This window comes from Salmo salar, chromosome 06 (genome assembly GCF_965601325.2).
Source record: "Salmo salar chromosome 06, fSalSal1, whole genome shotgun sequence".
Taxonomy (NCBI): Eukaryota; Metazoa; Chordata; class Actinopteri; order Salmoniformes; family Salmonidae; genus Salmo; species Salmo salar.
In genome coordinates, this window is record NC_138296.1 from 22450994 (window position 1) to 22595172 (window position 144179).

The following is a 144179-nucleotide window of genomic DNA, read 5'->3' on the forward strand; positions in this document are numbered from 1 at the left end:
CAGTCGAAACTCAGTGAATGAGACGCGTTGGAAATTGGTCACAGCGGGAGGGCCATCACCATTATGACACCGGCGGCCCTGTCTACCCCCACCTTTGGAAACGTTTTGAAACACATTGAAATCGTCCCCCTCGAATCTTATTGGCTCTCTTGTTGAAACAGGCCCTGAAGATTTATGTTATACAACGTTTGACATGTTTGAACGAACCTAAATAAGAAAAAAATGCATTTTGTTGACAGAGTAGCCCTGCGCACGTCGGAACTTTTGGTGCAGCCTTCAGAACGCGCTAACAACAACAAGCTAATGGAACATAAAGGATGAACTTTTTCGACCGAAAATACATCTGTTGTGGACCTGGGATTCCTGGAAGTGCTTTCTGATGAAGACAACTAAAGGTAAGGGATTATTGACAATATTATACAACATTAGATGTGAAATGCGATTGTTCCAAGATGGCGCCGAGCTGTATTTACTAGCTCATTTTCTGAGTATCGCATCCCCTTTTATCGCTAAGTGTGATTACCCAGTAAAGTTATTTTTAAATCTGGTATGACAGGTGCTTTCAAGAGATATTCATCTGTAAATCTTAGAATGACAATATTACATTTTAAACATGTTTTCGAATAGTAATTCAGTTGATTGTAGCACTGTTTCATCGGATGCTTTTGACGGGAAAATAGTTAGTCAATGTCAGACGCCGATGTAAAATGCTGTTTTCATATATAAATATGAACTTTATTGAACAAAAGAATGCATGCATTGTGTAACATGATGTCCTAGGTGTGTCATCTGATGAAGTTTGTAAAAGGTTAGTGCTGCATTTAGCTGTTTTTTGGTTATTTGTGATGCATGTTTTGGTCGGAAAATGGCTATGTTGCTGCTTTTTACGATGGACTCTTCTAACATAATCTAATGATTTGCTTTTCCTGTAAAACCTTTTTGAAATCGGACGACGTGGGTCGATTCAGGAGAGGTGTATCTATAAAACGGAAAATATATATATATATATATATTTTTTCAAATTATTAAATGTTGTTATGCTAATGGTGATATGATTTTTCGCTGGATTTTGATCCCGCTGACGGGATGAGACGCTGAAGAGGTTTTAATGTGCGCGCAATCAGTTGCTCGCGACACCACTAGGGTACACTGCAGCATCCACCGAGAGACTCATGCTGCCAAGGGAATGCCTGACAGCTTGAAAGACATTTTGGACACTACAGTGAAAATGGTTAACTTTGTTAAAGCAAGGCCCCTGAACTCTTGTGTATTTTCTCCATTATTCAATGATATGGGCAGCGAACATGTAACGCTTTTACAACATACAGAAGTGCGCTGGTTATCAAGGGGCACGTATTGACACGTTTTGAAAAAAATTGAGAGACGAGCTTAACGTTTTCATGATTTTCACTTGTCTGACCTTTTGCATGATGACGAGTTTCTCATATGACTGGCCTATCTGGGTGATGTTTTTTCTCGCCTGAATGATCAGAATCTAGGATTACAGGAACACTCCACAACTATATTATATGTGCGGGACAAAATTGAGGCTATGATCATGCTTCTCTGTCTGCATTAACAAGGACAACACACATGTCTTTCCATCATTGTATGATTTTTGTGTGCAAATGAACTCAAGCTTACGGACAATGTCAAATGTGATATAGCAAAGCACCTGAGTGAGTTGGGTGCGCAATTACGCAGGTACTTTCCCGAAATGAACGACACAAACAACTGGATTCGTTATCCCTTTCATGCCCTGCCTCCAGTCAACTTACCGATATCTGAACAAGAGAGCCTCAGCGAAATTGCAACAAGCGGCTCTGTGAAAATGTAATTTAATCCGAAGACACTGCCAGATTTCTGGATTGGGCTGCGCTCAGAGTTTCCTGCCTTGGCAAATCACGCTGTTAAGACACTGATGCCCTTTGCAACCACGTCCCTATGTGAGAGTGGATTCTCTGCCCTCACTAGCATGAAAACTAAATATATGCACAGACTGTGTGTGGAAAATCAAAGGGCAAGTACTGACACATTTTTGTTTATTGAGAGACGAGCTTTGACTACAGCTCAGCTTTCAACACCATAGTGTCCACGATGCTTATCTCTGGGACTAAACACTTCCCTCTGCAACTGGATCCTGGACTTCCTGACAGGCTGCCCCCAGGTGGTAAGGGTAGGCAACAACACGTCTGCCACGTTGATCCTCAACATTGGGCCCCTCAGGGGTGTGTACTTAGTCCCCTCTTGTACTCCCTGTTCACCCATGATGGCGTGGCCAAACACGACTCCAACACCTTCATTTAGTTGCTGACGACACAACAGTGGAAGGCCTGATCACCGACAACGATGAGACAGCCTATGGGGAGGAGGTCAGAGAACTGGCAGTGTGGTGCCAGGACAACAGCCTCTCCCAGGACAACAGCCTCTCCCTCAATCTGATTTTTGGACTACAGGAAAAGGCGGGTCAAGAGTTTCAAGTTCCTTGGTATTCACATCACCATACGAACTAACATGGTCCAAACACACCAAGACAGTCGTGAAGAGGGCACGACAATACCTTTTCCCCTCAGGAGACTGAAAAGATTTGGCATGGGTCCCCCGATCCTCAAAAAGTTCTACAGCTGCACCATCGAGAGCATCCTGACCAGTTGCATCACCGCCTGGTATGGCAACTGTTGGCATCTGACCGTAAGGCGCTACAGAGGGTGGTGCGTCCCAGCCCAGTACATCGCTGGGGCCAAGCTTCCTGCCAACCGGTGTCAGAGGACAGTCCATAAAATTGTCAGAGACTCCAGTCACCCAAGTCATAGATTGTTTTCTCTGCTACCGCATGGCAAGCGGTACTGGAGTGCCTAGTCTATGACCAAAAGGCTCCTTAACAGCTTCTACCCCCAAGCCGTAAAACTGCTGAACAATTAATCAAATGGCCACCTGTGTCACGTCCTGACCAGTAAAAGGGGTTGTTGGTTATTGTAGTTTGGTCAGGGCGTGGCAGGGGGTGTTTGTTTTGTGTTTTTTTTTGGTTAACCTCTATGGGCTAGGTGGGACGCTTGCTATTAGATTTTTTATTTTAAGACCCCTTGAAGTATAAAAAATATATATAGAAAAAGTATTTGAAAAAAAAAGATGTTGCTTTTAGCCCATACAAAAAATCTAAAGAAAGTTTGTTCTGAAGTGTCTAACCTATATGATGTGGGGGTGCTTTGCTGGTGACACTGTCAGTGATTTATTTAGAATTGAAGGCACAGTTAATGTTCTATGTTAGTGTATTTCTTTATTCGTTCTAGTTAGTCTATTTTTATGCTTAGTTTATTGGTTTGACCTTCAGTTGGAGGCAGCTGTTTCTTGTTGCCTCTAATTGAAGGTCCTATTTAATAGGGGTGTTTTGTCTATGGGATTTGTGGGTAGTTGTTTCTCCGTGTAGTCATTGTACCTTACGGGACTGTTTGTCGTCATTGTTTTTGTTATTTTGTGTTCACGTCTTTTTTCCTAAATAAAAAGGGAAGATGAGTATACACATTCCCACTGCGTTTTGGTCCACTGTTTACGACGAACGTGACAGAACTACCCACCACCAACGGATCAAGCAGCGGAGGAAGGAGCAGCAGAGGGATTTGGATTCATGGACATGGGAGGAGATCCTGGACGGGGCAGGACCATGGCACAAGGCTGGGGAGTACCGACGCCCTAAGGAGGAGCTGGAGGCAGCCAAGGCGGAGTGGCGCCGTTACGAGGCTTTTATACACGCCGACTGGCAAGTGCGAGAGGCAGCCCCAAGAAATCTTTTGGGGGGGGGGGGCACACGGGAAGAGTGGCTAGGTCAGGTAATAGACCTAAGCCAACTCCCCGTGCTTATTATGGGGAGCAGCGGATCATGAGAGCGCCGGTCTATGCGGAACTGCGCACGATCTTGCACATGCGCAAGCACAGTCCGGTGCGAGCGATCCCAGCCCCTCGCAAGTGCCGTGCTAGAGTGGGCATCCAGCCAGGTAGGAGTATGCCTGTGCAGCACATCTGGCCACCAGTGTGTCTCCTAGGCCCAGGCTACCCTGCGCCTGCTCTACGCATGGCAGCCATCAGGCCTCTGCACAGCCCAGTTCGCCCTGTGCCAGCACTCCGCTCATGCAGGGCTACTGTTACCACCCAGCCAGGACAGGTTGTGCAGGCTGTGCGCTCCAGACCTCCAGTGACTGTTCATGGCCCGGTGTATCCAGTTCCTGCTCCTCGCACTAGCCTTGAGGTGCGTGTTTCCAGTCTGGCTCCTCCAAAGCCAGCACAACGCACCAGGTCTCCAGTGCGTCAGCCCAGTCCAGTACGTCTTGTTCCCGCTCCTCGCACTAGCCTTGGGGTGCGTGTCTCCAGTCTGGTACCTCCAGTACCAGCCCCACGCACCAGGCCTCCAGTGCGTCAGCCCAGTCCAGTTCGTCCTGCTCCTGCTCCTTGCACTAGCCCTGTGGTGCGTGTCCCTAGTCTGGCACCTCCAAAGCCAGCCCCACGCATCAGGCCTTCAGTGCGCAGTCCCCGTCCAGAGCTTCCGACGACAGTTCCCCGTCCAGAGCTTCCAACGACAGTTCCCCGTCCAGAGCTTCCGACGACAGTTCCCCGTCTAGAGCTTCCGACGACAGTTCCCCGTGCAGAGCTTCCGACGACAGTTCCCCGTGCAGAGCTTCCGGCGACAGTTCCCCGTGCAGAGCTTCCGGCGACAGTGCCCCGTCCAGTGCTTCCGGCGATGTCCTACAGTCTGGAGCCTGCAGAGACGGCCCACAGTCTGGAGCCTGCAGAGACGGCCCACAGTCCGGAGCCTGCAGAGACGGCCCACAGTCCGGAGCCTGCAGAGACGGCCCACAGTCCGGAGCCTGCAGAGACGGCCTACAGTCCGGAACCGGCGCAGCCAGAGTCGCCCTACAGTCCGGAACCGGCGCAGCCAGAGTCGCCCTACAGTCCGGAACCGGCGCAGCCAGAGTCGCCCTACAGTCCGGAACCGGCGCAGCCAGAGTCGCCCTACAGTCCGGAACCGGCGCAGCCAGAGTCGCCCTACAGTCCGGAACCGGCGCAGCCAGAGTCGCCGTACAGTCCGGAACCGGCGCAGCCAGAGTCGCCGTACAGTCCGGAACCGGCGCAGCCAGAGTCGCCCGAACAGTCCGGAACCGGCGCAGCCAGAGTCGCCGTACAGTCCGGAACCGGCGCAGCCAGAGTCGCCCTACAGTCTGGCGCAGCCAGAGTCGACCTCCAGTCCGAGGTCTCCAGCGACACGCATCAGCCCGAGGTCTCCAGCGACGCGCCTCAGCCCGAAGTCTCCAGCGACGCGCTTCAGCCCGAGGTCTCCAGCGACGCGCTTCAGCCCGAGGTCTCCAGCGATGCGCATCAGCCCGAGGTCTCCAGCGATGCGCCTCAGCCCGAGGTCTCCAGTGACGTGCCTTAGCCCTGAGCCTTCAGCGGGGGTGGACAGTTTAGGTTGGGGACTAAGGCCAGAGTCTGAGCCACCTCCATAGTAGGAGGATTGGGGAGGGGGGGGGTGTAGCATGGGAGCCGTCGGTGACGGTAGCCACCCTCCCTTCCCTCCCTTTAGTTTGGGATTATTTCTGTTTTGGGGTTTATTTTGGGGTATTTTTTTGTGGGGGGGGGGGGTACTGTCACGTCCTGACCAGTAAAAGGGGTTGTTGTCTATTGTAGTTTGGTCAGGGCGTGGCAGGGGGTGTTTGTTTAGTGGTTTTCATTTTTTTTTGGTTAATGTTCTATGTTAGTGTATTTCTATGTTCGTTCTAGTTAGTCTATTTCTATTCTTAGTTTATTGGTTTGACCTTCAATTGGAGGCAGCTGTATCTCGTTGCCTCTAATTGAAGGTCCTATTTAATAGGGGTGTTTTGTCTACGGGATTTGTGGGTAGTTGTTTCTCTGTGTAGTCATTATACCTTACGGGACTGTTTGTCGTCGTTGTTTTTGTTATTTTGTGTTCACGTCTTTTTTCCTAAATAAAAAGGGAAGATGAGTATACATATTCCCGCTGCGTTTTGGTCCACTGTTTACAACGAACGTGACAACCTGACTATTACATTAACCCCCCCCCCCCATTTGTTTTGTACACTGCTGCTACTCGCTGTTTATTATCTATGCATAGGCATTTCACCCCTACCTAACCTACATGTACAAATTACCTCAACTAACCTGTACCCCCACACACTGACTCGGTACCGGTACCCCCTGTATATAGCCTCGTTATTGTTATGTTATTCTTGAACTGCACTGTTGGTTAAGGGCTTGGAAGTAAACATTTCACGGTAAGGTCTACACTTGTTGTATTCGGCGCATGTAACAAATAAAGTTTAATTTCATTTGATTTTGAAATGATTTAAGACGGAGATTCTCTCCAATAGAACCCAACATTGCAGAGTTCTGTGTATCCTTTCAATCACACCCTTCTCATTAACCTGTGGTGAGTTATTCACAATTTTTGATAAACAAATAAGGTTTTATATGTACGATAGCAAATAAAGAGCAAAATTCTTGATTATTTTTAAATTATTATTTGTGCCCTGGTCCTATAAGAGATCTTTGTGACAAAAACTCACACTCATTCTTATGTTTAATAAATTTATTGTATAGTGTGTGTGTGGCAGTCTTACAATGGTGGCAAAAAACAACATTTGAGAGTGCGCTGACCCTGGTGATAGAGAGGGTAATCAGCTGGAGGTTGAATGTTTGAAGGGGTACAGGACTATAAAAAGTTTGGGAACCACTGCTGTAGAGGTTAACGCAACCACAAGCATTACCCATGACAACATTGCTTCAGTCTGATGTGCTGAGAGAACACAGTGTTTCCTAAAAGAGAGACTGGTGAAAAAGATATGGACCTCCAGTCTAGAGTTAAACATTTACTGAACACTTATTGTTTCTCTGTAAGGGCCCAACAGTTGTGGGATAACTCCAAACCCCTCTAGTAACTGCACTACTTGAAGAAACAAATTACAAAGGTGGGGATAATAACTTATAGTGACTACTGCCATAGAGCCTTAAACAAATGAAAATACATGTTTACAAATCAAAATATATTTTATATTTGAGATTCTTCAAAGTAGCCACCCTTTGCCTTGATGACAGCTTTGCACACTCTTGGCATTCTCTCAACCAGCTTCACGAGAATGCTTTTCCAACAGTCTTGAAGGACTTCCCACATATACTGAGGACTTGTTGGCTGCTCTTCCTTCACTCTGCGGTCCAACTCATCCCAAACCATCTCAATTGGGTTGAGGTCGGGTGATTGTGGAGCCGAGGTCATCTGATGCAGCACTCCATCACTCTCCTTCTTGGTCAAATAGCCCTTACACAGCCTGGAGGTGAGCTTTGGGTCATTGTCCTGTTGAAAAATAAATTATAATCCCACTAAGCGCAAACCAGATGGGATGGCGTATCGCTGCAGAATGCTGTGGTAGCAATGCTGGTTATTCTAATTAAATGAATTCTAAATAAATCACAGGTGTCACCAGCAAAGCACCCCCATCATCACACCTCCTCCTCCATGCTTCCAGGTGGGAACCACACATGCGGAGATCGTCCGTTCACCTACTCTGCGTCTCACAGACACAGCGGTTGGAACCAGAAATCTAAAATTAGGACTCATCAGACCAAAGGACAGATTTCCACCGGTCTAATGTCCATTGTTCATGTTTCTTGGCCCAAGCAAGTCTCTTATTATTATTGGTTTCCTTTAGTATTGTTTTTTTGCTGAAATTCAACCATGAAGGCCTGATTCACTTCTTCTCATCTGAACAGTTCATGTTGAGATGTGTCTGTTACTTGAACTCTGTGAAGCATTTATTTGGGCTGCAATCTGAGGTGCAAATAACTCCAATGAACTTATCCTCTGCAGCAGAGGTAACTCTGGGACTTCCTTTCCTGTGGTGGTCCTCATGAGAGCCAGTTTCATCATACTGCTTGATGGTTTTTGCAACTGCAATTGAAGAAACTTTCAAAGTTCTTAAAATTGTCCGGATTGACTGACCTTCATGTCTTAAAGTAATGATTTACTGTTGTTTCTATTTGCTTATTTGAGCTGTTCTTGGCATATTATGGACTTTGTCTTTTACCAAATAGGGCTATCTTCTGTATATCACCCCCACTTTGTCACAGCACAACTGATGGGCTCAATCTTGGGGCTATGTGGGACGCTAGTGTGCCACCCGTGGTGCACCCTATCAACAGCAGGTGCATTTCAAGAGCGGCAAATTTGAAACCAAATAAATGTCAAAATTCAAATTTTTGAAACATACAACTATCTTACACCCTTTGAAAGATAAACATCTCCTTAATCTAACCACGTCGTCCGATTTCAAAAAGGTTTTACGGCGAAAGCATAAAGTTAGATTATGTTAGGAGAGTACATTGACAATAGCTGTGTGTAATGTTTTGTCAATTCAAAGACAGGGTCACCAAAACCATAAAACCAGCTAAAATGATGCACTAACCTTTTACAATCTCCATCAGATGACACTCCTAGGACATTATGTTAGACAATACATGCATTTTTAGTTCTATCAAGTTCATATTTATATCCAAAAACAGCGTTTTACTATGGCATTGATGTTGAGGTAATCGTTTCCCTCCAATAACCGGCAGTCAAGTCAGCACCACAAATTAAATAATTAAAATTAGAAAACATTGGTAAAATATTATATTGTCATTTAAAGAATTATAGATTTACATCTCTTGAACGCAATCAACTTGCCAGATTTAAAAATAACCTTACTGGGAAATCACACTTTGCAATAATCTGAGCGTTGCGATACAGACAAACGGCCATGTTGGAGAGATCTAAAATCGAAAATACTATGTAAATAATCCATTACCTTTGATTCTCTTCATCAGATGTCACTTCCCGGAATCCCAGGTCCATAACGAATGTAGTTTTGTTCAAAAAAGCTCATCATTTATACTTCCTGTCAGAAAATGTCTCAGGGTTTTGCCTGCCAAATGAGTTCTGTTAAACTCACAGACACCATTCAAACAGTTTTAGAAACTTTAGGGTGTTTTCTATCCATATATAATAAGTATATGCATATTCTAGTTACTGGGTAGGATTAGTAACCAGATTAAATCGGGTACGTTTTTTTATCCAGCCGTGAAAATACTGCCCCCTAGCCCCAACAGGGAAAGAAATTCCACAAATCAACTTTTAAAAGGGCACACCTGTTAATTAAAATGCATTCCAGGTGACTACCTCATGAAGCTGGTCGAGAGAATGCCAAGAGTATTTGAAGCTGTCACCAAGGCAAAGGGTATCTACTTTGAAGAATCTCAAATATAAAATATATTTTGTTTTGTTACAGACTTTTGTGCTTACTACATGAAATCAGTTAATTCCAAAAGTCCCCCCACCTTCATATTTAACCAAGCCATCCTTGCAGACATGAACCTTGACAACCTGTCTCACTCACGCCTGCCCATAAAGAAACCACGGTGCTAGAAGAGAGACGTGTGTGGGAGGATATGAAGGAACTGTGTAATGATGTCATAGTTGAGTATGTGTCACATAAGTGAAAAGTATATAAGCAGCAGTAATGTTAAGTCGGACAACTGACACCCAGCACTTGACGACAGGATCGACTCAACTCTGTTCGGAGTGAACCCATTGACAGATGCTAGGAAAGCTACGTAAGTGTTCTACCTTTTACTTTACATTCATCTTTTTCATAACCTGTATGTTTGCTACTATAAGTACTGAAGTAATACATTGAAGTAATACAAAGAATATTTGCTGGTCTGTGGTGTGTAGTGAGGAGCAACCAGACACCACACTTGACGCATTTATGAAATTGCTTACTCCAATTACTAATAAGCACGCACCCATTAAGAGAATGATTGTAAAAACGGTTAAATCCCCTTGGATTGATGAGGAATTGAAAAATTGTATGGTTGAGAGGGATGAGGCAAAAGGTATGGCAAAAAAGTCCAGGATCCCAACTGATTGGCAAACATATTGCAAATTAAGAAATCATGTGACTAAACTTAGTAAAACTAAAAATAAACTATACTATGAACCAAAAATAAATTATATAAAGAATGATAGTAAAAAGCTTTGGAGAACCTTTAATTACATTTTGGAAAAAAATACAATGGCCAATTCATCACAAAACCCACTGATATTGCCAACTACTTTAATTACTTTTTCATTGGCAAGATAAGCAAACTTATGTATGACATGCCAGAAACAAACGCTGACACTACACATCCAACTATATCTAACCAAATTATGAAAGAAAATAATTGTACTTTTGAATTCCTTAAAGTCTGTGTGGAAGAGGTGAAAAAGTATTGTTGTGTATCAACAATGTTAAGCCACTGGGTTCTGACAATCTGGATGGAAAATTATTGAGGAAAATAGCAGACGATATTGCCACTCCTATTTGTCACATCTTCAATTTAAGCCTACTATGGAGGGTGTGCCCTCAGGCCTGGAGGGAAGCTGGAGTCATTCCCCTACCCTTGAATAGTAAAGCCCCCTTTACTGTCTCAAATAGCTGACCAATCAGCCTGTTACCAACCCTTAGTAAACTTCAGGAAAAAATGGTGTTTGACCAGATACAATGCTTTGTCACAGTAAACAAATTAACAACAGACTTTCAGCACACTTATAGGGAAGGACACTCAACAAGCACAGCACTTACATGTACACAAATGACTGATGATTGGCTGAGAGAAATTGATGATTAAAGGATTGTGGGGGCTGTCTTGTTAGACTTCAGTGCAGCTTTTGACATTATTAATCATAGTCTGCTGCTGTAAAAACTTACACTACCGATCAAAAGTTGTAGAACACCTACTCATTCAAGGGTTTTTCTTTATTTTTACTATTTTCTACATTGTAAAATAATGGTGAAGACATCAAAACTATGAAATAACATATGTAGTAACCATTTTTTTTAAACAAATCAAAATATATTTTATATTTGAGATTCTTCTAATAACCACCTTTTGCCTTGATGACAGCTTTGCAAACTCTTGGCATTCTCTCAACCAGCTTCACCTGGAATGCTTTTCCAACAGTCTTGAAAGAGTTCCCACATATGCTGAGCACTTTATGGCTGCTTTTCCTTCACTCTGAAAAAGTAGAAGAAAAAAAAATGCATATGTTGTTTCTTGCCTTAAACTGGGCATCACTCACAAGAGATAGGGTAATATTGTCACCCATCAGATTATTCTTGATCTAATCTTGTATTTACATATACTAAATAATTTGTGTGAAATTTGTTTATACATTACTCATACAGAATTTCCACGTGGGCGAGGATGTTAGATATTTAATCAAAGCCTATTTGATGACAACTTGTTTTTAAGCAGGACAGAATAATTTATAACTGACTTTTCCCAACTTACCATAGGTACAGCAGATCCCCTTACTGTATGGGCCACTTTTAAATGTGCCACTAGAAGCCAAGAAATTCAATACTCATCTTTAAAACAAAAAGGCTTATGTCAAAAGAGTTCATATTAACAAAGGAAATAGAGGGCCAAACAGTACAGATAGAAAAAACTAATGCAAAAAAACTGTACCATAGACTCACATTTTTTTAAATTGTATTTAACCTTTATTTCCTTATCCAAGTCAGTTAAGAACAAATTCTTATTTACAATGACGGCCTACCCCGGCCAAACCTGGGCCAATTGTGCTCCGCTCTATGGGACTCCCAATCACGGCTGGATGTGATTCAGCCTGGATTCGAACCAGGGACTGTAGTGACGCCTCTTGTACTTAGACATAATAAGTTAGAGGAAAACTAAATGAACTGGAGGAACTTATTCAAGAAATATCAGGTGTATTATATTATAAAAAATAAAGCAAATTGGATGGAATATGGGGGAAAATGAACCAAATAATTTTTTATCTTCAACATTGAAATGCTACCAAAAAGAATTTACTGCAACTTGTTACAAATGACAGTCACCCATGATTCACCAAACAATATTTTGAAAGAGGAAGCAACGTACTTATGCATATGTTTTCGTTTCAGTTTCCCTGATTTTCACTAACCGAAGTTAATTGTAAGCATTTTTTCTATTAATTAACAGCTGTACAGAAAGACTCATGTGAAGGCCAAATTACAGAGGACGAACTTCTTGATGCAATTAAAGCCTTGAAGTCCGGGAAAACCCCAGGGCTGGATGGAATACCAGTTGATGTAATCAGAGGACCTTTATTTGCATGTTTTAACCACTCCTATAAAAATAGTAGATTATCAGATTCTCAACAAAACGGTCTGATTTCACTATAACTGATACAGGACGCAGGCGATAAATATAAAGATCAAGTCCATAAACATTTTTGGGGAGGCCCCTTACACTTCAGTGTTGTGACTCAAAAATTCTAGCAAAATGCATAGAATATACAATTAAAAAGGTGTCGTTGGTGTAAGGGTCCTGAGTGTAGCCGGTGTAGAGAGTCAGGCGCAGGACAGCAGATATGAGTAATCAACGTTCTTTTACTAAAAAAGACAAATATAGAAAGTATAATCACGAGCCCACAAATACCGACCGAATTACAACAAACAATCACTCACAAACAAACATGGGGAACAGAGGGTTAAATAATAAACAGGTAATTGGGTGAGTGAAACCAGGTGTGTAAGACAAAGACAAAACAAATGGAAAATGAAAAGTGGATCGGCGGTGGCTAGAAGGCCGGTGATGTCGACCGCCGAACACCGCCCTAACAAGGAGAGGGACCGACTTCGGCGGAAGTTGTGACAGTTGGATATTATTCATCCTAATCAGACAGGTTTTTTACATGGACAATACATTGGAGATAATATAAGACAAGTACTGGAAACAATATTCATATGCATGTATTGGATAGAGAACACTCTAAAGTTTCCAAAACAGTTAAAATAATGTCTGTGAGTATAACAGACCTGATATGGCAGGCGAAAACCTGAGGAAAATCCATCCAGGAAGTGGGATTTTTTTTTATGTGGGTGCTTTTCAATTGAAAGCCTATAGAGTATCTAATGGGTTAGGACCTAGATTGCAGTTCCTATGGCTTCCACTAGATGTCAACAGTCTTTAGACATTGTTTCAGGCTTGTTTTCTGAAAAATGAAGAAGAATGAGACCTTTCTGTCTGTGGACTGGGGAAGAATGCAGAGCGGGTCGCGCATGACCGTGTGCGCACCCTTCGTTGTTTTTCCTTTCTATTGAAAACACTATTGTCCGGTTGAAATATTATCGATTATGTAGACAATTGACAACCTGAGGATTAATTATAAACATTGTTTGACATGTTTCGCCGAACTTTACCGGTACTATTAGGATGTATTCGTCTGCATGTTTTGACCACCTTTGAGCCAGTGGATTACTGAACAAAATGCGCCAAACAAAACAGAGTTTTTGGGATATAAAGAGGGACTTTATCAGACAAAACGACCATTTATTGTGTAGCTGGGACTCTTGTGACTGTAACCAGATGAAGATCTTCAAAGGTAAGGGATTAATTTTATCGCTATTTCTGACTTTCGTGACTCCTCTACTTGCTTGGAAAATGTTTGTATGCTTTTGTAAGCGGGGCGCTGTCCTCAGATAATCGCATAGTATGCTTTCGCCGTAAAGCCTTTTTGAAATCTGACAAAGCGGCTGGATTAACAAGAAGTTAATCTTTAAGCCGATGTATAACACTTGTATTTTTATGAATGTTTATTATGACTATTTCTGTATTTTAAATTTGGCACTCTGCAATTTCACCGGATGTTGGCCAGCGTCCCACCTACCCATAAGAAGTTTTAATCAATCAATCAATCAATCAATCAAATGTATTTATAAAGCACTTTTAACAGAACCAAAAAGGGCCCCTCCATGGGGACAGTAATAGAACCCCCCAGGAACCCTTTTTCCTAAGAGTGTATGGAATTTAATTGCTATGGTAAGGTCTTCTTGCTATGGTGAGGCCATTATAAGTCATGTAGTACAGGCAAATCCTAATAACCGTATTAACTTTAATAAAGGCATATTTAAATTTAACAAAGAGGAAGTTACACAAGAAACAGACTCTACAGTAAGTAAACTGGCTCAATTTTGGACTATTAAGGGTATAGTACCTCAAAATGTGTTTGCTATTCTGAAGTGTGACCATATTTTTACTTGCAGAAATGTTGTCAAAAAATGATCTAATTGGACAGAAAGGGGAACACCTCCCATCATATATGCCATATTCAAGTAAAAATGGGATGTTAAGAAATGTTGTCAGTAATTAGAACATGACTGGTTAAATAAATAATCAACTTTTATATGAATTATTTAGTCATGCGTGAAGTGTCAAATGCATTATTAATACAAAAAACAAAAATGTTGCTTGATAAAACATTCTATTTAATCAGTTGTCTTCCTCAAATATTTTCCAAATGATGCTACTCAATCTTCACGAGAGGAATGGAATCTGATTTGGTTGGTCTTCAACTTGCCTCTCAGACACTTTATTCAGGAAAAAGTAGTGTTAGCCTCCCCTGGATTCACAATGGATAAACAAATGTAAGTATCAATTTCTTTATGGATGTAGTTTACATACACTAAGTTGACTGTGCCTTTTAACAGCTTGGAAAATTCCCGAAAAAGATGTCAGGGCTTTAGAAGCTTCTGATAGGCTAATTGACATCATTTGAGTCATTTGGAGGTATACCTGTGGATGTATTTCAAGCCTACCTTCAAACTCAGTGCATCTTTGCTTGACATCATGAGAAAATCTAAAGAAATTAGAAAAAAAATTGCAGACCTCCACAAGTCTGGTTCATCCTTGGGAGCAATTTCCAAATGCCTGAAGGTACTACGTTCATCTGTACAAACAATAGTACGCAAGTATAAACACCATGGGACCACGCAGCCGTCATACCGCTCAGAAAGAAGACGCGCTCTGTCTCCTAGAGATTAATGTACTTTGGGACAAAAAGTGCAAATCAATCCCAGAACAACAGCAAACCTTGTGAAGATGCTGGAGGAAACAGGTACAAAAGTATCTATATCTACAGTTAAATGAGTCCTATATCGACGTAACCTGAAAGGCCACTCAGCAAGGAAGAAGCCACTGCTCCAAAACCGCTATAAAAAAGCCAGACTGCGGTTTGCAACTGCACATGGGGACAAAGATTGTACTGGTTGGAGAAATGTCCTCTGGTCTGATGAAACAAAAATAGAACTGTTTAGCCGTAATGACCATCGTTATGTTTGGAGGAAAAAGGGGGAGGCTTGCAAGACGAAGAACTCCATCCAAACCATGAAACACAGCATCATATTGTGTGGGTGCTTTGCTGCAGGAGGGACTGGTGCACTTCACAAAGTAGATAGCATCATGAGGTAGGAAAATTAATGTGGATATATTGAAGCAACATATCAAGACATCATTCAGGAAGTTAAATCTTGGTCGCAAATGGGTCTTCCAAATGGACAATGACCCCAAGCATACTTCCAAAGTTGTGGCAAAATGGCTTAAGGACAACAAAGTCAAGGTATTAGAGTGGCCATCACAAAGCCCTGACCTCAATCCCATAGAAAATTTGTGGGCAGAACTGAAAAAGCGTGCGAGCAATTCCTCCTGACAGACCTGACTCAGTTACACCAGCTCTGTCAGGAGGAATGGGCCAAAATTCACCCAACTTATTGTGGGAAGCTTGTGGAATGCTTCCCGAAACGCTTGACCTAAGTTAAACAATTCAAAGGCAATGCTACCAAATACTAATTGAGTGTATGTAAACTTCTGACCCACTGGGAATGTGTTGAAAACAATAGGTGATCCTAATTGACCTAAGACAGGGAATTTTTACTAGGATTAAATGTCAGGAATTGTGAAAAACTGAGTTTAAATATATTTGGCTAAGGTGTATGTAAACTTCCGACTTCAACTGTATATTATAAAATTATCATTGAAAGATTAATTTTGCTGCTAAAACCATTAGCTTGAATAAAAATTCCATGAAATGTTACAGCCAAGACATTATTTAGTTGAATAAAGCCAAAGTTATTGTGTGACAGGATTTCTTTATGAGTTAATTAGTTTGAACCACTATTACGCAATCATGGTATTATCAAATCAAATGTTATTTGTTGCATGCGCCGAATACAATAGATGTAAGAGTGAAATCCTTGCTTACAAGCCCGAACCAACAATGCAGTTTTAAGAAAAATAAGTGTTAAGTAAACAATAGATAAGTAAAAAATTAAAGCAGGAAAATAACAGGAAAAATAACAGTAGCAAGGCTATATACAGGGGATATCGGTACAGAGTCAATGTGCGGGGACACCGGTTAGTCAAGGTAATTGAGGTAGTATGTATATGTAGGTATGGTTAAAGTGACTATTCATAGATAATAAACAGACTAGCAGCATGAGTCTTACAGCTTGGGGATAGAAGCTGTTGAGAAGCCTTTTGGACCTAGAATTGGCGTTCCGGTACCACTTGCCATGCGGTAGCAGAGAGAACAGTCTATGACTAGGGTGACTGGAGTCCTTGACAATTTTTAGGGCCTTCCTCTGACACCCTGCCTGTTATAGAGGTCCTGGATGGCAGGAAGCTTGGCCCCAGTGATGTACTGGGCTGGACGCACTACCCTCTGTAGTGTCTTGCGGTCGGAGGCCGAGCAGTTGCCATTCCCGGCAACCAGTCAGGATGCTCTCGATGGTGTAATTGTAGAACCTTTTGAGGATCTGAGGACCCATGCCAAATCTTTTCAGTCTCCTGAGGGGAAATAGGCTTTGTCGTGCCCTCTTCATGACTGTCTTGGTGTGTTTGGACCATGATAGTTTGTCGGAAATGTGGACACCAAGGAACTTAAAACTTTCAACCTGCTCCACTACAGCCCCGTCGATGAGAATGGGGGCGTGCTTGGTCCTCCTTTTCCTGTAGTCCACAATCATCTCCTTTGTCTTGATCACGTTGAGGGAGAGGTTGTTATCCTGGCACCACACAGCCAGGTCTCTGGCCTCCTCCCTATAAGCTGTCTCATCGTTGTCGGTGATCAAGCCTACCACTGCTGTGTCGTTGGCAAACTGAATTATGGTGTTGGAGTCGAGCCTGGCCATGCAGTCATGGGTGAACAGGGAGTACAGGAGGGGACTGAGAACGAACCCCTGAGCGGCCCCCATGTTGAGGATCAGCGAAGCAGATGTGTTCTTACCTACCCTTACCACCTGGGGGTGGCCTGTCAGGAAGTCCAGGATCTAGTTGCAGAGGGAGGTGTTTAGTCCCAGGATCCTTAGCATAGTGATGAGCTTTGAGGGCACTATGTGTTGAACGCTGAGCTGTAGTCAATGAATAGCATTCTAACGTAGGTGTTCCTTTTGTCCAGGTGGGAAAGGGCAGTGTGTAGTGCAATAGAGATTGCGTCATCTGTGGATCTATTGGGGTGGTGTTTGAATTGGAGGGGGTCCAAGGTTTCTGGGATTATGTTGTTAATGTGAGCCATGTGAGCCATGACCAGCCTTTCAATGCACTTCATGGCTACAGACGTGAGTGCTATGGGTCTGTAGTCATTTAGGCAGGTTACCTTAGTGTTCTTGCTCACAGGGACTATGGTGCTGTGCTTAATGACGGTCTCCGTCCCATATGCGGAATCAACATCCAGCGAAAAATCCTAACGCCATATTCACAACAAATTTTTTTTTTTATTTTTTCAAATATAGGACTATTTTATATCGTTTTATAGATACACCTCTCCTGAATCGAACCACGTTGTCCGATTTAAAAAAGGCTTTACAGCAAAAGCAAAACATTAGATTATGTTAGAGGAGTATATCGTAAAAGTAGCCACATAGACATTTTCCAACCAACCACATGCATCACAAATAACCAAAAAACAGCTAAATGCAGCACTAACCTTTGACAATCTTCATCAGATGACACTCCTAGGACATCATGTTACACAATACATGCATTCTTTTGTTCGATAAAGTTCATATTTATATATAAAAACAGCATTTTACATCGGTGCGTGACGTTGACTAACTATTTTCCCTGAAATGCATCCGGTGAAACAGCACTACAATTTACTAAATTACTATTCGAAAACATTTTTAAAATGTAATATTGTCATTCTAAGATTTATTGATTAACATCTCTTGAAAGCACCTGCAATGCCAGATTTAAAAATAACTTTACTGGGTAATCACACTTTGCGATAAAAGGGGATGCGATACTCAGAAAAATAGGCTACCGTTACAGGTCAGCGCCATCTTGGAACAATGGCATATCAAATCTACTCTTGTATACTATTGTCAATAATCCCTTACCTTTGATTATCTTCATCAGAAGGCACTTCCAGGAATCTCAGGTCCACAACAAATGTATTTTCGTTCGAAAAAGTTAATCCTTTATGTCCCAATATCTTCTTGTTGTTAGCGCGTTCTGAAGGCTGCACCAAATGTAACGTCGTCCGCGGGACTGCTCTCTTACCAAAATGCAAAAAAAAATATTTAAGTTCGTTCAAACATGTCAAACGTTGTATAACATAAATCTTTAGGGCCTTTTTCAACCAGAGCTCCAATAATATTCAAGGGGGACGATTGCATTGTCTTTCAAAACGTTTCGAAAGGGGAGGGTAGCCAGGGGCGCCGGCGTCATAATGGTGATGGCCCTCCCCATGTGACCACGTTCCACAGACTCTCATTCTGTTCGTTTTCACAGTAAAAGACTCAAACCACTTTGTAAAGACTGGGGACATCTAGTGGAAGCCATGGGAAGTGCTCAATGAACCATAGCTCACGGTGTGATTTATAGGCAAAGTGATGAATTGAGTCCGCAATTCAGAATTCCACATCCTGTTACGATCTGTCTCGGGGTTTTGACTGCCATAAGAGTTCTGTTATACTCACAGACACCATTCAAACAGTTTTAGAAACTTTAGGGTGTTTTCTATCCACATATATTAACCTGTTATGGCTAGGGGGCAGTATTTTCACGGCTGGATAAAAAACGTACCCGATTTAATCTGGTTACTACTCCTGCCCAGTAACTAGAATATGCATATAATTATTGGCTTTGGATAGAAAACACTCCAAAGTTTCTAAAACTGTTTGAATGGTGTCTGTGAGTATAACAGAACTCAAATGGCAGGTCAAAACCTGAGAGATTCCTTTACAGGAAGTGGCCTGTCTGACCATTTCTTGAACTTCTTTGCCATCTCTATCTTTTACAAAGGATCTCTACTCTAACGTGACACTTCCTACGTCTTCCATGGGCGCTCAGAGCCCGGGAAAAAACAGAATGTCGTCATCCCAGCCCCAGGCTGAAACACATTATCGCCTTTCTCATGTGGCCGATCAAGGGACTGTGGGCTTAGGCGCGTGCCCTGGCTGCCCCCGTCGTTTGCCGAAAAGGAGATTCCCGGTCGGAATATTATCGCTTTTTTACGAGATAAATTGCATAAAAATTGACATGCTTCGAAGTACGGTAATGGAATATTTAGAAATGTTTTGTCACGAATTGCGCCATGCGCGCGACCCTGATTTACCATTTTGGATAGTGTCTGGGACGCACGAACAAAACGCCGCTATTCGGATATAACGATGGATTATTTTGGACCAAACCAACATTTGTTATTGAAGTAGCAGTCCTGGGAGTGCATTCTGACGAAGACAACAAAAGGTAATCAAACTTTTATAATAGTAAATCTGATTTTGGTGAAGGCTAAACTTGCCGGGTGTCTAAATTGCTAGCCCGGCTATGATAGCTGGGCTATGTACTTAGAATATTGCAAAATGTGCTTTCACCATAAGCTATTTTAAAATCGGACATATCGAGTGCATAGAGGAGTTCTGTATCTATAATTCTTAAAATAATTGTTATGCTTTTTGTGAACGTTTATCGTGAGTAATTTAGTAAATTGTTAGCAAATTCCCCGGAAGTTCTGCTAGTTCTGAACGTCACATGCTAATGTAAAAAGCTGTTTTTTGATATAAATATGAACTTCATTGAACAAAACATGCATGTATTGTATAACATAATGTCCTAGGGTTGTCATCTGATGAAGATCATCAAAGGTTAGTGCTGCATTTAGCTGTCTTCTGGGTTTTTGTGACATTATATGCTAGCTTGAAAAATGGGTGTCTGATTATTTCTGGCTTGGTACTCTGCTGACATAATCTAATGTTTTGCTTTCGCTGTAATGCCTTTTTGAAATCGGACAGTGTGGTTAGATAAAGGAGAGTCTTGTCTTTAAAATGCTGTGAAATAGTCATATGTTTGAAAAATTGAAGTTTTTGTATTTTTGAGGAATTTGTAATTCGCGCCACCCCTATCATTGGATATTGGAGCAGGTGTTCCGCTAGCGGAACGTCTAGATGTAAGAGGTTAATTATATGCATATCCAAGCTTCTGAGTTTGAGTAGGAGGCCGTTTAAAATGGGCACATATTTTTTTCGAAAATCGCTGTAGCGCCCCCTATCCTATGCGAACTTCAAGAGGTTAAAACATGTTGGCATTTTAGACTCAGTCAGGGACAGGTTGAAAATGTCAGTGAAGACACTTGCCAGTTGGTTAGCGCATGCTTAGAGTACACGTCCTGGTAATCCTTCTGGCCCTGCGGCCTTGTGAATGTTGACCTGTTTAAAGGTCTTAGTCACATTGGCTACGGAGAGTGTGATCACACAGTTGTCCAGAACAGCTGATGCTCTCATGCATGCCTCAGTGTTGCTTGCCGAGATGCAAGCATAGAAGAATTTTAGCTCGTCTGTTTGGGCAGCTCGCGGCTGTGCTTTCCTTTGTATTCTGTAATAGTTTGTGAGCCCTGCCACATCCGATGAGCATCAGAGCCAGTGTAGTACGATTCAATCTTAGTCCTGTATTTACGCTTTACCTGTTTGATGGTTCGTTAGAGGACATAGCGGGATTTCTTATAAACGTCCGGGTTAGAGTCCCGCTTAGTTTTAGCTTGTAAGCAGGAATCAGGAGAATGGACTTATGGTCAGATTTGCCAAATGGAGGGAGAGGGATATCTTTGTACACGTCTCTGTGTGTGGAGTAAAGGTGATCTAGAGCTTTTTTTGCCTCTAGGTAGAACGTGTTTAAGTTTCCTTGCATTAAAGTCCCCGGCCACTAGGAGCGCTGTCTCTGGATGAGAGTTTTCCTGTTTGCTTAATGGCCGTAAACAGCTCACCGAGTGAGCCAGCATTGGTTTGCGGTGGTAAATAGACGGCTACGAAAAATATAGATGAAAACTCTCTTGGTAATTGTGAATCACCACCTGGATTCGGTCTTATGTAGCAACATTTATATTTCTGTTTTTTACATTGGATAGAAGTAGAGACTCAGAGCTACAAAATGGTATATCATACACTGCATTTGAGGAAACAGTGGGAAAGTAATTCTGCTTTGAATGTTTATCAACTTGTAAACTCACTTTTGACAAAACCGTCTTTCAATGTTTTGGTTCTACTATTGGAGAACACTTTGTCTACACTTATTCAGCATTGTTCACACCCTCTTAAGCATTAGCCTCACACGTCTCTTTAAGAGTTGATCCGTGTGTTCTGTACTAACTTGCCAGCTACTTCCAGACATCTAAGAGAGAGAGAGAGAACAGCTCACTGAACATTACTCGCCCTAGCAGAGCTGGTTAGGCTGTTACAGTATGTTATCCAGAGTGCTGGTGACTGCAACTGTGCTGTCATATTGTCCGTTAGTAAATTCGGAGCGTTTCGGGTTTGGAGCGCACACTGGACGCTCTGGCCAATGAGTAGGGTTTTTCCGAAAGCTCTGACCTCACAACGACAGTCAAGCTCACAAGCTAACTGGCTAACATTGGCTAGCTACTTCCAGACACGTAATGAGAGAACACCCCACTCTGACCATTTTACTCCCTCTAGCAGAGCTAGTTAGGGAGTTTTCATGTTATCCAGAGTGTTGGTGACTGTAAAAGTGCTGCTGGCAACAATTGAATTCCACTTTGTTGCCGACGTTTACTCACACCGGACATATTCAACGGGTGTTGAGCATTCAAAAATTAATCAGTTATTCTGCACTAAGACGAGAGTCTTTTGTTAAGAAATTTAGCTGGATAGCTAGCTAGGTAGACAATGAATCCCAACGCATGATGTAACGTTAGTTAGCGAGCCAGCTAACATTAGCTAGCTAGCTAACAGTACACTAACTTGAAATGAAGTACTTTGTCAAAATTAGAGTGGAGTCTAGTGTTAAAACTCTTTGGGCTAGGTGTCCCACTAACGTCCCACCACGACAGCATCCGGTGAAATTGCAGAGCACGAAATTCAAAATACAAAAATAGTAATATTAAACATTCAGTGTCATACATCATTCTTTAGCTTAGAATCTTGGTAATCGAACCGCTTTATGGCGAAAGCATAGCATTTGATTGTCTGAGGACAGTGCCCCGCATACACCCACATAAAAATATCAGAAATAGCGCTAAAATAAATCACTTACCTTTAAAGATCTTCCTCTGTTTGCAATCCCAAAGGTCCCAGCTACACAACAAATGGTTGTTTTGTTCGATAAAGTCCTTCTTTATATCCCCAAAAAGTCTGTTTAGTTGGCGCATTTGATTCAGTAATCCACCCGTTCAACTCGTTCAACATGCAGACAAAGGAATCCCAAAAGTTACCGGTAAACTTGTCAAACAACATTTCTAATCAATCCTCAGGTACCCTAATATGTAAATAAATGATAACATTTAAGACAGAATGTAGTATGTTCAATAGCGAAGATAAATAACGAAGTGCGTGCCCTCATTCACCCGCGCAACAAGACTAGAGTCCTAATGAGGGAGACCTTGGAAAAACTACAACTATTTGTTCATTTTTCAAAAAACAAGCCTGAAACCTTTTATAAAGACTGTTGACATCCAGTGGAAGCCATAGGTACTGCAGTCTGAGTCCTTTTTGGTTGGAAATTCAATATGCCAACATAGGAATGGCCTGGGCCCAAAAAAAAACAAGAATCCGGATGGATTTTCCTCGGGTTTTCCCCTGCCATATCAGTTCTATTATACTCACAGACATTTTAACCGTTTTAGAAACTTCAGAGTGTTTTCTATCCAATGCTCCAATTATATGCATATCCTAGCTTCTGGGCCTGAGTAACAGGCAGTTTACTTTGGGCATGTCAGACAGCCGAAATTCAAAATACTGACCCCTAGCCCAGAGAGGTTAAGACGTATCTAGCTAGCTAGCTAAACAATGGACCATAATCACAACTCATGACGTTACTACCCTGCATGAATCTGCAGGTAGCTAACCAACCAGGTTCTATGGCTATAACTAGTCAAGAGAATGTGTCCGAGATACAAAGAATAAGACCATACACATAACGTTAGCAAGCAACCCAGCCAGCTAACGTTAGCTAGCTAACAGTACACTTGAAATGAAACCACTTTCTGTCAAAATTAGAAATGTGTAATATCTGAAAATGTAGCTAGCTAGACCATCTTACCAGTATACATCATGGTTGGCCGTATCTCCTGTCTGATGCCATGCACAATGTAATCCAGACTGGTGTTTTCTCTCTCTTTTATCTCCTTAGCTATCATACTCGAATTCCACTGATTTCAAAACTCGGTCCTCCAGAAAGTGGAGAGCATACACGTGACGTTAGCTAGTAAGCCAGCCAGCTAAAGTTAGCTAGCCAACAGTACACTTTAACTTGACATTAGGTTTTTGTGGTTTTTCTACACAATACATTTTTTTAAAAGTTGCGTTTGACACGATAACCTAGACCTGACCAGCTCCAATAGACAGACATGCGCTATATGGCAGACCAATCCAAACTCATCTCTCAACATGTCCACCCCACTCATTATCTCAGCCAATCATGGCTTTGTGGGAAGGTTGCTCACTTTTTCTGTGGCTAAACCAACTAAGCTCGTAATTTAACTATTTTATTCGTATTTACAGATGGCATACAAGTTTGATATTAAAGCACATGAAAGTTCACATGTTCGAGGAGACATTTCTGCCAAAAAACGCATTTTGATGAGAAGATAGGCTTGCTATTGTCTCATGTATTTTAAGGCATTAAATTAAACATGTCCGTTCCGTTCCTTTTACCCAATATTAGTATTTTCAATGTTCACGTAAATACTTTTTGTAATTGATTTAACCATTTGTTAAATGGGTTAATTGAGCAAAATTAGCATCCTTAATGAGAATTAAGACAAAACAGAATGATGAGAAATAAAAGACGATACAATATAAAGATAAGATTTAAATGAAACGAAAAGTGCATGTGTTTAAATACTAAGGGTCTTGAAAGGTGCCTCCACTTTTTAATATTTATAGCAAAATAAATATTAAAATCATTATTTTTTTCTAAACAAAATAAAAAAGTAGATAGACTTGCATTCAGATAAACAGTTTACTCGTGAGATATGTCTCTGTGTGTTTTACTACTCTTTGAAATTTGATGTGAAAAATGTTTGCAAACATCCTACAATTACAATATTCACAAGAACATGAGCACTTGATTTTTTTCTTGAAAATGAAGCTTAAAGTATTTGTTCTTAACTAACTTGCCTAGATAAATAAAGATTAAATGATAAATAAATAAAAATACTGAATTGTGTGTGCTTTTGTTGATTTAACAAATCATATTGTTTTTCTTTATAGTTGCACTTGCACCTTTTGAAATAAAGTGAATGTGATATCTCCTACCACAAATATGTAAATTGTACTATGTTTCTCTCCCTTCATAGTGAAGTCTCATGGCATCATCATTCGTCAGAGACAAATTAACTGAGTGGAACCACAGTGACTTGATTCAGAGGTTTGAAGGTGAAGATATTTTAAATGTATTATTATAATTGTATAATACATTGTGTAATAAAACAATTATTGATTGATTGATTTGATTAAAATAATATATGTATTGTAGATTGTATTATTATACATTAAAGTAAATATGTTATCACCTTAATTGTAAACATGTTTATTTGTTAATTTGATAGTCATTATTATTTTCTGATATTAATATGCCTAAAATGTATATTTCCTGAATTTCAGATGAAGAAGTCGATGAAGAAGGTTTCCTCTCCCTTGAGGAGACTGACCTCATCCACTTGATCCCAAAAACAGGACCAAGGTCTAGATTTAGAAAAAATCACAACGCATTTCTGAAGGTATTTTACAAACTTGGTGTACAATAACTACTGTTACACAGAGTGACTGAGTATGGTCTATATTTATCAGTACTGCATCAGTAGTGCAGAACAAACTGTTTGCATTTAGATCTCAGCTGTGACATTGTACTCTAACATGTCCACTGTACTGGCATATTTTTTTCAGTTTACAAATGTCTTAGAATAACAGGAGATTTTGTGTTACACATGTAGGATCTTAATTTGAGTCAGTTTGCTACAGCAGGAAAATAATCCTGCAGCAACAGGAAATATTCATGGACATTTTTGTAGTGGTTGATACATCCATTTTTCGAAAGGGAAAATCAAGTGTGAAAATTCAAAGTGTTAAATACAAACTTAAGAAGCCTTTTTGAACCTCAAATACAGTACACATTTTAAATGTCCTGCATTGCAGCAACACAAGGTTAGTGTGTGTTCTAACTAGAGTCTGAAATGTTATTGTACGTTTCTTGTTCTTTGCTTTACAACTGAGAGTAGAATGGCCCCATTTAAAATACCCCAACTTTGCGGGACAAAAGGATGATTTTGCAGGACATTCGAGGGACAGTGTAGATGTAGCTGCATCTACACTGTAGCTGCACTGATTGAGCTAATTGAAGCGCGTCTATAGGCTACTCCTTTGCCTCCCGCAAAATTTGGTCATGCAGAAACGAGAAACCAAATGTATATTTTATGAAAATCTAGGAATACTTGGCCAAGGAAACATTTCTGGTTGGTCTCAGGGAATATAAAACAGTTAGGAAGCGAGTGTTTGAAAACAAATTATGTGAAGTAGCAGCACATAAACTCAGCAAAAAAAATAAACGTCCCTTTTTCAGGACCCTGTCTTTCAAAGATAATTCGTTAAAATCCAAATAACTTCACAGATCTTCATTGTAAAGGGTTTAAAAACTGTTTCCCATGCTTGTTCAATGAATATAAACAATTAATGAACATGCACCTGTGGAACGGTTGTTAAGACATTAACAGCTTACAGACGGTAGGCAATTAAGGTCACAGTTATGAAAACGTAGGACACTAAAGAGGCTTTTGTATTGACTCTGAAAAACATCAAAGAAAGATGCCCATGGTCCCTGCTCATCTGTGTGAACGTGCCTTAGGCATGCTGCAATGAGGCATGAGGACTGCAGATGTAGACCGGGCAATAAATTGCAATGTCCGTACTGTGAGACACCAAAGACAGAGCTACAGGGAGACAGGATGGACAGCTGATCATTCTCGCAGTGGCAGACCACATGTAACAACACCTGCACAGGATCGATACATCCGAATATCACACCAACGGGACAGGTACAGGATCGCAACAACAACTGCCCGAGTTACACCAGGAATGCACAATCCCTCTATCAGTGCTCAGACTGTCCGCAATAGGCTGAGAGAGGCTGGACTGAGGGCTTGTAGGCCTGTTGTAAGGCAGGTCCTCACCAGACATCACCGGTAACAATGTCGCCTATGGGCACAAACCCACCGTCGCTGGACCAGACAGAACTGGCAAAAAGTGCTCTTCACTGACGAGTCGTGGTTTTGTCTCACCAGGGGTGATGGTTGGATTTGCGTTTATCGTCGAAGGAATGAGGCACTGAGGCCTGTACTCTGGAGCGGGATCGATTTGGAGGTGGAGGGTCCGTCATGGTCTGGGGCGGTGTGTCACAGCATCATCGGACTGAGCTTGTTGTCATTGCAGGCAATCTCAACGCTGTGCATTACATGGAAGACATCCTCCTCCCTCATGTGGTAACCTTCCTGCAGGCTCATCCTGATATGACCCTCCAGCATGACAATGCCACCAGCCATACTGCTCGTTCTGTGCGTGATTTCCTGCAAGCAAGGAATGTCAGTGTTCTGTCATGGCCAGAGAAGAGCCCGGATCTCAATCCCATTGAGCACGTCTGGGACCTGTTGGATTGGAGGGTGAGGGCTAGGGCCATTTCCCCACAGAAATGTCAGTGAACTTGCAGGTGCCTTGGTGGAAGGGTGGGGTAACATCTCACAGCAAGAACTCGCAAATCTGCTGCAGTCCATGAGGAGGAGATGCCCTGCTATACTTAATGCTGCTGGTGGCCACACCAGATACTGACTGTTACTTTTGATTTTGCCCCCCCCCTTTGTTCAGGGACATATTATTCCATTTCTGTTAGTCACATGTCTGTGGAACTTGTTCAGTTTATGTCTCAGTTGTTGAATCTTATGTTCATACAAATATTTACACATGTTAAGTTTTCTGAAAATCAACTCAGTTGACAGTGAGAGGACATTTCTTTTTTTGCTGAATTTATGTTAAATAAGCATATAATGAGCATATACAGTAGAGCCTCACAAGTTAAACACAATCAACGTATATTTTTTCAGTTTACATACTTTTGTAACTCTTTATCAGAAGCATGCTTTTTAACTTTCCTCCAAGTTTAGCCGGAATTTAGACCGAAAGGATTTGACTAATATGATTGATTGAAGATATGACATTGCCCTTGCCCTCAACATTTTTTGGTATCTTGTCAATATCGCAACGTGACTGCAAACAGAGATCTGTATATAATGACGAGATGCACATGTCTCCGCCCTAACAATGGAAGTCGTTGTCCCAAAGGTGGGAAGGTAGCCGAAAAGCTTAGGTACAAATTAAGCCCATAGAAACGCATTAAAAAATATATATTGAACCTTTTTTTAACTAGGCAAGTCAGTTGACGGCCTAGATCTCTCGCTTTTCTTCTTACTCTATGTTGCAAAAGAGACAGGTTGGAATGCCTGACTGAAATACGTAACATATCGACCTTTGTTCTAAGTTAGATGTGTTAGAATTGTTTTTATAAAATGCGAGACATGATTGTTTGGTTAAGGGATCCGGGACAAAAGGACAAAATGCAGAATATGATTGTTTGGTTGCGCAATGTGGGCCAAAATGCCGAACTGTCCCACATAATCCGGGACATGTGGTCACCCTAACTGAGAGTCATCTAATGTTTTTTTACTGCAGAAACGACAGCAAACCAATGATGACAAGAACATTCAAGAGGCCACGTCTTTATCAGCCTCCATTAAGGACTCCAAGAGTTCCTCAGGAAATGTACCATCTTTATCCTCCTCTATAACTATTTACATGAAACCTCAGCCCTAAAGTACAATTAACTAAACCAAATGCATAGTTTATTTAGATAAGCATACAGACCATTATGTGTGTGACCCCTATAACCCAACATGGCTTCTGTTCCAAGGTTACTTGTGAGATGATCAATCAAGTGCCTCGTCAAAAGGCCATCATAAAACCCCTCAGAAATCAAACTTCTAAACGCACAGAGATTAAAACGTAAGCAATACATAATTCCTTTATTCATCACTGACTACATATAATGTCCCGTTGGTGTCAACAAAATTACAATTGTTGTGACTCTGTCGCCAGGTCATTGGATAAACCCTTTGGTACACTTGGAGGAAGTGTGCCCACAACTGACACCTCTGGAGTGGGAGAAACAGTGTATGACCAGGTGGGTAAAATCTGGAGCTCATTTGTCTGTGGTCAAAGCTTAGGCAGTGCTCAGTGGTGATCCCAAGGCTGATGGACTATCATTCATTAATAAGATATCAGTGCACTCCAGAGGGACTAAGATAATCACAATCAAATGCATTTATAAAGCGCTTTATATTTCAGTCATTTGGCAGACACTCTTATGCAGAGCGACTTACAGGAGCAATTAGGGTTACGGTCCTTGCTCAAGGGCAAGTGCTTTTTCACCTAGTCGACTTGGGGTTTCAAACCAGCAACCATTTGGTTACTGGCCCAACTCTTAACCGCTAGGCTACCTGCCACTTTCTCATAGTCGCAACACTATACAACATAGGAAACATCTACTGTAATCTAATCTATAAACAACAACAGTCAAAGGTTATCAGTGAAAAAAACATTCAGGAAGAGACCAAAATCATTAAAGAAAATGCATCTCAAACTAAAGCAATTGTGATCAGTTTTGTGGAATGATTCCTTTGTTAACCTGTTGATCATCTATATGTTTCTTCAGAGTGAACCCTCAACCAGTAAGATACTCCCTCTTCCAGTGAATATCCCAGGTAAAAAGCATAGATGTTTCAGATTTACACGTACAGAAAAACAACACAAAAATACTACTTTTACAAGATGACAATGAGAAACAGGTAGTGATACTATATCAGTTTATTTTCAAAATAATGTAATACAAATCACTCAGTTAATCATAATTCATACTATTGAATAATTAGATACTTTACACTTGAGTTGCAAGTACCCTTTGTACCGTGTACCATATGCATACAGTAAGTAGACAATCACAGACTGATACAACTAATTTGCATAACAGCATTGGCTATAACGAGATTGGAAGATCTGTGACTGCTGCTGGATGATTTGTGTATTAATTAATAAAAGATGTTTCCAATTGTTTCCAGGCAAAAGGAAATCTGATGAGACCCATGCAAACAAACAAACAAACAAACGTCAACATGGTGCTGCATCCAGAATAACTGAAATATTTGGTAGGTGGATGATGGTGTTTATATGGACCACAATCGTTTTAATCCTTTACACTTGTGGGAATTGACTTATATGGATAGGACTTAATTGAAATGTTCTTACAGAAGAAAAATGGAAAGCATATGCATAACCATGGTAGCAATTAACTTCTTACATCTAGTCGTTCCGCTAGCGGAACCCCGTTCCGCCAGCGGGACCCCTAGCCAACAGCCAATGGGATCGCATGGCGCGAAATACAAAAACAACTAAAATACCACAATTCAATTTTCTCAAACAATCAACTATTTTACACCATTTTAAAGATAAGACTCTCGTTAACCTGTTAGGGCTAGGGGGCAGTATTTACACGGCCGGATAAAAAACGTACCCGATTTAATCTGGTTATTACTACTGCCCAGAAACTAGAATATGCATATAATTATTGGCTTTGGATAGAAACCACCCTAAAGTTTCTAAAACTGTTTGAATGGTGTCTGTGAGTATAACAGAACTCATATGGCAGGCAAAAACCTGAGAAGATTCTGTACAGGAAGTGCCCTCTCTGACCATTCCTTGAGCTTCTTGGCTCTGTTTATTGAAAACTGAGGATCTTTGCTGTAACGTGACACTTCCTACGGCTCCCATAGGCTCTCAGAACCCGGGAAAAAGCTGAATGATGTAATTCCAGCCTCTGGATGAAAAACATTACCGCCTTCGGTAAGTGCTCTATCAGAGGACCATCAGACTGAGGCTCGTGCCCGAGGGGGTCCCATGTTTTTATTTTCTCTCTCTTTGAACGTAAACACGCTTTCCCGGTCGGAATATTATCGCTTTTTTACGAGAAAAATGGCATAAAAATTGATTTTAAACAGCGGTTGACATGCTTCGAAGTACGGTAATGGAATATTTAGAAATGTTTTGTCAAGAAACGCGTCATGCGCGTCACCCTTCTTTACACTTCGGATAGTGTCTTGAACGCACGAACAAAACAGAGGATATTTGAACATAACTATGGATTATTTTGAACCAAACCAACATTTGTTATTGAAGTAGAAGTCCTGGGAGTGCATTCTGACGAAGAACAGCAAAGGTATTAACATTTTTCTTATAGTAAATCTGACTTTGGTGAGGGCTAAACTTGCCGGGTGTCTAAATAGCTAGCCCTGTGATGCCGGGCTATCTACTGAGAATATTGCAAAATGTGCTTTCACCGAAAAGCTATTTTAAAATCGGACATAGCGAGTGCATAGAGGAGTTCTGTATCTATAATTCTTAAAATAATTGTTATGTTTTTTGTGAACGTTTATCATGAGTAATTAAGTAAATTCACCGGAAGTTTGCGGGGGGTATGCTAGTTCTGAACGTCACATGCTAATGTAAAAAGCTGGTTTTTGATATAAATATGAACTTGATTGAACAAAACATGCATGTATTGTATAACATAATGTCCTAAGATTGTCATCTGATGAAGATCATCAAAGGTTAGTGCTGCATTTAGCTGTGGTTTGGGTTTATGTGACATTATATGCTAGCTTGAAAAATGGGTGTCTGATTATTTCTGGCTGGGTACTCTGCTGACATAATCTAATGTTTTGCTTTCGTTGTAAAGCCTTTTTGAAATCGGACAGTGTGGTTAGATTAACGAGAGTCTTGTCTTTAAAATGGTGTAAAATAGTAATATGTTTGAGAACTTGAAGTAATAGCATTTCTAAGGTATTTGAATAACGCGCCACGGGATTCCACTGGCTGTTACGTAGGTGGGACGAAATCGTCCCACTGGCCCTAGAGAAGTTAATCTAACCACATTGTCCGATTTCAAAAAGGCTTTACAGCGAAAGCAAAACATTAGATTATGTTAGGAGAGTACATAGACACAAATAATCACACAGCCATTTTCCAAGCAAGGGTATATGTCACAGAAACCGAAAACACAGCTAAATTATGCACTAACCTTTGACGATCTTCATCAGATGACACTACTAGGACATTATGTTACACAATACATGTATGTTTTGTTCGATAAAGTTAATATTTATATCCAAAAACAGCATTATACATTGGCGCTTGATGTTCAGAAAATGTATATCCCACCAAAAACTTCCGGTGAATTTACAAAAATACTCATCATAAACGTTGACAAAATACATAACAAACATTTTAAGAATTATAGATAGACTACTCCTTTATGCAACCGCTGTGTCAGATTTTAAAATAGCTTTACGGAGAAAGCACATTTTTCAATATTCTGAGTACATAGCTCAGGCATCACGGCTAGCTATTCAGACACCCGCCAACTTCGGTCTCACCTAAACTCAGAATTAGTATTAGAAATATTGTATTACCTTTGCTGATCTTCGTCAGAATGCACTCCCAGGACTGCTACTTCCACAACAAATGTTGTTTTTGTTCGAAATAATCCATAGTTATGTCCAAATACCTCCGTTTTGTTCGTGCGTTCAGGTCACTATCCAAAGGGTAACGCGCGAGCACAATTCGAGACACAAAAAGTCCAAATGTTCCATTACCGTACTTAGAAGCATGTCAAACGCTGTTTAAAATCAATTTTTATGGTATTTTTAACGTAACATTGCGATAATATTCCAACCGGACAATAGTGTATTCATTCAAGGAGGAAAATAAAAAACAACGTGCTCGCAGGAACGCGCATATCCAATCTCTTTGTCCTCAGGCAGACCACTCAGAAACTGAGCTACTATACTCTGCCCAGAGACAGGAGAAGGCTCAATCCACTTTCTGAAGGCTTTAGACAGCCAATGGAAGCCTTAGACAGTGCAACGTAAAAGCACAGATAGTGAAAGTTTTGAAAGGGACTAGAAAGAAGAACTACATTTCTCAGAGCCTCCACTTCCTGGTTGACTTTTTCTCAGGTTTTTGCCTGCCATATGAGTTATGTTATACTCACAGACACCATTCAAACAGTTTTAGAAACTTCAGAGTGTTCTCTACCCAAACTAATAATAGGCAAATATTCGACTCTGGGCCCGAGTAGTAGGCTGTTTAATTTGGGTACGTTTTTCATCCGGCCGTGAAAATACTGCCCCCTATAGCGAAGAGGTTAAAACAGTTTGGAGATGATGGGAAAATGATTAGTCTAAAGGAGATGACACAATAGTACACCTGACACATGACTGAATCCAAACATTACACTGATTGATTTGATATGCATTTTACATTTACTGTACTATTTGCCGCATTTGTTGATAATGTGATAAGAATAGTCTTGGAAAATTTGGGGTAGGTGCAACATTACAGAGACGTAATTTATAGATTGGCAGGTAAGGGTGCTCGAGTGACTAGATGTACTTTACCATTTAGCAATCATATTTGCCACCAATGCTTCTTATAGGACACATCACTGCACACTATACTCCTCTGTAAACGGGTCATCTCGGTATACCCGTCGCAAGACCCACTGGTTGATGCTTATTTATAAAACCCTCTTAGGCCCAGGGGCGGAAATCCCGGGGGGGACGGAGGGGACACGACCCCCCCATCCTGGGAAAAATATGATTTGTCCCCCCCAATATATCACTGAAACCTAACTATGTAATTTAAATAATATTAATAATACGCAATGAAAGCAATTGTGCTGATTATAGACACTTAATAGCGCGTTTTTAAGTTTCAAAAGATTGCGACCCCCCCACCCTTTGCCTCACAATGGTTTGATCCACTGCCAATTCCTTAGTTGGCAAGGTAACAGAGGGGTCGTATCTACTGTCTGAAAGGCACTCAATGAACGTAACTGACGTGAGGTTAATCCAGTCAATCACACACACACACTAGCTGAATATGCAGAGCTAGCGCACAAATATTAACTATTAAGCTAGCTAGTACCTATTCCATTTATGTGGCCTTGTCAAAAATGTAATCTTTGCTATCATCAATTTATTCCAAGATCAGCATGCAGATGATGTAAGTTAGTGCTTCAAAGTCCCTGTGATAAGGTTAGCGATAAACTGAAGTCCAAACTGAACAGAACTACACTCTTTTCTACCATTGTCTTAAATATATTTAATGGTCTCGTTGCGAAAGCTAAATTGTCGCAAGGGTACTTTTATTTATTTATTTTATTTCACCTTTATTTAACCCGGGTAGCAAAGATTATAGCAAACACCACTGAAACGGAATTGGTGCTCACTAGCTTTGCAAATTCAGCTATTGTTGGAAGCCAGCTAATATGAAACAAACTATTAAAATTACAGAAGGTTGCAGAATATGTTGTGTAAATGGTGAACTCATACAGCTGTCAACTCTTATCATTTTAATCCGTTTCACATTTGCTAGCTACCTTTTAGATCGAAGCCCAAATAGAATGATAAAAGATAAGATGATAGAAGCCCATCTCCTACTGTAAATAACCTACACACTGTGTGTGTGTAGCCAGCCAGCCAGGTAGAAAAATGGCAGAAAAATAAAAGACGGACATCAGAGTATTTTTCAGTACACCAAAACGCAAAGTAAGAACCCTAGTAGCCTAATATCTCAAAGACTAGTTGATAAAATGTTAAACTGGTGACTGAGCTAAGATTTGTTAAAGGCAATGGTATTGCTGTTGTGATTAGTTGTGTAGTTTTGGGTACCGGTAGTTAGGAGTACGGCAAACACCTTATTTCTTTGGTTCCTCAATATACATTTACCATATTACAATGTAGGCTATGTGTTACAGCACTACTTTTGGTGTCCCCCTCAGGAATTGCTCTTGAGAAAATTTCATGCAATTGTCCCCTCCAAAGTTGCTATCAGATTTTCGCCCCTGCTTAGGCTTCACTCCCCGCTATCTGAAATATCTACTGCTGCCCTCATCCTCCACATACAACACCCGTTCTGCCAGTCACGTTCTGTTAAAGGTCCCCGAAGCGCACACACATCCCTGGGTCGCTCGTATTTTCAGTTCGCTGCAGCTAGCGACTGGAATTAGCTGCAACAAACACTCAAACTGGACAGTTTTACCTCAATCTCTTCATTCAAAGACTCAGTCATGGACACTTACTGACAGTTGTGGCTGCTTTGCATGATGTATTGTTGTCTCTACCTTCTTGCCCTTTGTGCTGTTGTCTGTGCTGTTTGTACCCTGTTTTGTGCTGCTACCATGTTGTGTTGCTGCCATGTGCTGCATAACCATGTTGTCATGTTGTGTTGCTACCATGCTGTGTTGGCATGTGTTGCTGCCATGCTACAGTATCTTGTCTTAGGTCTCTCTTCATGAAGTGTTGTCTCTCGTCGTGATGTGTGTTTTGTCGTATATTTGTATTTATTTTATTTATATTTTTAATTCCACCCCCCGTCCTCACAGTTGGCCTTTTGCCTTTTGGTAGGCGTCATTGTATAAGAATTTGTTCTTGCGTAGTCAAATTAAAAGGTTAAATAAAATAAAATAAACAGAAGACAAACAAATTGACTAAGAGGACTAACTGGTGTCTCCAAGTGGCCACACCCCTCCAAAGTGTACACAGTTCAGAAGTAATTTTGATGTTGTTTTATGACTGAAAGAAGAGTCTTCAACAATAAGGTGTTTTTTTTGCTCTGCTATCTGTGCCTTAACAACACTTGTAGTTGTTTTGATTTGAAAAACAGCCCTTCATCCCCATGATCACACAATTACTGTTGTTTACGCGATCCAAAAACAGTCCATTATAAATCACAGTCTGGGTCAGGTCGGCATCATTTGAAAGCTTTTTCTATTGCCAACATGACTAGCTTAATTATAAAATACGATATTACAATGGTAGGCATTCAGATTTCTTCATAATACAAACACAGGCTCATTCTGTTCAGGACAACCCAGGTTATAATGTAATGTACTCTTGTAACTGTACATCAAAGATAGTGATCATTAACCTTGACACTGTACATTAAATGAGGTTTATGATATAAGGCAGAAATGCGAAGTGCACATTTGGACTCACAGGTGTTTGGCTTGCTTGTATGACATCAAAGCGGTATTTATTATCCTCAACATCTGATATTTCAATAAACATCGTCTTCTTAATTTACTGTATTTCCCTTACTTTTGTTTTGCAAAAGTTGCCCAATTAGCGGGAGGGATGGGGGCAACTTGTTGCCCCGCTTGGTGCTCAAGTTCAGAATGGCTGTCAGTCAAAACCCCTACAGAGCCTTGAAGTGGAAACCCTGAGCTCTGATGTCATGTATAGCATGTTACTGTACAGCCACTGAGATACAACTTAGGCACTTATCAGTGTCCAAATCTGACATTTTCATTGCAGTGGAGTACTCCTTTAACTCAACACATGGTACAAGTGTAAAGGGCTAAGAACTATTTTAATTCAAAACCATTTAAGTAAATTTATTGTAGACATTACTAATTGAGAATCCTACAAATGGACATGACTGACAGTTCACCGTTTACAGGTTGCACAGTTGGAGAAGCTACAATTACAGTTCACTCCAAAATCTAAGTTTTCAGATGTTTTCAGACCTCAAAAGTGGTGTTATAGAGTCCAGTGCTCTGCTCTTGTAGCCATCTCTCTAACAGTAGTAAATATATGGTTATTTGAGTGGAGTACTCCTTTAACTCAACACATGCTATAAATTCTTCTTGTGACGTGGTGAGGTTGGACCCAGGAGCAGAGAAGAGACCAGATGAGGAATCAGTGTTTAAGGATAAACATAAATACTTGACTGAGGACCGGTAACCGAAGGATCACAGGAACACTGGAAAAACAACGAACACTATGTCTCGAAAACTTACTCAAGAGACAACCGCACACAGCAAAACAATTCAAGCTTCTACAAAGGAAACCAGAAAACACACCTCTTTTAACAGGGAAATCATAATGAGTAATAGGACACACCGGAGTGTCATTAATGTCTCTAGGGCGGTCTCTGCCGCCCCCTGGTAACAGGTGGAACCATGACACTTCTAACATCCACACACAGCAACATTTTCTCAGTTTATGATATAGCATAACTGAATGCCACTGTGCATTCCTCTTGTTATTTCCTTGTAATATGTTTTCCACCTTTATAAACATGTTGACACAACAAGGTTATAGCTGGTTGGTGACCTGTGTTTAACTCTGACAGAAACTGAAACCAAGACAGAGGTGAAGAAGATCATGGAATGTGTCAAAAGCAAACTTGATGATCTGCCTTCTACAAAACTCATTGACTTCCTCAGGTAAGCATTTTTAAATGTGAAGAGAAAACACTTGGATAAAGACTCATACAGGCCACGAAATTGCTTTAATTGTTTTCGTCTTTCATTTCTAACAGAGGTAAGATCCAAACATTGGAGAAAGACAAAAAAGAGATAGTGGGTGTTTTTGGGAAGACTGGAGCTGGTAAGAGCGTCTTGATTAACACCATCTTGGGTGAGCCAAAATTGCTGCCCTCTGGAAACCAAGGGGCATGCACCTCGGTCATGATTCAGGTGGAGGCCAATATGACAGACTCGAAGTATATCGCAGAGATTGAGTTCATGACAGAGGAGGTAAGAGCATCTGTTTATATCCTAATCTCACAATGTTTTGGAAGTGGTGTCATGAGGAATAGTAAAATTCATTAAAAGCTTCTTTGAAACATATCAATGCAACTAAAACTTAGATCTGAATCTGAGTCATTGACCCAATATACACCTTGTATTAAAAGAAGAAGAAACAATATAAGAAACAATAATACAATGTATCTCGCTATAAGAACTGGTCCTCTTCAATTTTAATTCCATGTTGCACATCAAAATATTTAAGGGAATATCCAATGGTTTGCTATGCCCATACAGTCATGCCAAGCATACGGATGTCTTGAATTGGAGGGAAAAGTTAGATCTGAACACAGTTGTAATTGCAAGTAATACCAGGTGTAATTGCAATTACTGTACATGCAAGGCCAATGTTTGGAATCTTATCCTATCTCAGCTGTTCTTCAACGTCGTAAATCCTTGTAGTCTGCACAAACCCAGACTTTACTTGATGAATCATCCATACACAAATTGGCTCAATTATTTATTTACTAGCTAATTACACAATTACAGAATATATAAAACATCCTAATATTATACAGTAAATACCGTCCCTAGAAGACTTAACAAAACATGACAGTTTGGTTACAACACGGTAGAAACAGAGAGAAAAGGGGGGAAGGAACGGAGACAAAGGAATGGGTCTCTAGGAGAATGGGGAACCTCCGCTCACGGAAATACAAATACATATGTCACTAATAAATCTCTCATTTGAAAAAGTAATGCAATGTATTTACGTGAAGCTGGCTTAGATAGCTGGTCAATGTGGTAAGACTGGTTTGCCAAGTAGAGATCGCCATTGTCCTTTGTAGAGTCTTCCGGGTCGTGGTGTGAGAGGTTCATCTCACTTTATAGATGCTTCTGCATTGTCGTCAGTGTTCTTGGACTAGACTTGCACACATTTTCAGCTGCAGACTGATATAGGCTGTAGTCTAGGATTCACTTCTTTAGTGATCAATAGTTCAGAGTTCGGCGCTCCACGTCGTCTGGTATTTTGTTAGAGTTGTAGTTTCAAACCATTTGTAACACCCGGATTACACCGTGTGTAGACTGGCCTAATAGAAATTCAACCATTTCAAACATGTGGAGCAAGCTCTCACGTTCTTTCTGGAATTCGAAATTCAACCATTTGCAACCTTAGCTTACACCGTGGTTTACGTGGTCTGGTGGGAATTGCGTCACGGGGGCTTTTATATTTGGATAGTAAAGGGTCCGTCTCATCATGTTTGTGCCCACCTGGGCGTGGCAACTGACTATGCCTAAGTTACCATAAAACAACCCATTCTCATTTAGAAGACTAAATCACATTGTTATCTTTTCAAAAGTATTCTTAATCATTCATCTTATACAACATTCAGATGTAAACCTGACAGCTGGGAAATTAAGAGATACTGTTAAGTTGTCCTACTGTCTTTCATGATGTCACAAAATGAAAAAAGAATTGACATGGTCGTTTTTGCATACCCCGATCGTTTGCCACATCCTCTATGTTGGAAATATTGTTCATTCATTGTAGGATGTTGGAGTTTTGGCGGGAAGGGTCTCTGTTAAAAAAGTCTCCTCTCTCCTCTCTTTCTGCATAACCAGGGGGAGAGAGAGTCTCGGCCAGGAATTTATGACCTATCGTAAAGTCATAAAACGCCCCCCCCCCTAACAGCCAATCCACTGAAAGGGGCGAGCAGGCCCCTCTGGTGGTTCAATCTTGGTATTATTCTGCATGTTGCAACCCACCATAAAAATGACCCCGAGATGTCCTGGTTGGGGATCACCATTGCTGTCCCCCTCTGGTGGTTTACCCTGGGAGGATTTCTGCAAGCTGCTGGCAGCTCCAAGGATGGGCCGAGGATGTCCGGGTTGGGCATCGCCATTTCGGACACGTCGTCTGGTCTTCCAGGCTGATAGATCTGGCCAGTAACTTAGGCAGATGTTAGCAACGCACGCACACACACTCACAAAATACATAATTACATGCAAATGAGCGGCATTGTGGTACTAACTGATGGTTGTATGGGGAAGTTGTCTATGGTTCTATCACTTCCTAAGTGTCAAAGAAAACGAAACAAAATGAATAGAAGCATAAACAAAAGAGATACAAAATATAGTTATCACACCTTAATCATCTAATTGGACTGTATTCTATAAACGTCCATGGTCTTGGCTAAATGACTATCATGGCATTGTGTCTAATGTCATGTCTACGGTTTTCCTACTTAGTGGTGTTGCTTAGGCACTATCCCAAGTTTATAACTACATGATACGTCTACAGCTGTAAGGCACTCGTTTTGGGAAGTCTACAGGGATAACCTATGGACTTCTGGGGAGAAACTGTGAGTACGGTAGCTGTAGGGTCAAAGGCCTCAGGGTAAATTTTCAACTTTACCCAGGCTGGCGTTTTGCTCAGACCCTTAAGTGATCCTAGCATAAATCCTCTTTGAATGTTCCATTGTTCATGTGCGTTTATGCTTACATAAGCACGCATGCCAATGGAATAAAACCAAGTATCCTGGTAGACTACAACTTCTTCAGAATGAGTCTGACGTGATCAGGTAATTTTCAGGTCAATGCCTGGAGGTCAGTAAGAGTTGTCGAGTGAGTCTGTAGTGGTTTTACTACAAGTCATTGTGTCTTCCACCATTGTAGTGGCGATAGGTATGAAGAAGTTTATTTCATACCTATGTTATCCACGGAGGAGCTAACCTCACTACGGAAGTACTTTATAAGCACTGAACCAGTCGCATGCGGTGTGATCATGGTTCATGACTTCTAATAACTTTCCTCCTGAATTGAGGGTTCTATTTATTAGTGTCATGTGTGTTAACCATCGGAAGAGTGTTTTGGAGATTCCCTTCCACGTGTTGCAATCTGAGTGACTCCTAACTACTCTGTCGCTGTTGTCAAGGGTAATTTGACTTGTTAGGTCTCTAACCTTCTTACTGATTGTTGCTGGACTGGACCAGGTATCCTACTGATTTATTCTGAAATGTTATCCTACCGGAATAAATGATTAGAGCACTTTACTAGTTGCGTTGTAGTTGAAACTACACATGGCAAGGAATGATTATTGTTGCCGTTTGTTTTGGAGGTGGAAAGTCCACTGGACTTCGTTTACGACCAGTGTGGTACACCTCAGTGATATCTCAGATGTGTTCTAAGTTATCCCCGTCGAGGGGTCTGTCCGCTCCTCTGTTGTCATGGGGAAGTTTAGATTTGTTTCCTGCTCTGGCGGCCTCGTCCAGTATTGCACGTAGTCTCGACCTCCCACACCCCCACCCCACCCCACCGGCCTCGGGAACCCCACACCAGCGGTTGGTTTGGGTATCCAAGGCACAAACTAAAGGTTTGTACCCTGTGTACGAGTTGTCAGCAACCACGTAGGTTGTAGGTTCGGTTTTAACCATTCAACCAAATCTCCTGGTGTTTGTGCATTCAAATGCTTAGTGGCTGTCGAGGCCTGTCAGTCACCACAGCGTCCGCATGTGGCGACAGTTCCAGTACCTGCGAACTGAGATGAGGATATGGTTTTGCGATATGGCAGTGTTTCACCAGTGGAAATCATCGGGTCAGTTGTGGGACTGACGGCGTTAGATTCATTGTAAGGGGTTTCAGTCCCCCTCAAAGCGGAAAATGTATCAACAGAAGCTGCGCGTTGATGCTTTTAATCCTGAGATAGCCGCAGTGCTTGCGGAAGTGTCTGAAGGACAAGAGAAGTTAATCTCAGCAATAGTATCGCGTGACTCCATGGTGGCGGGAAGTTGGTCAGAGACTGCTGGCTCGAAATCATATAAAGACTTGTCAATCAGGTTTGCTGATTGAATGTGACAAGATATCGTAATATCTCCTTGGGTCAGATGCTGCACTGAGAAGTGTCGAGACATCTCTTTCAAAAGGGGTTCTTCTGATAGATGGTCCTTGTGGGTGACTGTTGCAGTCAGCAGTAGGAGACGACAGTATGGTCCGTGGAGACAGCACAGGTGCCTGTGACCATACTTGGTTGGTCTTCCAATCCATCAGAGGGATCAAACGATCCTTCAAGTCTGTTTCGAGTAGCAGTGGTTCAGATTTGAGGCTGATAACATACACAGCGTGAACAAGCGATACGTCTTAGAATCGTAGTTTCAGCATGAGTCGCATTGAGAGGCGAGGTAGCCTGAGTGAAACCTCGAAGGAAAGTATCACATCGTTCTGTTTTCAACAAACGTTTAGCTGGGTTCAAAGCCCTTTTGAGATCATCGAACAACGTTTGAGAGATGAGCAACATGGTAGTTCCTGGATCAATTAGTGCATGACAGGTTAAGCAGTCCTCCAGGACTGTTTCCAGGTATGGGCGCCTTGAGTTATGATATACCCCACAAAGTAGGGCCCTACAGAAGTTGTGAAGTGGGGATATATGTTCGACAGAAACATTTGAATGGTTACAGCTCTTCCATTCCTGTTTCAGTGAGTAGGCCAAAGTAAGCTGAATGAAGCCTATGATAGTAAGCTTGTGGGTGTACATTCCAAGCTTGTTTGACAGTGTTAGCGAGTCGCAGAACCACTGAATTCTATTTTCAAAGCTGTGGCAAGTTTAGAGTAGTTGTTTTGCACGTGTTGCTGTTGGATACAAATGAACCTTATCATGTGACTATTCAACAATCACTTTAACAGGTAAAGTCTGTCAGCACCCGTAGCGTTTGGGTAGCCATCCATTGCATCCTCCATGTCTGCTAGGAACATCTCAGTGTCGTTTGGCTGGCCTGGAACGGGGTCAAAGTTGTGGAAGTTTGACAAGTTTGTCAAAGCGTTCCCTGCCAAGTGCGCAGGGAGCATCTACTTCATCCTGTGGAGGATAATGGGCCGGAAGGCCAAGAGGTGAAGCGTAGCTTTGGCAGCGAGGTTGCGCCATATTACCCTGAGCCAAACAGCCAAGAGGGGAAGACTGAGGGACAACTGCAAGAGACAAAGTCTGAAACCTTCTGTCGTCTTCACTCCTCTAAGAACCGAGCTCTGGTTGCGGGCTAGGTTGCTCTGTTGGGTAGTCATGCTGTAGCGCGGGACTGTTCTGGAATTCCTCCAGATGGTACCTAAGGGTGGTATTCTGCTGCATAGCAGAGTCCACTTGGGCGCTTAGAGTACTTATTTCAGACACGCTGGTGTCGCACTTGCGTTATTCGGCCTCATACTTATTTGACATGGTTTGCAGGTAGAGGTCTCGAGTATGGAGTGAGAGTTTCAGTAATGAGATTTCCTCCGCATGCTTAGAAATCAATATTTCCATCTTCATCACCTGAGTTCTCTCATCATTCAATTGGTCAGCGACTTCAATGGGATCTGCTGATTTGTCATCCAACTTGGTCATTGTGTTCATTAACTGATCGTCTTTGGTCTGCAGCATTTGGACTAGAACATTGTTACTTTGAGTAACGTTCAACAAAACTACATGCATGTTATCAAGTTGCAAGCTCTTGTTTGTAGATAACTCGTCAGATTTATCTAGTTTGGTGTGTACTTCGTCATATTTAGTTTTGCTAAATCGAGTTGCTCCTGTAGAAGACGATTTTGTTCCTGTAGAAGATGATTTTGTTGAAGCGTTTGTGCTCATTCGTCGTCATACATTTTTGCAATTACTTTTAATTGTTCAGTTTCAAACGCAGTTCCACTGTTAGCAGCATTTCCTGTTTTTGTCGTTAGTTTCCCAGTTCTCTCCACCTGTCCCTTTATGTCTACCACTTCCTGCCCGTGCTTCAGCTGTGCACCGCTGTATTGGACCAAAGCCAATCTCGGATGGCAGTACATCAGGGCTAAACTGGAGAGTACCTTTACAAGGTGCGCCCGATGGTTGATTTTGGAGAGCGTTTGTAGCGATTTCCACTGTTTTTATTCAAATGGGTAGTTAGGGTTGCTATCGCTGCTGAGGTCAGCAATCAATCCGTTTATGAGTGAGGGTCCACTAATTAGCGGGGGGGTGGGGGAATTTATGTAGGCTTATGAAAGTTGTCGTAAAGTCATAAAGCTGCCCCCCACCTAACAGGGGGGGGGGGGGGGGGTTGTTCACATCTCTGCTGCCTAGCCAATCCACTGAAAGGGGTGAGAGTCATGACAACACTACACATTCACACCTCATCCCTAGGTGCAGTAGCAACCGGGTCCAGGTCTTGTGCCAGGCTTGTCGATTATCATAACACAAAATCCCCATCAACATCTGTCTGTTTAAGCTAGAGATGCATGGGCTGTGTCTCAATCCACTTTATCCGGCGATGTCAGTTTTCTGCATCTTCGGTGGAAGAGCTACAACAGTGCTAGCCATACCAGAAGACATCCGAAAATCGGTCTTCTCTCGAAAACGTCTGTAGCGTCTGAACGGTTTGGGCTAAAAACTCAACAGTGTTCTCCGGTTTGCTCTACCACCCCCACAAGCTTCACAGGACTCATCTGAAGTCGGTACCGCCGATGTGCCAGCTAATGTTTTTATACCTACAGCAGTCAAAAAATAAAGGAAGAAGAATGCTAAATGATCCATGGTATGACCATCTAAAAACAACTCTATATGGCCTGGGACCCCTAGACATTGCATTGCTAGTGTTGCGTAAGAAGTAAGCTGGCTAGGTGGTTTCGTAGCACTTAGCTGGAAAATAGTGACACAGCATGTATTACACATTTGTTATGGTTTTACATTTTTATTAGGAATGGAAAGAGGAGCTAGAATCCATCTTCAGAGACAGATCTTATAAGGATGGAAATGAAGATCAGGAAATGGATGACGACGATGATGACATTGATGATGAAAATATATCAGCTTTGTATGGAAAAGCTGGAAGTGGGGCAACCTTAGAAGAATTAACGGACAGGAAGCACTTCAGAGAAGTTCCAGAGTTCCATTTATCAGTCAAGAAAATATTTAAATGTAACACAGTAAGTTAGTGTCATGCAAGTTCACTTCCGTGAAGATTGTGTGCTTTTGTGAAAAAATAATATGGATAAGAAAATCATTTTAGGTCGGCAACCAGGTCTGATTGCAAATGATTTTTGCCAAAGTGTTATTTTAAGATATTTTGTTTTTCATCAATGCATGTAATGATGCTTTATTACAATTGCAGGCTGAAGAACTCTCTGAAAAGATAACTTGTTACACACGGAGTGACACACAGAGTGATACATTTAAAAGACAGTATTGGCCGCTTGTGAAGTGTATAACCATCAAGGTGCCAAACTCCAAAGACCTGCTGGAGCATGTTGTGCTTGTTGATCTTCCAGGCAATGGAGACTGCAACAAGAGCAGAGATGAGATGTGGAAATCAGTAATTATTTACAAATCTTATTGATGATGATCCCATGTTCTGTTTAGAATTGTATTCATGCAACTTCTAATTTGGTTGGTGATAGATCAAATCATAGGTACAGGGGCAAATGACTGGCTATATCTATGTATCTTAGTTTATTTATATACAATTGATTAATATATACATATTATGTAGGCTTATGAAAGCTATATACAGTACATTCAGAAAGTATTTAGAACCCTTGAATGAAAACATTTCCTAATTAATTTACACACAATACCGCATAACGACAAAGCAAAAACAAGTTTTTAGAAATTTGTGCAAATTTATAAAGACAGAAATGCCTTATTTACATACGTACTCAGACCCTTTGCTATGGACTAGAAATTGAGCTCAGGTGCATTTTGTTTCCACTGATCATCCTTGAGATGTTTCTGCAACTTCATTCGAGTCCACCTGTGGTAAATTCAATTGATTGGACATGATTTGGAAAGGCACACACGTGCCTATATAAGGTCTCACAGTTGACAGTGCATTTCAAAGAAAAACCAAGCCATGAGGTCAAAGGCATTGTCCATAGAGCTCTGAGACAGGATTGTGTCGAGGCACAGATCTGGGGAAGGGTACCAAAACATTTCTGCAGCATTGAAGGTCCCCAAGGACACAGTGGCCTCCATCATTCTTAAATGAAAGAGGTTTGGAACCACCAAGACTCTTCCCAGAGCTAGCCGCCTGGCCAAACTGAGCAATTGGGAGAGAAGGGCCTTGGTCAGGAAGGTGACCAAGAACCCAATGGTCACTCTGTCAGAGCTGTAGAGTTCCAATCATATTAAACTTTGTCACAAGCGCCGAATACAACAATTGTAGACCTTACAGTGAAATGCTTACTTACAAGCTGTTACGGCTTGGTAATCGTGGAGGAGGAATGAGGCGCAGGAAGCAGCGATCACAGGGTAGTGGTGTTTTTAATATACACTCACCCAAAAAACAAATGTTCCCACACACAGGGGAGAAAATACATACGGCGTCCAACAACGTCGATATACACTCACACAAAAAACAAATGTTCCCACACACAGGGGAGAAAATACATACGGCGTCCAACAACGTCGACACGAACATAAGCCGTCTAACAAGAAACAGATCATTAATCCCGCACACGAACAGGAGCGGACCAGCTAAACTAAATAGCCCCTCTAATGGCTAATTGACCACAGGTGTCACAAAATAAAAAAAGGGAAAAGCAAAAGGGAATCGGTGGCAGCTAATAGGCCGGTGACGACGACCGCCGAGCGCCACCCGAGCAGGAGGGGGCGCCACCGTCGGTGGGAATCGTGACAGTACCCCCCTCCTGACGCCGGCCTCGAGGTCGACCCGGAGGGCGAGGCGCAGGGCGATCCGGACGGAGGTGGTGGAACTCCCTCAACATAGATGGGTCCAGGACGTCCGCCGCCGGCACCCAGCACCTCTCCTCCGGGCCGTACCCCTCCCAGTCCACGAGGTACTGTAGGCCCCTCGCCCGGCGTCTCGAGTCCAGAATGGCCCGTACTCTGTACGCCGGGGACCCCCCGAGGTCCAGAGGGGGCGGAGGGACCTCCGGCACCTCATCTTCGTGAAGGGGACCAGCTACCACCGGCCTGAGGAGAGACACATGAAACGAGGGGTTAATACGGTAATAGGAAGGGAGTTGCAACCGATAACACACCACGTTTATCCTCCTCAGGACTTTGAAGGGCCCCACATACTGCGGCCCCAGCTTCCGGCAGGGCACGCGGAGGGGCAGGTTCCGGGTCGAGAGCCAGACCCTGTCTCCCGGTGCGAACACGGGCGCCTCACTGCGGTGGCGGTCAGCACTCCTCTTCTGCCGCGCACTGGCCTCCTTTAGTGAGTCCTGGACGGCTCTCCAGGTCTCCTTGGAGTGCTGGACCCAGTCCTCCACCGCAGGAGCCTCGGTCTGACTCCGGTGCCATGGTGCCAGGACCGGCTGGTAACCTAACACACACTGAAAGGGTGATATGTTAGTAGAGGAGTGGCGAAGTGAGTTCTGGGCTAATTCAGCCCAGGGAATATACCTCGCCCACTTCCCTGGCCGGTCCTGGCAATACGACCTCAGGAACCTGCCCACCTCCTGGTTCACCCTCTCCGCCTGCCCATTGCTCTCGGGGTGATAACCGGAGGTCAAACTGACCGAGACCCCCAGCCGCTCCATAAACGCTCTCCAGACCCTGGATGTGAACTGGGAACCTCGATCAGAGACAATGTCCTCCGGCACCCCGTAGTGCCGGAAGACGTGGGTAAATAGGGCCTCCGCAGTCTGCAGGGCCGTAGGGAGACTGGGCAATGGGAGGAGACGGCAGGACTTAGAGAACCGATCCACAACCACCAGAATCGCCGTGTTCCCCTGAGAGGGGGGAAGATCTGTCAGGAAGTCAATGGACAGGTGCGACCATGGTCGTTGTGGAACGGGGAGGGGCTGTAACTTCCCTCTTGGTAGATGCCTAGGAGCCTTACTCTGGGCACACACCGAACAGGAAGAGACATAGGACCTCACGTCCTTAGCTAAGGTGGGCCACCAGTACTTCCCCCTTAGACTCCCCACTGTCCTCGCCTCACCAGGATGACCCGCAGTAGGTAGCGTGTGCGCCCACCAAATCAAACGATCACGAACACCGAGCGGCACATACATGCGCCCCACGGGCACCTGCGCAGGCGCAGGTTCCAACACCAATGCCCGCTCGATGTCCGCGTCCACCTCCCATACCACAGGTGCCACCAGCCTAGACGCTGGAATGATGGGAGTTGGATCGATGGGCCGGTCCTCCGTGTCATAGAGACGGGACAGCGCGCCGGCCTTAGTATTCAGAGAACCCGGTCTATAGGAGATGGTAAACCTAAACCGGGCGAAGAACATGGCCCACCTCGCCTGACGTGGATTCAGTCTCCTCGCTGCCCGGATGTACTCCAGGTTTCGGTGGTCGGTCCAGATGAGAAAGGGGTGTTTAGCCCCCTCAAGCCAGTGCCGCCACACCCTCAAAGCTTTAACCACTGCTAGCAACTCCCTGTCCCCCACATCGTAGTTACGCTCCGCCGAACTGAGCTTCTTCGAAAAGAAAGCGCAGGGGCGGAGTTTCAATGGCGCACCCGAGCGCTGTGATAGCACGGCACCCACCCCAGCCTCGGCTGCGTCCACCTCCACTACGAACGCTAAAGACGGGTCCGGGTGCACCAACACGGGTGCGTCGGTGAACAGCGTCTTCAACTTCTTGAAGGCTCTGTCCGCCTCCGTCGACCATCGCAAAAAACAAATGTTCCCACACACAGGGGAGAAAATACATACGGCGTCCAACAACGTCGACACGAACATAAGCCGTCTAACAAGAAACAGATCATTAATCCCGCACACGAACAGGAGCGGACCAGCTAAACTAAATAGCCCCTCTAATGGCTAATTGACCACAGGTGTCACAAAATAAAAAAAGGGAAAAGCAAAAGGGAATCGGTGGCAGCTAATAGGCCGGTGACGACGACCGCCGAGCGCCACCCGAGCAGGAGGGGGCGCCACCGTCGGTGGGAATCGTGACAGTACCCCCCTCCTGACGCCGGCCTCGAGGTCGACCCGGAGGGCGAGGCGCAGGGCGATCCGTCGGTGGGAATCGTGACACAAGCCCTTAACCAACAGTGCAGTTCAAGGAGTTTTAAGAAAATATTTACCAAATAAACTAGAGTAAAACATTTTTTTTTTAAATTATATAAAAAGTAACACAATAACGTAACAATAACGAGGATATATACAGGGGGTACAGGTACCGAGTCAGTGTATAGGTTAGTTGAGGTAATTTGTACATGTAGGTAGGGGTGAAGTGACTGTGGTTAGACCGTTGGACTTGTAATCGAAAGGTTGCAAGATCGAATCCCCGAGCTGACAAGGTAAAAATCTGTTGTTCTGCCCCTGAACAAGGCAGTTAACCCACCTTTCCTAGGCCGTCATTGAAAATAAGAATTTGTTCTTAACTGACTTGCCTAGTTAAATAAAGGTAAAAAAAATATAAGAATAAACAGCGAGTAGCAGCAGTGTACAAAACAGATGGGGGGGGTCAATATAATAGTTGATTAATTGTTCAGTCTTATGGCTTGGGGGTAGAAGCTGTTAAGGAGTCTTTTGGTCCTAGACTTGGCGCTCCGGTACCGCTTGCCGTGCGGTAGCAGAGAAAAGATTCTAACTTGGGTGACTGGACATCGCCTATTATATGGGTCCTGGATGGAAGGAAGCTTGGCCCCAGTGATGTACTGAGCTGTACATACTACCCTCTGTAGCACCTTACGGTCAGATGCCGAGCAGTTGCCATACCAGGCGGTGATGCAACTGGTCAGGATGCTCTCGATTGTGCAGTTGTAGAACTTTGAGGATCTGGGGACCCATGCCAAATCTTTTCAGTCTCCTGAGGGGGAAAAGGTTTTGTTGTGCCCTCTTCACGACTGTCTTGGTGTGTTTGGACCGTGATAGTTCGTTGGTGATATGGACACCAAGGAACTTGAAACTCTGGACCCACTCTACTACAGCTCCGTTGATCTTAATGGGGACCTGTTTTCCTGTAGTCCACGGTCAGATCCTTTGTCTTGCTCACATTGAGGGAGAGGTTGTTGTCCTTGCACCACACTGCCAGTTCTCTGACCTCCTCCCTATAGGTTGTCTCATCGTCGTTGGTGATCAGGCCAACCACTGTTGTCTCGTCAGCAATCTTGATGGTGTTAGAGTCGTGTTTGGCCACGCTGTCATGGGTGAACAGAGAGTACAGGAGGGGACAAAGTACACACCCCTGAGGGGCCCCAGTGTTGAGGATCAGCGTGGCAGACATGTTGTTGCCTACCTTTACTACCTGGGGACGGCCTGTCAGGAAGTCCAGGATCCAGTTGCAGAGGGAGGTGTTTAGTCCCAGGGTCCTTAGCTTAGTGATGAGCTTTGTAGGCACTATGGTGTTGAATGCTGAGCTTAGTCAATGAACAGCATTCTCACATAGGTGTTGCTTTTGTCCAGGTGGGAAAGGGCAGTGTGGAGTGCAATTGAGATTGCATCATCTGTAGATCTGTTGGGCAAATTGCAGTCAAATTGCAGTCAGTCTAGGGTGCCCGGGAGGATGCTGTTGATGTGAGCCATGACCAGCCTTTCAAAGCACTTCATGGCAACCGACGTGAGTGCTATGGAGCAGTAATCATTTAGGCAGGTTACGTTCCCTTCCTTGGGTACAGGGACTATGGTGGTCTGCTTGAAACATGTAGGTATTACAGACTGTCAGGAAGAGGTTGAAAATGTCAGTGAAGACACTTGTCAATTGGTCCGTGCATGCTTTGAGTACACGTCCATCTGGCCCAGCAGCTTTGTGAATGTTGGCCAGTTTAAAGGTCTTGCTCACATCGGAACCGAGAGCGTTATCACAGTCATCCAGAACAGCTGGTGCTCTTGTGCGTGCTTCAGTGTTGCTTGCCTCGAAACGAGCATAAAAGGTTTTAGCTCATCTGGTTGGCTCGCGTCACTGAGCAGCTCGCGTCTGGGTTTCCCTTTGTATTCCGTAATAGTTTTCACGCCCTGCCACATCTGACGAGCGTCAGAGCCGGTGTAGTAGGATTCAATGTCAATTCTTATAAGCGTCCGGATTAGTGTCCCACTCCTTGAAAGCGGCAGCTCTAGTCTTTAGCTCGATGCGGATGTTGCCTGTAATCCATGGCTTCTGGTTGGGATATGTATGTACGGTCACTGTGGGGTCGACGTCATCGATGCACTTATTGATGAAGCCGATGACTGAGGTGGTACACTCCTCAATGCCATTGGATGAATCCCGGAACATATTCCAGTCTGTGCTAGCAAAGCAGTCCTGTAACGTAGCATCCGTGTCATCTGACCACTTCCGTATTGAGCGAGTCACTGGTTCTTCCTGCTTTAGTTTTTGCTTGTAAGCAGGAATCAGGAGGATAGAATTATGGTCAGATTAGCCAAATGCAGGGTGGGGAGAGCTTTGTATAAATCTCTGTGTGTGGAGTAAAGGTGGTCTCAATTTTTTTGCCCTCTGGTTGCACATGTGACATGCTGGTAAAAATGTGGCAAATCTGTTTTAGGTTTGCCTGCATTAAAGTCCCTGGCCACTAGGAGTGCCACTTCTGGATGAGCATTTTCTTGTTTGCTTATGGCCTTACAGAGTTGGTTGAGTGTGGTCTTAGTGCCAGCATCGGTCTGTGGTGGTAAACAGACAGCTACAAATAATATAGATGAGGACTCTTGATATATCATCATAAGGTACTTATCATGAGGTACTCTACCTCAGGCGAGCAATACCTCAAGACTTCTTTAATATTAGACATCACCCACCAGCTGTTATTGACAAAAAGACACTCCCACCCGCGTCTTACCAGACGTAGCTTCTGTTCTGCCGGTGAAAGGAAAATCCCGCAAGCTCTATATTATCCGTGTCGTCGTTCAGCCACGACTTGGTGAAACATAAGATATTACAGTTCTTAATGTCCCGTTGGCAGGATATTCATAATTGTAGGTCATCAATTTTAATTTTCCAATGATTGCATGTTAGCAAGTAGGACGGATGGCAGTGGGAGTTTACTTGCTCGCCTACGGATTCTCAGAAGGCAGCCCGATCTGCGTACTCTTTTCCTCCGTCTTTTCTTCACGGAAATGACGGGGATTTGGGCCTGTTCCTGGGAGAGCAGTATATCCTTCTCGTCGGACTCGTTAAAGGAAAGGAAAAAGCTTCTTCCAGTTCGTGGTGAGTAATCGCTGTTCTGATGTCCAGAAGTTATTTTACGGTCATAAGAGACAGTAGCAGCAACATTATGTACAAAATAAGTAAAATTAGTTACAAACGCAAAAGAAAATTGCACAATTGGTTAGGAGCATGTAAAACTTCAGCCATCCTCTTCTGCACCATATTACACTATTTGGAGATGGGAGAACCTTCCAGAAGGACAACCATCTCTGCAGCACTCGACCAATCAGGCCTTTGTGGTAGAGTGGCTAGACGGAAGCCACTCCTTGGTAAAAGGCACTTGACAGCCGGCTTCGAGTTTGCCAAAAGGCTCCTAAAGACTCTTAGACCATGATAAACAAGATTCTCTGGTCTGATGAAACCAAGATTGAACTCTTTTGCCTCAATGCCAAGCGTCACATCTGGATGAAACCTGCACCATCCCTACAGTGAAGCATGGTGGTGGCAGCATCATGCTGTGGGGATGTTTTTTTAGTGGCAGGGATTGGGAGACTAGTCAGGATCAAGGGAAAGATGAACGGAGCAAGTACAGAGAGATCCTTGATGCTCCAGAGCGCTCAGGACTGGGGAGAAGGTTCACCTTCCAACGGGACAACAACCTTAAGCACACAGCCAAGACAATGCAGGAATGGCTTTGGGACTCAATGTCCTTGAGTGGCCCAGCCAGAGCCCGGACTCGATCGAACATCTCTGGAGAGACCTGAAAATAGCTGTGCAGCAACGCTCTCCATCCAACCGGACACAGCTTGAGAGGATCTGCAGAGAAGAATGGGAGAAACTCCACAAATACAGGTGTGCCAAGCTTGTAGCGTCATACCCAAGAAGACTTGTGGCTGTAATGCTGCCAAAGTTGCTACAATAAAGTACTGAGTAAAGGGTCTGAATACTTATGTAAATGTAATATCTGTTTTTATTTTTAGTCCATTTGCAATAGAAAATTACATCTGTTTTTGCTTTGTCATTATGGGGTATTGTCTGTAGATTGATGAGGTAAAAAAGCGATTTAATACATTTTAGAATAAGGTTGTAACGTAAAATGTGGAAAAAAATCAAGGGTTCTGAATACTTTCCGAATGCACTGTATGTTATGAATTATATATTGTGTATATTACACCTTTACTGTTGGAGCGTTCTAAATTAATGTTACACTTCAACAGTTTGTTGGAAACTGCTCTGCTGTGTGGATTGTAAGCGACATTGCACGAGCATATTCAGAAAAGGAATCATGGGATATTTTAGACAGCACCGTTAGCCTCTTTGGACCTGGGGGAGAATGTCGAAGCATCAGTTTTATCTGCACCAAGACAGACTACATTGATGAGAATCAAAAGGCTGATGCACACACCTGTATTTTGCGCAGAAATGAAACAACCAAGAAGCAAGTGAGGGACAAGTCCACCAAAAAAAAAGAAATTAAGGTAAATTACATCTGACATAAAGGAGCATTCTGTGGTTTGTCAACATGCACATATGTTGTAGTGGTGAATATATAGAAATTTCATGGAATTCCATGAGAGCAAGATTAGTAAAGATATTCATTACACATATTTGTTGTCTAATAAGACAACAGATTGAGGAATTAGGAAAAAGGGTTCCAAAAGGGTTCTTCGGAGGTCCCCATATGAGAACCCTATTTGGTCACAAGTAAAACCCTGTTTGGTTCGATGTAGAACCAATGGGTTCCATGTAGAACCCTCTGTGGAAATGGTTCTACATTGGACCCAAAACAGTTCTACTTGGAACCAAGAGGGTTCTACTTGAAACCAACAAGGGATATTCAAAGGGTTATCCTATGGGGACAACCAAATAACCATTTTAGGTTCTAGATAGCACCTTTTTTTCTACAATTGCAGGTACCTTTTTTATTTATGATAAGGTGAGACAATTGTCAGTCATATTCTTCTAAATCCAACTTTTTATTTTATTAATTTTAATTAGTTGATGCACAACTGCTTGCATGAGCACAATGAATATATATTTTTTGAGTTTGCAAAAGGTCAGTGTGTGGACATTATTTAATTTGCTGTCATTCTCTCTTAAACACCTTTCAGAAACACTTCAGTGGGGGAAAGGATTTCCTTCAGGTGTTTACTGTGAGTTCCACGGAATACCAAAATAAAAATTATTTGCAACAAGAAGAGACAGGTACGATAACTGAACATATTTTTGATTCTACGACATACAGACAGATATCGAATTGTTTCCTGTTATCATATGCTTATGCTTTCTTTGAGAATATTTGTGTGTATTGTATTGTGTTGTAAACTGCTTTACATAGCAACACACTTCACCTAAGCAGCATACCTATTTGGATATTACCTGTAGTATCTGTCAAAATGAAACATGCAATATATCTTAGTCAAGAACAACAAAACTTAATCCAAGTGTAACCTGGAACAGGGTTTCCCAAACTCTGACCTGGGGCCTACCCTGGGTGCACGTTTTGGTTTTTGCCCAGCACTACACAGCTGATTCAAACAACCAACTCATCAAGCTTTGATTATTTTAATCAGCTGTGTCGTGCTAAGGCAAAAACGTGCACCCAGGTGAGGCCCCAAGACCAAGTTTGGGAAACCCCGATCTAGACCATATGATAGTCAATAAGGCATGTTCTTGTTTTCTGAAAAATATTTTGGGTAGTGTGCATACCTCCAGCATGCTAAGCTATCCTCATGTCCTCTGAAATATTTCACTTTATTGAAGAATATCTTTCTCTTTTGAACACTACTAAGTGCTGAATCCTGACTTAAGATTTGTATGCATAGTTAATAGTTAATCAATAAATTAGTTAATCAAACTGAAACAGAAATCTGAAAATGAAATGATAGACTTGAATCCAGGATCAGTAATAGCATCAAAATAACACTGACACCAACCAAAGGAAGAAATATATACATTTTTTTAACTGATGTTGCAGAAATACCCAAACTTCAGGAATTTCTCAGAAATCTCAATGATCGTCGCACAAAGATTTCAGATTATGTTTCTGGAGCCTATGGGATCCTCTCTCTGATACAAGGAGCCAAAAGCAGCGACATGGTATTGTACTTCCAGCAGAACAAATTCTCGTAATTAACACTCTCCTTGCATGTGAATAAATGTATTACAGTGCCGTGAAAAAGTATTTGCCCCCTTTCTGATTTTTGCATGTTTTTTTATACTAAATGTTATCCGATCTCCAACCAAAACCTAATATTAGATAAAGGGAACCTGAGTTTGCTATAACAAAAAAATATATTTATTTTATTTAATTAACCAAGTTATACAACACCCAATTCCCATGTGAAAAAGTAATTATCACCTTACCCTCAATAACAGATTGTGCCACCTTTAGCTGCAATGACTGCTACCAAATGCTTCCTGTAGTTGTTGATCAGTCTCTCAAATCGTTGTGGAGGAATTGTTTTCAAGCAGGAAGTGCTGGTTTCAAGTCCTGCCACAACATCTCAATTGGGATTAGGTCTGGACATTGACTAGGCCCTTCCAAAACTTAAAATGTCTTGCTTTTTAACCATTTTCATGTAGACTTGATTGTGTGTTTTTGATCATTGTCTTGCTGCATTACCCAGCTGCACTTCAGCTTCAGCTCACAGAGGAATGGCCTGACATTCTACTATAGAATTCTCTGAAACAGAGCAGAATTCATGGTTCCTTCTATTAAGGCAAGTCGTCCAGGTTCTAAGGCAGCAAACCATCCCCAAATCATCACACTACCACCACCATGCTTGACCGTTTGTATGAGGTTCTTGCCTTAATAGAATTCTGTTCTGTATCAGATCATCTCATCCCATCAATCTGTGAGTAAATACAATTAGAAGTGGGGTAAATACTTTTCACAGCACTGTATATTGATTATGTTGAGTTTGGATTTCAGACAGACATCAAAGAAGAGGTGTGCCAGGTTCTGGAGGAGAGGCTCAAAGATGAGATCAAGTCCATTGGTCAAACTATGGATAAGACTTATACGGCTTTTGAACAATGCCTCTCAAAAGGAGTTAAACAGTCTGAAGAATCATGCGAGAAATTAATGAATAAAGTGATAGCACCAGTAAGCTACTTAAAAAAACTTTAATAGCTACTTTTCACTCTCACCCTATTTACGTGCTAGTCAGTTTTTGTTAGTGCCAGAAAAGCTGAAAATCAAGAGACTCAACCAGGATTCCAAAATCAAATGGTTTACATCTAGTAACTCACATTAGCTTGAGATAGATTCAGACTGAAGTGAATGGGAGAGTAATCTCTCATGGACAGACTCACGTAACATAACTGATATTGGTAGCAGACTGGAATACGATGACAAATGAGGTGATTGTTCTGGTGTGCAGATATTTCATCACTTATCATTTGGGCAAATCACAATTTTGCAGGTGTTTACGTATTTAACATTTCAGTGGGGGGGGGGGGGGGCATTTGGACCATAGACCTGCCCGGGTGCTTGGAGTTACCGCTCTACTTCTTATCGTTCTAGTATGTTTTTTTTAACAAGTCTGCCCCCAGAATTAAAACAAGCATTGGATGCAATTATGCAAGGTATCAGTTATGGGTGGGAGAGTGATATTTACCATCAGGCTAGTACCAAAAGAATACCTAGCAAAACATGGACCTCTATTGCATGTTTATCAACCTCAAAGGCTTTTGACACTGTTAACAGGGAGGGGTTATGGAAGATCTTCTGTAGTGGGTACATCTCTGAAGTCTTCCCCATCTCCAACGTCATCAAGCTAGGATGTATGCTGTCATCCCAACCCTGCTGTATGGCTGTGAAATTTGGAATCTGTACAGTCGCCACATAAAACAGCTGGAAACATTCTGAGATCTATTATAAAAAACATATATATTTCACCTTTATTTAACCAGGTAGGCGTGTTGGCTTTGGGGATGACCAGTGAGATATACAGTTGAAGTCGGAAGTTTACATACACCTTAGCCAAATACATTTAAAAACTCAGCTTCACAATTCCTGACATTTAATCCTAGTAAAAATGAGAATGTGAAATGTCAGAATAATAGAGATAATTATTTATTTCAGCTTTTATTTCTTTCATCACATTCCCAGTGGGTCAGAAGTTTACATACACTCAATTAGTATTTGGTAGCATTGCCTTAAAATTGTTTAACTTGGGTCAAACGTTTCAGGTAGCCTTCCACAAGCTTGCCACAATAAGTTGGGTACATTTTGGCCCATTCCTCCTGACAGAGCTGCTGTAACTGAGTCAGGTTTGTAGGCCTCCCTGCTTGCAAACTATTTTTCAGTTTTGTCCACAAATGTTCTATAGGATTGAGGTCAGGGCTTTTGTGACCAAGCTTTAACTTCCTGACTGATGTCTTGAGATGTTGCTTCAATATATTCACATACATTTCCTCCCTCATGATGCCATCTATTTTGTGAAGTGCACCAGTCCCTCCTGCAGCAAAGCACCCCCACAACATGATGCTGCTACCCCCATGCTTCACGGTTAGGATGGTGTTCTTCGGCTTACAAGCATCCCCCTTTTTCCTCCAAACATAACGATGGTCATTATGGCAAAACAGTTCTATTTTTGTTTCATCAGACCAGAGGACATTTCTCCAGAAAGTACAATCTTTGTCCCCATGTGCAGTTGCAAACCGTAGTCTGGCTTTTTTATGGCGGTTTGGAGCAGTAGCTTCTTCCTTGCTGAGCGGCCTATAAGGTTATGTCGATATAGGACTCGTTTTACTGTGGATATAGATACTTTTGTACCCATTTCCTCCAGCATCTTCACAAGGTCCTTTGCTGTTGTTCTGGGATTGATTTGCACTTTTCGCACGAAAGTACATTCATCTCTAGGAGACAGAACGCATCTCCTTCCTGAGTGGTATGACAGCGGTGTGGTTCCATAGTGTTTATACTTGCGTACTATTTTTTGTACAGATGAACGTGGTACCTTCAGGCATTTGGAAATTGCTCCCAAGGATGAACCAGACTTGTGGAGGTCTACAGTTTTTTTTCTGAGGTCTTGGCTGATTTCTTTAGATTTTCCCATGATGTCAGCAAAGAGGCACTGAATTCGAAGGTAGGCCTTGAAATACATCCACAGGTACACCTCCAATTGACTCAAATGATGTCAATTAGCCTATCAGAAGCTTCTGAAGCCATGACATTTTCTGGAATGTTCCAAGCTGTTTAAAGGCACAGTCAACTTAGTGTATGTAAACTTCTGACCCACTGGAATTGTGATAGTGATTTATAAGTGAAATAATCCGTCTAAACAATTGTTGGAAAAATTACTTGTGTCATGCACAAAGTAGATGTCCTAACCGACTTGCCAAAACTATAGTTCTTGAGCAAGAAATTTGTGGAGTGGTTTAAAAACGAGTTTTAATGACTCCAACCTAAGTGTATGTAAACTCCCAACTTCAACTGTACCTGCTGGAGCGCGTGCTACGGGTGGGTGTTGTTATCATGACCAGTGAGCTGAGATAAGGTGGAGCATTACCTAGTAAAGACTTATAGATGACCTGGAGCCAGTGGGTCTGGCAACAAATATGTAGCGAGGGCCAGCAGATTAGAGCATACAGGTCTCGCAGTGTTGGGTGGTATATGTGGCTTTGGTGACAAAACGGATAGACTGCATCCAGTTTGCTGAGTAGAGTGTTGGAAGTTATTTTGTAAATGACATCGCCGAAGTCAAGGATCTGTAGGATAGTCAGTTTTACTAGGGTATGTTTAGCGGCTTGAGTGAAGGAGGCTTTGTCGCGAAATAGAAAGCCGATTCTAGATTTAATTTTGGATTGGAGATGTTTAATATGAGTCTGGATGGAGAGTTTACAGTCCAGCCAGACACCTAGGTATTCAGAACCGTCCAGAGTAGTGATGCAAGTCAGGCGGGCTGGTGCAGGCAGCAAACGGTTGAAAAGCATGCGTTTAGTTTTACTAGCGTTTAAGAGCAGTTGGAGGCCATGGAAGGAGTGTTGTATGGCATTGAAGCTTGTTTGGAGGTTTGTTAACACAGTGTCCAAAGAAGGGCCAGATGTATACAGAATGGTGTTGTCTGCATAGAGGTGGATCAGGGAATCACCCGCAGCAAGAGCGACATCGTTGATATATACAGAGAAAAGAGTCGGCCCGAGAATTTAACCCTGTGGTACCCCCAAAGAGACTGCCAGAGGTCTGGACAACAGGCCCTCCAATTTGATACACTGAACTCTGTCTGAGAAGTAGTTGGTGAATCAGGCGAGGCAGTCATTTGAGAAACCAAGGCTGTTGAGTCTGCCGATAAGAATGTGGTTTATTGACAGAGTCGAAAGCCTTGGCCAGGTCGATGAATACGGCTGCACAGTACTGTCTTTTATCGATGGGAGTTATGATATCGTTTAGTACCTTGAGCATGGCTGAGATGCACCCATGACCAGCTCGGAAACCAGATTGCACAGCGGAGAAGGTACGGTGGGATTCGAAATGGTCAGTGATCTGTTTATTAACTTGGCTTTCGAAGACTTTAGAAAGACAGGGCAGGATGGATGTAGGTCTATAACAGTTTGGGTCTAGAGTGTCAACCCCTTTGAAGAGGGGGATGACCGCGGCAGCTTTCCAATCTTTAGAGATCTCGGACGATATGAAAGAGAGGTTGAACAGACTGGTATTAGGGGTTGCAAGAATGGCAGCGGATAATTTTAGAAAGAGTGGGTCCAGATTATCCGGTTGCAAGACAAGGTCTCCAACTTGGAGGTACTGCAGAGAGCAAACAGCACCAGCATTGAGGCCATAAAGACACCGCTCTGATGGACTGGCCACACCGTCAAAACCGTCTCCCAATAAGGATTTTATTTGTCGAGCTGCAACAAAGGCACCCAAAAAGCGCTTCAAAAACAGCCTTGAGCACAACCTCAAGTTCTGCAAAATCCAGCCCAGCCATCTCAGACATGTCCTCTATCTGATCCACCTGGCACTCCAAGACTTGCACAGCAGTAGGCAACTTCGAGTAGGACAGAAGCCATCGAACTGCAAATCTTCATTTCCGCAAAACAGGACCAACAACACCAACAGAAGCACTTGTCTATCCCGCATGACTCAGTCTGCACTTCAAAACATGGACTCCTGGGCCACTCATGAACACAGAATAAACCAGTGACATGCACAAGTCGTCATTATCCAAACCAGACATGAGTGGTAGGTTATTATATACATGAAATGACTGTGTTGAGTGTCTTGATTTTCAAATTTCTCTGACAATAGCATGCATTGGCTCCCACAGACATAGGCTTGCATAATACTATGCTGTTAAAAACATTGAACATATTTTCTTTTTTATTCCCAGAAAGGGAAAAAAGGCAGTGGATATCATAAAGTTCTGAAGTCTTTATGCAAGAATGGCGGCGTCTACAAACCAAAAGGGAGAAGGGAAATAAACCTTAATGAGAGTTTAGCCTCATGTATGAGAAGTCTAATTGATGAAAAGTTTAAGACATTTTTCCCGTAAGTCATTTAATTGTTAGTAAAACATTTTTTTTTAAACACAGAAATTCAATCAAATCTGGTAACCATTCTTCTGATTTGGACATATTGTGTTTCAGAAACGAGGGCAAACATGGCCCAATCATGGAGCAGATTGATAATTTCACCCTTGACACAAACAGCTTGTTTGGGGAGCACCCGGAAGTGTCACTGCATCTGACATTCCTCAAGACAGAGGTATGATTTTTTTTTATTATTATGAAAATGCAACATTACCATACACCCCCCCACACATACATACATACTGTACTGTGACTTCAGAGAGTATTCACACCCCTTGACTTTTTCAAAATGTTGTTGTGTTACAACGTGGGATTAAAATTGATTTTATTGTCATTTTTGGTCAGCGATCTACACAAAAAAAGTTACATTTTATAAAAAATCTTTCAAAAATAAAACACTAGTTGAGTATTCAACCCCCTGAGTCAATACATGTTAGAATCACCTTTGTCAGCGATTAGAGCTGTCAGTCTTTTTTTGGTAAATCTCTAAGAGTTGGATTGGGGGGGCAGATTTTTTTTGGGTGCCAGCGCTACAGACGCTATATGGGTCTGTTAATACAGCACAATTAAAGTCCCAGTGCGCTACTTTTGTAAAAACAAATATAATAATAAAATTGCAGCACCCTCAGCACACTTACTTCACGCGGCTATGGTTGTTGATCATTGCTAGAAAGCCATTTTCAATGCATGGCATAGAGTTTCAGGCCGATGTAAGTCAAAGCTGTAACTAAGCGACTCAGGAACATTCAAAGTCGTCTTGATAAGCATCTCCAGTTTCCTGCTGAAAGGTGAATTTGTCTCCCAGTGACTTTTGGAAAGAAGACTGAACCAGGTTTTCCTGGTTAGGATTTTGCCTGTGCTTGTCTCTATTCCATTTATTTTCATCCCCAAAAAACTCCCTAGTCCTTTACAATGACCAAACTCATAACATGATGCCGCCACCACCATGTTTGAAAATATGAAGAGTGGTACTCAGTGATGTTTTGTGTTTGATTTGCCTCAAACATAACGCTTTGGATTCAGTACATTTCTTTGCCACATTTTTTACAGCATTACTTTAGAGCCTTGTTGCAAACAGGATGCATGTTGTGGATTATTCCAGGCTTGATTTTTTTCACTCTGTCATTTAGGTTTTATTGGAGTAACTACAATGTGGTTAATCCATCCTCAGTTCTCATATCAGAACCTTTCAACACCATCAAATTGGCCTCATGGTGAAATCCCCAAGTAGTTTTCCTCTCCGGCAACTGAGTTAGGAAGGACACCTTTTTGTCTTTGTAGTGACTGGTGTATTGATACACCATCCAAATTGTAATGAATAACTTCACAATGCTCAAATATGCTTTTTTTCATTTTCACACATCTACCAATAGATGCCCTTCTTTGCGAGGCATTGAAAACACTCCCTGGTCTCTGTGGTTGAAATGCAGTACTTGATTGAGGGACCTTACAGATAATTGTATTTGTGGGATACAGAGATGAGGTAGTCATTCCATAATCATGTTAACCACTTTTATTTAACACATAATGAGTCCATGCAACTAATGTGATTTTTACTCCTTGCCATAAAGGGGTTGAATACATATTGACTGAAGACATTTCAGCTTTTCATTTTTTATTAAAGATGCAATATGCAGAAATATGTAGAAATCCCGGTTGCTATTTCCCGGTTGCTAAAATTTGAATAGTTTGCCTAATTTCAGTTTATGTGAAAAAACAAGCAGTAATTGTGCAGAGAATTCACTGTACCATCTAAACTGCTGTGAAATGTATTTTCTACAGTGGCTTGCGAAAGTATTCACCCCCTTAGCATTTTTCATATTTTGTTGCCTTACAACCTGGAATTAAAATAGATTTTTTGGGGGTTTGTATCATTTGATTTATACAACATGCTAAATATTTATTGTGAAACAAGAAATAAGACAAAAAAAAACAGAACACTCTACAAAGTCAGTACGTTGCAGCAATTACATCTGCAAGTCTCTTGGGTTATGTCTCTAAGCTTGGCACATCTAGCCACTGGGATTTTTGCCCATTCTTCAAGGCAACATTGCTCCAGCTCCTTCAAGTTGGATGTGTTCCGCTGGTGCACCTCAATCGTTAAGTCATTCCACAGATTCTCAATTGGATTGAGGTCTGGGCTTTGACTAGGCCATTCCAAGACATTTAAATGTTTCCCCTTAACCCCCTAAATGTTGCTTTATCAATATGCTTAGGGTCATTGTCCTGCTGGAAGGTGAACCTCCGTACCAGTCTCAAATCTCTGGAAGACTGAAACAGGTTTCCCTCAAGTACTTCCCTGTATTTAGCGCCATCCATCATTCCTTCAATTCTGACCAGTTTCCCAGTCCCTGCCGATGAAAAACATCCCCACAACATGATGCTGCCACCACCATGCTTCACTGTGGGGATGGTGTTCTCGGGTGATGAGAGGTGTTGGGTTTGCGCCAGATAGTGTTTTCCTTGATGGCCAAAAGGCTCGATTTTAGTCTCATCTGACCAGAGTACCTTCTTCCATATGTTTGGAGAGTCTCCCACATGCCTTTTGGCAAACACCAAATGTGTTCTTTAAGCAATGGCTTTTTTTTCTGGCCACTCTTCTGTAAAGCCCAGCTCTGTATGGTGTACAGCTTAGTGGTCCTATGGACAGATAATCCAATCTCCGCTGTGGAGCTATGCAGCTCCTTCAGTGTTATCTTTGGTCTCTTTGTTGCCTCTGATTAATGCCCTCCTTGCCTGGTCCGTGAGTTTTGGTGGGCGGCCCTCTCTTGGCAGGTTTGTTGTGGTGCCATATTCATTCCATTTTTTAATCATGGATTTAAATGGTGCTCTGTGGGATGTTCAAAGTTTCAGATATTTTTTTATAACCCAACCCTGATCTGTACTTCTCCACAACTTTGTCCCTGACCTGTTTGGAGAGCTCCTTGGTTTTCATGGTGCCGCTTGCTTGGTAGTGCCCCTGCTTAGTGGTGTTGCAGACTCTGGGGCCTTTCAGAACAGGTGTATGTATACACTGAGATGTGACAGATCATGTGACACTTAAATAGTCCACCTGTGTGCAATCTAACTAATTATGTGACTTTTGAAGGTAATTGGTTGCACCAGATCTTATAGCAAGGGGGGTGAATACATATGCACGCACCACTTTTCAGTTTTACATTTTTTTGAAACAAGTAATATTTTTTTATTTCACTTTACCAATTTGGACTATTTTGTCTATGTCCATTACATGAAATCCAAATAAAAATATATTTAAATTACAGCTTGTAATTAGGAAAAATGCCAAGGGGGATGAATACTTTTGCAAGGCACTGTATAACCAAAAATAATGTATTTTGAGATATTTGAAGCTGGTGTACAAAACCGAAAGTAAAAGACTCAAAAATAGAAACTTAAGCACAGGAAGCATATAAATAACTTAGGCACAGTAAGTATAGAAATGTCTTAGGGCACAGTAAGCATAGAAATGGCGCACATAGAACCAATCTACCGCTTCTTAGACTTGCTTTCAATGAGAATGACAGATCTATAAATCACATCTCTATTTGAATTTGGTAGGTTCATCTGAAAAGTTAAATATTACATCTTTAATTTAGAAAATGTTCTACAAACAAAATTCCACTTTGACATTATGGGTGTTGTTTAAATCAGTCTGTAACACAACAAAATGTGGAAAAGGTAAAGGGGTGTGAATACTTTCTGAAGGCGCAGTACAAAAATACATTTTTTAAGGCAAAAAGTTAGCCGTTGGAGATAGTCATAAACAAAACAATAGACTGTAAACCACTTGTAATTTGGGTGAACTATCCCTTCAACTTAAATGAGGGTCTTCTTGACCATGTTTTTATATCTTAAAGGAAACTGAGTTGAAGGCAAAACTAATCTGTGACCTCCGTGAGAAAAAAAAGAAATTATACTCCACTTTATCCGAGTCAATCAAGGACTCCATGCATCGATGCTATATAAGTAAGTCTTGAAATTAACAATGTGGGTCTATATATTTTTTGGGGGTTATATTTTATATATTTGACAAAGGAATGAATTTGGCCCATAGAAACACATTCGTAAACTCATGCAAAAAAACACGATATCTCTAGCTTAAACTAACAGATTTTGTTGGGGATTTTTTTATTATGTTACATAGATTGATTAACAATTTATTATCTGAGATAAGGTATTGGGGCCTAGTCATGAAAATTACAAGGATATTTGGGAAGTAACATGTTTTCTAAGGTATTTAGAATGTATTAATAGCAGATTAAGTAACAATGGTTATGGAAAAAATATGATTACTGTGTTTTAGGGGCATCAGAGCAGACAGGAAAATATGCTCTGAAACGGATGAAAGATGAGCTACATCATCACATGAAGAATAACAACATTTTCCAGAAGGCCAAGGAAGATATGCTGAAATGTTTAACCAACCTGAAGGTTTGGCACATTCAGGGTCGGATTACCGAACGGGCATGCAGGGCACTTGACCAGATAGCAAAATGTGTAGAATAGCAGGAAATTAGCTTTAAAACTGCAAAATGTTCTCAGCCTCATGGAAAAATGTGAACAAAAGCATGAGATTAGCTGTAAAACAAATGCTTTCCTCTGTCCGATGGCAAAAAGTGTAGAATTGCAGGAAATTCATTTTAAAACTGTAATATTTTCTTTTAGTTTCATGGACACATTTGACAGTTTAAGTTAGAACAATTTAAACCATCAAAACAAAAAGTACATATACGTTTATCTAGGGGAGTGTTTTGTATTGACAAGCCTTTCTTATACGAGCTTCGATATTGCTTGGATAATACAATATGTAAATATGGTTCTGTCCCAAAAGTTAATTAAAACAGGCAGTAGGTGCACAGTTTTATTACTTTCAGGATTGTTTATCAGTTGGTACCACTTTAGTTCAAAGCTTTCTAAATGTGCTGATTCAAAAGCATTACGGTAATTGCTGTATCAGCTGAGTCATATAGATGGAGTTAAAAAAGGATTTGACATGGTACTGTATATAACATCTCTTTGCAGTAGCAACATTGCAAGCACATAATACCTTGCATAGATGCTATTTTGGCATCGGCACTGGTTTCCAGCCCATATTGCCTTGAATAGCAGCATTTGGCGTGTATGTTAGCATTCAAATGAAGTTTTGTAATGTCTGTATATGTAACAACACTTCAATTTAAAACAGCAGATAGATTGATGTTTGCTAATAGTAAAGATAGTATATTGCCTACAGTTGAAGTCGGAAGTTTACATACACCTTAGCCAAATACATTTAAAAACTCAGTTTCACAATTCCTGACATTTAATCCTAGTAAAAAATCCCTGATTTAGGTCAGTTAGGATCACCACTTTATTTTAAGAATGTGAAATGTCAGAATAATAGTAGAGAGAATGATTTATTTCAGCTTTTATTTCTTTCATCACATTCCCAGTGGGTCAGAAGTTTACATACACTCAATTAGTATTTAGTAGCACTGCCTTTAAATTGTTTAACTTGGGTCAAACATTTCAGGTAGCCTTCCACAAGCTTCCCACAATAAGTTGGGTGAATTATGGCCCATTCCTCCTGACAGAGCTGGTGTAACTGAGTCAGGTTTGTAGGCCTCCTTGCTCGCACACTCTTTTTCAGTTTTGTCCACAAATGTTCTATAGGATTGAGGTCAGGGCTTTGTGATGGCCACTCCAATACCTTAACTTTGTTGTCCTTAAGCCATTTTGCCACAACTTTGGAAGTATGTTTGGGGTCATTGTCCATTTGGAAGACCCAATTGCGACCAAGCTTTAACTTCCTGACTGATGACTTAAGATGTTGCTTCAATATATCAACATAATTTTCCTCCCTCATTATGCCATCTATTTTGTGAAGTGCACCAGTCCCTCCTGCAGCAAGTCACCCCCACAACATGATGCTGCCACCCCCGTGCTTCACGGTTGGGATGGTGTTCTTCGGCTTGCAAGCCTCCCCCTTCTTCCTCCAAAATTAACAATGGTCATTAAGGCCAAACAGTTCTATTTTTGTTTCATCAGACCAGAGGACATTTCTCCAAAAAGTACGATCTTTGTCCCCATGTGCAGTTGCAAACCGTTGTCTGGCTTTCTTATGGCGGTTTTGGAGCAGTGCCTTCTTCCTTTCAGGTTATGTCAATATAGGACTCGTTTTACAGTGGATATAGATACTTTTGTACCCGTTTCCTCCAGCATCTTCACAAGGTCCTTTGCTGTTGTTCTGGGATTGATTTGCACCAAAGTACATTCATCTCTAGGAGACAAAAAGCGTCTCCTTCCTGAGCGGTATGACAGTGGCGTGGTCCCATGGTGTTTATACTTGCGTACTATTGTTTGTACAGATGAACGTGATACCTTCAGGCATTTGGAAATTGCTCCCAAGGATGAACCAGACTTGTGGAGGTCTACAGTTTTTTTTCTGAGGTCTTGGCTGATTTCTTTAGATTTTCCCATGATGTCAGCAAAGAGGCTCTGAGTTTGAAGGTAGGCCTTGAAATATATCCACAGGTACACCTCCAATTGACTCAAATGATGTCAATTAGTCTATCAGAAGCTTCTAAAGCCAAGAAATAATTTTCTGGAATTTTCCAAGCTGTTTAAAGGCACAGTCAACTTAGTGTATGTACACTTCTGACCCACTGGAATTGTGATACAGTGAATTATAAGTGAAATAATCTGTCTAAACAATTGTTGGAAAAATTACTTGTGTCATGCACAAAGTACATGTCCAAACCGACTTGCCAAATTTGTGGAGTGGTTGAAAAACGAGTTTTAATGACTCCAACCTAAGTGTATTTAAACTTCCGACTTCAACTGTACGTACTCAAGTGCTGTTGCTATTGAGATTTTCACACAGCAGGTTATGGGTGCATTTTCAGATGGGTTTAGGTTAGTACTCTACTTGGGATCTGCATGTTTCCACAGGTCACCATAGCAAATATGTTTGCACATGCTGAATTTAGATATTTGCGGCTTGAAAACACACCAAAATACACTCAAGAAGCACCTAGTTTAAGAACACCTGGTGCACAGCATTTAGACATGATTGTGGTTAAAGTACAATCACTTAGTATGAGAGTGGACTAAATAATAATTTCTGTCCTACATTAGGAACACATTGTGATGCAGCTGAAGTGTAAACTACAAGAGTCAATGGATCTCTCACTCAAGACCCCCAACAGCGCGTTCCTCCCAGGTAAATGAAAGGGACCAAATGTTTTAGCGACAGATTGCAATTTATTGGGGGGAGGGGTGTCCAAAATAGGGGAGGGTTGTCAAACTTTTTTTTTGTTGCTTTGGGTTGTGTGGTTTTTCCATTGGGCACAGTGGAGGGTAATTTTTCCCTGGTTTCTTTCATCCTAGCCAGATTTTCTCATCTGCTTGCAAGCGCCTCCCCTATGTCAAGGTGTTTTGGTACTTCCCTTATACACTCCTTTTTTACTGTACCACAGGTCAGTATAGTCTACCAGTCTAATGGTCTATCCAGCCCTCTAGCCACCATTCATAGTGACAATAGTGGTAGGTGGATCGTTTGTCCAGATCGACAATAGGCTAACAAGCAATCATACCACATATAAAAACATTCAAAGTGGCATACATTTTTTATATTAATCACCAAGAACAAATAGGAATAGCTGATAGGTAGCTTAGAGGCCAGGTGAATCATTGTACATGGAAGAACAGTAAAGACAGTAAAAACCCTCCCCTATTGATCTTGTTCAAGGACAATACAATTGTCCTACAACACCACAATGCAATGAATAATTGCATTATTGTTTTCAAGTGAGTACAACGTTCTAGCCTACTCTAGGCTGCAGTGAAAATGTATTTTGAATAATGCCACAAAATCCCTGTGATTTGATTGTTTCATTTGGATCCATTGTGGGTCTACTACTCAGTTTATAAGGTCTAGAAAGGCACAGTAGCAGGCCAGTCTGACTGGATTTTTACTTCGGATACTGAATGTGCTGTCTGTTGCAATTCATCATTCCCCCAAATCTTCCTATAATAATGTGGTCACATGTGCTCCAAGCAGGCCCAGTTATTCAGGGAAGCTTAACACACACTGTCTCCTCTCCAATCCGAACGGCTATTCCTTACGCACCTAGAACCTAACGCTTCAATATAGCCTAAATATTGATCATTTAACTTTTTAAATGTATTACCTTTTATATGTGGCATGAACACAACCAGTCACAGTGTTTTAATCTGATTAGGCTATTGTACTCCTGTAGGCATGCGAACGTTCATCCAAAATATAATTCCAGCATCCTCAACATGGCTAGACATTAACCAGGTTTCCATGCAACTGTTTAATGTGAGTAAAGTAGCCTACATGTCTGATAAAAAATGTCACTGATTAAATCAATTATGATGTACTTCACAGGGTGGTGAAAGTGCACAGTGATGAGTTTGATGCTCCTTTCCAATAAATACCAAGGGTCTTATTCTGTTGACATGATGATCGATGCTTGGCTGCAATTTTACAAATAAAAATGATCTTGCACTTTAGTCCATAATAATGTCATCATGTTGTGGGCTGTCCCTGCACTGTATCTGTGAGCTGTTGGCTAGTGTACACGTGTCAACACCAGAGTGGGCACATTCGCTATATCTTGTTGGGGCTAGGGGGCAGTATTTACACGGCCGGATAAAAAACGTACCCGATTTAATCTGGTTACTAATCCTACCCAGTAACTAGAATATGCATATACTTATTATATATGGATAGGAAACACCCTAAAGTTTCTAAAACTGTTTGAATGGTGTCTGTGAGTATAACAGAACTCCTATGGCAGGCAAAAACCTGAGAAGGTTTCATGCAGGAAGTGGCCTGTCTGACAAGGTGTTGTTGTTCTTGCTTCTGTTTATTGAAGAGTCAGGATCTTAGCTGTAACGTGACAATTCCTACGGCTCCAATAGGCTCTCAGAGCCCGGGAAAAACCTGAACGATGACGAGGCAGCCTCAGGCTGAAACACATTATCGCCTTTTCCAAGTGGCCCATCAGAGGACAATGGAATTAGGCGCGTGCCCGATTCGACCCCGTGCAGTATTTTCCTTCGTCTGTTTAGCTAATTGCAGATTCCCGGTCGGAATATTATCGCTTTTTTACGAGAATAATGGCATAAAAATTGATTTTAAACAGCGGTTGACATGCTTCTAAGTACGGTAATGGAATATTTAGAATTTTTTGGTCACGTTATGCGCCATGCGCCCGACCGTGATTTACCATTCTGATAGTGTCTAGAACGCACGAACAAAACGTCGCTGATGGAACATAACTATGGATTATTTGGGACCAAACCTACATTTGTTATTGAAGTAGAAGTCCTGGGAGTGCATTCTGACGAAGAACAGGAAAGGTAAGACCATTTTTCTTATAGGAAATGTGATTTTGGTGAAGGCTAAACTGGGTGGGTGTCTAAATAGCTAGCCCGTGATGCCGGGCTATCTACTCAGAATATTGCAAAATGTGCTTCATCCGAAAAGCTATTTTAAAATCGGACATATCGAGTGCATAGAGGAGCAATGTATCTATAATTCTTAAAATAATTGTTATGCTTTTTGTGAACGTTTATCGTGAGTAATTTAGTAAATTGTTAGTAAATTCCCCGGAAGTTTGCGGGGGGTATGCTTTTTCTGAACGTCACATGCTAATGTAAAAAGCTGGTTTTTGATATAAATATGAACTTGATTGAACAGACATGCATGTATTGTATAACATAATGTCCTAGGTGTGTCATCTGATGAAGATCATCAAAGGTTAGTGCTGCATTTAGCTGTCTTCTGGGTTTTTGTGACATTATATGCTAGCTTGAAAAATGGGTGTCTGATTATTTCTGGCTTGGTACTCTGCTGACATAATCTAATGTTTTGCTTTCGTTGTAAAGCCTTTTTGAAATCGGACAGTGTGGTTAGATTAACGAGAGTCTTGTCTTTAAATAGCTGTAAAATAGTCATATGTTTGAGAAATTGAAGTAATAGCATTTCAAACGTTTTGAAAATCGCGCCACAGGATTACACTGGCTGTTACGTAGGTGGGACGAATTCGTCCCGCCGGTCTCATAGAGGATATCTACGCACATTTTGTTGGTGACAAAACCATCAGTAAGCCTGGAGTTGAAAAACTTTGGAAACCCATTTAACGTGTGTTTTTTTATGTGCACTACGTATTTACACAGCCTTTTATCCGCCACAAGTAAATTGATGGAAACACTACTCTGATGGGAAAATGCTCCAAGGTTTCCCTGAGCTGTTAATTGCCAGCATTTGGCAACTAAAAATGTTAAGCCAATAAATAACAGTTTAGCCGGCCAAAATGTCCAGGAGAGGCTGTCTATCAAAGCCTACACACCGAATTCGTACATCAGCACTATTCTCTCATGCCTTGAGTGCACCTGCACCTGCACCTGCAGAGAGCGAGCAACAGAGGAGCCTTGGCCTAGGCTACTGTTGATTGAGAAGATGGAACCCTTTTTAATTGAAGCAAAACAGAAGTTTGAGGAAAAAGAGTACCTATAGTGAAAAGCCTACAAGGGGAATTTAATATAAGTTGTAAAATTGTAGTGGAATAAGATGAGAAGAATGCAATCTACTGTGCAACTCCCTATTCAGGTAGGAGGCAATTTTGGAACTGAAATGTATTTATAATCATTTGTTTTATCATTATTGTATATCATTGTTAGAGTAAGCCTATTTATTAATCAAAACAGGTTCTTTAAATATGCAAAACCTGTTTGGTTTCATTTTTGGCATTTTTTGGCTAAATTAAATTCAAGCTGCCTTTTTAAAATTGTGTGCTCCGTATTTTGGTTTAAGATAGATTATAAGTAGGTCTATTTCTGTCATTTGTTGAGTATGGAAGTCACTTGCTTTTGTTGGTAATGATTCAATATAGCCTGTTCAAAACTTTTGTGAAGGTTTAAACCAGTTCGCAAGTGTTTTGTTTCATTCTGTTGAGCCATTTTCTTTGGCCAAATGAAATTCCATCTGTAATGCTGTTTTCCCCAATATAATAGCCTGCTCGTATTTTCCTTTGACTTACTTGATATTACGCTAATAGTTTAGAAGAAACTTGTGACTGTTTGGTGTGGCTATTAAGCTTTAGCTGCTGCAAGCCTATGATATGAAGGCAGTGTGCACCAACAGTTGAAATTGAGGTGAAGAATGTTTTAGGCCTACCAAAGTTACTCCTACCAAAGTTACTCCTATAATCTAACAATATATTGCTCATCTTTATACACAATATTCTGATAGAACATTTACGAATTAGCCTCCTTCTGTACTGTATAGGAGATGCAGTAGCCATCTGACATAAAGAAATGCCGGCATATCTCTCTCCATATCTCTCCAAGCTTCTCTAATTTTATATAGCCTATATATTTTTTTATATGAATATCATACAGTGGACACCTAAGCCTATAGGCCTATGCATGTAATGCTCTGATGCATTTAGTGATCAAATCTGACAGCTAAACCGTGAGCTGGACAATTATTGTTTTAGGAAAGTAGCCTAAAAAACAAGAAATTAGCTATAACGTTTTGCATATGCTATATATTGCAACAAAATGAAGTGTGTCATTTGTTACTGGCTATTTAAGGAAAAGTGAATGTGGCTAATTTTGGCAAATATCCCTTGTTTATTGATTGCACTGGCTGCGCCAAATCGGATCGCAATGCATATGCATGTCCGGTAAATTTCTCAAATGTCCAGTATATTAAAATCTTAACCGCCACGTTGTCCAGCGCCAAATTTTCCTAAAGGTAATCTAGAAACGTGTATATTATATTCATGCAGATTATAGAATATTTGCGAATTGGATGGAAATCTGTAGAGACCCTAAAGTTTCTGGCAAGTGCGCTAGTCCAGTGTCACTTTTATGATGCCGGCACATCATGGTTCACCAGAAGCCCCAAACATCTAAAGAATAAGCTACAGAATAGTGTTGCATATTTTCCTAGTATTTTACAAATGTTCCATCCCGAGAATAATCACTTTTCTCCTGGGCAACCCGGTATTTTCCACCCAAACCATAAGTGTCATTCAAATTCATATTAATATGTCTGGATTTGATTAGAGCTTTAAATCGGCATGAAAATTAAAGTCTGATGCTACCTGAGTCTGATGAGCCAATCATGAAATACATTTTATGAGCCCTACATTAAAAATACATTTTATGAGCCTAAGCCAAAAAATGCCCAAATGATTGGGCTGTTATCCAATACATAGCCTATGATATACAGTGGTTGCTCCTTTAAAAGTTGCATCATTCTGCAGCACACCTTGCGGGCTGCTGCAGCATTCTGTGGCACGTTATCTAATTGTCAAACATTTTCTGTTAATGCAAGTTAGTGCTAGTTTGACCACCAGAGTTCTCTTTGAGAAGCATTTGATAGTCTTCCATATTAGCATACCGGAAAATTTAAAACCCTTTTTGTAATAACATAGTATATGGGATTGATTAAGATATTTGGCTTAATTAATTTGATCAATATTATGGTGTTTCTATTCCGAGAAAAACTAAATACGAAACCTTCCGTTAGGATGAAATGGAAAATATGGTGCTGTACAACGTGACGATTGGCAGTACAGTACTGTGCTATTTAGCTAAAGAATCCCTGTGTCGTGCGGCCAGGGCACGAGGGAGACCGGGGTTTAATTCCCTGACAGGGAGGAAGGAGTAGGCTGTCCTTGAAAATAAGAATTTGTTCTTAACTGACTTGCCTAGTTAAATTCAATCTGGAGTGCCTGCGCTTATAAATTCAGAGCATTGTCAATTTGTAAATCCAGACCGTTTCGTTCTCGGAGCGCACACTGGACGTTTCGGCCAAGGAGCAGGGTTGATTTGAGCATTCTGGCCTTACAATGGCAGTCAAGCACCCAAGATAATGTTGGTTAGCTTGCTAGCTACTTCCAGACACAATGAGACCACTCTGACCATTTTACTCACCCTATCAGAGCTGGGTAGGCAGTTTGTGTTAACCAGAGCGTTGGTGACTGTGCTGCTGGAAACAATTTAATTACGCTTTTTTGCAGACGTTTACTGACACCGGCCATACCGCACATTACACACAACAGAAAAACATAAAAGCCCATAGATGTAGCTATGTTAAAACATAAGGTGATCCCAGAAAGCCAGATGGAGATGTCTAAATTAGACGTTGCGTTCAGTCCTGCAGCAAATGTAGGGACCACAAGTCCATCTTTATTGTGCAATCCTGGTCACTTTTACAATTATGTGTATATGTATTTTTTTTACTGACAAATTAAAAAAATCTATTAATCCAAACTGAGCAGAGGCAATTTGATGAATGGAAAGAGACATCTGGGTTGTTTGGCTGCCCGCATAGGAGAACTGTTTTTGATTACAAGGGGAACCCTTTTTGGTTCCAAGTAGAACCCCTGGTTCCACGTAAAACCCTCTGTAGAATGGGTCCTACATGGAACCCAAAAGGGTTCTAGCTGGAACCAAAAAGGAGTTCTTCAAAGGGTTATGTTTTGGGGACAGCAGAAGAACCACTTTAGGTTTTAGAAAAAAAGGTGCTAAGTGTGTCGGTAAGCCTACAAGGTAGGGAGGGATGTGTTCTGTTTGTCGAGATTGACATAGTCTATTCATTGTGGTGTTGAAAATGCAAACCATGTCGTATGTTTTGTTTATTGGTTGTGTGGCATATTGGCACAGAAACTTTTTGGTGGAAATATTTGTTGCATATACAGAATTTTATATAATTATAAATATGGCGTTAAATGTTGAAAATCTGATTTCCCCCTAACTGATCATTGTCTACAACCAGCTCTGATTGTGAAGTAATGAAACAGACAGGGAGAGTGCGCTCCTCAGTGGTGGTCGGCGAACCGTCAACCGTCTGACCCATGGCATCGACTGTGCCACAAAAGCAAAGCAGATATCCACGTTTAGAAACACAGGGTCTCTACCGTTATTGTTATTTATTGGTTGTAAACATTATTTTGCATTCATTCTATGAAGGGCAAGGGTGTTGAATTTATTTTACAGTACAAGGGGAGGCTGATGTGCATTTTCTTTTGACACCTTGAGTTGGACTGACAATCCATGACATCCACATCGTTTTAAAGTAACAATTTCAATATGAGTGGAATATTTTTACTTAAATATTTTTATGTTAAAAACAGCTTTTCTGTGTTGGAATGGCATGGGCGTACCCGAACAACAGAATGGTGTGGGAGTACACCGTCATTAACAATATTCATCCGAGTAGAACCCTGATTGGCCAGCTCATCCTCCTCATGGACAGTTAATTATAAATATTTAAAATATTTATTTTAAACAACCACTACAAACTTCAGCTAACTTTAGCCACCACAAGCTAACAATCAATATAAGTGATGGGGACATATGAGCATGTTTTGTTTTCTTAAATGGCCAAATCACCTTTAAGTAACAAACAAAATACAGAAATGACCAAGTTGATTTCAGGTGATTTGGCCACCATCTAACATTAATTAAGTTGTAAAATCCTGAACTTCTCCTTTAAAAGCTGATGCTTGCCCTAAATCCTTTATCTTATGCAGATGATGTCACTGTGGAGTATAACAAGATGAAGATGTGCTATGAGAAACTGATGGGTTGCTCTCGTGTCACTCCAAGATTGGATTTCCACACAAATACTACCACATTTGAATCGCAGTCTGGGAATGGAAGGAAGAGTGTGCAGGTATGTTTGTGGGGAGTTGATGAACCATATTTCAGTCTGCAAGTATTTGATCCAATGTACTAGAGTTGCCTGGTCTTTGTTTTTCTGTTACAGGTGCCAACAGGTGTAACAATGTTAACTTCTGAGATTGTAAGTTCTTTGACAACACATAACCGCAAGCCTACGTATAGGTAACTATTGATCACTGAAACTTCCACTACTTTATCATGGCCTTTTCCTATGGTCATGTTTACCACTAACCAGTTCCACACAGAATCTACAAAGACATTATGTCAAGAGTGCTTGAATCTTGATTACATTTTTTTTATTTACAACTGTCACCTTTGCCCTTCGTCTGCCTTGCAGGCTCCAATGCCCCAAGTCAGGTCTTTTCCAGTGCAGTTCCACTGGACTGGTGTTTCTGATGGAAGGGAAGGGAGATGTGGTTTACAAGGTGACTCAATGGGACAGCAGCCTCCTGGGCTCCATGACACCAGCAGGTCCCCTATTCAGCATTGACTGTCCTGAGCAGTGTGTCCGCCAACTGCATCTCCCACACTGTATGTGTGATGGTAAGTGATGCATCATTTCTGATTATAAAATATTAAAATGGGTATGACATGACACTACCACTGAATAATACATAATTTGTAAATAAAAGCATTGTTCTTATTCTGCAGAGAAGGATGACAATTTGTCCGTGGTCCATGTTACTGATGGCAGCATGGAGATTGTTCAGCCACTCAAGACGACTGCTACACATGTGATTGTAACCATCACACACCTCTCCCTCTTTGGCCTCATCAGGGATGTGTTCTCCTTCCTCCCGGTCCGAAGCCAGGTGCTGCTGTTCCTCCAACCACAAGGGAACAGACCCCAGCAGCGCATACTGAATGTTTTTTTGTTGCCCAAAAATGTGCCACTTTCTAAGGTAATATTTACAGTTAAGGAATTCATTCTGCACACTGTTTGGGGGACTGAAAATATCAACCAACAATGCCTTCAGAAATGATTCACACCCCTTGCCTTTTTCCAAGTTTTGTTGTCTTACAGCCTTAATTTAAAATACATTAAATTGAGATTGTGTGTAGGCCAGTGACACTATACCCCATAATGTCAAAGTGGAAATATGTTTTAAGAAATTAACACTAATGAATGAACAATTTTGTTTACCAGACTCTTATCCAGAGTGATGTACAGGAGAAATTAAGGTTAAGTACCTTGCTCAAGTGACATTTCGATTACAGACCCAACGCTCTTAACCACTAGGCATCCTGCCGCACTGAGTTAGTAAGTATTCAATCCCGTTGTTACGGCAAGCCAGGAGTAAAAATGTGCATAACAAGTCACATATTGCATGGATTTTTTTAATCACTACTTCTCTGCACCCCAACATACTGTACATTTATTTGTAAGATTCCTCAGTCGAGTAGTGAATTTCAAACACAGATTCAACCACAAAGACCAGGGAGGTTTTCGAATGCCTCGCAAAGAAGGATACCTATTCAAATCTTCGAATCAATTTGTCACATGCGCCAAATACAACAGGTGTAGACCTTACAGTGAAATGCTTACTTACAAGCCCTTAACCAACAATGCAGTTTTAATAAAATAACAAAAAAATATATTAAAATGAAAGTAAGAGATAAGCATAACAAATAATTAAAGAGCAGCAGTAAATAACAATAGCGGGGCTATATACAGGGGTCACCGGTGTCGAGGTAATATTTACATGTAGGTAGAATTATTAAAGTGATTATGCATAGATAATAACAGAGTAGCAGCAACATATGGGGCGGGGGGGTTATGCAAATAGTCTAGGTAGCCATTTGATTAGATGTTCAGGAGTCTTATGGCTTGGGGGGGGTAGAAGCTGCTTAGAAGCCTCTTGGATCTAGACTTGGCGCTCCGGTCCTGCTTGCCGTGTGGTAGCAGAGAGAACAGTCTATGACTAGGGTGTCTGGAGTCCTTGAAAATGTTTAGGGCCTTCCTCTGACACCGCCTGGTATAGAGGTCCAGGATGGCAGGAAGCTTGGCCCCAGTGATGTACTGGAACTTGAAGCTCTCAACCTGCTCTACTACAGCCCCGTCGATGAGAATGGGGGCGTGCTCGGTCGTCCTTTTCCTGTAGTCCACAATCATCTCTTTTTGTCTTGATCACGTTGAGGGAGAGGTTGTTGTCCTTGCACCACACGGTCAGGTCTCTAACCTCCCTATAGGCTGTCTCATCGTTGTCGGTGATCAGGCCTACCACTGTTGTGTCATCAGCAAATGTGTTGGAGTCGTGCCTGGCCATGCAGTCATGAGTGAACATGGAGTACAGGAAGGGACTGAGCACGCACCACTGAGGGCCCCCATGTTAAGGATCAGCGTGGCGCATGTGTTGTTACCTACCCTTACCACCTGGGGGCGGCCCGTCAGGAAGTCCAGGATCCAGTTGCAGATGGAGGTGTTTAGTCACAGGGTCCTTAGCTTAGTGGTGAGCTTTAAGGGCACTACGGTGTTGAAAGCTGAGCTGTAGTCAATGAATAGCATTCTCACATAGGTATTCCTTTTATCCAGGTGTGAAAGGGCAGTGTGGAGTGCAATAGAGATTGCATCATCTGTGGATCTGTTGGTGCGGTATGCAAATTGGAGTGGGTCTAGGATAGTGGTGTTGATGTCAGCCATGACCAGCCTTTCAAAGCATTTCATGGCTACAAACGTGAGTGCTACGGGTCTGTAGTCCTTTAGGCAGGTTACCTTAGTGTTCTTGGGCACAGGGACTATGATGGTCTGCTTAAAACATGTTGGCATTACAGACAGGGAGAGGTTGAAAATGTCAGTGAAGACACTTGCCAGTTGGTCAGCGCATGCTCGGCGTACACGTCCTGGTAATCCGTCTGGCCCTTTGGCCTTGAATGTTGACCTGTTTAACCTGTTGAGGACAGATGTTCCGCCTGCGGAACCCCTAGCCAACAGCCAATGGAATCGCACGGTGCGAAATACAAAACCTACTAAAATACCACAATTCAATTTTCTCAACCATATGTCTATTTTACACCATTTTAAAGATAAGACTCTCGTTAATCTAACCACATTGTCCGGTTTCAAAAAGGCTTTACAGCGAAAGCAAAACATTAGATTATGTTAGGAGAGTACATAGACACAAACAATCACACAGCCATTTTCCAAGCAAGCATATATGTCACATAAACCCAAACCACAGCTAAATGCAGCACTAACCTTTGATGATCTTCATCAGATGACACTCCTAGGACACTATGTTATACAATACATGCATGTTTTGTTCAATCAAGTTCATATTTATATCAAAAAACAGCTTTTACATTAGCATGTGATGTTCAGAACTAGCATACCCACTGCAAACTTCCGGTGAATTTACTAAATTACTCATGATAAACGTTGACAAAATACATAACAATTATTTTAAGAATTATAGATACAGAACTCCTTTATGCAATCGCTATGTCCGATTTTAAAATAGCTTTTCGGCGAAAGCATATTTTGCAATATTCTGAGTACGTAGCTCGGCCATCACGGCTAGCTATTTGACATCCGCCAACTTCGGGGTCACCTAAACTCAGATTTACTATTAGAAAAATGTTATTACCTTTGCTGTTCTTCATCAGAATGCACTCCCAGGACTTCTACTTCAATAACAAATGTTGTTTTGGTTCCAAATAATCCATAGTTATATCCAAATACCTCCATTTTGTTCGTGCGTTCAGGTTACTATCCGAAGGGTAACGCGCGAGCGCATTTCGTGACAAAAAAATCTCAAAATATTCCATTACCGTACTTAGAAGCATGTCAAACGCTGTTTAAAATCAATTTTTATGCAATTTTTCTCGTAAAATAGTGATAATATTCCAACCGGGCAATGTTGTATTCATTCAAAGACTGAAAGAAAAACATAGCGAGTTCTTGTGCATGCGCCCATCTCCAGTCTCACTGTCCCCGGGCTGACCACTTACAAACTCTGCTCCTATTCTTTGCCCAGAGACAGCAGACACCCCAGTCCACTTTCTGGTGGCTTTAGAGAGCCAATGGAAGCCTTAGAAAGTGTCACGTTACAGCACAGATGCTATAATGGCGATAGAGATGCAACAGAAGGACAACAAATTGTCAGACAGGGCACTTCCTTTGTGGAATCTTCTCAGGTTTTGGCCTGCCATATGAGTTCTGTTATACTCACAGACACCATTCAAACTGTTTTAGAAACGTTAGAGTGTTTTCTACTAATTATATGCATATTCTAGTTTCTGGGCAGGAGTAGTAACCAGATTAAATCGGGTATGTTTTTTGTCCGGCCGTGAAAATATTGCCCCCTATCCCAAAGAAGTTAACCTGTTGGGTCTAGGGGGCAGCATTTGCACATCTGGATAAAAAAAATGTACCCGATTTAATCTGGTTACTAATCCTACCCAGTAACTAGAATATGCATATACTTATTATATATGGATAGAAAACACTCTAAAGTTTCCAAAACTGTTTGAATGGTGTCTGTGAGTATAACAGAACTCATTTGGCAGGCAAAACCCTGAGACATTTTCTGACAGGAAGTGGATACCTGATGTGTTGTATTGACTTTAAACCTATCCCATTGAAAAACACAGGGGTTTAGGAATATTTTGGCACTTCCTATTGCTTCCACTAGATGTCACCAGCCTTTACAAAGTGTTTTGAGTCTTCTGGAGGGAGATCTGACCGAACAAGAGCCATGGAACGATGATGGCCCATTAGACACCTTGCGCGCGAGTTCATCTTGGGTACCCTCGTTCCAATACGTTATAAAAGAGTATGCATTCGTCCACCTTGAATATTATTCATGTTCTGGTTAAAAAAGGCCCTAATGATTTATGCTATACAACGTTTGACATGTTTGAACGAACGGAAATATATGTTTTCCCCTCGTTCATGACGAGAAGTCCGGCTGGCTTACATCATGTGCTAACGAGACGGAGATTTTTGGACATAAATGATGAGCTTTTTTGAACAAAACTACATTCGTTATGGACCTGTGATACCTGGAAGTGACATCTGATGAAGAGAATCAAAGGTAATGGATTATTTACATAGTATTTTCGATTTTAGATCTCCCCAACATGACGTCTAGTCTGTATCGCAACGCGTATTTTTCTGGGCGCAGTGCTCAGATTATTGCAAAGTGTGATTTCCCAGTAAGGTTATTTTTAAATCTGGCAAGTTGATTGCGTTCAAGAGATGTAAATCTATAATTCTTTAAATGACAATATAATATTTTACCAATGTTTTCTAATTTTAATTATTTAATTTCTGACGCTGACTTGACTGCCGGTTATTGGAGGGAAACGATTTCCTCAACATCAATGCCATAGTAAAACGCTGTTTTTAGATATAAATATGAACTTGATAGAACTAAAAATGCATGCATTGTCTAACATAATGTCCTAGGAGTGTCATCTGATGGAGATTGTAAAAGGTTAGTGCATCATTTTAGCTGGTTTTATGGTTTTGGTGACCCTGTCTTTGACTTGACAAAACATTACACACAACTCTTGTAAATGTACTGTCCTAACATACTCTAAATTTATGCTTTCGCCGTAAAACCTTTTTGAAATCGTAAAACGTGGTTAGATTAAGGAGATGTTTATCTTTCAAATGGTGTAACATAGTTGTATTTTTGAAAAATTTGAATTTTGACATTTATTTGGATTCAAATTTGCCGCTCTTGAAATGCACCTGCTGTTGATGGAGTGCACCACGGGTGGCACGCTAGCGTCCCACCTAGCCCCAAGAGGTTAAAGGTCTTACTCACATCGGCTGCGGAGAGCGTGATCAGACAGTTGTCCGGAACAGCTGATGCTCTCATGCATGTTTCAGTGTTGGGCCTCGAAGCGAGCATAGAAGTTATTTAGCTCATCTGCTAGACTCGTGTCACTGGGCAGCTCTTGGCTGTGCTTTTCTTTGTAGTCTGTAATAGTTTGCAAGCCCTGCCACATCCAACGAGCAGTACGATTCTTAGTCCTGTATTGAGGCTTTGCCTGTTTGATGGTTTGTCGGAGGGCATAGCGGGATTTCTTATAAGCTTCTGGGTTAGAGTCCTGCTCCTTGAAAGCAGCAGCTCTACCCTTCAGCTCAGTGAGAATGTTGCCTGTAATCCATTGCTTCTGGTTGGGGTATGTACAGTCACTGTGGGGACGACATCCTCGATGCACTTATTGATAAAGCCAGTGACTGATGTGGTGTACTCAACGCCATTGGAAGAATCCCGGAACATATTCCTGTCTGTGCTAGCCTCTTGGGGCTATGTGGGACGCTAGCGTGCCACCCGTGGTGCACCCTATCAACAGCAGGTGCATTTCAAGAGCGGCAAATTTGAAACCAAATAAATGTCAAAATTCAAATTTTTCAAACATACAACTATCTTACACCCTTTGAAAGATAAACATCTCCTTAATCTAACCACGTTGTCCGATTTCAAAAAGGTTTTACGGCGAAAGCATAAAGTCAGATTATGTTAGGAGAGTACATTGACAATAGCTGTGTGTAATGTTTTGTCAATTCAAAGACAGGCGTCACCAAAACCATAAAACCAGCTAAAATGATGCACTAACCTTTTACAATCTCCATCAGATGACACTCCTAGGACATTATGTTAGACAATGCATGCATTTTTAGTTCTATCAAGTTCATATTTATATCCAAAAACAGCGTTTTACTATGGCGTTGATGTTCAGGAAATCGTTTCCCTCCAATAACCGGCAGTCAAGTCAGCACCACAAATTAAATAATTAAAATTAGAAAACATTGGTAAAATATTATATTGTCATTTAAAGAATTATAGATTTACATCTCTTGAACGCAATCGACTTGCCAGATTTAAAAATAACCTTACTGGGAAATCACACTTTGCAATAATCTGAGCACTGCGCCCAGAAAAATACGCTTTGCGATACAGACAAACGGCCATGTTGGAGAGATCTAAAATCGAAAATACTATGTAAATAATCCATTACCTTTGATTCTCTTCATCAGATGTCACTTCCAGGAGTTCCCAGGTCCATAACGAATGTAGTTTTGTTCAAAAAAGCTCATCATTTATGTCCAAAAAGCTCCGTGTTGTTAGCACATGATCTAAGCCTGCCGGACTTCACTTCATGAACGAGGGGAAAAAATATATTTACGTTTGTTCAAACATGTCAAACGTTGTATAGCATAAATCATTAGTGCCTTTTTTAACCAGAACATGAATAATATTCAAGGTGGACGAATGCATTCTCTTTTAAAACGTTTTGGAACGAGGGTACCCAACATGACCTCGCGCGCCAGAGTCTAATCGGCCATCACCGTTCCAAGGCTCTTGTTCGGTCAGATCTCATAGTAGAAGACTCAAAACACTTTGTAAAGGCTGGTGACATCTAGTGGAAGCAATAGGAAGTGCCAAAACATTAATCAGCCCCTGTGTGTTTCAATGGCATTGGCTTAAAGGTAATTCAACACATCAGGTATCCACTTCCTGTCAGAAAATGTCTCAGGGTTTTGCCTGCCAAATGAGTTCTGTTATACTCACAGACACCATTCAAACAGTTTTAGAAACTTTAGGGTGTTTTCTATCCATATATAATAAGTATATGCATATTCTAGTTACTGGGTAGGATTAGTAACCAGATTAAATCGGGTACGTTTTTTTATCCAGCCGTGAAAATACTGCCCCCTAGCCCCAAAAGGCTAGCAAAGCAGTCCTGTAGTTTAGCATCTGCTTCATCTGACCACTTTTTTATTGATAGAGTCATTGGTGCTTCCTGCTTTAATTTTAGCTTGTAAGCAGGAATCAGGAGGATAGAATTATGGTCAGATTTGCCAAATGGAGGGAGAGCTTTGTACGCATCTGTGTGTGGAGTAAAGATGGTCTAAAAATGTTTTCCCTCTGGTTGCACATTTAACATGCTGATAGAAATTAGGTAAAACTGATTTAAGTTTCCCTGAATTAAAAGTCCTCGGCCACTAGGACCGCCGCTGTATGAGCGTTTTTCTGTTTGCTTATGGTGGTATACAGCTCATTGAGCGCGGTTTTAGTGCCAGATTCAGTCTGTGGTGGTATGTAGACAGCTACGAAAAATACAGATGAAAACTCTCTAGGTAGATAGAGTATCTCATGATAAGATGTAGACCACACTAACTCAGGTGAGCAAAACCTCGAGACTTCCTTCAATATTGTCCACCAGCTGTTGTTTACATATATGCATAGGCCCCCGCCCCGTGTCTTACCAGAGGCTGCTGTTCTATCTTGCCAATAAAGTGTATAAACCGCCAGCTGCATGTTCTTAATGTCTTCGTTCAGCCACGACTCAGTGAAACATAAGATATTACAGTTTTTAATATCCCGTTGGTAGGATATACGTGCTTTCAGTTCGTCCCATTTATTTTCCAGCGATTGAACGTTAGCTAGCAGGACGGAGGGCAAGGGCAGATTAGCCACTCGTCGCCTGATCCTCACAAGGCACCCTGATCTTTTTCCTAGAAATCTCAGTTTCCTTCTCCAGCAAATCACAGGGATCTGGGCCTGGTCGGGTGTCTGTAGTATATCCCTCCCGTCCAACTCATTGAAAAATAACTCTTCGTCCAGTTTGAGGTAAGCAATCTCTGTTCTGATGTCCAGAAGCTCTTTTCAGTCATAAGAGACAGTAGCAGCAACATTATGTATAAAACAATTTTCTAACAATGCGAGAGAAAAAAACTAACAAAATAGCATGGTTGATTAAGAGCTGGTGAGACGGCAGCCCTCCCCTCCGGCAGCATCAAACTACCTATTAGTAGATGGGTAAAGATAAAAAAAGCAAACATTGAATCTTCATTTGAGCATGGTGAAGTTATTAATTATAATTTGGATGGTATGTCAATACACCCAGTCACTACAAATATACAAGCGTCCTTCCTAACTCAGTTGCCGGAGGGGAAGGAAACCACTAAGGGGCCAATGGTGACTTTAGAACAGTTAGAGTTTAATGGCTGTGATATGAGAAAACTGAGGCTGGATCAACAACATTGTAGTTACTTCACAATACTAACCCAAATGACAGAGTGAAAAGGAAGCCTGTACAGAATACAAATATTCCAAAACATGCATCCTATTTTCAATACAGCATTAAAGTAAAACTGCAAAAAATGTGGCAAAGAAATTAACTTTATGTCCTGAATACAAAGCGTTATGTTTGGGGAAAACAACACATCACTGAATACCATATTTTGATGAAGGGTGTTGGCTGCATTAGGTTTGGGTATGCTTGTTATCACGGACTGTGGAGTTTTTTTGGATAAAAAGAAACGGAATAGAGCCAGGCACAGGCAAAATCCTAGAGGAAAACCTGGTTCAGGCTGCTTTATAATAGACACTGGGAGACAAATTCACCTTTCAGCAGGACAATAACCTAAAAGTTGCTTACCAAGACAACATTTAATGTTCCTGAGTGGCCTAGTTACAGTTTTGACTTAAAATCGGCTTGACAATCTATGGTAAGACTTGAAAATGATCAACCATCAACTTGAGCTTGAATAATTCTTTAAAGAATAATGTGCAAATATTGTACAATCCAGGTGTGCAAAGCTCATTGAGACTTACCCAGAAAGACTCACAGCTGTAATCACTGCCAAAGGTGATTCAACATGTATTGAAATGTCAGAAGTTTGATGGAAAAATGGATCTTATTGAAATGATGGCTTCTCAAACTAACTCTGACATTTTGACAATTACTGAGACTTCAAAAAGTTTAAAAAGTTTGTGCCAGACTCTAAATGGATATAATGTTTGTAGATATGACAGAGCTGGCAGAAGTGGAGGTGTCGCCATATTCATAAAGAACAACTTGAATGTTAGTATGTGTATTTCCACCTCTGTCCTTAATTTGAATGCCTTGGAGTTTATCGCCCTCCCAATTGCTCTTAGCAAATTATATGACTTGCTGTCTAACTTGCTGTCTAACTATACTAATTATTAATATTGGGTGATTTTAACCTGGACTGGTTGATGCCAGTATCAGATAGACTGAAATATATTTGTACTGGGCTAAATATAACTAAATCAACCCGCCCCAACTTAAAACACCCTAAATCAACTATTTTGGATATCATTCTGACAAACGCCCCTCATAAGTATACAGCCAATGGAATCTTTGCAAACGAGCTCAGTGAACATTGTCCCATTTCCTGCATTAGAGATACTAAGCTAACTTGATTGTGTCCAAGAGGGCGCCAGTGAACATTGTCCCATTGCCCCAAAGAGCCAGTGAACATTGTCCCAAAGAACGAGGTGTACCTCGAATAAATACACGGGACGAGACCCGAAAACACTAGCGCACAATGATACAACATGGGACGAGACCCCTAATCATCTGCACAATACAAGCGGCACGAAAGCCAAAACAACAAGACACAGGTACTCACACGACCAACGGACATTGGAACAATAATCAACAACCCAATGGAGAAACAAAGGGCACATTTATACAAATACAATCAGTGAGGAATTGGAACCAGGTGTGCGTAAAGACACAGTTCAGTGCCTAGAGGATCCGTGACACGTTTAACATTAAAATACACATGGACGGGCTAGTTAAGAAGCTGAGATTTAAAGTAGGGTCTTTTAAAGTAATAGATCATGCCTTTCTTTAGACAGCAGGAGGCAGACAGTGCAGTCAACTTTCCTGACAGTTCTTGACTGCATTCTAAGCCCCATTTATCGGAAAGCAGCAACCACTACTCCTAAACCTTTGGATGCCGGGTACCAAAGCACCCTTCACTTTATCACAGGTGACAGTTTTAATACGCATCACTGTGTCCTGTATCAAAAGGTTGACTGGTCCTCATTAATGTCCCATAGGTCACTTCATAACTCCCTCTTTGTTTACAAAACTTTACTGGAGAAACTTCTGACTTACCTAACTTGTCACATAATCCATCGTGCTGTTGAAAGGAGGACCAAGGCGCAGCGGGAATATGGATGCTCATATTTTAATTTCAAAAACAGGAGTAAAGCATCCACTGAAAAAACAATAAACAAAACAATGAACAGTACTCACGATACGACAGTGTAGCAGGCTAAACCAAAAAAAGCAGTGCTCACAACAATTCCCCACAAACACACAGACCCAACTAATATAGGACTTCCAATCAAAGGCAACACCACACAGCTGCCTTCAATTGGAAGTCCACCCCAATTACCTCTACATAGAAACACCCAACCTAGACAGAACAAAGAAAACCCAATTTCTTCTGCCACGCCCTGACCAACACTTATACACCTTCTCCACCTGCTGGTCAGGACGTGGCATAACTTCATTGTTGAAGTATAAAAACACAAGATACCAAACCCGTTCACAGGGTTGGTTAACTCTTGAGGTTCCTCGGGTCTCCACCAAATTAGGTAAATCTGCTTTTAGTTTTAAACAATCTGCAAATCTCATTAAAATGTGATGCTCTGGTGCCACCCAGGCAATTTCATGTTGATTGAGGACCTAGTAGATGAAAAATGCAACTGTTGTTTTTGATTTTGTTTTTGCTTTTTGTGTGTATTTTAACATGTATTTTATGGGTGTATAGTTTAAATGTGTATATTGTATCACACTGTGTATTGTGTACACAGGGCTCACCTGGAAATGAGGCCCTTGGTGTCAGGGGTGTGAATAAATTTGCAAACATTTCTAAAAATGTTTTCACTCTGCCTTTATGGGGTATTGTGTGTAGATGTGTGAGAAAACAATTGTTTTAATCCATTTTTAATCCAGGCTTTAACACAACTAAATGTGGAATAAGTCAAGGGGTATGAATACTTTCTGAAGTATGGCGGCTCGGGGCAGTCCGGCCAGTCTGGCGGCTCGGGGCAGTCTGGCGGCTCGGGCCAGTCTGGGCAGTCTGGCGGCTCGGCTCGGGCCGGTCTGGGCAGTCTGGCGGCTCGGCTCGGGCCGGTCTGGGCAGTCCGGCGGCTCGGGCCGGTCTGGGCAGTCCGGCGGCTCGGGCCGGTCGGGCCACTCCGGCAGCTCGGGGCGGTCGGGCCACTCCGGCGGCTCGGGGCGGTCGGGCCACTCCGGCGGTTCGGGGCGGGGGGCCACTCCGGCGGTTCGGGGCGGTCGGGCCACTCCGGCGGTTCGGGGCAGTCGGGCCACTCCGGCGGTTCGGGGCGGTCGGGCCGCTCTGGCGACTGTTGACTGGCGGGCCGCTCTGGCGACTGTTGACTGGCGGGCAGCTCTGACGACTGTTGACTGGCGGGCAGCTCTGACGACTGTTGACTGGCGGGCAGCTCTGACGACTGTTGACTGGCGGGCCGCTCTGACGACTTGACTGGCGGGCAGCTCTGACGACTGTTGACTGGCGGGCAGCTCTGACGACTGTTGACTGGCGGGCAGCTCTGACGACTGTTGACTGGCGGGCAGCTCTGACGACTGTTGACTGGCGGGCAGCTCTGACGACTGTTGACTGGCGGGCAGCTCTGGTGACTGTTGACTGGCGAGGCTGGGTTTACGCACTTGGAGCCTGGTGCGTGGTGCTGGTACTGGGCGTACCAGATTGGGAACACGCACCTCAAGGCTAGTGCGTGTAACGGGAAACACCGGACCGTAGAGGCGCACTGGCAGTCTTAAGTGCAGGGTTGGCATCTCCGGTGCTGGCTCGATGCCTACATTCCCCTGGCACGTGCGGGGTGCTGGTACTCAGCCTACTGGCCTAAAAATACCAGGCCTTACCATGGCACCTACCCCAAAGCACGGGACCTGTCCAGTCTGTTTACTTTTAACAAGGGTACGGGGCGCTGGCCTGGGTCTCCAATCTTGCCCCGTCACACAGCCCTTGTGCCCCCCCCTAAAAAATTATTGGGGGTGCCTCTCGTTCTCCCTTACCCGTCGTGTTCCCCAGTCCTCGCCAGAATTCTTCCGCTGCTTGGTCCTGTGTTGGTGGGGAATTCTGTCACATAATCCATCGTGCTGTTGAAAGGAGGACCAAAGCGCAGCGGGAATATGGATGCTCATATTTTTATGTCAAAAACAGGAGTAAAGCATCCACTGAAAAAACAATAAACAAAACAATGAACAGTACTCACGATACGACAGTGTAGCAGGCTAAACCAAAAATAAGCAGTGCTCACAACAATTCCCCACAAACACACAGACAAACACATCCAACTAATATAGGACTTCCAATCAAAGGCAACACCACACAGCTGCCTTCAATTGGAAGTCCACCCCAATTAACTCTACATAGAAACACCCAACCTAGACAGAACAAAGAAAACCCAACTTCTTCTGCCACGCCCTGACCAACACTTATACACCTTCTCCACCTGCTGGTCAGGACGTGGCATAACTTCATTGTTGAAGTATAAAAACACAAGTTACCAAACCCGTTCACAGGGTTGGTTAACTCTTGAGGTTCCTCGGGTCTCCACCAAATTAGGTAAATCTGCTTTTAGTTTTAAACAATCTGCAAATCTCATTAAAATGTGATGCTCTGGTGCCACCCAGGCAATTTCATGTTGATTGAGGACCTAGTAGATGAAAAATGCAACTGTTGTTTTTGATTTTGTTTTTGCTTTTTGTGTGTATTTTAACATGTATTTTATGGATGTATAGTTTAAATGTGTATATTGTATCACACTGTGTATTGTGTACACAGGGCTCACCTGGAAATGAGGCCCTTGGTGTCAGGGGTGTGAATAAATTTGCAAACATTTCTAAAAATGTTTTCACTCTGCCTTTATGGGGTATTGTGTGTAGATGTGTGAGAAAACAATTGTTTTAATCCATTTTTAATCCAGGCTTTAACACAACTAAATGTGGAATAAGTCAAGGGGTATGAATACTTTCTGAAGTATATTGCTCTAGCTGGATAAATGGTGGTAAAATGGCTCATTACCATTACTTGATTTCTCTCAGAACTGTTAGTGTCAAGGTATTTGATCAGTTTGCCTTGAAGTAATGCACCTTTATTCTTTGAAGGTGGAACATCAACAGAGGGGGAGTACTTTCATTCAAACCAGCTCCAACTGCACATTGACTCCTAGAGGAAAATATGGTCTCTGCTGTGAGCTGGTGGCAAATACTACCATACAGCCAAAAGTAAGCATGGCCATCACATACAGCCATACATTCCTATATTTGTAGTGATGTAATTCCTTCAGAGTATTCCTTTGTGATGTGCTACTATTGGTTTGTGGTGTTGGGTATGATGTGTGGTTTCTATGTGCATGTACCTGACACCATGAAGTTCCCACAGGATAAAAAGTTCTAAGTGCTATATGTCCAGCTACAGTTATTCTAGCTCTCTGTTACTGTCTATATTTGGCTAATATTCTTTTTCATTTTGTGTTTCAGAGTGGGCAGTTTGACTGTGACTATAGCCCAAACTTCCACCCCACATTTCAGGTGTTTTTGGACTGCATGTCGGGTGCAGAGAACATCAGACTGAGTCTTTTAGACAGAGGAAGTTACAACCAAAGAGTGTGGGAGTGTCTAATTCCAACAGGTTAGATCAAATGCCAGTTTGTTATGAACCTGTACAGCCCTCACCCCTACTCATTTAAACTGTATTCAACACTGTACACCCCTCACCCCCTACTCATTTAAACTGTATTCAACACTGTACACCCCTCACCCCCTACTCATTTAAACTGTATTCAACACTGTACACCCCTCACCCCCTACTTGTTTAAACTGTATTCAACACACTGTACACCCCTAATTATTTAAACTGTATTCAACACACTGTACACCCCTCACCCCTACTCATTTAAACTGTATTCAACACACTGTACACCCCTCACCCCTACTTATTTAAACTGTATTCATCACACTGTACACCCCTCACCCCCTACTTATTTAAACTGTATTCAACACACTGTACACCCCTCACCCCTACTCATTTAAACTGTATTCAACACACTGTACACCCCTCACCTCGTACTTATTTAAACTGTATACAACACACTGTACACCCCTCACCCCCTACTTATTTAAACTGTATTCAACACACAGGATAAAATAAATCTGTTTCGATTTTCTTCAGATTTCGAACCACCTCAAGTCAATCCGATCAACCCTAACCCAGGTAGGGTTTTGTTTTCTCTTTCTTTGTCTATGGCTATACCTTTGGTATGGAATGTATTTGAGTGACACACAAAGGAATCAATCATTGTTTTGTTAACTTTTATTTTAGATCTTGTAATAACAGCATCAAGTGATCAGTCTTGTATATACTGTATATATTTATACTCTGGACTTCGACATTGTTCTTCCTAATTTTTCTTAATTCCATTATTTTACTTTTTAGATTTATGTGTATTGTTGTGTAGAGATATATGTTAGATTTTACTGCACTGTTGGAGCTATGAACACAAGCATTTCTCTACACCCGCAATAACATCTGCTAAATATGTGTATTCAACCTATACAATTTCATTTGATTTGTTAAAAGAAACACATTAAGACAAATATGTTTTGTTGTATTTAGTGGCTTGTTATGTAGAACACAGTTGTTCTTGAGGGTATTAGTTAATTATGGCTCTAATAATATGACCTAGTTGTGTATGCATTTTCTGACATGAATCTCAGGTGCTGAGGCAGAACTGAACCAACTCTTGGGTGAAGCATTTGTTGATGAACATATGGCTGATCTCATTCAGAGGGTCACGATGGTGCTGCCTGTAGCAGATTACCTGTTTACTGAGAACATGATCCAACAGGAAATGTACACAAGAATCCGCAGTAAATATACTAGTCAGGAGCAAATGAGACTGGTTTTTGATGCTGCACGAAGAGGAGGAAGAAGAGTGAAATCTGCCATCTACAATTATCTCCAAATCCATGAACCTCATCTTGTCCAGGACCTGGGTAAGATCGAACTCCTCCTGTCCTCTGTAGCTCATTTTGTATTTTTTTATTTTACCTTTATTTCACTAGTCAGTTAAGAACAAGTCAGTTAAGAACAAATTCGTATTTTCAATGTTGGCCTAGGAACAGTGGGTTAACTGCCTTGTTCAGGGGCAGAACAACAGATTTGTACATTGTCAGCTCGGGGATTCAATCTTGCAACCTTTCAGTTACTAGGCCAACGCTCTAACCACTAGGCTACCCTGACGTTTTCTCACTCATTTGGTAGAGCATGGTGCTTGCAATGCCAGGATAGTGGGTTAAATTCCAAGAAGCACGCATACGTAATAATATATGCACGCATGACTGTAAGTCCCTTTGGATAAATGCGTCTGATACTGTAAATGTAATCATGCAGAGACCATAGAATGGCCATGTAACTTGCAAAGTTTCCCAAAATAACCCTAATATTTCATATAGACGGCCCGCACTTAGGGCTTGTTCACACAGAATACACAAAGTATTTGTCTGTCCATCAAAAGTTGAACTAAACTCAGCAAAAAAAGAAATGTCCCTTTTTCAGGACCCTGTCTTTCACAGATCTTCATTATAAAGGGTTTAAACACTGTTTCCCATGCTTGTTCAATGAACCATAAACAATTAATGAACATGCACCTGTGGAACAGTCATTAAGACACTAACAGCTTACAGTTATGGTCACAGTTATGAAAACTTAGGACACTAAAGAAGCCTTTCTACTGACTGAAAAACACCAAAAGAAAGATGCCCAGGGTCCCTGCTCATCTGCGTGAATGTGCCTTAGGCATGCTGCTAGGAGGCATGAGGACTGCAGATATGACCAGGGCAATAAATTGAATTGTCCGTACTGTGAGATGCCTAAGACAGCGCTACAGGGAGACAGGATGCACAGCTGATTGTCCTCGCAGTGGCAGACCACGTGTAACAACACCTGCGGTACATCCGAACATCCCACCTGTGGGACAGGTACAGGATGGCAACAACAACTGCCCGAGTTACACCAGGAACGCACAATCCCTCCATCAGTGCTCAGACTGTCCGCAACAGGCTAAGAGAGGCTGGACTGAGGGCTTGTAGGCCTGTTGTAAGGCAGGTCCTCACCAGACATCACCGGCAACAACGTCGCCTATGGGAACAAACCCACCGTCGCTGGACCAGACAGGACTGGCAAAAAGTACTCTTCACGATGTGTCGTGGTTTTGTCTCACCAGGGGTGATGGTCGGATTCACGTTTATCGTCAAAGGAATGAGCATTACACTGGCCTGTACTCTGGAGCGGGATAGATTTGGAGGTGGAGGGTCCGTCATGGTCTGGGGCAATGTGTCACAGCATCATCGGACTGAGCTTGTTGTCATTGCAGGCAATCTCAACGCTGTGCGTTACAGGGAAGACATCCTCCTCCCTCATGTGGTACTCTTCATGCAGGCTCATCCTGACATGACCCTCCAGCATGACAATGCCACCAGCCATACTGTTTGTTCCGTGCGTGATTTCCTGCAAGACAGGAATGTCAGTGTTCTGCCCTGGCCAGCGATGAGCCCGGATCTCAATCCCATTGAGCACGTCTGGGACCTGTTGGATCGGATGATAAGGGCTAGGGCCATTCCCCCCCAGTAATGTCCGGGAATTTGCAGGTGCCTTGGTGGAAGAGTGGGTTAACATCTCACAGCAAGAACTGACAAATATGGTGCAGTCCATGAGGAGGAGATGCACTGCAGTACTTAATGCAGCTGGTGGCCACACCAGATACTGACTATTACTTTTGATTTTTGACCCCCCCTTTGTTCAGGGACACACTATTCCATTTTTGTTAGTCACATGTCTGTGGAACTTGTTCAGTTTATGTCTCAGTTGTTGAATCTTATGTTCATACAAATATTTACACATGTTAAGTTTTCTGAAAATAAACGCAGTTGACAGTGTTTGGACATTTCTTTTTTTGCTGAGTTTAATTTCAGCGTGTTTGGAGTATTGCAGGATTGAGTGCATGGCATTTCCCCCACTTTGTTCTTTAAACGTCTTAATTATTTTGTTGCATAAACAATCACTGCCTTCTTACGAACATCATACAATACATTTAAAGATCAGTTACCAGATAATTCCTGCTACAGTATTGTAAGGTATTGTTGCAGAGTTCAATGCAGTTTGGTGGACAGAGAGTGTATTCTTATATGTGTATTCATAGTGTGTATTCTCATAGTGTGTATTCCTATAGTGTGTATTCGTATGTATTTTGATGGGAAGTATGTACATTTACAGTAACATGTCTAAACCCATTCTTCTACCAATGGCAGCAGCAGCTTACCACTGATGAATGGGATGGCCTGGGTTGGTCCTCGGCCGCTGGACAAAGGGCAGCAAGCGGTCCCTCTTCCAGAGCAGGATGTCAGAATACTACAGTTACGATGCTCCTAATCTGCATTGGAGTGTTGGGAGATATGACTGACAGCAGAAAGTCTATGATGATTTAAAGTGAAAGCTTCCTGTGAAATCTATCGTCTGCTATAGTAGTTTGTTAGACTGGAAATCCAGTGTGTTTGTGCTAACATTCCAATCTTTGAAACTTCTTGTCATGCCAAACAGTCTGGCTGTATGGCATGACAAGAATCAGTCAAAATCAAATATACGTGTTTTCATCACTGGCACAGGATAGGGGGGGTGTGTGTGTGTGTGTGTGTGCGTGTGTGTGCGTGTGTGTGTGTGTGTGTGTGTGTGTGTGTGTGTGTGTGTGTGTGTGTGTGTGTGTGTGTGTGTGTGTGTGTGTGTGTGTGAGAATGAATTAATGAATGAATTAATGAATGTAGGTGTGGGAATGTGTGAAGTGGTGTGTGTAGAGTGATTGCAGGTAGACAGCAAGTGACAAGTGATAAGCTGTTCAGAGCCTGTTGCTCCGAGATCTGATGCTCCGGTATTGTCTGCCAGATGGTGGTGGAGAGAACAGACTGTGGCTAGGGTGACTGAAGTCATTGGTGATCTTCTGGGCCTTCCTCAGACACCGCCTGGTGTAGATATCCTGTAGACCCGGGTTTTCGCCCCCAGTGATGAACTGTGCAGACTTCACCACCCTCTGTAGAGCCTTGCGGTGGAGGGCGGTGCAGCTGCCGTTCTAGGCGGTGATGCAGCCTGTCAGTATGCAGCACAATGGTGCATCTGTGGAAGCTGGTGAGGATCTGAGGGGCCATGCCAGGTTTTCAGCCGCCTGAGGAAGAACAGGCGCTGGTGTGCCTTCTTGATAAATGCAGAACCGTTCCCACAAGGAGTGGAATGTTATCACAAACACGCCAGATTTCTTCAGGCTTGTAGTGTGTCCTACAATAATTTGTAACCATGTTCATTTTTAAATGTCTTGTGTCTTCGTCGTTAGATTGGGTGGTACATTTTCACATTTTTCTCATTTACTTCTATTAATGTGGTGATTATAAATTACTCTTTTAATGTTGAAATGTTGACTTGTAATGCCATCCAGTTTCTACAAATGCGTTGAACTATAAGGGTGTATGTTATTAATAGTCCAGTTTGTATGTTTCTGACTGGCTACTCTTGTTCTCTGGTGGTAGCCACCATGAGTAGTTCTGTCCTTGAGCTGTTCTTGTCTATTGACGCATTGTATTATGACATGTTTTGTGTGGACCCCAGGAAGAGTAGCTGCTGCTTTTGCAACAGCTAATGGGGATCCTAATAAATTACTAAATAGAGGGAAAATTAAATCCTAGAGGAAAAACTTTAACCTTGTGATTGTTGCTGTTTACCAACATTTCCATTCTATTTCTCTGAAATGTTGCCTTACTCTACTTTTGGAATAGCAAGCCTCTCTAGAAATGGTGTAGTCAGAACATTATATGCAATTTTGGGTGTTGTCATGTATTTTTCTGTTTAGTGAATTGGTCTGAATTTTCATATCTTATCACAAAGTCCTTTATTACACAGATATTTGAAAAGTATGTCTGCTATTGAATGGATGCATATTCCTTGAGCTATTACAGTTATTCAATTGTTTATTTTTATTTTTGTTTACCAATCATATGCTGTTGGTTTATATTCATTAATTCAAGGGATTGATGTGTCTATTGTTTCATGCTTGACTTTTTAAACCTTTTGTGTAGTAATATTGGTTAATCATTTTATACGTGTTTTTATGCAGAAATACAATATCTGGATAGGTTTCTTTCCAAATGACCATTTAACCAAAATGCGTAAATGATGTTGTTATAACCTAATTTTCTATTGTTGAGTATTGTTGAGTATTGTTTAGTGTTGTTGAGTATTGTTGAATGATTCCCTGCGATGTCCATTGCGGGGAAAGGGGAAGTTTGAAAATCATGTCCTCTTATGGGTTTATTTCTGGATAAATAATGACTATAAATAGTTATGGTGTGGTGATTCCCTTCACATGAAAACAACATGGTGTGGTGTTTGGGGTTTAATGATTGTATTGACATAATAGCTAGTACATTTTTTTTATTTATTTTATGTAACTAGGCAAGTCAGTTACAATGACGGCCTACCCCGGCCAAACCCTATCCCGGACCAATTGTGCACCACACTATGGGACTCCCAATCGTGGCTGGTTGTGATAGAGCCTGGAATCGAACAAGGGTCTGTTGTGATGTCTCTAGCACTGAGATGCAGTACCTTAGACCGTTGCGCCACTCTGGAACCCGGTATTAGCATGATAAATACCAATTTTCAACATGATTAAAATTCATTTTCATTGGTCTACATTTATTATATCAATGTACAAAACAAAGCACTTTGTCACAACCGTCGTTGAAGGGGGACCAAAACGCAGCGGGTAAAGTGCTCATCTTATTTTATTAAAGAAAACACTTAATCAAAAATAAACAAACGACAAAAACAGTCCAGTAAGGTGCAGACTATACTAGAAACAACCACCCACAAACACAAGTGAAAACAAACACAACTGAATATGGCCTCCAATTAGAGACAACAACAACCAGCTGTCTCTAATTGGAGGTCATTGCCAAAACTCACAGAAATAGAAAAGCTAGATTTAAACATAGAAATAAGAAAACTAGAACCTAAACCCACAATACCCAAACACACAAAACAAACACCCCCCTGCCACGCCCTGACCAAGTATAATGACAAATAACCTCTTTTACTGGTCAGGACGTGACAGTACCCCAACACCCAAAGGTGCAGACCCCAAATGCACCTTAAACAAAAACCCCACAAAACAACCCCAAACTTAAAGGGAGGGAAGGGAGGGTGGCCACCGTCAACAATGGTCCCTGTTCTTGACATCCATCCTATCTGACCTGGTTTATGGAACATAATCTTTCCTCTGAACCATCTTTTGAATGGGGAGGTTATTAGAGGTCTATTCAGCCAGATCAGTTCAGGGCAGGTCTACCATGTCTGACTGTTTCAGAAACTTCCTGTATTCAAACAACTATGACACATACATTCAGCAGTAAATCAGCAGAAGAACCCTTTGGAACTATTTTTTTCAAGAGCAGGATGAGGATGATGAGGATGATGAGGATGAGGATTGCATTGTTCACTGTAAAAAATGACTCACGGGCTTAGTAAATATTGAAAAAGAAAATCAATAATTTTTACTTAAAATAGTAGGATTTTGGTGTTACTTACATTTTGGAATATAATACTTAATTTATGTGTTGAAAAAGACTGGCATTTGAAAATAAAAATCCAGGGTAATATGCTGCTACATTAGAACAAATATTTCTAAGTAACAACCAACAACTTAAAAATATGATATTCAAAGTATCATTATTATGTTGGACTGACATGCTAAATCTAGTTCTGAATGTCAATTGAACATTTCAACGGACTTTGTCTTGATCTTTCTCCTCTGGAATGGCCATGCGGCAAGTAAGGACCAAATTATAACTTGGAATGTAGTTTGGATCTCTACACATATTTTCGATGAAATTTTGAAAATATTTGTGGAAAATGTTAGATAATATTATTAAAGTACGAAAAGCCTTTAGCTAGCTATATTGCCAGATCATGTTATATTTGCACATTGATAAGCTAGCTAGTTATAGGCCGTTATGTCTATAGTTAGCTAGTGGTGGGCATGCTGCTAGCTAGTAAGTTAGCAGTGCATTTTATCGTTTTCGTGTTGTTTCTAACCTTTGTCATTTTTGTGTAAGTTTTATATTAACCGAAAGAGCTATGTAACATATTACCTACCTAGCTTACCAAAAAATGTATCGTCAGCAAACATTACAGTAGAACTGAACACGTGGTGCCCATGCAATTTAATGTTTGCCTGCTAGGCAAGCTAGCCAGGCAGAGATAGGAACAGATAATACGTAGCTAGCTATCTAGCTACACCTAGCTATCTAGCTACACCTCGCTATCTAGCTACACCTGTCCTTGCAGAAACCTTGTTGTTGACTAGCTATCTAAAGCTGAAGTCGAGTTTTATTTTCCTGACATTGTCATAGATTTTAATGCAACTCCTCTTCTTTAGGTAACGTTATAGGTATTCACGTAGTCAGACGTTCCTGAGTACTGGGTAGACCATATTTTCCAGAATACATTGACAAGGTATGTAAATATATTCAAATGTCTGTGTGTTTTGATTGTAGCTCACATTCGGGCTTGCAGGGCCCTATGACGGGATCCAGAAATGTAAACAGAATACACGGTACCCCTCGTACAGGATACGCAGGATATTTTTATTACAGTAACCCAACATTAGTGTGAACAATAGGTATTAGATATATACTGTATTTTTAAAGAAACCAAATGGAGTGAACAAGTTAGGCAACAAAAAGTTAACACGGAATTTTGGAAAATAAAACAGAAAAAGTATTTCATAGGGCCCTATTGGTGTTTTACACAATGCGTTGTTGCCCAAGCAGGTATTGACAATGTGTGTCTTCCTTATTTTAGAATGAGATAGCATATGGGATGGGTTAGTAATAATGTTTTAAGCTTATATATACACACACAAATAATTGATTTTATCTTAATTCCGTACGGATCAGGCAATGTAAGATCTGCAGTTTTGCTGCATTCAAACAAACAGAACTTTTGAAGCACTATAGACTGAGGCATGGACATAATCGAACACTGTCCTGCCTCCACCCAGATTGCATCTGTTCCTTCAAATCATGGAGTTCCCTGAATGTACATTTTTCGAAGCAACATGCAATTGACAAGTCAGTAAGGCCAGGAGAGGTCTTTTCTTTTAAATGTGAAATTTGCAGAGCTTGCAGTTTTCAACAGAAAAATATTTTTTGAACACCTTGGAAACCATCTAAAGAAACACGAAACTGTCCTCTACGTATTTGACAAGTGCGGATTTAGAACAAATATACAGTTGAAGTTGGAAATTTATATACACCTTAGCCAAATACATTTAAACTCAGTTTTTCACATTTCCTGGCATTTAATCCTCGTAAAAATTCCCTTTCTTTGGTCAGTTAGGATCACCACTTTGTTTTAAGAATGTGAAATGTCCGAATAATAGTAGAGAGTGATTTATTTCAACTTTTATTTCTTTCATCACATTCCCAGTGGGTCAGAAGTTTACATACACTCAATTAGTATTTGGTAGCATTGCCTTTAAATTGTTTAACTTGGGTCAAACGTTTCGGGTAGCCTTCCACAAGCTTCCCACAATAAGTTGGCTGTATTTTGGTCCGTTCGTCCTGACAGAGCTGGTGTAACTGAGTCTTGTAACTACCTTGCTTGCACACGCCTTTTCAGTTCTGCCCACAAATGTTCTACGGGATTGAGGTCAGAGCTTTGTGATTGCCACTCCAATACCTTGACTTTGTTGTCCTTAAGCCATTTTGCCACAACTTTGGAAGTATACTTGGGGTCATTGTCCGTTTGGAAGACCCATTTGCGACCAAGCGTTAACTTCCTGACTGATGTCTTGAGATGTTGCTTCAATATATCCACAAAACCTTCCTACCTCATGATGCCATCTATTTTGTGAAGTGCACCAGTCCCTCCTGCAGCAAAGCACCACCACAACATGATGCTGCCACCACCGTGCTTCACGGTTGGGATGGTGTTCTTTGGCCTGCAAGCCTGCCCCTTTTTCCTCCGAACATAACAACAGGCATTACGGCCTAACAGTTCTATTTTTGTTTCACCAGACCAGAGGACATTTCTCCAAAAAGTACGATATTTGTCCCCATGTGCAGTTGCAAACCGTTGTCTGGCTTTTTTATGGTGGTTTTGGAGCAGTGGCTTCTTCCTTGCTGAGCGGCCTTTCAGGTTATGTCGATATAGGACTCCAGCATCTTCACAAGGTCCTTTGCTGTTGTTCTGGGAATTATTTGCACTTTTCGCACCAAAGTACGTTCATCTCTAGAAGCATCTCCTTCCTGAGCGGTATGATGGCTGCGAGGTCCCATGGTGTTTATACTTGCGTACTATTGTCTGTACAGATGCATGTGGTGCCTTCAGGCGTTTGGAAATTGCTCCCAAGGATGAACCAGACTTGTGGAGGTCTACCAAAAAAATTCTGAGGTCTTGGCTGATTTCTTTAGATTTTCCCATGATGTCAAGCATAGAGCCACTGAGTTTGAAGGTAGGCCTTGAAAAACATCTACAGGTACACCTCCAAATGACTCAAATGATGTCAATTAGCCTATCAGAAGCTTCTAAAGCCTTGACATCATTTTCTGGAATTTTCCAAGCAGTTTAAAGGCACAGTCAACTTAATGTATGTAAACTTCTGACCCACTGGAAATGTGATACAGTGAATTATAAGTGAAATAATCTGTCTGTAAACAATTGTTGGATATCTTACTTGTGTCATGCACAAAGTAGATGTCCTAACCGACTTGCCAAAACTATGGTTTGTTAACAAGATATTTGTGGAGTGGTTGAAAAATTAGTTTTAATGACTCCAACCTAAGTGTATGAAAACTTTCGACTTCAGCTGTATTTGGTACCTTTGCATCTTATAGGATTCGATAACACAATCCGCATTCTCTGGGCGACTTTAGAACTGGAGTCGTACAAAAACGTATTGACCATTCAAATACACAAGTCCATGAAGAGGAGGAAACTTTAGAAGAACCAGAATTGCAAAATGACATTGAGCAAAAAATGTGTCACCTTTTGCTCAAATTGGAAAGTATTTACAACGTGTCAAACAAGTGTATCAATGAGGTAGTAGAGGAACTGCAGTTCATATCGTGCTCTGTGTCAGGTCCAGTCATAAAATACATTGTTAATTCCTGTTTAAGGAAACATGGCTGTGTTATTGACAATTACATAATCTCAGATTTGATTCAAGATGTCTGTGAGACAAATCCCATGAGCACAGTTTTAGGGCCGAATGGACCCCTCGCCACACCGTACAAGAGGAAGCAGTTTTTTAAGAAAAACTTTTCTGTGGTGGAGCCGGTAGAATATATACTTGATGCAAAGAAAGGAATAAGCTTTCAGTATGTTCCTATTCTGCAGTCACTGTTACAAGTATTGAGCAACAAGGACATTCAGGAGAAAGCATTAAAAAGTATGGCCTACGAGTATTTCTCGATACGAGCCTTTTTATGATGGCACACATTTCAAAGAAAATGACTGTTTATCAGGAGATTAATTAACCCTATCTTTACTTCTCTATGTTGATGACTTTGAAGTGTGCAATCCCCTTGGAACATCCCGCAAAAAGCATAAAATCACAGGAGTCTATTGGGTGTTGGTAAATGTCCCATTACAGTTTAGGTCTACACTCAAGTCTATTTACTTAGCTGTTCTCTGCAAGGATGTTAAAACATATGGATATGGGAAGGTGCTAGAGCCACTTTTAAAAGATCTTGCACAATTGGAGGAGGAATGACTTTTTATTCCTGTGCTGGGAAAGATACTGAAGGGCACTGTTTTTTTTGTGTGGCGGCAGATAATCTTGGAGCCCACTCTATTGGTGGATTTGTAAAATGTTTTAGTGCAACGCATGTCTGCAGGTTCTGTTTGGCTGAACTATCTGAGATCCAGGTAAAATAAATGAGAACTGGGGCATTCCAACCCAGAACCAAGCAGCAGCATTCCGAACAAATACAGACAGTTTTAGAAAATCCCACCTTAATACATTGCTATGGTGTGAAAAAGCAGTGTTCTTTGACTGAAAAACTGAAAGAAAGGAATCCTGCCTCTGGAACTGGCATTGTGCTTAAAGGTTTTAATCAAGAATAAATATTTTACTCTGTTGGAACTCAACAATCTTATCACACAGTTCCCCTATAAGTGGAGTGATAAAACTGACTGCCCACAATCAATTCCTCTTGACTTGATGAATACAAGAAAAATAAGTATTGGAGGAAATGCTCATGAAAACTGGTGCCTACTGCATCTGCTTCCATTCATTATAGGAACTAAAATACCCATAGGTGAACCATCCTGGGAAATTCTTATGGACCTCAAAGATATTGTTGAACTTGTGGTTTCACCAATTCACATAGAAGAATCAATTTGGTACCTTGACAGCAAGATATCTGAGCACAGGCATAGATTCTTAGAGGTTTTTCCTCAGGATAGTCTTATCCTGAAACATAATTTCATTGAACACTACCTGCAGCTGATGAAGGCATTTGGACACCTTACAGCTTTTTGCAATATGCACTTTGAAGCTAAACACAGCTTTTTTTAAGCGGATTGTTCGACAGACCAACAGCTTTCAAAATATTTTGCTGTCTCTTGCAGTGAAGCATCAACTAATGCTTGCGTACCATCTGCATGGCACCAATCTTGTCAAGCCTGCCCTATCTGCCACAAAGCTGTCCACTGTTGCTTTGGAAGTGTTAAAGGATGACATAAAGGAAGCGGTACAATTTTCTTTTCCAGTTGACACTTTTGTTCAGATGGCAAACACATTTTCCTGCAATGGTACCAACTACTCGGTTGGAATGATCCTAACCTACGGATACACTGGAGGTCTACCAGATCTTGTTGAAATGCTTCTAATGATCATTGTTCATGATGAACTTGCTTTTATTAGAACCTTTTGAGGATCTCAAGACCCATGCCAAGTTGTGGTGGCTAATTTCCGCATTACCAAATGAGGAGTTACAAACACACCAGTCCGAGTTAAACTACATCTTTAATACTTAAGATACTTTTGCAAAAGTTCTTGACCCCCAATAATGCACTCTCTCGAATGAATCATTGTATGAGGTGATTACCCAATGGCTACAGGGATCTTTTATAGCAACGATACACCCCCTTCAACGTACATTGACAAACCACAGATACTTAGTAACAGTTCACAAAGGTTAAGTTTTGTATGACAGATATCCATAAAACACATCAGGCAGTAACTGCTATGTCAACAGGGTTCATTGTATAGCCCAGTATCTGGTCCCCTTAGAACTGTCCCTCCCTGGTACGGTATTGAACAAAAACAAGAATTTCATCCAATGGCATATATCAATTGTCAACTCTAGATACTCCCATCTCAAGCAAACCCCCTCTTGACCCTACTCCTGGACAGGCTCACTGGGGAGTGAGCCTCTAGGCCATATATTATCACAGGATAAGTGCGAGATCTAAGAGAGGACATACAAGGGTCCATTTACTGCCATAATCCTCCCCACAATAAAGAAAAGGAGGGAGTGACTTGCTCACAGACATTGTGGAGACAAGTCATTGGTTCCCAATTAATCACGCCATCCCTTCACATGGTTTAAAAAATAGGTAAAGACACATTCCCATGACGACAAGTCTGACCTCTCCCCTCTCTGGGCCCCAAGTGTCTGAGCCCCAGCTAAGGTAGACATGCAACTGAAAAGACACCAGAGTCCAATGGACACTTTCTAATGACAAGTACCTCAAATAAGCATATTATACTAATAAAACATCTTAATTATCTATGTTACCCAACTAATTCTGATTCGTCCACGACAAAGTCTTTTCAGTTTCCTGAGGTGGAATAGGCTTTGTCGTGCCCTCTTCATGACTGACTTGGTGTGTTTGGACCATTCTTGTTTGTTGGTGATGTGGACATAGCATTCTGGCTCTCAGATTATCTTTTGTCCATATCTTTTCAGAATTCTCTCTCTCACTCAGATTAAGGAAGAGTTCATAAGAATTACAACTGTTGCTCTTGAGTCCACCTTTATGCAGAAGCTGGATGAATTTACACCAAAACTATTGGACTTGTTTAAGTCAAAAGGAGGTTCTGTAAAGGCGGATATGCAGAAACTCCTTGAAGTTATGTACGGGGTATGCACAGTAACACCTTCACAGTAGTATATAGGTTATACTGTGTATTTATTTGCCGGTATTAAATGCAATTATTTGTGTAACATCATATTACAGTGCAACACCATCCAAGAAAGAAGAGACAGTGTGATCGGTGGCCTGATCATATACCTCGGCGAGAGGGTTGAAGACCAAATCACAGAATACAAGGTAAAGGTTTTTATTTTTGTATCCTTATTTATCTCTAAATTAGCTATCTTCCCTGTCTCTCCTCTCAAGTTGCACAGTTAAGCTAGTAGCCAAGTTTGTTATTTCTTAATTTTTTTCACTCAGGATGCTGACGACACCATGATCTGAGAGGACCTCGTTCAGCATCTGATGAAAGTGTTCACTGTGAAGGATCTGCACCAGAATATAGAGCATGGGACCTGCATTGAAGGAGCAGAGGTCCTGGCTGGTACACAGTCATGTACGTTGCTTATGGGTCTCATCTATGGCTTAAATCTAAGGTACCCCAAAGAACTGAAATATACCTTTGAGGTGTTCCAACAAGTATTCTTGGAACTTGATGATCTCAGGACCTCCCCAAGGGTCAAAGCTCTAAAGATGAAATTACTTGTTTTCAGAGATATCTAAAGATATATATGAGAATTCTCAAAGGGCCACTCACAAACGGTGGTCTAAACCCTACACAGTAAGCTGAAAAGCTAGTTGCTAGGTGGTATAGGAGCTACAGTTTACATTATGGTCTTTGTCAGGTGAAGTCATAAGAGACATTGTCAATTCCTGTTTAAAAAACAGCTTTGTTTTAAAACATACTCCATATGCACTAGTGGATATCTGAGATTAATTGTCAGGTGCAAGCTATCTGGATGTAACTTTACCTAAGGAGGCAAGGTGGAGTTATACCCAGAATGCTTATACCTATCAAAATAATATGTCCATATGGGCTTCACTAGTGCAAATGGAGTCAGGTTTAAGGGACAATTTGGCATATATTTTGTAACAATGTGTGCCATGTATGTTTTGAAAACCCATGTTTTGGTTCATCTAAAACAGTTTGAATGAGGTTGTATTTGAGCTAAAGTTCATATTGTGCTTTGTGTAAAGTCTATTAAGACAAATCGTTAATTTACGTTTCTGTTAAAATATTGCTATGTTGTTAAGGGGCACACAGACCACCAGATAATTCTTGCCAAACTGTACAAGATGTGAGGTCAAAGTGCTAATCCCAAACCATCACCTAGAATATATGCAGTTGTGAAGATCTAATATTATTTGTGGTCAGGTGCAAGCCATCTGGATGTAACTTTACCTAAGGAGGCAAGGTGTAGTTATACCCAGAATGCTTACAGATTACAAAATACGATTGCCTAAGGAGTAGGGTTTGAGGGGCAATTTGAGATTGAAGTTTGAAGAAATAAAAGTGTGGAAGTTTGAGGTTGAACACTGTTGTTTCTTTTTGCATATTCCCTTGTACAGAAATAATAATTTTCAGGAGATTATCCAAAGTATATTGAGGTAACTTTCTGCATCAACTTTTGAAGTATAGTTGTGAATATATATTAGAGTAGTAGGAACCCAATTTAAATACATTTTACTAACCTGAGTACCATAAGTAACTGAGCAAAAAACATTTGTAGATTAAACATTGAATATAATTTATGATACTGAGTAAAATCAGCAAATTAAATGTCCAATATTAGTTCTGTAACTGATTACATTAAGTATATCAAACTTATAACATTAGTTCTGGGACGAAGGATTTAAGCAGGTCAAACAAAAAAAACTGTTCTGAACTTGATAAAATTAAGTTGAATGAAAGGAATTTTTGAGATCCAGTTAGTTGATTGCACTTCATATATTTGAGTTTGTAATACACTAAAAGCGAAGTATATTATACTTAAAATATCCTCCTTGTTGGATTTACTTAAAAAGCTGATGCAAATAGTTACCTACAATTTTTTAAGTAAAAGGGGCACAATATTTTTTACAGTGTTGTTGATGTTATTATTAACTATTGTTACTACCATTATAGCTATTAATATGATTGTGTTATGATTACTACAAATGTTAGTATTTTTACTAGTAATATAATTACTAATTGGTGAAGATCACAAGGGAAGAATTGGTAGGATCTTGGTAGTGACTACGGTATTGATGATGGTGAATGTAGTTGGCAGTATTGGTATTGATCATATTGATTTTCCAACAGCAGTAATGGTAATATTTTTATTATCATTATTGCTACTATTATTACTAGTGTTATTATTATCATTATTGCTACTATTATTACAAGTATTATTATTGTCAATGCTGTTAATGGTGAAGACCACAAAGGAATATGGTAGAATATTGGGAAGATTACTGCTGTTAGATTGTTATTATTTTGTATGGGTTATTATTCATATGAGTATGACTATTATCACAATTAAGTATAATTAGTTATTATTATCATTAGTATTATATTCCAAGTTTTGCTGTAGTCTGGGAAACTTTTTTAGGTCTTATTGTCCTCAGTACTATTTTTTTTAAATTCTCTCACTCTCACTCTCACTCTCTCACTGAATGTGGCTAATTCAAAAAGAGGATGCTCATCTCATGGTCATGCCTTAGGCTTATAGGATTTTTGGCAGGGCGCTTGAGCGGTGAAAGCATTGAGGTTCATGGGATAGTCCCAATTTCTTACTTGGGCCATGCCAATCGGCGGTTGAAGGTGTGCTTTAGGACGCTAAAGGTATGGGGGTGGTATGGTGGTATCAGGGACAACAACTCCTTCTGGGAAGGGGGTGTTATGGTGGTATAAGGGACAACAACTCTTTCAGGGATGGGGGTGGTATGGTGGTATCAGGGACAACAACTCCTTCTGGGATGGGGGGAGGCTTTTCACGGGAGGGATATTGGGAGACAATAGGAGGTTTACTTAGAGTGAGTTGCAGCTACAGAATGTTTACAGGACATATATTATGGTACAGCTACATGGATAGATGTCAGGCATTGATTCTGGGAGTATTGGTAAGTATGGATAACTCCAGGGTGACTAGCAGCTTGATCATGATGGTACTTTTTGCTGGTACGTTTACAGGCATGTACACTAAACTAAAATATAAAGTGTTGGTCCCATAATTCATTAGCTCAAATAAAAGATTCCAGAAATTTTCCATACACACAAAAAGCTTATTTCTCTTAAATTCTGTGCACAAATGTGTTTACATCTCTGTTCCTGAGCATTTCTCCTTTGCCAAGATAATCCATCCACCTGACAGGTGTGGCATATCAAGAAGCTGATTAAACAGCATGATCGTTACAGTTGCACACACACACACACACACACACACACTACCGCTGCCATGTTCATTGTAAAAGTTTCTAAAGTGTAGGCCTATAGCTAACAGTAATAGTACTATATTAACCTACCTTGTATGTTGTCGTCGGAGGCTGCAAATCTCTCCAAACAGAAACGCTGGCAGACAGACAACTGTTCCAATGGTCTCCTCAGTCGCTGGATCTCTGAGGGGTCGAGGAGTGCACATTAGTCATGATGGGCACATCATCTGCAGCGTCCTCAATATCCTCTGTCTCGGATGGTCACTCTCTTCTCTGAAATCCTGGAAGAGGAGAGGCAGAGCTCCCTTCTTTAGCCAATCGTCTGTGCCCAGTGCAAGTTGAAGGCTCAATCAAGTCATCAGCATGGAAATGACGGCTGCAGACCCTGTTGTTATTTGTCACTGTGAACTTTTCACGTTATTATCCACCTCTTCCATGCTTCGTTTAATGATGGAAAAATGTGGAAGCTCCAACATGGAGTTGAACTTCGCTGATTCCTCACATTTTGGCAAACAGCAATCAAATCAATTAAAATAAAATTGTATTTGTCACATGTGCCAAATACAACAGGTGTATATACAACCTTACTGTGAAATGCTTACTTACAAGTCCTTAACGAACAATGCAGTTTTAAGAAAATAAGACAAAAAATAAAATATACTGCTCAAAAAAAATAAAGGGAACACTTAAATAACAAATCCTAGATCTGAATGAAAGAAATAATCTTATTAAATACATTTTTCTTTACATAGTTGAATGTGCTGACAACAAAATCACACCAAAATAATCAATGGAAATCCAATTTATCAACCCATGGAGGTCTGGATTTGGAGTCACACTCAAAATTAAAGTGGAAAACCACACTACAGGCTGATCCAACTTTGATGTAATGTCCTTAAAACAAGTCAAAATGAGGCTCAGTAGTGTGTGTTGCCTCCACGTGCCTGTATGACCTCCCTACAATGCCTGGGCATGCTCCTGATGAGGTGGCGGATGGTCTCCTGAGGGATCTCCTCCCAGACCTGGACTAAAGCATCCGCCAACTCCTGGACAGTCTGTGGTGCAACGTGGCGTTGGTAGATGGAGCGAGACATGATGTCCCAGATGTGCTTAATTGGAGTCAGGTCTAGGGAATGGGCGGGCCAGTCCATAGCATCAATGCCTTCCTCTTGCAGGAACTGCTGACACACTCCAGCCACATGAGGTCTAGCATTGTCTTGCATTAGGAGGAACCCAGGGCCAACCGCACCAGCATATGGTCTCACAAGGGGTCTGAGGATCTCATCTCGGTACCTAATGGCAGTCAGGCTACCTCTGGCGAGCACATGGAGGGCTGTGCGGCCCCCCAAAGAAATGCCACCCCACACCATGACTGACCCACCGCCATACCGGTCATGCTGGAGGATGTTGCAAGCAGCAGAACGTTCTCCACGGCGTCTCCAGACTCTGTCACGTCTGTCACGTGCTCAGTGTGAACCTGCTTTCATCTGTGAAGAGCACAGGGCGCCAGTGGTGAATTTGCCAATCTTGGTGTTCTCTGGCAAATGACAAACGTCCTGCACGGTGTTGGGCTGTAAGCACAACCCCCACCTGTGGACGTCGGGCCCTCATACCACTCTCATGGAGTCTATTTCTGACCGTTTGAGCAGACACATGCACATTTGTGGCCTGCTGGAGGTCATTTTGCAGGGCTCTGGCAGTGCTTCTCCTGCTTCTCCTTGCACAAAGGCGGAGGTAGCGGTCCTGCTGCTGGGTTGTTGCCCTCCTACGGCCTCCTCCACGTCTCCTGATGTACTGGCCTGTCTCCTGGTAGCGCCTCCATGCTCTAGATACTACGCTGACAGACACAGCAAACCTTCTTGCGTCAGCTCGCATTGATGTGCCATCCTGGATGAGCTGCACTACCTGAGCCACTTGTGTTGGTTGTTGACTCCGTCTCATGCTACCACTAGAGTGAAAGCACCGCCAGCATTCAAAAGTGACCAAAACATCAGCCAGGAAGCATAGGAACTGAGAAGTGGTCTGTGGTCCCTACCTGCAGAACCACTCCTTTATTGGGGGTGTCTTGCTAATTGCCTATAATTTCCACCTGTTGTCTATTCCATTTGCACAACAGCATGTGAAATTTATTGTCAATTAGTGTTGCTTCCTAAGTGGACAGTTTGATTTCACAGAAGTGTGATTGACTTGGAGTTACATTGTGTGGTTTAAGTGTTCCCTTTATTTTTTTGAGCAGTGTATATACAAAACATAACACAATAGAATAAGAATAACAAGGCTATATACAACGTGCAGGGGTATGGGTTAGTCAAGGTAATTGAGGTAATAAGTACATGTAGGTAGATGTAAAGGGACTATGCGTGTGTGTGTGTGTGTGTGGGGGGGGGGGGGTCAAAGCAAATAGCCCAGGTAGCCATTTGATTAATTGTTCAGCAGTGTTATGGCTTGGGGGTAGAAGATGTTAAGGAGCCTTTTGGACCTAGACTTGGCGCTCCGGTACCGCAGTCTCTGACTTGGGTGACTGGAGTCTTTGATAATTTTTTGGCCTTTCTCTGACACTGCCTAGTATAGAAGTCCTGGATGGCAGGAAGCTTGGCCCCAGTGTTATACTGGGCCATGCGCACTACCCTCTGTAGCGCCTTACGGTCGGATGCCGAGCAGTTGCCATACCAGGCGGTGAACAAACCGTTCAGGATGCTCTCGATGGCGCAGTTGGTGCAACGTTTTGAGGATCTGGGGACCAATGCCAAATCTTTTCAGTATCCTGAGAGGGAATATGCATTGTCGTGCCCTCTTCACAACGTGTTTGGACCATGATAGTTTGTTGGTGATGTGGACACCAGGGAATTTGAAGCTCTCGACCCACTCCACTACAACCCAGCCGATGTGAATGGGGACATATTAGGCACTCTTTTTCCTGTAGTCCACGATCAGCTCCTTTGTTTTTGTTGTCCTGGCACCACACTGCCAGGTCTCTGACCTCCTCCCTATAGGCTGTCTCATCGCTGTCGGTGATCAGGCCTACCACCGTTGTGTCGTCAGCAAACTGTGTTGGAGTCGTGCTTGGCCATGCAGTCATGGGTGAACAGGGAGTACAGGAGGGGAGTAAGTACACACAAAGGGAGTTGTCAGGGGTTATATAACTGTTACAACACAGAGACACCACCATCCACACTCCAAGGGAACAACTGGAGCCCACCACAATCTTCAGTTCCACACCCTCACATCCCCTCATCAGCAGTACCACTGTTTCTCATAGTGAACCTCTGGAACTCACACAGACTCAGCACAAGATAATCAGACCCAGTACAGCTCCTCCTCCCACACCAGCACATTCTCCTCTTCAGATAGTTATGACCAGACCTTCCCAAGATCTTCACATGCCAGCCCTAGGAGCACCAGTGACAGCGGCGCCATCCTGGGACTCTCAGGAGAGAGGAAGATAACAAAAGACCACATGTGGTCTCCACCCCAGTCCATCCAAATACCATCGCTCCAAACATCACAACCCACAACAGCAGCACACAGGCAGAGCACCCTACGGCCTTCATTTTATGTGACTTGTTGTGAATGGTCTTAGCTCCGATGACCTGAGACCTGTCCCCAAGCCTCTTAATAGGAAAGAGAGGAGAGCTCAAGACCATGAAAGGAGAAGACCGGAAGGTGGGAAAGGGGACCTTTCGGAGCGGAAGGACCTAATATGGTGCTACCAGTGGGAGGTGGAAACAACCCACATAGAGAAGTATCCCCGGTGAGCACACTCACGCCTGCCAATGAAGAAACCACAAAGCATGAACAGGAACGTATGTGGGACGATCTGGAGGAACTGTATACAGAGCATATTGCTGCTTGGTATTCTGCCACATGTAGGCACTTTGACCATGTCAGAAAGAGAGGAATCACTAATGGTCAACAGATCTTGGTATTTGATAAACAGGAGCCTGATAATGGACTCTTCACCATTAACACCTACAACAATGACACTGTAATTATTCAAGACCCAGAAGCAGCACTTATACTCTATGTACATGAGTTTACATCACAGAAAGAGCTAGCAGACACCTTGAAAGAGAATGGCACTCTAACTGCTACACTTGAATCAGAAGACCTGATGAGAAATCAGTTAATTCAAAAAGTCCCCCCACCTTCATATTTAACCAAGCCACCCTAGCAGACATGAAGAGTGACAACCTGTCCCACTCACGCCTGCCCATGAAGAAACCACAGAGCTAGAATAGAGACATGTGTGGGAGGATCTGAAGGAACTGTGTGATGATGTCATAGTTGATTAGGGGTCAGATAAGTGAAAAGTATATAAGCAGCAATAATTGAGCTCTATAGGAGAAAGCCCTGCCTCCAACTGTTTGCTTAGAAATTCTACAGACAATAAGGAGGCCTGCATCTTGTGACCATAGTGTACGTGTAGGTAGGTACGGCAGGACCAAATCGGAGAGATAGATAGGAGCAAGCCCATGTAACACTTTGTAGGTTAGCAGTACAATCCTGAACCCCTGCCAGTACACGAAGTACTGCAGGCCCCTCACCCGGCGTCTCGAGTCCAGAATGGCCCGTATAGTGAACCCTGGGGACCCCCCGATGTCCAGAGGGGGCGGAGGGACCTCCGGCACCTCACCTTCTTGCAGGGGACCAGCTACCACCAGCCTGAGGAGAGACACATGAAACGAGGGGTTAATACGGTAATAGGAAGGGAGTTGTAACCTATAACACACCTCGTTTATCCTCCAGCAGGACTTTGAAGGGCCCCACACACTGCGGCCCCAGCTTCCGGCAGGGCAAGCGGAGGGGCAGGTTTCGGGTCGAGAGCCAGACCCTGTCCCCCGGTACGAACACGGGGGCCTCACTGCGGTGGCGGTCAGCACTTCTCTTCTGCCATCCACCGGTTTGCTTGAGGGATTCCTGGACGGCTCTCCAGGTCTCCTTGGAGCGCTGCACCCACTCCTCCACCGCAGTAGCCTCGGACTGACTCTGGTGCCATGGCGCCAGGACCGGCTGGTAACCCAAAACACACTGAAAGGGTGACAAGTTAGTAGAGGAGTGACGGAGTGAGTTCTGGGCCAACTCCGCCCATGGAATGTACCTAGACCACTCCCCTGGCCGGTCCTGGCAATACGACCGCAGAAACCTACCCACCTCCTGGTTCACTCTCTCCGCCTGCCCATTACTCTCGGGGTGATAACCGGAGGTAAAGCTGACCGAGACCCCCAGATGCTCCATAAACGCCTTCCATACCCTGGACGTGAACTGGGAACCTCGATCAGAGACGATGTCCTCCGGTACCCCGTAGTGCCGGAAGACGTGGGTAAATAGCGCCTCCACAGTCTGTAGGGCCGTAGGGAGACCGGGCAACGGGAGGAGATGGCAGGACTTAGAAAACCGATCCACAACAACCAGGACAGTAGTGTTCCCCTGAGACGGGGGGAGATCGGTCAGGAAGTCCACTGACAGGTGAGACCATGGCCGTTGTGGAACGGGGAGGGGCTGTAGCTTCCCTCTAGGAAGGTGCCTAGGAGCCTTACTCTGAGTGCATACCGAACAGGAAGAGACCTAATGTCCTTAGCCAAGGTGGGCCACCAGTACTTCCCCCTGAGTCCCCGCACTGTCCTCGCCACACCAGGATGACCCGAAGAGGGTAGAGTGTGAGCCCACCGAATCAATTGATCACGGACACCAAGCGGAACGTACTTGTGACCCGTGGGACACTGTGGAGGCGCAGGTTCCACCCTTAACGCCCACTCGATGTCCGAGTCCACCTCCCATACCACCGGTGCCACCAGCCTAGAGGCCGGAATGATGGGAGTAGGATCGATGGGCCGGTCCTCCGTGTCATAGAGACGGGATAACGCATCGGCCTTCGTGTTCAGGGAGCCTGGTCTATAGGAAATGGTGAACCTGAATAGGGTGAAGAACATTGCCCACCTTGCCTGACGCGGATTCAGTCTCCTAGCTGCCCGGATATACTCCAGATTCTGGTGGTCGGTCCAGATGAGAAAAGGGTGCTTAGCCCCTCAAGCCAGTGTCTCCACACCTTCAGGGCCTTTACCACCGCTAACAACTCCCAGTCCCCCACATCATAGTTACGCTCCTGGACCGAGCTTCTTCGAAAAGAAAGCGCAGGGGCGAAGTTTCAGTGGCGTACCCGAGCGCTGTGATAGCACGGCACCCACCCCAGCCTCGGATGCGTCCACCTCCACTATGAATGCGAGAGGGGTCCGGGTGCGCCAACACGGGTGCCTCGGTGAACAGCGCCTTCAACCTATTGAAGGCTCTGTCAGCCTCTGTTGACCACCACAAAAGCACCGGCCCCCCCTTCAGCAGTGTGGTAATGGGGCCGCTACCTGGACAAAACCCAGGATAAACCTCCGGTAGTAATTGGCAAACCCTAAGAACCGCTGCACTTCCTTTACCGTGGTTGGAGTTGGCCAATTACGCATGGCCTTAATGCGGTCACACTCCATCACCACCCCCGAGGTGTAAATGCGATTACCCAGGAAGGAGACGGCTCGTTTGGAGAACACACACTTCTCAGCCTTGACGTATAGGTCATGCTCCAGCAGTCTCCCAAGCACCATGTGCACCAGAGACACATGCGCGGGTGGCGGAATATATCAGAATATCATCGATATAGACAACCACGCCCTGCCCGTGCAGGTCCCTGAGAATCTCGTCTACAAAGGATTGAAAGACGGCTGGAGCATTCTTTAACCTCTTACATCTAGACGTTCCGCTAGCGGAACACCTGCTCCAATATCCAATGATGGGCGTGGCGCGAATTACAAATTCCTCTAAAATCCGAAAACTTCAATTTTTCAAACATATGACTATTTTACAGCATTTTAAAGACAAGACTCTCGTTAACCTGTTATGGCTAGGGGGCAGTATTTTCACGGCTGGATAAAAAACGTACCCGATTTAATCTGGTTACTACTCCTGCCCAGTAACTAGAATATGCATATAATTATTGGCTTTGGATAGAAAACACTCTAAAGTTTCTAAAACTGTTTGAATGGTGTCTGTGAGTATAACAGAACTCAAATGGCAGGTCAAAACCTGAGAGATTCCTTTACAGGAAGTGGCCTGTCTGACCATTTCTTGAACTTCTTTGCCATCTCTATCTTTTACAAAGGATCTCTGCTCTAACGTGACACTTCCTACGTCTTCCATGGGCGCTCAGAGCCCGGGAAAAACATGAATGTCGTCATCCCAGCCCCAGGCTGAAACACATTATCGCCTTTCTCAAGTGGCCGAACAAGGGACTGTGGGCTTAGGCGCGTGCCCTGGCCGCCCCCGTCTTTGTGATTTTTCCTCTGTTTGCCGAAAAGGAGATTCCCGGTCGGAATATTATCGCTTTTTTACGAGATAAATTGCATAAAAATTGATTTTAAACAGCGGTTGACATGCTTCGAAGTACGGTAATGGAATATTTAGAATTTTTTTGTCACGAATTGCGCCATGCGCGCGACCCTGATTTACCATTTCGGATAGTGTCTGGGACGCACGAACAAAACGCCGCTATTCGGATATAACGATGGATTATTTTGGACCAAACCAACATTTGTTATTGAAGTAGCAGTCCTGGGAGTGCATTCTGACGAAGACAACAAAAGGTAATCAAACTTTTATAATAGTAAATCTAATATTGGTGAAGGCTAAACTTGCCGGGTGTCTAAATAGCTAGCCCGTGATGGCTGGGCTATGTACTTAGAATATTGCAAAATGTGCTTTCACCAAAAAGCTATTTTAAAATCGGACATATCGAGTGCATAGAGGAGTTCTGTATCTATAATTCTTAAAATAATTGTTATGCTTTTTGTGAACGTTTATCGTGAGTAATTTAGTAAATTGTTAGCAAATTCCCCGGAAGTTTGTGGGGGGTATGCTAGTTCTGAACGTCACATGCTAATGTAAAAAGCTGTTTTTTGATATAAATATGAACTTGATTGAACAAAACATGCATGTATTGTATAACATAATGTCCTAGGTGTGTCATCTGATGAAGATCATCAAAGGTTAGTGCTGCATTTAGCTGTCTTCTGGGTTTTTGTGACATTATATGCTAGCTTGAAAAATGGGTGTCTGATTATTTCTGGCTTGGTACTCTGCTGACATAATCTAATGTTTTGCTTTCGCTGTAAAGCCTTTTTGAAATCGGACAGTGTGGTTAGATAAAGGAGAGTCTTGTCTTTAAAATGCTGTGAAATAGTCATATGTTTGAAAATTGAAGTTTTTGTATTTTTGAGGAATTTGTAATTCGCGCCACGCCTATCATTGGATATTGGAGCAGGTGTTCCGCTAGCGGAACGTCTTGATGTAAGAGGTTTTAATCTAACCACACTGTCCGATTTCAAAAAGGCTTTACAGCGAAAGCAAAACATTAGATTATGTCAGCAGAGTACCCAGCCAGAAATAATCAGACACCCATTTTTCAAGCTAGCATATAATGTCACAAAAAACAAAACCACAGCTAAATGCAGCACTAACCTTTGATGATCTTCATCAGATGACAACCCTAGGACATTATGTTATACAATGCATGCATGTTTTGTTTAATCAAGTTCATATTTATATCAAAAACCAGCTTTTTTACATTAGCATGTGACGTTCAGAACTAGCATACCCCCCGCAAACATCCGGTGAATTTACTAAATTACTCACGATAAACGTTCACAAAAAACATAACAATTATTTTAAGAATTATAGATACAGAACTCCTCTATGCACTCGATATGTCCGATTTTAAAATAGCTTTTCGGTGAAAGCACATTTTGCAATATTCTCAGTAGATAGCCCAGCCATCACGGCTAGCCATTTAGACACCAACCAAGTTTAGCCCTGATCAAACTCCGATTTACTATTACAAAAGTTTCATTACCTTTGTTGTCTTCGTCAGAATGCACTCCCAGGACTGCTACTTCAATAACAAATGTTGGTTTGGTCCAAAATAATCCATCGTTATATCCGAATAGCGGCGTTTTGTTCGTGCGTTCCAGACACTATCCGAAATGGTAAATCAGGGTCGCGAGCATGGCGCAATTCGTGACAAAAGATTTCTAAATATTCCATTACCGTACTTCGAAGCATGTCAACCGCTGTTTAAAATCCATTTTTATGCCATTTTTCTCGTAAAAAAGCGATAATATTCCGACCGGGAATCTCCATTTAGCTAAACAGACAAAGGAAAAGAAAGCTTTCGGTCGACGCGGACACGAGCCTGAGTCTCACAGTACTGTAACCAGCCACTACCCAAACGCGCTACTTTGTTTCAACCAGAGCCTGCAAAGCCACGATTCAGCATTTTGCCGCCTTCTGAGAGCCCATGTGAGCCATAGAAAGTGTCACGTAAGAGCAGAGATCCCCTGTAATTGATAGAGATAATCAACAAGGCCATGAAATTGTCAGACAGGGTACTTCCTGTACAGAATCTTCTCAGGTTTTGGCCTGCCAAATGAGTTCTGTTATACTCACAGACACCATTCAAACAGTTTTAGAAACTTTGGAGTGTTTTCTATCCAAAGCTAATAATTATATGCATATTCTAGTTTCTGGGCAGGAGTACTAATCAGATTAAATCGGGTCAATTTTTTATCCGTCCGTGAAAATACTGCCCCCTAGCCATAACAGGTTAACCCATACGGCATGACGAGGTACTCATAATGGCTGATGTGGTACTAAATGCGGTTTTCCACTCGTCTCCATCCCGAATACGTACCAGGTTATACGCGCTCCTGAGGTCCAGTTTTGTGAAAAACTTTGCTCCGTGAAATGATTCCACCGCCGTAGCGATAAGAGGTAGCGGGTAACTAAACCCCACCATGATGGCATTTAGGCCTCTGTAATCAATGCACGGATGCAGACCTCCCTCCTTTTACTTCACAAAAAAGAAACTCGAGGAGACGGGTGAAATGGAGGGCCGAATGTACCCGTCCCAGAGATTCCGTGACATATGTCTCCATAGCCAACGTCTCCTCCTGTGACAATGGGTACACGTGACTCTTGGGAAGCGCAGCGTTTACCTGGAGATTTATCGCACAATCCCCCTGTCGATGAGGTGGTAATTTGGTCGCCCTCTTCTTACAGAAAGCGATCGCCAAATCGCCGTATTCAGGGGGAATGAGCACCGTGGAAACCTGGTCTGGACTCTCCACCGACGTGGCACCGATGGAAACTCCCATACACCTCCCTGAACACACCTCTGACCACCCCTGGAGAACACCCTGTCTCCACGAAATCCGGGGATTGTGACTAGCCAGCCAGGGAACCCCCAGCACCACCGGAAACGCAGGCGAATCGATAAGGAAGAGACTAATCCGTTCCTTATGATTCCCCTGCGTTACCATGTCCAGTGGAACCGTGGTCTCCCTGACTAACCCTGACCCTAATGGCCGGCTATCTAAGGAGTGCACGGGGAAGGGGGATCTATCGGCACTAGCTGAATGCCCAGCTTGATGGCGAGTCCGCGATCCATAAAGTTCCTAGCTGCGCCTGAATCGACAAGCGCCTTATGCTGGGAAGAGGGAGAAAAGTCACGAAAACAAATAAATACAAACATGTGACCAACAGGGGGTTCTGCGTGAGTTTGGTGCTGACTCACCTGGGGTGACTGAGAAGTGTTCTGCCTGCCCTCTCGACTCCCAGACTGGCTCCTCCAGCACCGGTCGGCTGTGTGTCCTCTCCGACCACAGCTGGTGCAGGAGGAGCCTCCTCTTCCGGTACCCCTCGGCACAGCCCCCTCTAACTCCATAGGAATAGGGGCGGGAGTGCAAGGAGGCGGAACAGACAGGACCCTTTCCGAACGCCCGCGGGCAGCCAGCAGATTGTCCAGCCGGATAGACATGTCTATCAGCTCGTCGAGGGAGAGAGCGGTGTCCCGACACGCTAGCTCCCTGCGGACATCCGCCCGGGGACTACACCGGTAATGGTCTATCAGGGCCCTGTTGTTCCACCCCGCCCCAGCGGCCAAGGTCCGAAACTCCAACGCAAAGTCCTGCGCGGTCCTCGTCTCCTGCCGAAGGTGGAATAGTCACTCACCCGAACTCTGGATAGTGATCCCTCACCGAGTCTGGGCCATTCCAGACCGCGTTGGCCCACTCCAGAGCTCGGACCATCAGGCAGGAGACGAGGACACTCACACTCTCCTCCCCCGAGGGAGTAGGTCTCACGGTAGCCAGGTACAGCTCGAGCTGGAGCAGAAATCCCTCGGGATCACAAGATGAAGTGCGCCGGAGCCGGACGCAGGGGGAGGAGGAGGTGGATTCGTCGGAGGAACCGGAGGTGGAGAGAGGAGACCACTCCTCTCCCATCGGTCCATTCTCTCCATCATCTGGTCCATTGCCGATCCGATGGAGAACGGTGGTGTGATGGAGGACGCGTTCCTCCATCGAGGGAAGGGGGGTGGCAGCTGCTCCTGCTGACTCCATTCAGTGGTGCGGGATTCTGTAAGGCCTCTGGGCGTAGTGGGTGCGAAGTCAGGCGCAGGAAGCAGAGAGTACAGGGTAGTGCTTTTAATAGACACAACGGCGAACACAAGCCACCCCACGGAGATACTGGGCGCACATAAAAACAAAGTGCCCCAAACACTGGGGACTAAAACAGTCCGAGGACACCCACGTACAAGCACCTCAAAACATGAGCGTGCACAGAAGCAATTACACAAAAACAATCCCGCACACAGAGCAGGCGGGCCTACTGGCTAAAATAACCCAGCTAATCAGCCCAACACAAAACAGGTGCAAACAATAAACAGAAAGGGGGAAAAAAGGGAATCAGTGGCAGCTAGTAGGCCAGTGACAACGACCGCCGAGCACCACCCAAGCAGGAAGGAGAGCTACCTTCGGTAGGAGCTACCTTCACCATGTTTTATCGAAATGTACAGCTGTGTATCGTCCGCATAGCAGTAAAAGTTAAGTTTACGATTGCCATTACCAAGAGGCAAAATATATTGTGAAAACAATAGTGGCCCACAACTGAACCTTGAGGAACACCGAAACTTACAATTGATTTATCAGAGGTCAAACCATCCACAAAGATAAACGGATATCTTTCAGACAGATACGATCTAAACCAGGCCAGCACTTGTCCGTGTAGACTAATTTGGGTTTGCAATATCTCCAAAAGAATGTGGTGATCGATGGTGTCAAAACCAGCACTAAGGTCTAGGAGCTTCATGAGTGCAGTCTCAGTGCTATGATGGGGTCTAAAACCAGACTGAAGCATTTCATATACATTGTGTGTCTTCTGGAAGACAGTGAGTTGCTGTGCAACAGCTTGTTCTAACATTTTTGAGAGGATTGGGAGATTCGATACAGGCCGATAGTTTTTTATCATTTCTGGGTCAAGGTTTAGTTTTTTCAAAAGAGGCTTTATTATTGCCACTTTTAGTGAGTTTGGTACACATCTGGTGGATAGGGAGACGTTTATTATGCTCAACATAGGAGGGCCAAGCACAGGAAGAAGCTCTTTTAGTAGTTTAGTTGGAATAGGGTCCAGTACGCAGCCTGAAGGTTTAGAGGCCATGGTTATTTTCATGAATGTGTCAAGAGATATAGGATTAAAAAACATGAGTGTCTCCCTTGATCCTAGGTCCTGTGCAGACTCAGGACAAACTGAGCTTTGGAGAAATACGCAGATTTAAAGAAGGGTCAATCATTTGTTTTCTAACGATCATGATCTTTTCGTCAAAGAAGTGCTGCAGTGAAAGCCATCCTCTCTTGGGGAATGCTGCTTTCTTAGTTACCTTTGCGACAGTATCAATCTTTTGGGGGGATTGTTCTTGTTCTCCTCAATTAAGTTGGAAAAACAGGCTGATCGAGCAGCAGTAAATGCTCTTCGATATTGCACAGTACTGTCTTTCCAAGCTAGTCGGAAGACTTCAAGTTTGGTGGAGCGCCATTTCCGTTCCAATTTTCTGGAAGCTTGATTCAAGGCTCTGGTATTTTCTGTATACCAGGGAGCTAGTTTCTTGGAACACATTGTTTTTGTTTTTAATGGTGCGACTGCATCTAGGGTATTGAGCGAGGTTAAGTTTAGATCCTTGGTTAGGTGGTAAACAGATTTTTATACTTTGACGTTGGGTAGCGGGAGGGAGTCTTGCAGGTAATCAATGAATCTTTGTGTTGTCAGAAGGTCTAAGCAAATGATTTGTTGCGATTTCAAACTTAATAAGATGTTGGACTGATAGTCCAGAATTATGAGGGAAAACATTTAGGTCCACAATATCTATTCCACGGGACAAAACTATATCAAGGGTATGATTGTGGCAATGCAAAGGTCCCGAGACATGTTGGATAAAACCCTCTGAGGCGATGATGGCTCCGAAAGCTTTTTGGAATGGGTCTGGGGACTTCTCCATGTGAATATTAAAGTCACCAAAAATGTGAATATTATCTGCCATGACTACAAGGTCCGATAGGAATTCAGGGAACTCAGGAAGGAATGTTGTATACGGCCCAGGAGGCCTGTAAACAGTAGCTATAAAAAGTGCTTGGATTGGCTGCATAGATTTCATGACAAGAACCTCAAAAGACTGAATTTTATCAATTGAAATTTGCTGTCAAAAATGTTAGCCACATCTCCGCCTTTGCGGGATGAGCGGGGGATATGGTCACTAGTGTAACCAGGAGGAGAGACCTCATTTAACACAATAAATTCATCAGGCTTTAGACATCTTTCAGTCAGGCTAATCACATGAAGTTTATGATCAGTGATTAATTCATTGACCATGACTACCTTGGAAGTGAGGGATCTAACATGAAGTAGTCCTATTTGTGCTAAAGGAGCACTCGGTGTCTATAGTTACCCAGATAAAGTGCTTGAACCCTTGCTTTCTGTAGTATAACGTGTCACAAATTACTTGTGAAGTGTAATCAGTAAGAAGGAGCAAGCTAACCTCTGTGGCAGGCAGGGATAGACCAAGAGGGATGCCCGGCTGATAAAGTGAGGGCTCCACTGCTAACTCAGCTCAGGGTAGGAAGACAGGGATGCCCCCTCAGGCTCATACCATGGGATAATCCAGGCCTAAGCATGTGGTGGGTGTTTAACCACCCTTTGAGGTCAAGAGAAGAACCACAGGCAAAGACTACCCATGTGTGAGTGAAGCGAGTAGGTCCTTCTGGGAGGCGGCCCGTACTAGTCACCTCGACAAAGTACAATAGTACAATTGAGCAGTTGCTGCAATAAAATAACAGGTGTGTTATCCTCTGTGTCCTAACGTACTTTGGCTTAAAAAGTACTAAAAAGTCAGAGGTGTGATGTATGAATGTAATCCCACAAAAACATAAACATTGAGTTATTTATTTTATGATTTATTATTTGCACAAGAAAAAGACAAAACAATAAGCTGAGCATTAAAATAAACGAAACGTGCATGTACAGGAGAGGTACAAAAATTGCAGAATAATAATGCAAAAAGTAATGCAAAATAATGCAAAAAGTTGTTGCACTATCCCCCAGCCTTTGCTTCTGGGAAGGATACACTTTTGATTTTGCAGAATCGAGAGTGAAAGTAAAAAGTGGTCAACACACTTGTACCTGTGTGTGAGAGTGAGAAAGTGACAGAGTGAGTGAGACAGAAAAAGAGAAAGAGATAGAGCGTCTTAGTCAGTTTTGCGGGCAGAACAGCAGAACGCCATAAAGGATTGACAAAGGTGGGCATCATCATTTCTTGAGCACCTTTTTTCAATTTAAGAACAGAATCTATTTGTATTTCCATGTTTAATGTGTTATTCTTTCATGTGTACTGGTTTCTCTGGTTGGAATCAGGTGACACATGAAGATTCTCACACTGCTGTACATTTTGTGTGTACTTTTAGCAATGCTTTACTTACTTATTTTTATCCAGAAAATAACCAAGTAAATGCTACTTATCATAGTGTGGCATTACTGGGTCAACTCCTCAGCTAACTGGAGATGGTAGATCAAGTTGAACCAGACAACAGGGTTTTATTGCCCTCTTAATACAGGCTATATGGCAGGGCTGTCCAAAACAATAAAAGCTATCGCTCACAATAGCTAGCTAACTTGGTAGAACTTGATAAGAGTGGGGCTCTCCCATCCAGTACAGTTTGTCATCTGCCGCTCACTCGCTCTCTCTGTTACATTTTAAATTTAAATTTAGGTAATTTAGCGGACACTCTTATCCAGAGCAACTTATAAGAGCAATTAGGGTTAAGTGCCTTGCTCAAGGGCACATCGACGTCTTCCCGCTCAAACCCCATACCTCAGTGGCCTGAACTAGGTGCAAGTCCTCCCCCTATGATTTCACCATCAGTCATAAGCAAATAGAGCCCCATAGTGGAGGTGTCATAATACCCATAAAACATTGCAGTCAAACAGGGAAATGGTTCAAATAATTTTTCCACCATATATTTTTTAAATAAAGGCTGTGTTATGTGTAGGCTAACACTGGAGTGGCGCTTTGATAACCTTGTAAATCTCTCTTTGACTATCAGCAGGGTCATTTGACATTGTAAAGGTTACTAGAACAAAGGCAAAAGCTAGGCGTCACAGAAGGATTTTGTAAAGAGGGAGGAATGCGTGTGTGTGTGTGTGTGTGTGTGTGTGTTTGTGTGTTTGTGTGTGTGTGTGTGTTTGTGTGTTTGTGTGTTTGTGTCTGTTCGAGTGTGTGTGTGACTGTGTGCATGTGTGTGACAGAGAAAGAGAAGGAAGGGAAGTTATGAAGGGATGTCCATTTCTCAGGCACACGGGAAACAATGACCTCTTTCTCTGGTGTTTGTCAGTGATTGGAAAGGCCACCCAGGTGTTCTATTACAGTTTACACACCCCTCACTGTCTTACGTTAGATAGTGCCACAACTTTGTTGAGGTTAGGGTGTAGGAGTGACACCACCTGTCAGAAGACAATGCACACCCCAGATTACATTTAAAGGGGCTTTTACAGATCATAAACAAAATGCAAAATTTCTCAATACTGCCCCCTAGCCCCAACAGGTTAAAAAGAAGGTACATTTTACTGGTTGTATGTTTGTAACTTCGACGGCTTGTTGAATGTTGACAGGTAGCCTGCTTTTGACAGGTAACTGTAAATCTGTTGAAACAAAAATTATACTTTGTGCATAGTACACTGAACAAAAATGCAAACACAACCATGTCATAACCATGTCATAATGTGTCATAACAGCTGACATAACTTATGGTCATAGCACTGTCATGGCCCATATATTTAGACCTGTGGTGAAATATATTGCATTCTTTTATGGCTGGTTATGACACCTACCTAAGAGTGTCAAAACCCACATTTACTCAAATTAGTATTTTTCCCTGCCAAGAAGTTTCATTTTGTTTGAAAGTTTGTTTCTTAAATGCTTTGTTGATTGTTGTAATTCATTCTTTACAGTCATGTTTTTTTCATCATATTTTAAAAAAATGATAGAAAATACATTTATGAAAAAACTTGTAGAAATTACATTATACTTTACTTGTTTGACATTAATGTGTGAGCAATTACAATTATAATTTAATATGGTCAATTAAAAATAAAGGTATACAACATAAACATACTGTTGACACATAGGCTATGGTGTAATGGAATGATTTGCCTTGTGTGGTAGGTTTTGTGGGTTTTGACACTCTTATGTAGGAGTTATATCCAGCCATAAAATAACACAATATACAGTTGAAGTCAGAAGTTTACATACACCTTAGCCAAATACATTTAAACTCAGTTTTTCACAATTCCCACAATTTAATCATCGTAAAAATTCCCTGTCTTAGGTCAGTTAGGATCACCACTTTATTTTAAGAATGTGAAATGTCAGAATAATAGTAGAGAGAATGATTTAGCTCAGCTTTTATTTCTTTCATTACATTCCCAGTGGGTCAGAAGTTTAAATACACTCAATTAGTATTTGGTAGCATTGCCTTTAAATTGTTTAACTTGGGTCAAACGTTTCAGGTAGCCTTCCACAAGCTTCCAACAATAAGTTGGGTGAATTTTGGCCCATTGCTGACAGATCTGGTGTAACTGAGTCAGGTTTGTAGCCCTCCTTGCTCGCACATGCTTTTTCAGTTCTGCCCACAAATTTTCTATGGGATTGAGGTCAGGGCTTTGTGATGGCCACTCCAATACCTTGACTTTGTTGTCCTTAAGCCATTTATTCACAACTTTGGAAGTATGCTTGGGGTCATTGTCCATTTAAAAGACTCATTTGCAACCAAGCTTTAACTTCCTGACTGATGTCTTGAGATGTTGCTTCAATATATCAACATAATTTTCCATCCTCATGATGCTATCTATTTTGTGAAGTGCACCAGTCCCTCCTGCAGCAAAGCACCCCCACAACATGATGCTGCCACCCCCGTGCTTCACGGTTGGGATGGTGTTCTTCGGCTTGCAAGCCTCCCCCTTTTTCCTCCAAACATAACGATGGTCATTATGGCGAAACAGTTTTATTTTTGTTTCATCAGAGCAAAGGATATTTCTTCAAAAAGTATGATTTATATCCCCATGTGCAGTTGCAAACCGTAGTCTGGCTTTTTTATGGCGGTTTTGGAGCAGTGGCTTCTTCCTTGCTGTGCAGCTTTTCAGGTTATGTCGATATAGGACTCGTTTTACTGTGGATATAGATACTTTTGTACCTGTTTCCTCCAGCATCTTCACAAGGTCCTTTGCTGTTGTTCTGGGATTGATTTGCACTTTTTGCACCAAAGTAGGTTCATCTCTAGGAGACAGAACTCCTTCCTGACCGGTATGACGGCTGCGTGGTCCCATGGTGTTTATACTTGCGTACTATCGTTTGTACAGATGAACGTGCTACCTTCAGGCGTTTGGAAATTGCTCCCAAGGATGAACCAGACTTGTGGAGGTCTACAAATTTTTTCTGAGATCTTGGCTGATTTCTTTAGATTTTCCCATGATGTCAAGCAAAGAGGCACTGAGTTTGAAGGTAGGCCTTGAAATACATCCACAGGTACACCTCCAATTGTCTCAAATGATGTCCATTAGCCTATCAGAAGCTTCTAAAGCCATGACATCATTTTCTGGAATTTTCCAAGCTGTTTAAAGGCACAATCAAATTAGTGTATGTAAACTTCTGACCCACTGGAATTGTGATACAGTGAATTAAACGTGAAAAAATCTGTCTGTAAACAATTGTTGGAAAGATTACTTGTGTCATGCACGAAGTAGATGTCCAAACCAACTTGCCAAAACTACAGTTTGTTAACCTGTTGGGTCTAGGGGGCAGCATTTGCACGTCTGGATAAAAAAAATGTACCCGATTTAATCTGGTTACTAATCCTACCCAGTAACTAGAATATGCATATACTTATTATATATGGATAGAAAACACTCTAAAGTTTCCAAAACTGTTTGAATGGTGTCTGTGAGTATAACAGAACTCATTTGGCAGGCAAAACCCTGAGACATTTTCTGACAGGAAGTGGATACCTGATGTGTTGTATTGACTTTAAACCTATCCCATTGAAAAACACAGGGGTTTAGGAATATTTTGGCACTTCCTATTGCTTCCACTAGATGTCACCAGCCTTTACAAAGTGTTTTGAGTCTTCTGGAGGGAGATCTGACCGAACAAGAGCCATGGAACGGTGATGTCCCATTAGACACCTGGCGCGCTAGTTCATGTTGGGTACCCTCGTTCCAATACGTTATAAAAGAGTATGCATTCGTCCACCTTGAATATTATTCATGTTCTGGTTAAAAAAGGCCCTAATGATTTATGCTATACAACGTTTGACATGTTTGAACGAACGGAAATATATTTTTTCCCCTCGTTCATGACGAGAAGTCCGGCTGGCTTACATCATGTGCTAACGAGATGGAGATTTTTGGACATAAATGATGAGCTTTTTTGAACAAAACTACATTCGTTATGGACCTGTGATACCTGGAAGTGACATCTGATGAAGAGAATCAAAGGTAATGGATTATTTACATAGTATTTTCGATTTTAGATCTCCCCAACATGACGTCTAGTCTGTATCGCAACGCGTATTTTTCTGGGCGCAGTGCTCAGATTATTGCAAAGTGTGATTTCCCAGTAAGGTTATTTTTAAATCTGGCAAGTTGATTGCGTTCAAGAGATGTAAATCTATAATTCTTTAAATGACAATATAATATTTTACCAATGTTTTCTAATTTTAATTATTTAATTTCTGACGCTGACTTGACTGCCGGTTATTGGAGGGAAACGATTTCCTCAACATCAATGCCATAGTAAAACGCTGTTTTTGTATATAAATATGAACTTGATAGAACTAAAAATGCATGCATTGTCTAACATAATGTCCTAGGAGTGTCATCTGATGGAGATTGTAAAAGGTTAGTGCATCATTTTAGCTGGTTTTATGGTTTTGGTGACCCTGTCTTTGACTTGACAAAACATTACACACAACTCTTGTAAATGTACTGTCCTAACATACTCTAAATTTATGCTTTCGCCGTAAAACCTTTTTGAAATCGTAAAACGTGGTTAGATTAAGGAGATGTTTATCTTTCAAATGGTGTAACATAGTTGTATTTTTGAAAAATTTGAATTTTGACATTTATTTGGATTCAAATTTGCCGCTCTTGAAATGCACCTGCTGTTGATGGAGTGCACCACGGGTGGCACGCTAGCGTCCCACCTAGCCCCAAGAGGTTAACAAGAAATTTGTGGTGTTTGTAAAAACAGTTTTAATGACTCCAACCTAAGTGTATGTAAACTTCCGACTTCAACTGTATGTCACAACAGGTCTAAATATATGTGGAATGACAGTGGTATGTTCATATTATAACAGGTTTTGACAAGTTATGTCAGCTATTATGACATACTATGGCATGGTTATGACTGTGTCATGTTGGTGTCAAGAAAGTGCTTGCCAAGCTTATTTTTTTATTACACCCGTTAGTGACGTTTCTCCTTTGCCAAGATAATCCATCCACCTGACAGGTGTGGCTCATCAAGAAGCTGATTAAACCCTTCAGTCTATTGACCCATTGGTGCATCAATCTAAGAAACATCTTTAAAAAATCCACATCAAAATCTGTCCGTTTAAGCTAGAGATATCCGCCTATGGTGGCCTTCAGCATCTGCGGTGGAAGGTGGCCGAGCTACAACAGTGTTTGTCAGACCAAGAGACACCGCGAAAATCATTCTTCTCACAAACAAGTTTTGCTCTACAACCTCCATAAGCCCCAAGGGACTTGTCTGAAATCGGTACCGTCGATGTGCCAACTTCTGTTTGTAGCGTCCAAACTGGGCTACAAATGAATGTGACCCCACTGTGAAAAGGGGAGATTCTCACAAATACGATGATATTATCCATTTTGCTCTACAACCCCCCACAGGTGTAACAGGAATCGTCTGAAGGTAACCAGTACTGGTTAAAACATTTTATGGGAGTATTGAGGTGGATTTGTGCCAACCCCCAAAAAAAGGGTTAAAGATGTGTAAAAAAACCATACATATATCTAAAGAAGTAGCCAAAAGTTTGGACACATCTACAGTACTCATTCCAGGGTTTTTCTTTATTTGTACTATTTTCAACATTGTAGATTAATAGTGAAGACATCAAAACTATGAATAACACATGGAATCATGAAGTAACCCAAAAAGTGTATATTTAATATTTGAGATTCTTCAAAGTAGCCACCCTTTGCCTTGATGACAGCTTTGCACACTTCTGGCATTCTCTCATCCAGCTTCATGAGGTAGTCGCCTGGAATGCATTTCAATTAACAGGTGTTCCTTGTTAAAAGTTCATTAGTGGAATTTCTTTCCTTCTTTAATGTGTTTGAGCCAGTCAGTTGTGTTGTGACAATGTAGGGGTGGTATACAGAAGATAGCCCTATTTGGTAAAAGACAAAGTCCATATTATGGCAAGAACAGCTCAGAGTGGCCAGACTGCCCGGAGCTGCCAGAGTGGCCAGACTGCCTGGAGCAGCCAGAGTTGCCAGACTGCCCGGAGCTGCCAGAGTGGCCAGACTGCCCGGAGCTGCCAGAGTGGTCAGACTGCCCGGAGCTGCCAGAGTGGCCCTTCTGTCCTCCGGCCCAGCCCGAGTGGCCCTCCTGTCCTCCGGCCCAGCCCGAGTGGCCCTCCTGTCCTCCGGCCCAGCCCGAGTGGCCCTCCTGTCCTCCGGCCCAGCCCGAGTGGCCCTCCTGTCCTCCGGCCCAGCCCGAGTGGCCCGTCTGCCAGGGTCAGCCCGAGTGGCCCGTCTGCCCGTCGCAGCTATCGGCGCCACCAAAGTGGGCGGCGCCGAAGTTGGAGCGAGGTTTACGTCCTGCACCTGAGCCACCTCCAGGATAGGTGGGTTGGGGAGGCATGGTGTAGCACAGTGCCGTCGTTGACGGCAGCCACCCTCCCTTCCCTCCCATTTTTTTGTTTAGGGGATTTTTTTTGGTTTGTTGTCATTTTGGGGGTTTTTTTCTGTGTTTTCTGTAGGTGCATTTCGGGGTATGCACCTTTGAGGGGGGGGGGGTACTGTCACCTCCTGACCAGTAGAGGGTGTAGTTGGGTCAGGACGTGGCAGAAGGGAGTGTGTGTTTTATTGTTTCATTGATTTTGGCCATGTGACTTCCAATCAGGCACAGCTATAGAGGGTTGTGGTTGATTGGGAGTCACACATAAGTTGCCTACGTTTCCTTTGTGTTTCGTGGGTAATTGTTCTTGTCATTGTGGTTGCACCTGACAGGACTGTGTTGGCTGTCAGTTTTGTTTTTTGTGTGAATTGCATAGTGTTCGTTGAATTAAATATGACGAACCCTAACTCCGCCGCATTTTGGTCCACTTCTACCTCAGACAGCCGTTACAACAGCATTCTGCAGCTCTCATCAAAGCAAAGGTTGACTACTTGAAGAATTTAAAATATACAATATATTTTGATTTGTTTAACCTGTCTGGGCTAGGGGGCAGTATTTACGTACCCGATTTAAACTGGTTACTACTCTTGCCCAGAAACGAGAATGTGCATATTATTAGTAGATTTGTTTGAATGGTGTCTGTGAGTATAACAGAGCTCATACGGAGAAAGCACACTCTTCAATATTCTGAGTACATAGCTCAGCCATCACGGCTAGCTATTCAGACACCCGCCAACTTCAGGGTCACCTAAACTCAGAATTAGTATTAGAAATCCAGTCCTTCAGGATTTGGATAGAAAACACCCTAAAGTTTCTAAAACTGTTTGAATGGTGTCTGTGAGTATAACAGAACTCATATGGCAGGCCAAAACCTGAGAAAATTATATATGGGAAGTGCCCTGTCTGACCATTTCTTGTCCTTCTATAGCCTCTTTATCGAAAATACATGATCTCTGCTGTAACGTGACATTTTCTAAGGCTTTCATTGGCTCTCAGAAGGCGCCAGAACGTTGAATGAGATCTCTGCAGTCTCTGGGCGAAAAACAGCAGGGGTTTTGGAGAGTGGTACTTCTGAGAACAATGGCACTGGTGCGCGCGTGCATGTGACGACTCCATGTTGTAATATTATCGCTATTTTATGAGAAAAATCGCCTAAAAATTGATTTTAACCCCTGTGCGGCCTCCAGCGCAAAATCCTATCGCCATTAGCATAACAAAATGTAATACTTTTTTTTTTCAATTTTTTTTTCAAATTATATCGATTCATAGATACACCTCTCCTGAATCGAACCACGTTGTCCACTTTCAGAAAGGCTTTACAGCAAAAGCAAAACATTAGATTATGTTAGAGGAGTATATCGTAAAAGTAGCCACATAGCCATTTTACGACCAACCACATGCATCACAAATAACCAAAAAACAGCTAAATGCAGCACTAACCTTTGACAATCTTCATCAGATGACACACCTAGGACATCATGTTACACAATACATGCATTATTTTGTTCGATAAAGTTCATATTTATCCTGTTGGGGCTCGGGGGCAGTATTGAGACATTTTGAAAAAAGATGTGCCCATTTTTAACTGCCTCCTACACCAACTCAGAAGCTAGGATATGCATATTATTAACACATTCGGATAGAAAACACTCTGAATTTTCTAAAACAGTTTGAATGGTGTCTGTAAGTATAACAAAACTCATATTGCAGGCAAAAACCTGTGAAAAATAGATCCAAAAAAATGTGGATTTTGTGACTGTACTATTTAGTGTCATTGTTTTATAGATACCATAGTGAGAAAGGATTCATTTCGCAACACCTACGGCTTCCACTAGATGTCAACGATCTTTATAAAGTTGTTTGAAGCGTCTATGATAAACAGAGAGCAAATTAGAATCCAAGGAAGTTGACATGTCATCACTTCATTTTTTTGCGCCTTCGCATAAATCTGAGAAACGTGAGTTTGTCATCATTTTTTATCTAGACATAGGATAGGTTGTGTGAAAATATTACTGATGTTTAACGTTAAAAATGGACCAAAAGATTAATGCTAAACAACATTTGACATGTTTGAACGAACATAAATAGATTATTTACTAGGTTTTTTTAGCTTTTCGGCGTGATTTTACCAGCCCCCCACCACGTTTTGTGGGAGCATAATGAACGCTAAGTACTTGGTGTTATTTGGACATAAATTATGAACTTTGTCAAAAGAAACCACATTTGTTCCGGACCTGGGATGCCTTCCGGACCTGGGATGCCTCCCTTCTGATGGAGATAATCAAAGGTAAGGGGATATTTACAATGTTATTATCGATTTTAGATGATGCTAACTGTATAGCATAGCCTGTTGTTCTTAGCATAGCACCCCGTTTATTGCAAAATGTGATTTCCCAGTAAAGTTATTTTGAGATCTGGCCATTCGGTAGCAATTACGAGATGATAATATATTATTCTTTGAATGACAATATTATAATTTACCAATGTTTTCGAATAGTAATTTTGTTATGTTCACCGGAAGCATTTCAGAGAAGAAAAAAATCTGAATTTCACGCTACTGTAAAATGCTGTTTTTGGATATAAATATGAACTTGATGGAACAAAAAATGCATGTATTGTATAACATAATGTCCTAGGAGTGTCATCTGATGGAGATTGACAAAAGTTAGTGCATAATTCAAGCTGGTTTCTGCTTTTGGTGACGCCTGACCTTGAATTGAAAATGGATGTTTGTACTTTTGTGGCTATGTACTGTCCTAACATAATCTAACTTTATGCTTTTTCCGTAAAGCCTCTTTGAAAATCGAACAATGTGGTTAGATTAAGGAGATGTTTATCATTTAAATTGTGTAAAATAGTTGATTGTTTGAGAAATTGAAATTATTAGATTTTTGATGTTTTGAATTTCCAGCCTTGTTAGCAATCCTGGCTCGGGGTTCATTGCTAACCTGTAGCCCCAACAGGTTAAATATAAAAACAGCATTTTACATCGGTGCGTAACGTTGACTAACTATTTTTCCTCAAATGCATCCGATGAAACAGCGCTACAATTTACTAAATTACTATTTGAAAACATTTTTTAAAATGTAATATTTTCATTCTAAGATTTATAGATGAATATCTCTTGAAAGCACCTGTAATGCCAGATTTAAAAATAACTTTACTGGGTAATCACACTTTGCGATAAAAGGGGATGCGATACTCAGAACAATAGGCTAGCAATACAGGTCAGCGCCATCTTGGAACAATCGCATATCAAATCTAGTTTTGTATACTATTGTCAATAATCCCTTACCTTTGATTATCTTCATCCTTAGGCACTTCCAGGAATCCCAGGTCCACAACAAATGTATTTTCGTTGAAAAAGTTCATCCTTTATGTTCCATTAGCTTGTTGTTGTTAGCGCGTTCTGAAGGCTGCACCAAAAGTTCCGAGGTGCGCGGGGCTACTCTTTCAACAAAATGCATTTTTTTCTTATTTAGGTTCGTTCAAACATGTCAAACGTTGTATAACATAAATCTTTAGGGCCTTTTTCAACCAGAGCTCCAATAAGATTCAAGGGGGACGATTGCATTGTCTTTATTAACGTTTCGAAAGGGGAGGGTAGCCAGGGGCGCCGGCGCCATAATGGTGATGGCCCTCTCCGTGTGACCACGTTCCACAGCGTGTCATTCTGTCAGTTTTCACAGTAGGAGACTCCAATCACTTTGTAAAGACTGGGGACATCTAGTGGAAGCAATAGGAAGTGCTCAATGAACCATAGCTCACGGTGTGATTAATAGGCAACGTGATGAAGTTGAGTCCGCAATTCAGAATTCCACTTCCTGTTTCGATCTGTCTCGGGGTTTTGACTGCCATATGAGTTCTGTTATACTCACAGACACCATTCAAACAGTTTTAGAGACTTTACGGTGTTTTCTATCCACAAGTATTAATTATATGCATATCCTAGCTTCTGAGTTTGAGTAGTACGCCATTTAAAATGGGCACATTTTTTTTTCAAAATGCGCTGTGGCGCCCCCTATCCTAGGCGACCATCAAGAGGTTAAACAGCGTTTGACATGCTTCGAAGTACGGTAATGGAATATTTTGAATTATTTTGTCACGAAACGTGCCGGTGCGTCACCCTTCGGATAGTGACTTGAACGCACGAACAAAACGGAGCTATTTGGATATAACTATGGATTATTTGGAACCAAAACAACATTGGTTGTTGAAGTATAAGTCCTGGGAGTGCATTCTGACGAAGAACAGCAAAGGTAATCCAATTTTTCTTATAGCAAATCTGAGTTTGGTGAGTGCCAAACTTGGTGGGTGTCAAAATAGCTAGCCATGATGGCCGGGCTATCTACTCAGAATATTGCAAAATGTGCTTTCACCGAAAAGCTATTTTAAAATCGGACACCGCGATTGCATAAAGGAGTTCTGTATCTATAATTCTTAAAATAATTGTTATGTTTTTTGTCAACGTTAATCGTGAGTAATTTACTAAATTCACCGGAAGTTTTCGGTGGGTATGCTAGTTCTGAACGTCACATGCTAATGTAAAAAGCTGGTTTTTGATATAAATATGAACTTGATTGAACAAAACATGCATGTATTGTATAACATAATGTCCTAGGAGTGTCATCTGATGAAGATCATCAAAGGTTAGTGCTGCATTTAGCTGTGGTTCTGTTTTTTGTGACATATATGCTAGCTTGAGAAATGGGTGTGTATATTATTTCTGGCTGGGTACTCTCCTGACATAATCTAATGTTTTGCTTTCGTTGTAAAGCCTTTTTGAAATCGGACAATGTGGTTAGATAAAGGAGAGTCTTGTCTTTAAAATGGTGCAAAATATTCATATGTTTGAAAAAATTGAAGTTTTTGAATTTTTGAGGTATTTGTAATTCGCGCCACTCTATACCATTGGATATTGGTGAGGCGTTCCGCTAGCGTCCTAACGGACAGCTGATCGTCCTCGCAGTGGCAGACCACGTTTAACAACACCTGCACAGGATCGGTAGATCCGAACATCACACCTGCGGGACAGGTACAGGATGGCAACAACAACTGCCCGAGTCACACCAGGAACGCACAATCCCTCCATCCGTGATCAGACTGTCCTCAATAGGCTGAGAGAGGCTGGACTGAGGATTTGTAGGCCTGTTGTAAGGCAGGTCCTCACCAGACATCACCAGCAACAACGTCGCCTATGGGCACAAATCCACTGTCGCTGGACCAGACAGGACCGGCAAAAAGTGCTCTTCACTGACGAGTCGTGGTTTTGTCTCACCAGGGGTGATGGTCGGATTCGCATTTATCGTCGGAGGAATGAGCGTTACACCCAGGCCTGTACTCTGGAGCGGGATCGATTTGGAGGTAGATGATCCGTCATGGTCTGGGGCGGTGTGTCACAGCATCATCAGACTGAGCTTGTTGTCATTGCAGGCAATCTCAACGCTGTGCGTTACAGGGAAGACATCTTCCTCCCTCATGCGGTACCCTTCCTGCAGGCTCATCCTGACATGACCCTCCAGCATGACAATGACACCAGCCTTACTGCTCGTTCTGTGTGTGATTCCCTGCAAGACAGGAATGTCAGTGTTCTGCCATGGCCAGCGAAGGGCCCGGATCTCAATCCCATTGAGCACGTCTGGGACCTGTTGGATCGGAGGGTGAGGGCTAGGGCCATTCCCCCCAGAAATGTCTGGGAACTTGCAGGTGCCTTGGTGGAAGAGTCGGGTAACATCTCACAGCAAGAACTGGCACATCTGGTGCAGTCCATGAGGAGGAGATGCACTGCCGTACTTAATGCAGCTGGTGGCCACACCAAATACTGACTGTTACTTTTGACCCCCCCCCCCCCCTTTGTTCAGGGACACAATATTCCATTTCTGTTAGTCACATATCTGTGGAACTTGTTCAGTTTATGTCTCAGTTGTTGAATCTTATGTTAATACAAATATTTACACATGTTAAGTTTCTGAAAATAAACGCAGTTGAGAGTGAGAGGACGTTTCTGTTTTTGCTGAGTTTATATATTGATTGCAGTTATTCCCGAATGTGTGAGCGTTCATGTGCAAAGAATTAGCATTTCAATTAATGTAATTATAGTAGTGCTGTGTGTAGTGATCCCTCTGGTGTTTCCTGCTCTCGCTCAGTCCCCACCCACTTCCCTTTGTCCACCAAGCCGACATATCGGCTTAGCCCACTAGGGAATCTTCCCTACGATTTGTTAGTAATAGATCGATCTACTGTTTGTTTGTTTATGCATATCTGTGATTATTTAGTTATTTATTAAATAAATGCTTAAGCCAATTGGTGTATGGATGATTTATAGTAAAGGCTGGGTTCGTGCAGATAACCAACAATTTACGACGTTTGGAATGAGACTGACGTGAGGTATATAATAATTCATTAATAAGAAGACTAATTTATCAGATATTAAAATATCTGAAGAGTTATATTAGGAAAATTATAACTTTGTAATCTGAAGATTTTGATTAGTGATTAGTTTAATCACGTAATAATAATCACAGAGAATTGATTTGATAAAATAACAGTCTTCACTTTTAATGATGCCAAAGACACGACAGGGGGTTAATGATTGTACATGATAAATATCAACGTTCAACATGATTATAATTAATTTTCATTGGTCTACATTTATAAGATCAATGTACAAAACAAATCACTTTTTGTATCTAATAACACTCACATTTCAAAGGAGAAAGCAGCAACACCACACAACTCCAAAATCAACCTACAAGAGGCCATATGTATAATGTTGCTGTAACCTACTGCTTTTAACCTCTCTGCGAGTAAGGCTAGTATCATGAATTTCCGCCTGTCTGACATGCCCAAAGTAAACTGCCTGTTACTCAGGCCCAGAAGCTAGGATATGCATATAATGGTTTCTAAAACTGTTAAAATAATGTCTGTGAGTATAACAGAACTGACATAGCATGCAAAAACCCGAGGAAAGTAGATTCATAAAATAAAAAAATTGGATCTTGAAATGATGCAATGCAATGCTATTGAAAGATCTAATTTCCACCTCCCAGATTGCAGTTCCTATGGCTTCCACTAAATGACAACAGTCTTTATACAAGGTTTTAGGCTTGTTTTTTTAAATGAAGAAGTATTTGTTGTCTTTCCAAGTTGAGCGCCAGTGCAAAAGTAGTATTTTTTGAGCGCGTGAACGTGGGTGCGCCCTTCGTTCTTTTCCTTTGCTATTGAACATCGTAATCTCTGTCTAAAATATTATTGTTTATTTAGATATTAGACAACCTGAGGATGAATAAAAAACGTTTTGGAATCCTTTGTATGCATGTTGAAGGACTGGATTATTGAATTCAATGACGCCAACTAAACGGCGTTTTTGGGATATAAAGAAGGACTTTATCGAACAAAATGACCATTCATTGTGTAGCTGGGACCCTTGGGATTGCAATCAGAGGAAGATCTTCAAAAGTAAGTGATTTATTTTATCGTTATTTGATATTTCGTCACACCTGTGCTGGTTTGGAAAATTTGCTAATGTGAGGCATTGTCCTCAGACAATCAAATGCTATGCTTTCGCCGTAAAGCCTTTTTGAAATCTGAAAACGCTGTTCGATTACCAAGATTCTAAGCTAAAGAATCATGTATGACACTTGTATTTTAATGAATGTTTAATATTACGGATTTTGAATTTGGTGCTCTCTGATTTCACTGGATGTTGTCGAATTTGATCCCGCTAGTGGGATCTCCGTGTTATGAGTTAAAAGCAGGTTTATACGAGAATGAATTCAAGTCATGGTTTACACATGGTTGACCTTGTGGTTAGTGTTGGCTCACCTGGTTCAGGAAAGGCCGTCCACACAGTGTACCTCAAGCTGATAGGTTACTTTGGTTTTCATTTCATGTTTTCCCACATCGACCAATAAATAATCCATGTCTAGTTTTTTGAAAGGCTGCTACATTGCTGTACATAATGAATGGGCTCTTGTAAGACTCTACAATAGGCTTGTGTATCAGCTACATCTCAAACATAGAGTGTCATAGAGCACGCCGCTGTCATAGAGCATGTCTTTGTCGTAGAGCTGTCATAGAGCATGTATCTGTCATAGATCATGTCTCTGTCATAGAGCTGTCATAGAGCATGTCTTTGTCAAAGAGCACATCTCTGTCATAGAGCATGTCTCTGTCATACAGCTGTTATAGAGCATGTCTCTGTCGTAGAGCTGTCATTGAGCATGTCTCTGTCATAGAGCATGTCTCTGTCATAGAGCTGTCATAGAGCATGTCTCTGTCATAGAGCTGTCATAGAGCATGTCTCTGTCATAGAGCATGTCTCTGTCATAGAGCTGTCATAGAGCATGTCTTTGTCAAAGAGCATGTCTCTGTCATAGAGCATGTCTCTGTCATAGAGCTGTCATAGAGCATGTCTCTGTCATAGAGCATGTCTCTGTCATACAGCTGTCATAGAGCAAGTCTCTGTCATAGAGCTGTCATAGAGCATGTCTCTGTCATACTGCTGTCATAGAGCATGTCTCTGTCATACAGCTGTCATAGAGCATGTCTCTGTCATAGAGCTGTCATAGAGCATGTCTCTGTCACGGAGCATGTCTCTGTCACGGAGCACGTCTCTGTCACGGATCACATCCCTGTCACGGAGCACGTCTCTGTCACGGATCACATCCCTGTCACGGAGCACGTCTCTGTCACGGAGCACTCCTCTGTCACGGAGCACGCCTCTGTCACGGAGCACTCCTCTGTCATAGAGCACGCCTCTGTCATAGAGCACACCTCTGTCATAGAGCATGTCTTCAGTGAAAAATAAATGAGAAGACAAGAGTACAGGGTTATTTGACATTGTAACGGCTACTATAGCAAATGCAAAATCTCGGCATCACAGTTTGTTTGTGTGTGTGTGCCTGTCTGTTGAGACTGTGTGCTCATGTAACAGAAAAACTGAAGGAGGGGGCAGTTACAAAGTCATGTCTATTTCTCAGGACCAATAGAAGAGTGTTAACTCCATTGGGTAACTGTTATCTCCTCTACACTGAGGTTACGAGTGGAGGAGTGACACCACCTGTCAGAAGACAATCCACAGCCCTGACTAATGAAACTTAATGGAACTTACTTCCTTTAATTTGGTAATGTTTGTCAGTTGTCATGTAAAACCTTGAAGTCCATCTCCCTATTACATATTGGTCAGTGTTATCCGGTATCCTTGGGATGTCCCTACCCTAAACTCTAACCTTACCTTAACCCTAACCATTTTTTATTTAAACTTCAATGGGCGTAGGGACGTCCCAATGAACCCGAATAGAACACTCCAATACATATTCAACTAATCAAGGCCTCTAGCTATAAATCAAATCAAATCAAATTTATTTATATAGCTCTTCGTACATCAGCTGATATCTCAAAGTGCTATACAGAAACCCAGCCTAAAACCCCAAACAGCAAGCAATGCATGTGAAAGAAGCACGGTGGCTAGGAAAAACTCCCTAGGAAAAACTCCCTAGAAAGGCCAAAAACCTAGGAAGAAACCTAGAGAGGAACCAGGCTATGAGGGGTGGCCAGTCCTCTTCTGGCTGTGCAGGGTGGATATTATAACAGAACATGGTCAAGATGTTAAAATGTTCATAAATGACCAGCATGGTCAAATAATAATAATCATAGTAGTTGTCGAGGGTGCAACAAGCACGTCCGGTGAACAGGTCAGGGTTCCATAGCCGCAGGCAGAACAGTTGAAACTGGAGCAGCAGCACGGCCAGGTGGACTGGGGACAGCAAGGAGTCATCATACCAGGTAGTCCTGAGGCATGGTCCTAGGGCTCAGGTCTTCCGAGAGAAAGACAGAAAGAGAGAAAGAGAATTAGAGAGAGCATATTTAAATTCACACAGGACACCGGATAAGACAAGAGAAATACTCCAGATGTAACAGACTGACCCTAGCCCCCCGACACATAAACTACTGCAGCATAAATACTGGAGGCTGAGACAGGAGGGATCAGAAGACACTGTGGCCCCATCCGATGATACCCCCGGACAGGGCCAAACAGGCAGGATATAACCCCACCCACTTTGCCAAAGCATAGCCCCCACACCACTAGAGGGATGTCTCCAACCACCAACTTACCGTCCTAAGACAAGGCCGAGTATAGCCCACAACGATCTCCGCCATGGCACAACCCAAGGGGGGGCGCCAACCCAGACAGGAAGACCACGTCAGTGACTCAACCCACTCAAGTGACGCACCCCTCCCATGGACGGCATGGAAGAACACCAGTAAGCCAGTGACTCAGCCCCTGTAAAAGGGTTAGAGGCAAAGTATTTGCAAGTTAAACAGCCTTTTAATAGCACATCTCTGACTGTCTCCTATACTGCACATCTCTTACTGTCTCCTATACTTCACATCTCTGGCTGTCTCCTATACTTCACATCTCTGACATTCTCCTATACTTCACATCTCTGGCTGTTTCCTATATTTAACATATCTTACTGTCTCCTATACCTCACATATCTGGCTGTCTCCTATACTTCACATCTCTGGCTGTCTCCTATACTTCACATCTCTTACTGGCTCCTATACTTCACATCTCTGGAGGATGTGTTGACACCATTCTTTATTCATGGCTGTGTTCTTAGGCAAAATTGTGAGTGAGCCCACTCCCTTGGCTGAGAAGCAACCCCACACATGAATGGTCTCAGGATGCTTTACTGTTGGCATGAAACAGGACTGATGGTAGCGCTCACCTTGTCTTCTCCGGACAAGCTTTTCTCTGGATGCCCCAAACAATCGGAAAGGGGATTCATCAGAAAAAATTATTTTACCCCAGTCCTCAGCAGTCCAATCCCTGGACCTTTTGCAGAATATCAGTCTGTCCCTGCTGTTTTTCCTGGAGAGAAGTGGCTTCTTTGCTGCCCTTCTTGACACCAGGCCATCCTCCAAAAGTCTTTGCCTCAATGTGTGTGCAGATGGACTCACACCTCCCTGCTGCCATTCCTGAGAAAGCTCTGTACTGGTGGTGCCCCGATCCCGCAGCTGAATCAACTTTAGGAGATGGTCCTGGTGCTTGCTGGACTTTCTTTTGTGCCCTGAAGCCTTCTTCACAACAATTGAACCGCTCTCCTTGAAGTTCTTGATGATCCGATAAATGGTTGATTTAGGTGCAATCTTACTGGCAACAATATCCTTGCCTGTGAAGCCCTTTTTGTGCAAAGCAATGATGACGGCACATGTTTCCTTGCAGGTAACCATGATTGACAGAGGATGAACAATGATTCCAAGCACCACCCTCCTTTTGAAGCTTCCGGTCTGTTATTCGAACTCAATCAGCATGACAGAACGATCTCCAGCCTTGTCCTCGTCAACACTCACACCTGTGTTAACGAGAGAATCACTGACATGTCAGCTGGTCCTTTTGTGGCAGGGCTGAAATGCAGTGGAAATGTTTTGGGGGGGGGATTCAGTTCATTCGCATGGCAAAGAGGGACTTTGCAATTAATTGCAATTCATCTGATCACTCTTCATAACATTCTGGACTATATGCAAATTGCCATCATACAAACTGAGGCAGCAGACTTTGTGAAAATTTATTTTTGTGTCATTCTCAAAACTTTTGGCCACGACTGTATACTTCACACCCTCTTACTGTCTAATTTACTTCACATCTCCGACTTTCTTCTGTACTTCACCATCTCCGACTGTCTCCTATAGTTCACATCTCTGACTGTCTCCTGTGCTTCACGTCTCTGACTGTCTCCTATACTTCACATCTCCAACTGTCTCCAATACATCACATCTTTGACGCTCTCCTATACTTCACATTTATGGCTGCTTCTATACTTCACATGTCTTACTGTATCATATACCTCACATCTCTCTCTAACTGTCTCCCTTACTTCACATTTCTTTATGTCTCCTTTTCTTCACATCACTGACTTTCTCCTATACCTCACATCTCTTACTGTCTCCTATACTTCACATCTCTTACTGTCTCCTATACTTCACATCTCCGACTGTCTTCTGTACTTCACATCTCCGACTGTCTCCTATGCTTCACATCTCTGCCTGTCTCCTGTGCTTCACATCTCTGACTGTCCCCCATACTTCACATCTCTGACTGCTCATATACTTCACGTCTTACTGTCTACTGTACTTCACATCTCTGATTGTCTCCTATAGTTCACATCTCTGACTGTCTCCTGTGCTTCACGTCTCTGACTGTCTCCTATACTTCACATCTCCAACTGTCTCCAATACATCACATCTCTGACTCTCTCCTATACTTCACATTTATGGCTGCTTCTATACTTCACATGTCTTACTGTATCATATACCTCACATCTCTCTCTAACTTTCTCCCTTACTTCACATTTCTTTGTCTCCTTTTCTTCACATCACTGACTTTCTCCTATACCTCACATCTCTTACTGTCTCCTATACTTCACATCTCTTACTGTCTCCTATACTTCACATCTCTGACTGCTCCTATACTTCACGTCTTACTGTCTCATATACCTTACACCTCTGACTGTCTCCCTTACTTTACATCTCTTTATGTCTATTATTTTTCACATCGCTGACTTTCTCCTATAACTCACATCTCCTACTGTCTCCTGATACTTCACATCTCCGACTGTCTCATATATTTCACATCTCCGACTGTCTCCTATACATCACATCTCTGACTGTTTCCTATACTTCACATCTCTTACTGTCTCCTATACTTCACATCTCCGACTGTCTCCTATACATCACATCTCTGACTGTTTCCTATACTTCACATCTCTTACTGTCTCCTATACTTCACATCTCTTAATGTCTTCTATACTTCACATCTCTTAATGTCTCCTATACTTTCAAATATTGTAGTACATAAGAAATCCTCTCCTCCAGATGGTTTCCATGTGTTTGATGCCATTCTATTTGCTCCGTTCCAGCCATTATTATGAGCTATCCTCCGCTCAGAAACCTCCACTGATTCAACTACACTCTTACAAAAAAGGGTTCCAAAAGGGTTCTTTGGCTGTCCACATAGGATAAGCCTTTTTGGTTCCAGGTAGAACTATTTTGGGTTCCATGTAGAACCCTCTGTATAAAGGGTTTTACATGGAACTCAAAAGGGTTCTACCTGAAACTCCTATTTGTATTTGTATTTATTATGTATCCCCATTACAGCTGCTTCTCTTCCTGGGGTCTAGCAAAATGAAGGCAGTTCATACAATTTTTAAAACATAACAATACATTCACAGATTTCACAACACACTGTGTGCCCTCAGGCCCCTACTCCACCACTACCACATATCTACAGTACAAAATCCATGTGTACGTGTGTGTATGGTGTGCATGTTATCGTGTGTGTGTGTGTGTGTGTGTGTGTGTGTGTGTGTGTGTGTGTGTGTGTGTGTGTGTGTGTGTGTGTGTGTGTGTGTGTGTGTGTGTGTGTATGCATGTGTCTGTGCCTATGTTTGTGTTGCTTCACAGTCACCGCTGTTCCAATTGGTGTATTTTTATCTGTTTTTTTAATCAAATTTTACTGCTTGCATCAGTTACTTGATGTAGAATAGAGTTCCATGTAGTCAAAGCTCTATGTAGTACTGTACGCCTCCCATAGTCTGTTCTGGACTCGGGGACAGTGAACAGACCTCTTATGGCATCTCGTGGGTTATGCATGGATGTCCGAGCTGTGCGCCAGCAGTTCAAACAGACAGCTTGGTGCATTCAACATTTCAATACCTCTCATAAAAACAAGTAGTGATAAAGACAATCTCTCCTCCACTTTGAGCCAGGACAGATTGATATGCATATTATTAATATTAGCTCTCTGTGTACATCCAAGTGCCAGTCCTTTTTTGTGGCACCTAACCACACGACTGAACAATAGTCCAGGTGCAACAAAACCAGGGCCTGTAGGACCTGCCTTGTTGATAGTGCTGTAAAGAAGGTAGAGCAGCGCTTTATTATTGATATACTTCTCCCCATGTTAGCTACTATTGTACCAATATGTTTTGACCATGACAGTTTACAATCCAGGGTTACTCCAAGCAGTTTAGTCACCTCAACCTGCTCAATTTCCACATGATTTATTATCAGATTCTTTAGGTTTAGGGTTTAGTGAATGATTTGTCCCAAATACAATGCTTTTCATTTTAGAAATATTTAGGACAAACTTATTCCTTGCCACCCACTATGAAACTAACTGCAACTCTTTGTTAATGCTGACATGTATAGAGTTGAGTCATCCACATACATAGAAAGTCTAATGTAATGGGCCTAGACAGCTGCCATGGGGAATTCCTGATTCTACCTGGATTATGTTGGAAAGTGTTCCATTAAAGAATACCCTCTGTGTTCTGTTAGACAGGTAACTCTTTATCCACAATATTGCAGGGGGTGTAAAGCCATAACACATACATTTTTCCAGCAGCAGATTATGATCAATAATGTCAAAAGCCTCACTGAGGTCTAACAAAACAGCCCCCACAATCTTTTTAGCATTACTTTCTCTACGGCAATCATCAGTCATTTGTGTAAGTGCTGTGCATGTTGAAGGTCCATCCCTATAAGCATTCTGGAAGTTTGTTGTCAATTTGTTTACTGTAAAATAGAATTGTATCTGGTCAAACACCATTTTTTCAAAAGGTTTACTTAGAGTTGATAATAGGCTGATTGGTCGGCCATTTGAGCCATTAAAGGGGGCTTTACTATTCTTGGGTAGCGTATTGACATTTGCTTCCCTCCAAGCCTGGGGGCACACATATTCTTTTAGGCTTAAATTGAAAATATGGCAAATTGGACTGGCAATATCGTCCGCTATTATCCTCAGTAATTTTCCATCCAAGTTGTCAGACCCCGGTGGCTTGTCATTGTTGATTTTGTCACCTCTTCCACACTCACTTTACGGAATGCAACATTACAATGCTTGGCTTTAATAATTTGGTCAGATATACTTGGATGTGTAGTGTCAGCATTTGTCGCTGAAATGGCATCCCTAAATTTGCTAATCTTGCCAATGAAAAAATAATTATATCGGTTGGTTTTGTGATGAATGAGCCAACTGATTCAATGAATGATGGAGCTGCATTTACCTATTTCCCAATAGGGACAGCCAAAGAATCCTTTTAGGTTCTAGATACAGTAGCATCTTTCTTTCTAAGAGTGTATGATTTATAATTATTAAAAATAACCCCCCCCCCCCTCTCTGGCTGTCTGTCTGTCTGTCTGTCTGTCTGTCTGTGTCTGTCTGTCTGTGTCTGTCTGTGTCTGTCTGTCAGGAGCTGGTACAGAAAGACCCCTGAGGACAGAGCGAGGCGAGTCAGACAGCCTGAAGAAGCAGAACTCCCTGGGATAACAGGTTCCTCCCTCACTTTCTCTATGACCCCTCACTCCCTGACCTTTTTATCAACCCCATGTTCCAATATGGTTCCAACACCACAACAACCGCCAATGCTGCTAGTCCCTCTGACCTCCCTCTGAAACCCCTCTAATTGTGCAGTCCAGTGCTCTCTACCCAGGGCAACACACCACCCGATCGATTGGTACATACTATATGTTATATCATTCCATAGATTTGTCTAATATTACAAAAGTATGATGAGTTGATGTAGGTTTGTATGCTGCTGTGCACTCTTTTGCCAAGATGATTACTGTATAATTGCTGCTAGCTAGCAATATAGGGTGCATAACTTGCAAAGACTTTGTAGCTAGAGGCCTTGCTTAGGTGATATGTACTAGGGAGACAAACTTCAAGGTTTTACGTGAAAACATTTAAAGAAACAATCAAAAGTAAAGGAAGTAGGTTCCATTAAGTTTCATTAGTCAGGGGTGTGGATTGTCTTCTGACAGGTGGTGTCACTCCTTCACTCATAACCTCAACGTAGTCGCGGCGCCATCTGACATAAGACAATGAGGGGTGTATGCAGTAAAACACACTTGGGGGTTTTCCAGATACACACAGTCTAGAGATAGAGGTCATTGTTTCCCATGAAGGAAAAGAAGTCAGCACTCTTCTACTGGTCCTGGGAAATGGACATGCCTTCATAACTAGCCTTTTCTCATTCTTGCTCACACTCACCCACATACACACACGCGCAAATTCAAGCACACATGCACACGAACGCACGCACTCAGGCACACATGCACACACAAACGTATCCTTCCCTGTTTACATAATCTGTGATGCCTAGCTTTGGCCTTTGCTATAGTAGCCTTTACAATGTCAAATGGCCCTGTTGGTAGTCACATAGTGTCACATTGTATATAAGAAATTGGGAGAACAGGCACAGGAATGCGTAATAATGTTTTTTATTTCTCTACCCAAATTACAGCGTGCCATGTAAAGGCGAAGACCAAACAAACACGTATACAAAACACAGAGTTGAGATGTAAACAAAAGTGCAAGGTGTACCTTGAATAAATACATGGGACGAGACCCGAAAGCACAAGCGCACAATGATACAACACAGGATGAGACCCATAATCATCTATGCACAATACAAGTGGCACGAAAGCCAAAACAACAAGGCACAGGTACTCACATGACCAACGGACATTGGAACAATAATCGACAGCCCAATGGTGGACCAAAGGGCACATTTCTACAAATACAAATCAGTGAGGAAATGAAACCAGGTGTGCTTAATGACACAAAGTTCAGTGCCTAGAGGCCGGTGACTTCCGAAACTGGTGCACAGAATGAGCAACAGTACCGGAGGGATCCGTGACAAATAGATATTTGCCATGTAAAAAAAGGTATTTAAAAGATATTTATTTGTAATCTAGTTTTCAGTTGAAGGGCTTAGAGGACTCTCTCCCTGTGGTTCATGGTGCTGAACTTTTCAAGGCTTTTATCAATCTCACGTGCCGTTTTAATACGTCAATGTGTTTTGCTGAGAAACTTCAAGGCCAAATGAAAGAACATTTACTACTGAAAGTACTATTTTCGTGTTTATTTTACCCTGTACCAATAGAACCATGCTTTGGTTTCAGATGGTCGTTGGAGCTGCATGTTGGAGCTGTCGCTGACAGACAAGCCTATGTCTTTGGAGATCCTTTAGATTAGAATATCCCACACCAGAAATATAGCTACCTTTCACAAACAAACATGACTGAGATATCTGGAATATCTGGAAGCTGCCCGTGTATATGAGAGGATTTACAGAGAAAACATTTAACAATGAAAACCAAAGTAACTCACCACTGTGCAGTAGCTATAACATCCT

The 144179-nt window shown here is 42.1% G+C and overlaps 1 protein-coding gene across 7 annotated transcripts; it reads left to right on the top strand.

The window, feature by feature from the left end:
• The first annotated feature begins 9465 nt into the window (after positions 1–9465).
• On the top strand, positions 9466–94523 carry LOC106606551 (nuclear GTPase SLIP-GC). Of its 7 annotated transcripts, none has more exons than XR_006770165.2 (30): positions 9466–9651; positions 24674–24752; positions 24981–25096; positions 28092–28181; positions 28330–28421; positions 28515–28599; positions 29131–29179; positions 29534–29620; positions 36666–36759; positions 36855–37071; positions 43759–43986; positions 44172–44372; positions 52282–52542; positions 53176–53269; positions 54042–54163; positions 54999–55172; positions 59404–59561; positions 59660–59777; positions 63460–63568; positions 63906–64033; positions 66719–66803; positions 74161–74303; positions 74397–74473; positions 74649–74854; positions 74963–75213; positions 88250–88369; positions 88625–88775; positions 89316–89357; positions 89992–90139; positions 92453–94523. XR_006770165.2 is itself a non-coding variant. In XM_045719887.2 (30 exons), exons 2-30 carry the CDS (start codon positions 24683–24685, stop codon positions 92467–92469), a joined length of 3864 nt encoding a protein of 1287 aa, XP_045575843.2. In that variant the 5' UTR covers positions 9466–9651; positions 24674–24682; the 3' UTR covers positions 92470–94523. The 7 variants fall into 7 exon arrangements, 5 of the variants coding, with proteins under 5 accessions (XP_045575843.2, XP_045575844.2, XP_045575845.2 ...); XR_006770166.2 differs by having other exon boundaries at positions 92456–94523; XM_045719887.2 differs by having other exon boundaries at positions 89861–90139.
• Positions 94524–144179: the final 49656 nt, after the last annotated feature.

Coding starts and splice junctions, on each gene's coding strand:
- LOC106606551 (XM_045719887.2), top strand. CDS start 24,683: ATGGCATCATCATTCGTCAGAGACAAATTAACTGAGTGGAACCACAGT. Junction 29,180..29,533: donor TCTTCCAGTGAATATCCCAG/GTAAAAAGCATA, acceptor AATTGTTTCCAG/GCAAAAGGAAATCTGATGAG. Junction 59,562..59,659: donor AAGTTTAAGACATTTTTCCC/GTAAGTCATTTA, acceptor ATTGTGTTTCAG/AAACGAGGGCAAACATGGCC.